The 101,000-nt window shown below is 43.8% G+C and overlaps 1 protein-coding gene and 1 non-coding gene across 2 annotated transcripts; both read left to right on the top strand.

Annotated features, from left to right (window-relative positions):
* The first annotated feature begins 24,208 nt into the window (after nucleotides 1-24,208).
* LOC141092978 (signal peptidase complex catalytic subunit SEC11A) lies at nucleotides 24,209-76,903 on the top strand. Its single transcript, XM_073579362.1, has 6 exons — nucleotides 24,209-24,376; nucleotides 47,974-48,083; nucleotides 59,497-59,646; nucleotides 68,931-69,050; nucleotides 73,532-73,589; nucleotides 74,774-76,903. Exons 1-6 carry the CDS (start codon nucleotides 24,326-24,328, stop codon nucleotides 74,822-74,824), a joined length of 540 nt encoding a protein of 179 aa, XP_073435463.1. The 5' UTR covers nucleotides 24,209-24,325; the 3' UTR covers nucleotides 74,825-76,903.
* On the top strand, nucleotides 73,810-73,902 carry LOC141093158 (Z30 small nucleolar RNA). Its single transcript, XR_012233003.1, has one exon. It is a non-coding gene; the product is annotated as a Z30 small nucleolar RNA (small nucleolar RNA).
* Nucleotides 76,904-101,000: the final 24,097 nt, after the last annotated feature.

The following is a 101,000-nucleotide window of genomic DNA, read 5'->3' as shown; positions in this document are numbered from 1 at the left end:
TAGGTATTTCAGATCTATTGTCTGGGATCTGGTTACACTCGATGATTGTAGGCAGTGGTAGGCAGAATCGTCCGTCTAAGGACTCAATTTGGTAGTCAGTAGCTTTCCTACCTGCTGTTGTCACAGTACCTGCACATGTCTTTAATGAGTAGGGGGTGCTTGGTCCTTTGATGTTGAATAGGTCAAAGAATGTTGATCTAGCCAAGGATCTATTACTTTGATCATCCAAGATAGCATACAGTCTGACAGCTTTGTCTCTATGACCCTTTGGGTACACTCTGACGAAGCATATTTTTGAACAGGACCTACTGTCTATTGTCCCTTTACAGACTTCAGTACATTGTGAAGTGATGTCTGGCGTAGCTGCATCAGTGCTCCTTTCCTCCCCGCCATGCTCACTGTCAGCTGGCGTTTCTTTTGCACTTCATGGAGCTGGGCCAGGGTGTAGAGCAGTGCTATGATCTGTTGTGCCACATTCTGTGCATTTTACACTGACCTTACAATCCTTGGCGAGATGAGTTGTGGATGAGCAGCACTTTTAGCAGATACCATTCTCTTTCAGGAAGCTTCTGCGAAATGGCAAATTTTCCTCTGAAGGCTCTGCATTTCAGGAGAGGGTGAGGCTTTTGATGGAGCGGGCACTGTTTGTCAAGTTCTTGTACCTTTGTCTCTGGGAGCAGCCAGCAGACCTGTAATTGGAACTTGGAGAAGAAACATAAGTCTTGTGCACTGCCACAGATGTTCTGCGTGAGTTTGCAGCTGGCGACGGTGTGGCACATGACATTGCAAAGTCAAAGCTGGGATCATTTCTGATTGTCGCTTATTCGTGTATAAAGTCTACAAAAACGGAGAAGGGAGGGAATGGAACACTGTGTTTTTATTTGTATGTGGCTCCACGCGTGAGCCACCTCTCCTGTAGATTGTAGGGCAACTTTAGGACTATAGGGTTAACACCTTTGGATGTGTCAAGAAATGTAAATCCTTGCAGGTCACCTTCACATTTGGAAACTAGGACTTCCTTTAGCTGGTCACTTAGTTCTCTAAGTTTCTGGAGACTTTTGTTAGCTATTTTAGGAAAGTCATTGATTCTTTTGAACAAGGCTCTCTCTATTACCTCTGCTGAGCCGTTACACTCATCCAGTCTCTTCCAGATCTCTTTGAGGCCGATTTGAGGGTGGTATATATTAATGTCTCTGATCCTTACTGCGTGTCTGTCTCTTCTCCTAGGTATTTGACTAAGAGGTCTATCTCTTCCCTGTGTTGTAGCCTCAAGTCTCTAGTGACATTTTGGAAGGAAGCTTTCCAAGCTCTGTAACCTTCAGCGTGGTCAGTGAATTTCATGAGTCCCTTGGAAACCAGATCACGTCGTGTAAAGAACTTAGCAAATTCTGTTGTGAACCGGTTGTCAGCAGAGTATACTGGTGATGGGTCACCCTGATAGTGATGTGAGGTGCGTTCATACCTGTCAGTATCCTCAGGGCGGCGCCAGCCGGTGTCATATTGCTTCGGTCTGACGTGCGGTGTATCAGCAAGGTGATTCACATTGGTTACCTGGCGAGGGGCAAGGTAGACATTAGCAGAGTTGTTTTGCTCCACGTTTTCCTGGAGCTGAGCCTCATGATGACTCTCACTCGCTTCACTGGATGTGTCGTGTTTTTGGTTATAGTTTGGATCTGGAAGTTCATTTACATACTGAGATGTGCATTGTGGTGAATCTTGCAGTGGCAACTTCAGACTTGACGCACTGCTTCGGCTATGCAGCTCAGGGTTGTGCGCGGCTTCTAGTGATTCTGCTTCGGCTAGTGCTGCAGCAGCTTCTCTTTTTGCTGCTAAGCTCTCTAAGGTTCAGAAAGTTGTGGGAAGCAGGGTGTGTTGCAGTCCGCGCTGCCGAGATTAACAAATCACCTGGGATGCAAGATGTTGTAGCAGTGTACTCCTTTATTTCCTCCTACGCGTTTCGGCGCCCTTCCTGGCACCTTCCTCAGGGATATCCCTGAGGAAGGTGCCAGGAAGGGCGCCGAAACGCGTAGGAGGAAATAAAGGAGTACACTGCTACAACATCTTGCATCCCAGGTGATTTGTTAATCTCGGCAGCGCGGACTGCAACACACTCTGCTTCCCACAACTTTCTGAAGGTTTTTCCACGTGCGAGTGGTTGGTGGAGGTCCTGCAGCAGCTGATTCTGTGATATGCTCTCAAGCCAGTTGTGGGTTACACAACTGGAATAGGTGAGTGGAACTGTATTATACCGCTCATACTTCAAGTGTCACTAGTGATAGGGCACTATTGCGCCTCTTGTTCCCCCCACCATTTTTTGTATTGAAGCTCTCTAAGGTGGCATCCACACATGCCTGCTCTAACTGCGTCCTGCTCTCTAGGTCAGCTCTCTAATTTAAGTTACATCTCTTGATTAGCAAAGCTTGCTCATATTTTGGCGGCCTCAGCATTTGGACGGGCAATGCGACGGCGCTGCTGATGGATAGTCTTTGAGGAGATGGAAGTAACAGATTTTGTCCTGTGTGATTTGTGGGACATGGTGTCTTGAGGGAATGCTTGGCTGTGCAGAGATGTAGCTCTATTAAGTCTCTGTGTAGCCGGTGACTTGAATCTCACTAGGTGGATTTCTGCAGTTTCACTAGTTCCTGCAAGCTGGATGGAAGGCTGTCTTTTCCCTGAATTCCACTAGCTGGATGGCTGCGGTTTCACTGCGGTCCTGCAAGATGGAAGACTGTCTCTTCCCTGAGTTTCCACTAGCTGGAGGGCCGCTGTTTCGCTGTTCTGTCTTCAGTAAATGAAGCAGAATTCATGTAGTTTATACAGGCAGCTAAACCACTATACCGGGGTCCAATAAGGAGACAGTATGTTGAATCTGTGCTGTATTGAACATGATGGTATATTGGCGCGGTGAAACTACATTACAAACATATATACTCAGTCAGTACGGAGTACATTGGAATACATATATACATTATAAATAAACATCTGCACTACTAGCTGAGCAGGGGAAAACTAATTAGGTAGGGTAATATGGGACAGAAATAGATACAGGAAGCATGATTACATACCAGCAATGCGCTCACAGGGGGAGAAGAGAAATGAGATGCTTCCAGGATGCAGGCTGAGGAAAAATGGTGGACTGGAGGGAAAATGGGGGCTGAACTAACCATAATCCTTTGCAAAAGGCTACCAGGGTGCATTGCGACCTTAACAGAATGCATTGCGAATGGAGGGAAATAGAAAATGAAAGTAAAATAACACAATAACACTGCTGTTATGGCTCTGGTCACTAGAGGGAGCCAGAAACAATGAAAATAGAATCTTATGGAAAAAATGAACATTCTGCATATTCACTAGTAATCACTGTAAATATCATCAGACAGACAATCAAAGATTATGAATTAAATTTCGGCGACAGAACAAGGAGAGTAAGTTGCAGTCAGTTCCTGATACGTAAAACCATATAATTCAAATAGGTTGTACTTAGTTTTTGAAATGACTGTAAACACTGTCAAAAATTTTTTAAATAATGCCAACATACAGTGACTAAATAACAGCTAAATAGATAAAATCTGATCCAATGCCTAAATAATACCGCTATATATAAATGATTGTAATATCTGGGGTAGACCAGAGCAGAATGTTACCTCTCAGGTCGACAGCACGTCCAGTTTACAGGAGGTGATGTGCTGCTGATTAAGAATCATTTTTCTTCACGTGTAAAAAATTTCATTACATGACATCTATGGGCCCAATTTATTATATGTGGGGTTTTCTTTGTTTTCTTTCTTTTTCTTGCGGTATTAGTTGATTTTTTTTTTGTGACAAATTTTTCAAAATGGAGCATGTGGTTCATAAATTTTACACAATATCAAAAATATTCGGTCTTGTCTTTTTGCGCTGTTTTAAAGAAAAAGTTGCATATTCTGCTAAAATGTTGTTAAAATTGCATAAAAGTTTTGTAAGGACATAAAACCACTCCAGGGACAATTGATGTTATTTGATCACTGCCAAGGTTTATACTGGTTAATAACTATGTACTCATTTTGGCAGTCATCCTCCATGTAAAAGGCCTTTAACCCCTTTACCCCCAAGGGTGGTTTGCATGTTAATGACCAGCCCAATTTTTACAATTTTGACCACTGTCCCTTTATGAGGTAATAACTCTGGAATGCTTTGATGACAGTGTTTTCTTGTGACCTATTGTACTTCATGACAGTGGTAAAATTTATTTGATATTACTTGCGTTTATTTGTGAAAAAAATGGAAAATTTGGCAAAAATTTTGAAAATTTCACAATTTTCCAACTTTTAATTTTCATGCCCTTAAATCACAGAGATATGTCACATAAAATACTTAATAAGCAACATTTCCCACATGTATATCTTACATCAGACCAATTTTGGAACCAAAAGTTTTTTTTTTGTTAGGAAGCTATAAGGGTTAAATGTTAAACAGCGATTTCTCATTTTTACAACACCATTTTTTTTAGGGACCACATCACATTTGAAGTCAGTTTGCAGAGTCTATATATAATAGAAAATCCCCAAAAGTGACACCATTCTAAAAACTGCACCCCTGAGAGCGCTCAAAACCACATTCAAGAAGTTTATTAGTCCTTCAGGTGCTTCACAGGAATTTTTGGAATGATTAAAAAAAAATGAACATTTAACTCTTCGCAAAAAATTTACTTCAGATCCAATTTTTTTTTATTTTTCCCAACGGTAACAGGAGAAAGTAGACCCCAAAAGTCATTGTGCAATTTCTCCTGAGTACGTTGATACCCCATATATGCAGCAAACCACTAGTTGGGCGCATGGCAGAGCTCTGAAGGGAAGGAGCGCCGTTTGACTTTTCAATGCAAAATTGGCTGGAATTGAGATTGGATGCCATGTCGCGTTTGGAGAGCCCCTGATGTGCCTAAGCAGTGGAACCCCATCCCCGCAAATGACAACATTTTGGAATCTAGATCCCCTAAGGTACTTATCTAGATGTGGTGAGCACTTTGAACCCCCAAGTGCTTCACAGAAGTTTAAAATGTAGAGCCGTAAAAATAAAAAATCTTTTCGCCCCCAATTTTTTATTTTTCCAAGAGTAACAGGAAAAATTGGGCCCCAAAAAGTTATTGTGAAAATTGTTCTGAGTACGCTGATACCCCATATGTGGGGGTAAACCACTGTTTGGGTGCATGGCAGTGCTCACAAGGGAAGTAGCGCCAGATTTTACTGTTATGGTTTGCAGGTGCCAAAACTGCAGAACCCCCCCATAATTGACCCCATTTTACGAACTGCACCTCTCAATGAATTCATCTAGGGGTGCAGTAATCATATTGACACCATGGGTGTGTCAGAATTTTATACCAATGGGCAGTGAGGACAAAATAACTACATTTTTGCCACCAAAATTTTGTTTTAGCCAAAGATTTTACATTTTCACACAAGAAGTGGGTAAAAATGGCAACAAAATTTGTCCCACAATTTGTACTGAACGTGGCAATACCCCATATGTGGCTGTACAATGCTACTTAGCCATGAAGAGACTTGGAAGGAAGAGCTCTATTTGCCTATTCAAGTGAATGGGTCTGTGCACATGTCAGTGTGTTTCCCCGGACCGTGTGTACGTGGGCAAAACATGCTGACATGTCTGTTTTTTAATGTCAGCACGGGCCATAAAATGTCCTGCACATGTGCATACACATAACACACATTGATGTCATCCATGTGACACGCATCCGTGCCAGGGAAGAAGCGTTACAGTAAGCACTGGTCCCCAGTGCCGAGTGCTGAACACGGCTCTCCTTATTCTCCCCTGCTTTGCCGGCGATCGGCGTGAGCAGAGGAGTTACATTTAAGTAATAAAAGAGACAGCAGGGGGCGGCTGATGGGACTATTACTACCATCAGCCTACTGCTGCTGCTGCTAATAACAGTGACAGCAGGAGCGGCAGATGGGAGTATTCATCTGCCGCTCCTGCGCTGTAAATACGGTAATTAGAAAAAAAACTGCATAGGTTCCGCCCTATTTTTGATAACCAGCCAGACAAAACTCACAGGTAGGGGCTGCAACCCCCAGCTGTCAGCTTCAGCAAGGCTGGTTACCAAGAATAGAGGGGTCCCCATGCTGTTTTTTAAATATTTAAATCATTTTTTTTAAAAACGGCATGGGGTCCCCCTATTTTTGACAACCAGCCTTACTAAAGCAGACAACTGGGGCCTGGTATTCTCAGGCTGGTAAGGGGTCATGGATATTGACCCCGCCCAAATAGCAGCCCGCAGCTAACCAGAAAAGGCACATCTATTAGATGCACCAATTCTGGTGATTTATCCGGCTCTCACTGCCCTGTAGCGGTGGCAAGTGGGGTAATATTTGTGGGGTTGATGTCACCTTTCAGGTGACATCAAGCCCATGGCTTAGTAATGGCGAGGTCTATAAGATACCCATCCATTACTAATCCTATAGTTGTATTGTAAATAAAGACACAGACACCCAGAATAAATGTCCATCATTTTTAAAAAACGACTTTAATAATCTCAATTAAACCATACTTACAACCACGCCTAACCCAAGCGAAGCCCTCAATCTCCTGTAATAAAAATAAAATAAAAAAGCAACAATATGCCATACCTGTCCGTCGTTGTGTCCCACGCCATAATCCATGTCTGGGGGCTAAATAGGTTTCAACCTGGACGGTGCCAAGATGCAGCTGAAAACCACTGGTGAATGAGATGCTGGGGAATGCAGCGTCAGTAACCAGAGGTGACATCATAGGTTACCTCCGGTCACTGAGCTCCTTTCCCAGCCGGACTGAGCTGCGATCAGATCCCCGCTAGCACAGTGAGCACTCGCGGTGCTAGCAGGGATCTCACCAAAGTCACCGCAGTACAGCACGGTGGGGAACGCAGTGTCAGTAACCGAGGGTGACGTCATAGAGGTTACCTCTGGTCACTGAGCTTCGTGCCAGAGAATCAGCTGACACCCAGCCGCGATCGACTGCGCACCCCTCATGAGCGCGGCCGATCGCGATGACGTACTATTCTGTCCATGGCCAAATTGTGGCGAGTCACATGGACGGAATAGTACATTGGATGTCAGAAAGTGGTTAAAGGGAAACTGTCGGAAGGATTGTGCACAGTAACCTACACACAGTGTCAGGTCGGCGCTGTTATACTGATCAAAATGATACTTGGGGTGATGAAATCAGTCTTGTGGTTGTTGTTCAAAGCCATCCATAACCTTTCTCCTCTGTATATTTCCGAACTAATCTCTCAACATCCTCCCTCACGTATTCTCTGGTCCTCCCAAGACCTCCTCTCCTCCACGCTTAGTTGCTCCTCACCCAATCGCCTCCAAGATTTCTACCGAATATCCCCCATCTTCTGGAATTTTGTGCCCCAACATGTCCGGTTATCCACTACATTTGGATCCTTCAGGCGAAACCTGAAAACCCATCTCTTCAACAAAAAAAAAAAAGCCTACAACTTGTAATGACCACGCAGCCACCTCAACACCAATGGAGCTACTGCAACCCCCGACCTACTGTCTCCTTCCCCATTATCCTGTAGAATGTAAGCCCACAAGGGCAGGGTCCTCTTCCTCTTTACCAGCCTGTCATTGTTCCTTTGTTTACTGTAAGTGATATTTGTATTTTGATGTAACCCCTTCTCATGTACAGCACCATGGAATCAATGCTGCTATATATATAAATAATAATTATTCTTTTGCGTTAATGATATGCTCGTGCCCCGGGGCAGCCTGTGGGAGGGACTTTGTGGTGCTCTGATTACCTTTTCATCAGTATGGCTTCTTACAGGTCACCTGCCCCCTAGTTTACATAATGAATATCTGTACATACTGAAGGAAAAAAAAAACCGCAGGCAGGTGCCTGGCCTTGGCACCTGCGCTGCAGCATAATCACATGTTTACTGTCCTAATAATAACTGAACTGGAGGTTGTTCACATAGTAAAAAAAAAAAATAAAATCAATTTTAAAATGTCGCCTGCGCAGTACAGCTATCTGTGTATATAGGGTTGATCTGATAGCTGCTATTGCACAAGCGCCGGTGGCGCCATCTTGCTGGAGAAGAAAAAAAAAATTTCCTCCTCCAAGATAACGCAGCCCGCAAATGTGCAGTACCAGCTTTCGGAGATTGCTGTTTTTTTTTCTCCAGTATGTACAGATATTCATTATGCAAACTCAGGGGCAGGTCAGTGAGGGATCAGTGACCTGTCAGCAGTCTGCATTTATGGATAGCTAATCAGAGCACCACATGACGCCCCTCCACAGGCGGCCCCGAATCACGAGCATATCATTAACTCAAAACTGAAAATAAATATTAAACAACAACCACAAGACGGATTTCATCACTAGGTATCATTGTAATCAGTATAACGGCACCGACCTGACACTGTCTGTAGGTTACTGTGTACAATCCAGCTGACAGGTTCCCTTTAAAGGGAATTTGTCAGAAGTATCAACCCTACTCAGCCATCTTTAAGGGCATGTAGATCATAGAAAGTTGAATAAAGTGATACCTTGATATCTGTGATTCAAGATCTTATTCCAGAGAAATCCTCAGTTCCATATTAGGAAATATGTAAATGAGCTGTTCAGGACTATGGGCCAGACACTGATCTGAATGAGAATCTGCCTCCAGAGATTATTTTAAATAAAACGGGGAGTTACCAGTGTGAGCCATGTAATGACTGACAGTCTGCTCTCCTGATCCACATGTCTCACACTGCTAACTGTTGTGAACACTCTTGACCTGACTTCTGAGCTTGGGCTCCCTCTGGTGGTTGCTGTGGGTAATGGAGCTGGTCGGGTTGACAGAAGTCAATCACCTAAAGAGGATGATTGGAGCTCAGGTGTTACAAACTGGGAAGATTTAAGTCAGCAAGTATCCCTCAGTTGTTGCTGGTGATTTGGTTTTCTTCCTGTGCATTTTGAAGTCCGCTTGCCCCCTGCTTGGTCCTGCATCGCTCAGATAAGTTATTTGTTTTCTGGAATCTTTTTGCATTTGATCCAGTTTTTGCATTTCTCTGCTTTCTGCTTTGCTGTGTGGGTTCAGCATTGTTCCCTGCTGGGACCAGTGCTGGACCCCTTTCCATATGCCACAGCTTATGTCAGTCTGTTCAGTATTGCTAGTCCCCTGTTATATCAGTATCTTTTGCTTTGCTTCCAGTTACACCAGAATGCTGATCTAGTGGGGGAGAGGTCATGTGGCCTCAGTATTTTTGCATATCAGACGTGTTGGATTTTTTAGGGTTTTTGCGTGATTGCAGACAGTATCTTTTCTGTCCTGTTCTATCTAGACAGTTTGGGCCCCATCATTTGCTTACTCTATTTTTTGCCTGTGTTTGTGCCTCATCTTGTCTCACCGGCAATATATGTTTGGGGCTATTTATTCCTTTCGGGTCCTACTCCGGGGCAGTTTAGCTTTCCCCTTTCTTGCTTTAGGCTTGGTTAACTCTTTGGCTGTGCCGAGGCGTCTAGGGCATCGTAGGTACGTCCCACGGCTAATTCTAGTTGTGTTGTTAGCTTTAGGGGCCTGCAATCCGCTTAGTTGCCAACCTTTCTGGTTTTCTGGTTGCCTAGCTTATTCCTCGGCTATCCTACTCGGTGACCTAATCAACACAGCTAACACCCTTCTTTTATTTAAAGTAAGCATTAGAGACAGATTGTCAAGATCATCTATGTGGGACCCATAGATCTCAATAGGTAATTTACATATTAAAAATGTAGATTACTCTGAAGTAAAATATCTGGTCACAAATACCAAAGTATCATTTTATTCAACTTTCTATGCATCCCATATAAATGGCTTAGGAGAGTTGATTCTAATGGCAGATGACCTTTAAACTGCATGGACAATGTTTAGTCATGCATTTCTGCTGTAAAAATCATAAGTGATTGTTTAATTTAGAACTTTTTAAATTTTCATCACTAACTTTTGCTTATTCACCCCACAATTAGTGATGAATTGTGCCTATTTTTTGGCTGTACTTTATAATGATTAATGAAAATCATGTAAGGCCGGTTTCACATTAGCGCTTTTTAAGCGCACGCACGGCCGGGGGTAGTTCCGCCCCCGAGCCGGCTCTCTGCCCGGCGTGCCCGCCCCTTGCTTGTAGCGCCGCCTACTAGCGGACAGCGGCGCCTGCGATCGGCGCACCCTATCTTTAGCATAGGGTGCGCAGATCGTGCGCAGGCCGTGCGCTAGTTGCGCTTTGACCTGCGCTGCGCACTTTTGACGGTGCGCCGTGCGCGCCAAAATCCGAAAAGTTTGATTTTGGCGCGCACGGCGCACCGTCAAAAGTGCGCAGCGCAGGTCAAAGCGCAACTAGCGCACGGCCTGCGCACGATCTGCGCACCCTATGCTAAAGATAGGGTGCGCCGATCGCAGGCGCCGCTGTCCGCTAGTAGGCGGCGCTACAAGCAAGGGGCGGGCACGCCGGGCAGAGAGCCGGCTCGGGGGCGGAGCTACCCCCGGCCGTGCGTGCGCTTAAAAAGCGCTAATGTGAAACCGGCCTAAGCTGTATTAAATACGCTCTGTAAATTGAATGTAGTTTTATGAAATTCCACATACAAAAGGCGCTAATACATCTTTAGGATTGTATTACAGTTGTTGAATCATTAAAAATATTTTTGTAATTTCAGTAGATGTCACCTGAAAAATGACCCATTCTGCCCAACATACTTACAGTATTTATAATTGTGTTTATACTGGATTTAATACACGACACAAGGAATAGATTAGGGTAAAGTGAGGAATGGGTATCGCCCTGACCTCATGTTATTTACTCTTTAACCCCTGTACCAGATCTGCAAAACCTGAGGGTCTGTGCACACGTTGCGGATTCTGCTGCGGATCCGCAACGTGTACAGTACCATGTTAGCCTATGTAATACCAAAAACGCTGTGCACATGCTGCAGATTTATCCATGCTTATTTTCTGCGGATTTGAATCCGCAGTATGCAAACTCTTTTGTGCGGATCCGCAGCGTTTTGACACCTCTTCCATTATAGGAATATGCAGGTGTCAAAACGCAGGGGAAATCCGCACAAAATCTGCACTAAATCCGCAGGTAAATGCAGGTCATTTTACCTGCAGATTTAGCCAAATCCACTCAGAAAAATCTGCAGCACAATCCCCAACGTGTGCACATACCGTTAGACTAATCAACATTAGGGCAGGCAGTGATCAAACATAAGATCCTGGGAGGAGACAGATGAGGATCAAGGTCAGAGTGAAAGTTATGTCAAGAACACTTTTATATATACAAGTAATATAATACTGGCAAGAGTTAGGGAGGGAACCTTAAGGCTATGTGCCCACGTTGCAAAAAATGCTGCGGAATTGTTCGCAGTATTTCCGCAACTCCCCGCCGCGGGTAAAACGCATGCGGAATTCGCATGCGTTTTCCCGCAAAACACAAGCATTTTGAGCTTGCAGAATGCTAGCGCTTTCCAAGCATCGCTTGGGAAAAGTGATTGACAGGTTGGTCACACTTATCCCAATTTTTTTATTTTAATTCTATTTTTTACAGGAATTTGGTACCCAGGGCCTGGAGGAGAGTGTCCTCTCCTCCAGACCCTGGGTACCATCCGCATATGAAACGCTAACTTTTCGCATGGTGGGCATGGCCACATGTGTAGAGTGAGCGTTTCAATGCAATCCTATGGCGGCGGAATTGCCGCGATTCCGCAAAATTAATGGACATGCTGCGGATTTTACCGCAATGCGATTCTGCAGTGGAAAAATCCTCAGCATGGGCACAGCAAATGCGTATTCCCATAGGATTGCATGGGAATGCGTTTTGTTAGCGTTTTTGAAGCGTTTCTGCAGCGGCAAAAACGCAACAGAAACGCTTGAAAAATGCAACATGGTCACACAGCTTTAGCGTTGTTCAAATTTTCCTAGCCAGCTTCAGTGCAGTACTTACAAGCTAGACAGCAGTAGTCGGTCTCCTAGGCAACGAACTGGGAACGAAAGAAAAATGTTAATATCTCAAAAATAGCGGCAAATAAGCCATAAATTGCAAAAATGTTTGTTATTACCGACAATTAATCGACAATATCCTTTTAGGAAGATGGGACTAACTCTATGATGGGTCTAAAGTGTACAGATTGAAGAGACATCATGTTTGTACACTTGCTATTTAACCCTACAACGACTGATGTCATACTTTTTTGAATAGCTTCATCGGTAACCCGGATACCTGGAGTGCTGCCGTAAAACAGCTGTTCAGCTTCACAGCTGCATGAGTTGTGGCTGTGTGACAGTCACAACACGTATGGAGAGCCTGTGTGTTGGGCTGTCCATGCATGTCGTGACTGTCACACAGCCGCGACACATGCAGCTGTGGCGCCGAACAGCTGATCAGACGGAGTGATCCAGGAAGCCGGGTTCCCGATGCAGCTATCCGGTAAGCGCTATAGCTATTCGGATAAGGAGTTGTCCAAAGCTATTCGCTCATCCCTACTGACCACTGCTCCATTCATACTCTATGTGGGTTTCCAGAAAAAGCACAATGCAACACTCAGCAGTCCCATGAGTAATATTAACATAAATAAAAGTTTTCTATTCCACATTTCGTTTCAGGTCCCAACGGTCAACCCCTCACATATCAAACAAGTTATCACCTATCCTGGTGAGTTATGCACATCTTACAAGTAGCATGCGCTTCTGTATGATTCGTTATAAGGCTGGATTCAGACTTGCGAGAAACTCGGACGTAGGCCATGCGGGTGTATGCGGATACCTCCACATGCATCGTTTTGACGCTGCGCCGACCGTAACAAAACAGTGTGTACAGCAGGAAACATGAAGTAGAGCAGGGAGAAGGAGACAGTGGGCAAGCTGAAGTGGTGAAGTAACATGACAGTACCCTCTTTAAACACCCTCATTTTAGCTCCATTAAGCAGGAGCCATAAGTATTTTACAGCCAACTCTCAACTCTAAGGACTCATGCAGATGACCAGTTTTTTGTACGAGGGCTATCCCTGGTTTTCATGGATAGCACTCGTTCCTGTGATATTCCTATGATATTCTATGTCCGATATTTTCCTTGAACAAAGTGAAGTGGTCTGTGGAAAAAGTCAGAGACATTGTCGAGTTTGATCCGCGTTTCGGAGCAAAATCTGCAATGCAAGTCTACGGGTCTGTGGAAAAAATTGGACCTCACTCAGATGTTGTCCAAGTCAAATCCAATTTTCACAAATGGATAGAATGGAGAAGGTGGATAAACTTTTTTTTTTTCTCCACGTCCGGGAAAAAATAATCAAATTCTGTTCAGAATAACTGGACCATTTTTCTCAGATGCGTAGTGAAAACGGTTGTGTGCACCTGCCCTAACAGGGATAATGCCTAACAGGAATTTGGTTGTAGCTGTAGTGTGGGACCGTAAAGTCTCTTCTTCCTTTGAGCCCTAAGCACTCCTGCCCGACATGGAATATTAAGTATGCAGATGACTGTAATAACTGGAGAGTTTATTCAGCAGGTTATCTGGTGTGAAGTAAAAAATATAAACAAACAAAAACAAAAATTGTTTTACTCTTTATTTGTGTCGTAAAAAAAAGTTACACAACAATGTATAATAAAAATTGTCCCACGTTAAAGCCTCAAAAGCCATGTCAGTGAAAAAATAAAGTTATGGCTGCACAAAAGATGAGTAAAAATTTAAAAAACATTTTTTTAAAAATGCCGATAATTGAGACCCTTTCAAGTCTGACCAAACCTACATTTGTATAATGGGCAGTAGGTAAAGTGCCATTAAGCACAGTATTACAAGAAAACTTGCACAAATGGAGTGCAAGGAACACTGTTTTTAAGGAAATGTATTTGTTATTTTTTTTTATTCAAATACAAAATGATTAGAAACATACATACAATGTTAGAACCAGGGCTGTGGAGTTGGAGTCAGTGTCATGGAAATTGAGGAGTCGAAGGTTTGGCTTACTGATGCCACAGCCCTGGTTAGAACAGTGAGTGTTAACATGATCTACTGACAGACAGGTACAAAAGTATGATGAAAATGTATGTATAGTCAACAATATTGGAAATGGATACTTCAATAAAGGCTGTATCCTAAATGGTAAGTATTACACATATAGTATCTAAAATGGACAACAGACAACAAGTATACAGAAGTATAAGGGATAGGAGAAGATGTCAAATATCAAATACAGAGATGAATGTAAAGGTACATAAGTAAAAATATACAATGGTATATAGAGAACCTCACTAATCTGTGAAAACGCACCATTTCTATGTAGCAACATTGTATGATTGTTTTTAATAATTTTCTATTTGAGGTAAAATGAATAAATACATTTCCTTAAAAACAGTGTGCCTCACACTTCATTTATGTAGGTTTTCTAGTTAATGGGTTTAATTGAATTGCATATTGTGAGAAAAAAATACACAAAAGAATAATAGCAAAATTGATGTTTTTCCATATTTACGCATAAACAAAATAGTAAACAACAAATTTCCATATTCAGTGTGGCCCCAAATTAGTTCCAAAAGAACTAGCAGTCCATCATGCAAATAAAAAAACAAAACAAGTTCTCACATTGCTACTGTAGGTTAGCTGAAAAAGCGTAAGAGGTGTGGACAATGACTGCCGCATTCCTATCCCTGAAGACACCAATTACGTTATGTGAATAAGTGTTAGGTGTCTTTTACATATATATATATATATATATATATATATATATATCGAGAGAGAGAGGGACAAGTTCAAGTAGCAGTAGGAGGTGTCTGTCAGCAGTGCTGCCGTTTGGTGAACTACATCAAAGGAGATGAAGGGACAAGGAAGTATCACGACCGGGAATTGACAGAAGATACAGAATGGACTTCCACCTTACAGGGGTCCTTGGATAGAATGCCTTGTCATGAGAAACTCTGAGCTTGCCAAGCACCAAAGGTAACGGACTTAACAAGACTTAGTTTGTGAGGACTAGTGGGTGGTCCTGTGCGGTAGATCCAGGGCGTCCATAGTGACAGCACACAGAATGACTGAGCAGGTCTGATCTGGACTGTGACGACAACCTAGCCTGTGACAAAGTAGGATGAAACAGCATGCTTCACTGTCCCTAGAGTAAACTACAGTGGAAGGAAACGATGTGTGTAAAGATGCATTACTCTGTGAAAAACATCCATAAGACTTTGTACCCGATATTCCTTGCTACCCCTTGTACATAAAAACCACAAAAAGAGGAAAAAATCCTCCAATATTCAAGAAAAATGTGTGGTTTTTATGTTAGAGTAGGACTGGCAAGTGTAAGGACCCTTGACGCGGGTTGCCAGCTTACGTATTATGGCCAGAGTATCAACTAATACCTTACATATATTGATATGTTTTTGTGCACTTTATATATATTTTTTGGGGTGCAGTTGGGCCCAAATTGTTCTGTTAACTGTGGCCTCTGTTCACACAGTATGCATTATAGTTAGCACTGGGCAGCCCCCCATAGGGCGTCATTAATAGGCTGCGAACCAGATGCTCTGCATTCCTTGTGTGAATATTGCCACATAGAGATTATATATTTTTTTGCACTGGTGTGCCACACGGCCAATCCCTGATTGAAGGCTGGCTGTCTCATTTGGTATTATTGCACCTTTTCATTTGCCATTTTACTTGGGTCCGCTGCACCCTGTTAGTGCATTTGTATTGAGGCCTAGTTAGACAGGTAAGCATCTTTGCCTATTTTTGGTACCCCTTGTACATAACCCTTAGCACAAGGCTCTCACAACACTAACACCCTGCCAGTACCCACAATTTTCTGCAAAGTGCCAGGGCGTGACGGATCAGCAGCTCGGTCATGGCTACTGTTCGCGGTTAGTTTACAAAAGCTTTAGGTTATGTTCACACTTTGTGTTTTTGCTACGGGTTTTAATGCAAATTCAAAGTTCCTTTTTACACTGCCATCAAAAGCTAAAGGATTTGATAAATCTCATGTACACGCTTTGTTTTTTCCTGACTGAATTGGAAAAGTGCTTCTTTTTTTAGAATGTCAATTATTTCAGTGTGTGTTTATTTGTAGTGTTTTTTCACAATATACAGCAATGAGTAAGTGCAAAGACACAGTAAAAACATGACCATCAGTTTTTGTCGCGTGAAAAACGCAAGTACAGCAGGATGTGAAATGTATTTTGTGATTTTTCCCAACTTTAAACCAAAATATCTTCGTGTCCTCAGATGAGCCTGGATGTTAGTATACAATTTACCTAAATTATTGATATGTGTAAAGTAAACTAATCCTGAACATCTCAAGATCAATCTGTTAAAGTACACAATGGCTGATCAACTCAGATTCCTGACCAATGTGTGAAACAATGCCTGACCAACTCAATGCACTGCCAATGTGTTAGGTAAACAATGTATGACCAATTCAACTCCCCTGTTTTTACATTTGCAATTTTGTATTTTTTCATGAACTCATTTGAACCTCTTTGTTTATAATGGTCACTATTTTTTCAGCTATAAAAAAACTAATTCCTCTAAATAATTTGATTTTTCCAAAATGTTTTATGGTTTCATACTTGTCTTGCATTGGTGCCCTAACACCTTGCATTGTTCATGCTTGTACGTTGGAAGCAACTCTGATCTTTGGAATTATGAAAAACGCAGCAAAACATGCCTTTCATCTGCAGCTTTTTTTACTGTCAGGGTGTGTGCAGACGCTGCGGAATCCGCTGCGGAATCCGCTGCGGATTAATCCGCACGGATTCTGCAAAAACCGCAGATAAACCGCAGGTCAAAAGACCTGCGGATTATCTGCGGTTTTGACTGCGGTTTGGTCCTGCGGATTCACCATCTCCACAATGGTGGAGATAGGAACCCACTGCGGATTCCGCAGAAAGAATTGACATGTCACTTCTTTCTGCGGTTTCAAAACCGCAGCAAATCCGAGCGGATTTTTCCGCAACGTCTACACAGCGGGTTTTTTTTACCATTCATTTGAATGGTACTGTACACCGCAGCTAAAACTGCTGCGGGTCCACAGCGGCCAAAACCGCTGCGGAAACGCAGCGGAATCCGCAGCATGTGCACATACCCTCAAGATATCAGGTTTTGGCTGCAGAAAAAAAAGCAGCAAAAATGCAACGTGTGAACAAGACTGTGCTTCCTTGATGAGCTTTTAGTGAGTTTATGACACTGCATATTTTCGCTGTGCTACAGTTCTAGCACAGTGCATGGGATTTAAAGAAATCTCATGCCTGCTGTGCTTCTTTTTTACTTATTGCAAAACTGACCTGCGCTGCATGTTTCCAATCTGTAACATGTCAATTTTTTTGCTAGTGCACTGACTTTATATGCAGATGTTTCCAATATACTTGCATATGACTATATCAATAACATTTTGTCAATTCCAGGAAGTATAAAAAGCAAAGCAGCTTTAATTAAAACATGATGAAGCAACAAGAGACCAAAAACGGAGCATCAAAAAGAGAAAAGCGCCGGGCTCTTCAGCTAGTATATATATATTTATACAGACATAAACATATATAAATGTATGAAATATATACTGAATGTATGGAACAAGGGTGCACAGGAGGTCATATCTACAGTTAGGTCCATATATATTTGGACAGAGACAACATTTTTCTAATTTTGTTCTAGACATTACCACAATGAATTTTAAACAAAACAATTCAGATGCAGTTGAAGTTCAGACACTTTCAGCTTTCATTTGAGGGTATCCACATTAAAATTGGATAAAGGGTTTAGGAGTTTCAGCTCCTTAACATGTGCCGCTCTGTTTTTAAAGGGACCAAAAGTAATTGGACAATTGACTCCAAGGTTATTTCATGGACAGGTGTGGGCAATCTCTTAGTTATGTTATTCTCAATTAAGCAGATAAAAGGCCTGGAGTTGATTTGAGGTGTGGTGCTTACATTTGGAAGGTTTTGCTGTAAAGGAAACAATCGGTCAAAGGAGCTCTCCATGCACGTGAAACAAGCCATCCTTAAGCTGCAAAAACAGAAAAAACATATCCGAGAAATTGCTACAACATTAGGAGTGGCAAAATCTACAGTTTGGTACATCCTGAGAAAGAAAAAAAGCACTGGTGAACTCATCAATGCAAAAAGATCTGGGCGTCCACGGAAGACAACAGTGGTGGATGATCGCAGAATAATCTCCATGGTGAAGAGAAACCCCTTCACAACAGCCAACCAAGTGAACAACTCTCTCCAGGAGGTAGGCGTATCAATATCCAAATCTAACATAAAGAGAAGACTGCATGAAAGTAAATACAGAGGGTTCACTGCACGGTGCAAGCCACTCATAAGCATCAAAAATCAAAAGGCTGACTGGACTTTGCTAAAAAACATCTAAAAAAGCCAGCACAGTTCTGGAAGAACATTCTTAGGACAGATGAAACCAAGATCAACCTCTACCAGAATGATGAAAAGAGAAAAGTATGGTGAAGACATGGTACAGCTCATGATCCAAAGCATACCACATCATCTGTAAAACACGGCGGAGGCAGTGTGATGGCTTGGGCATGCATGGCTGCCAGTGGCACTGGGTCACTAGTGTTTATTGATGATGTGACACAGGACAGAAGCAGCTGAATGAATTCTGAGGTATTCAGAGCCATACTGTGTGCTCAGATCCAGCCAAATGCAGCCAAACTGATTGGTCGTCGTTTCATACTACAGATGGACAATGACCCAAAACATAAAGCCAAAGCAACCCAGGAGTTTATTAAAGAAAAGAAGTGGAATATTCTTGAATGGCCAAGTCAGTCACCTGATCTCAACCCAATTGAGCATGCATTTCACTTGTTAAAGACTAAACTTCAGACAGAAAGGCCCACAAACAAACAGCAACTGAAAAACACCACAGTGAAGGCCTGGCAGAGCATCAAAAAGGAGGAAACACAGCGTCTGGTGATGTCCATGAGTTCAAGACTTCAGGCAGTCATTGCCAACAAAGGGTTTTCAACCAAGTACTAGAAATGGACATTTTATTTACAATTATTTAATCTGTCCAATTACTTTTGATCCCTTTAAAAACAGGGTGGCACATGTTAAGGAGCTGAAACTTCTAAACCCTTCATCCAATTTTAATGTGGATACCCTCAAATGAAAGCTGAAAGTCTGAACTTCAACTGCATCTGAATTGTTTTGTTTAAAATTCATTGTGGTAATGTCTAGAACCAAAATTAGAAAAATGTTGTCTCTGTTCAAATATATATGGACCTAACTGTATAACGCTTGATGCATCCTTCCGTCTGAAGCCTGCATAGACTGCACCTGCGAAGTGTGGCCAGAGTCAGAAGGACACATCCAGCGTGAATATACCAGAAGGAAGAAGAGGCTGGAGGAGGAGTCTGGCACTGACCAACGGCATCCACTGTCTTCTTCTTTTTCTTTTTAGCTTTGAGACATTTGGGCAGACGGTTCGCCCTTTTCTTTATCATCAGTGGAAACCGTAGGGACTTCTTGCTCGGGCTCCTCAGTCTGTGGTCTCGGTTCTGGTAATTCTCCATAGCTCCCCCTCGCTTTGACAGGCGCATTCCGGTCAGAACTGGGATCAGATGACTTGAGACCATTCAGGCCGGACCCTTCGTCATCCGCTTTGTAGTCGGCAGGATCTTGTGAGCTGACGGCTGGCAAACTTTCCACCTCAGGGGACAATACTAGCTGCTCTTCCTTCTCATTGACGAGAACCGTAGGAGCGGGCGTCTCGGGAACACTTGTCACCTTCTCTTCTTGTCGGGAGCTTGTGGCGAACATGGTGATTTACTCCGATGGACCACTCGGGAAGTCGTCTCTTCTTCCTCTTCGGGTCAAATCTCACTGTCTGTACCTCCAGACCCAGGTTGGAGTTCTGCCAGACTCGCCTCCACGCATCCAGCGCTGACATCTTACCGTGGACAGTTGACACCCTCTCTATCTCTTCTCGGCATCCGACGTCGTGGCTCTGTCCTGCTCTGGGTGGGGCTCTTCTCCTCCCGCCGTACCATTCCCTCCAGGGGCGACGTTCCCTCCAATTGGCAGGACCTTCGGAAAGGTGAACGGATCTTTGCTGTCTTTATTCTCAGGTTGGGTAATTTCTGGACAGGTGTCCACACACATCTTCCGCACACCCAGCAATCACGTCTGCATCTGTCTGGTGGGCGCTTTGGTCTGGTTCATCGACCTCAGCGGGAAGCATATTTCACTAGCCTCTGCTCTTCACTCCCGGATACGGGGTTACACTCTGGCATCGCCATTGAAGCTTCCTTCATGCTCCGCACCTCTCCTCTAACTTCCTTCGCCAGCTTCCGTGAGTTACCTCGGGGTATGACGGTGTTCCCCAAGACAGCAGCCAGGGCCCCCTTCAGGCTCTCGACTTCTTCTCAAATTCTTCTCATTTACAGCCATAAATCACGGGTCCATGTTGGCTCTTCTTCATTCGGGCTGGGTACTCCACAACGCCGGACCATCCCTGTCAAGTCTGCAATCCCCTGCTCCTGCTCGCCTATGCGTGCTTCTGCCTCTATTTCAGAGAAAGTCATGCTTGGTTTTACTTGCAAGTGCTCCATCAGAGCCTGCTTCAGTAGCACGTTATGTAGACCCGTCACTAGCTGATCCCGCAGCACTAAGTCAATGGACCCTACGCCATCTTTGCGAGCAATGGCAGTATGAAGTTCCTGCAGTGCATTCATAAACTGAGTCATGGACTCCCCCTCTCTTTGAATACACCTGAACAGACGCATACGTAATTCCCCTATGTCCGTAGGGCCCCATGTGTCTCCTCAAGTATTAACATTTATCCCATGGTGTTTCTCGTCTGTAGGGGTCGCAACATGACAGAGTCCATGGCCTCCCCATCTTAAGCCATCATAGCTACTAGGGCCGGAGTCATAGGATACATCCCCATCACCCCCCTTAAACATTCAATCCAACTCCACAGCATAGTATTATTCCCAGTGAACTTAGGGAGATTGTTCAATATGGTCCCCAGCGGTATACTGGCCCTTGGAGCTCCCCCAACTGATTGGTCTGCCACCCTTGCGTCTGGAGACTGCATCCTGCCAACTACGCTAAGTGTAGAAATTGCAGGAACGCGGGATGCAGTCATGCACAGGGAGGCAAAGCAAGGGTTAAACACGTTTATTTACAGGGGATATACTCCATGCAGGGAGTGAGGGAATGTAGGGTGAGGTTAAGGAATGGGGCAGAACTGGGAGAGTGGCAGGGTAGGTGAGGGACGAACGAGAGTTCAGTAATAAAGAGGTTAAACTTAGCGGACTGTAGTCTTCTGTTGTGAGGAAGATCAGGGTCCAATGTGTCAGGAACACCGCACTGTACTTGCTCACTGAGCCAGTGCGCGTGTCCTGAGTGTCAGCGCCGGCGTGCAGCCTCCGCTGAGCAGTGACTCACCCGCAATGTAGGGGTACCGGGGTCAGGTACAGCCAGAAAGTACCGATGCACAGGACCTGTGGATGCTGAAGTTTAGGAAGCCAGCATAGGACCTATGGTCATGTGAATGGTCATGTGACTGCAAGGGGACGGGGCTTAGCGTCCTGCACACAGAGAAGGAAGAGAACTCAGAGTCCAAGCAAAGCAGAGGTTATGCACAGTACAGACCAGCGAGGGACAGGAGAGATAAACAGATGGGAGGTCAGACAAAGCCAAAGGTCATACACAGGATCACAGTACAGTACCAGGGAGGAGACAGAGCGGATAATCAGGGCCAAGCAGAGATCAAAACCAAACAGACATAGGAGGTACCAGGCAGAATCCAAAGCGATATCCAGGGAACAGACCGAGTCATACACAGAGAATCAAGTAACCAGAACACAGCACAAACACACTCAGGGGTCACCACACAATGCCAAGGGCGAAAGTATAACTGACAGGGATGGGAGCGTCCTGAGGCTATAAGAAGCCTCCCCCAGAACCAGGGAGAGGCCACAATCATAGCCCCAGGTGTGCAGGTAAGCCTGCACCGGGATCACAACCTTTAACCCCAGAAATGCCAGTCATCAGCACTGGTTCCAAACATTAACCCCACGTGTGCGAGTCAAACCCGCACTGAGATCATGATACAATGGAGGCACTGACAGGCGGGAATCCAACGGTGGCACCGACAACAGCAGCGCTTAAACTCTTGATGCAGCCTTTGGGAAGCGGGTAGATATCCCGTGCCTCACGGTGTCTGACACAGTACTAAGTCTAGTGTGGGGAGTCGCCGGAACAGGACTTCGCTCCGCGGTGTACACAAGTCCTTAGTAGTCAGGCTCTGGCCTAACCGTTTGTCTCTCTCTCTGCGTCGCACACTCAGTGCAGTCTCTGCCTTCAATTGGGGTCACCTCCTAGCGTGGAGGGTAGCGGGGAGCTGACAGTCGGTCGTCCACAGTGGGCCTGTATGCAGGGGTCTGTCAAATATGTGGTCACTCACTTTCACGCCGGGTACGGCACCCGGCTTAGCTCTACTCTGCAGGTAAAGGGGGCTCCTTCTTTACAGCCCGTCACCACACCGGTACTTTCTGGTGAGGGAAGCAGAGCGAGCTGTTCTCTGCTCTACGTGCTGCTCTCTGCTCTGTTCTTCGCACTTCCCTGCGCCGGCACCAGGCTGACCTTTCTGGTGCGCTTCTGCCTTTTATCCCCCGCTGCTGCGCTCGCTTTCCCGGCTCTCCTGGGTGAGCAAGAAGCTCCATCTCTCTCCTCCTTCGCTCCTGCAGCAGCGGATGTCCGCCTCTCAGGCTTCCCCTGGAAAATGAGGATGCAGCCTTTTTAGTTCTGGACCCGGCATGCAGGTACCCGCCGTCAGGTCAACCTCCTTACATGGGTACGGTGGCTGTATAGTCAGTGCTGTGACTGAAACGGTGGCGCCCCCGCCTCCATGACAATGCTGGCGGTGAGATCATTTTCTTCCCGCTGCATTCGACTGTGTGCAGGCACCGGACATCATCATAACGCTGTTAACCTGCAGATTAACCTCATATCTGCAGGTTAACAGCGTTATTTCTGGTGACGGGTTCCCTTAAATTTTGTAGTACAATACTTCAATAAAATTGTGCCAGAGTCAGCGAGTGTGCATACTCTGCTATCCAGTGCCATTTTATTAAAGACACTGTACATGCGAATTTGCAGTGTTTTTAAAAAAATGGTGTTGGAAATGTACTAATAAAAATGCTCGCCAACAGGTTCAAAAGCTAGTCATAAATAAAGTATATACAGTATGTATACACACATTTATGTGCGCTGTTGTACCTTGTCTATAAGTCTGTGTACATGTATATGGTACAACAGTGCACATAAGTGGATGTAAGTATACACATATATTTATATATAGTATATGAAAAAACCTTAAGGCACTTAATTGATGCGGTGATTTTTTATTATATCAAAGTGGTTTACGCTTGGCATAAATAACAAAAATCGACGTTTCAGCCATGCAAGGCCTTGTTCACGATTTATCTAAACAAAAGAAACATAAATGACCAAATATACATACTTAGTTTTATATGATTCTGCATCATATCAAGACATAAATTATATATAGTCTTACAGATAGAATGATTATGTTTCGAAGAGAGAAGATCCTCAACTCAGGTAAATATACCTCTGAGAAAAATTAAAATAAAATAGATTTTCATGTTATAACAGACATTTGGTTATTATAAAGTGATAATATACATTAAATTATTATAGGAGCGGTTATACCTATCTACACATCAAAGTAAAGGCACAGGGTTTAATCTTAATAGAAAATGTTAATTATTAAACCGATTCCATAAAATTAGTTGCAACTGCATGGGCACACAGACAGCAGGTATGGCAGCTATGAGAGTAGGTGTTATAAAGGTATATTACCTTAGAGGGGAAACTAATTTTAAGGAATCAGTTGGTTTAATAAGTAACATTTTATATTAAGATTAAACCCTGTGAGCAAGGCCTTGCATGGCCGAAATGTCGATTATTGATATTCATGCCAAGCGAATGCCACTTTGATATAAAAAAATCACTGCATCAATTAAGTGCCTTAAGGTTTTTTCATATACTACTGCATACGTTACCCAACAGGCACCCTTTTTTTGTCAATCCCCCTTTACCTTCTATATATTTATATATAGCCATACATTTATAACATGAGCCTATATATATATATATATATATTCCACATACTTATGTGAGTATATTATACACACAGCCTCTCTGTGCCGCCTAACATTTGCGGGAGCCTTTGTGCTGCCCTCACATAAGATGGCTGCCGAGCTTTTTCCGGTTTGGTAGCGGAAGTGCTACGCTTTCACTTACCCCTTGATAACTTCCGGTGTCTCTGTTTCTCCGGTCGGTGCCGGGTAAACTGGAGAGAGGACAATGCTCTCCATGGACTTTCTGGACGATGTCCGGCGGATGAACAAGAGACAGGTGAGGAAGGCGCCGGCTCCATAGAGGAGAGCGAAGTGTGTGGCTGGGAGGCGCGGGACGGCTCTCCGCCATTACTGGCTGCTCTGCCGGCGGACAGGGCTGTACACGCCATTGTCTTCTATTGCGTGTAGTGTGGGGGCCAAAGCCCCTGTGCTTACCTCATGTGAGCCCATAGTACTGAGGAGCGGTCACTATGTATTGTATATACCACACAGTTTGTACTTGAGAGCCGAGTAGGATCACTAGTCACTTTCAGGTTCGCCCTGGTACACAGTGTGGAGTAAATGTAAAATGTCCTTTACTAGGGTTTCCCTTGCGCTATTTGGGATGTAGAGCGGAGCGTAGTTGACCCAAAAGCCGTATAAATGTCAGATACTCTCTATTATTATTCACTAGAGATGGACTGACGGATATACGTTTCTAAAGAGTAAATCGTTAAGGCGCCACTCCGGCTACTTGCTTTTCTTTCACCCCCAGAGTGGTGTCACTTCTGTCTGTTCCCTGCATCTAGGACAGGGTTCCCCAACTCCGGTCCTCAAGGCCCACCAACAGATCATGTTTTCAGGATTTCCTTAGTATTGCTCAGGTGATAATTGCTTCACCTGTACAATATAAGGGATTTCCTGAAAACATGATCAGTTGGTGGGCCTTGAGGACTGGAGTTGGGGAACCCAGCTCTAGGAGAATACTTGCTAGTTGCCATTTCCTGCTCTTCCTGGAACTCACCGTTATCAATCACAAGCTTTCAATGTTAGGGTACCGTTACACCTAGCGATGCACCAGCGATCCCAACTAGCGATGTGACACAGTCAGGATCGCTGGTACATCGCTAGGTGGTCGCTAGTGAGCTGCCACACAGGCAGATCTCACCAGCGACATCGCTGGGGACGGGGATCGCTACTTACCTGTCAGACGAGGCGATCCTGCGTCCTCCCGCCCGGCTCCACGCGTCGCTCGTCGGCGCCACAGGAAGCCCAGCAGGAAGTGGACGACGAGGAATGGTCCAGCAGCTTCTCTCGCAATCAGCGATAACCAGCGGGGGAGCCGGTCGGAGGTAAGTATCACATGCAGCGATATCGCTAGTAATATCGCTGCTACGTCACAAAATCTGTGACTTTACAGCGATATTGCTAGCGATATCGCAGTGTGTAACGGGGGCTTAAGTCTGTGGGAGCTTTGCTTGTTCTGGCTGTCATAGACTTGCGCTGAGTAGTGACGTTCAGATCACCCAGCAAACACTGGCACGATTCAACAAGTCACAACCTGTAGAAGACAGAGGGGCGCGGATAACGGATGAAGATGGCGACGGGCACGTATAATGCTAGGGGCAAGGAATTCACATTAGTGACACCACCCCAGCTGTGAACTAAAGACAATGGAGTGCTGCTCTCAGGCTATTTCATACTTCAGTGCCCCTATATTTCGGTACATTGGTAGGGGAAGGACATGTTTTGAGAGAGCGTCAATCACTCAAACCCCCTCCCTCCCCAAACCACCCATGCACAGTTCAGCTCACAGGAGCCCACAGTACAGATTCAACAAGAAGCCTTGGCTGGGGGGTTTCAAGACCTGGACCCCCCCCCCCCCCCCCATAGATCTGCTTAATTGTAAGGGCACTGAATTATGAAATAACCTTATAAAGATATAGTCTTTATTGAACTGGAATAAGGGTTATTTCTCAAGGCCCAACCCTTTGTTTCTTACCAGAGAGTTGGGGCCATAATCCAGTGGGGCAGTTCTGTTATAACCAATGAAAGCAAGTTGGTTGGAAGGGATACTGTTTTGTTTATATTTTTTTGTATTAAAACAAAGTATACAGATGTGCATAGCCTTATTTGGACAGATGCAAGGAACTGTTACATACATTGTTAGCATATGTGTGCAGCGCATATACCATATGTCTGCAGACATATGAATGTGAATCTGGCCTAGGTTGATCGTCAGCTAAACCTTAAGATTTCAGCCCAACCAGCCAGTTACCTATTGTGCATAGTATATCTTAACATGCCCGCTCCTGCGAGGTAAGTTGTCAGCAGCTGCTTCCTTCCATCTCCTTGTTCACTGGAGTGTGCATCTGTATCGCTGGTTCTGCCAACTTTTATTGCTGAAGAATGGGCTTACATGACCTAATGTGTAGTAAATGCCCCTGAACATCAGAGGTCTTGAGATGCAGGGGACTGGTACCATGCCTGCCTGAGATGCGATTTTCCCCCCCATCAGCGTGGACATTCATATCCATGTTACTTGTTATGTTTTGCTGTTTCAATATAATCAGTGTTTTTAGCACTGGAGAACTAGGTCTCACATGCAGGACAGTCAAACTAATCCTTGTAAACACACACACACTGGCAGCTTGCTGATAATGCACTGTGTACACAGGAACCTATCCATTTAGGGTGTGGGCTGCATTAAACACAGGTCAGCATGCCCAGCTCTGTTACATCTACGGCCCGAAAAACAGGAATTCTATCAAAACTACGCCAAGCAGTCCAGTAAATGAAACATGGCTGGAATCACTGTCTCTGCCCCTACAGTATGCTGCTCTCAGTTTCCGTAGTGCTCAAAAACCTTTTAATAGATTCCCTTTAAAGCACCACTCCAGCAATTTTTTTTCAAGGGCTGGAGTGGCGCTTTAAATGTAAGCTACTGTTCTTATACTCCTCTTCCGGCGACTTCACCTTTTACCCACACCGCTCCTGTCTTACGGCGCCATCTTATGCCTATAACTTCCGACTTTCTGACTGGCGGGAGAAGTCAGAAGCTACGTCACAAGAACTCAATGCAAGGATCTCAGAGATGTATTGAAAAGTTACCTCTGTTGCTCCATGAAACACTGGAATTGCCGGTTGGTCACTTTTCACTGAAGACCCGACTGGGGCGATGCTGGAAAAGGATGAAGGTGGTAGCAGGTGAGTATGAGATGGGCCAGGGGAATCACATTTAGGCTGTGTGCCCACGATGCCTTTTTTAAGCGTTTTTGCCGCGATTTTCGGCGTGAAAACATTTTAAAAACTCGTACAGAACGCACCCCATGCATTCCTATGGCATTCCGCACATGCTGTGCTAATGCTGTGCTTTTTTCCGCGGTGGAATCGCATCGCTGAAAAAAACTCAGCATGCTCATTCTTTTTGCGGAATCGCAAAGAATTGCCACGATTCCTCACCCATAGGAATGCATGAGAACCGCTTACTTCCCGCATGTGGCTATGCCCACCATGCGCAAAGTTAAGCGTCTCATGTGCGGATGGTACCCACGGTGTGGAGGAGAGGAGACTGTCTTCCAGGCCCTGGGTACCATACCCCTATAAAAAAAAAAAGAATACAAAAATTGGGGTATATTTACCTTCCAGCGTCACGCGCAGCCTTCCCGGGCCTCAGCGTTCCCAGTAATGCCTTGCGGCAAGGACCTGTGATGACGTAGTCTCGCGTTACTCTAGCGGTCTCGTGAGATCGCTCTAGCAACGCGAGACCAACGTCATCACAGGTCTCGCAAGGCATCGCTGGGAACGGGAGCGTTGCTGAGACTGCGCGGGACGTCGGAAGGTAAATATACCCCGATTTTTTTTTTTTTTTTTTTTTTTTTAATTTTTTTTTTAATAATTTTTAACATTCTATCTTTTACTATTGATGCCGCATAGGCAGCCTCAATAGTAAAAAGCTGTTCACACTTGTCAAACACTGTTTGACGAGTGTGACCAACCTGTCAATCACTTTCCAAGCGATGCTTCAAATCGCTTGGAAAGTGCTTGAATATCGCACGCGAACATAATTGCGGTAAAATCGCGCAGGGGAAAAAAACGCACGTTTTCTGGGAAGGAGTCTGGTTTTGAGTGTCCAGTTTAAAACGCTACGTGGGCACATAGCCTTAAGGAAAAACAAAAAAAACACTGACATGGCGCTTTAAGCACATCATTTATGTCTGGTCATTTGTATTGGGCCTGAAGCTGACACAACCAGTGTAAAATTTCTCTCCAGCATTTCTAAACCATGTGGAAAAACATCTGATAAATGCAAACAAGGCCTAAGAGGCAAAGTGAAGCATCACACAGTACATTAGCCTTTTCTCACAGTATAATATACAGGATCACACCACTTTTTGCTGTTACAAATTCATGCCATTGTTTTTCTCCATAGGTGATGCAGTCAATAACACATTTGTTGCAGATAATGTGTTTTACACATTCCTGTTGGCATCTTGTTTTTTTTTTTTTAATCTGTATATATCAGCTAATATGATAAGGCTACATTCACACATCCATGTGATGTCTGTTTTTAAATGGACAGCACACAGGCCCATAGATTACCACTCATCCATACACATCCGTTTTAATAACAAATTCATGAAACTCGGAGCATGTTCTCTTCTCATCAGATTTGCCGATCAGACTCCGCTTTCAAAGTTTATGGAAATCTTTAAAAAAAAAAAACAAAAAAAAAACGGAAGACATGCTCTGTATTTCAGTCTTAAATTCCAAGTTTTAACTGATCCATTTCCTAGACTCACTGGATAAGAAAAAGTTTAGACAGTCTAACTTGTTCAGTCTTTAAAAATGGATAAAAAAAAATTGTTACCACAGGGATGACGCTGACAGTTTAACCTATATGACTGTACATGCAGACATTGTCGCCCTGATCCACTCCCGCCTGGACTACTGTAATGCTCTATTAATTGGCCTCCCTCTCACTCGACTCTCCCCTCTCCAGTCTATCCTTAATGCAGCAGCCAGGGTTGTCCATCTGGCTAATCGTTACTCAGACGCATCCGCTCTTCGCCAGTCGTTACACTGGCTGCCAATTCATTACAGGGTACAATTCAAAGTACTTGTTCTCACCCACAAAGCTCTCCACAGTGCGGCACCCCCTTACATCTCCTCCCTCATTTCTATCGGCCTAACCGACCGCTGCGCTCTGCAAATGACTTTCGACTAACCTCTGCCCTAATCCGCACCTCCCACTCCCGACTCCAAGACTTCTCCCGTGCTGCGCCAATTCTCTGGAATGCTCTACCCCAAGATATTAGGACCATCCACAATTTGCATAGTTTTAGGCGCTCGCTCAAAACACATTTGTTCAGAGCGGCCTACCACATTCAGTAATCAAAGTCACGTTATGTTTGTGTGTGTGTGTAGCCCATTCACTATCTCCATCTAACCCCCACCCCCTGAAGATGGCCGGACCATCATTGTAAATACATCATTGTAAATACAAACCTGTGCTTTGTATCTCCCCCACCTCATTGTAGACTGTAAGCTCCCACGAGCAGGGTCGTCTTATTTCGCTTTAATTATTGTATTGTTAACGTTGTTACTTATGACTGTTATGTTTGAAACTGTTCAACTGTAAAGCGCTGCGGAAGATGTTGGCGCTATATAAATAAAGATTATTATTATTATAGCTGTCAGTCACTGAGTAGGACCGCCCACTGGACTCGTATGCAGACAAACACTTGAATAAGTCAATCCAAATCTTTGCCAACAAACCTATATATCCTGCTAAAGCTTTTCCTTCTCTACACCATTCTGTCCACAGATTTGTGACTGGTTCCCTTTAAATTGCACAAAACATAACAATTTTTCAAAAATAATGTAAAATAAAATTCTCTTGTGTCAAGATAATGTGGTTTCAAAGCAGTACTACATCTGTTTTGCAGTAAATTTTTGAAAAATGAAATTATGCAATTTTCTAAGATATGTTGTGAAATTGTTGCAGTTGGACTGAGCATTGTTGCAAAACTGCAATAGTACGGGTATGTATATATCTATAAAATCATGCTATAGCAATGAAAGAAGTTTAGAGAGCAGGTAAAGTAGCATGCTACAACTTGCTATCTGCTTTTACCCTAAGGGTAGGTTCAGACAGCTGTGCAAAATCTTGGGCAAGCCACGTCCGCACATTGCAAATGGCTCTTTGTGTAGCACCATGTGTTCATTCGCTTATTACAGGAACTGCTTGTCATTTGCATGTCATTTGCATGCTCTAGTCTGCATGCTCCTTTTTTTTTTTTTTTCCTATTTATTTATATAGCACCATTGATTCCATGGTGCTGTACATGAGTAGGGGGGTTACATACAAAGTTATAGATAGCGTTAGCAGTAAACAAATTTACAATGACAGACTGGTGCAGAGGGGAGAGGGCCCTGTCCTTGCGGACTTACATTCTACGGGATAGTGGGGAAGAGACAGAAGGTCGGTGGTGCAGCAGCTCTGGTGGTGATGAGGCGGCAGCTCAGGCGGTGGTGAAGCGGCAAAATCAGTCATTTGCACTGGCACATTGGCTAAAATGTGTGCTGTTTGTGGTGCACACCTGTGTAAGGCTAGTTTCTCTTTCCCCCATGACGGCACCACGGAGAGAGGGTATCCGCCCCACGGGGACAGGAAACCTACAGACAAAAAGGCGGTACCTCTCTCCCGCATCAGTTGGTTTCCTGCCCCCACAGGGAACCTATGGACTCACCAGTTGTCGTTGGATGCCGGGGCCGACCAGTCCGGAGGAGCAACAGCGGGAGTTCCCTGTCCCGGCTGGGGTTGTGACCCGAGGTGCCATCGCTGGAAGGTCAGCGGGCCTCCAGGGTGTGCTGAGGGTGGTGAGGCGGCAGAAGTATTACCGAAGACCGCCTCACCCAGGAGGGGGGGGAAAGCGCTCCAGGGCAGCGTTGTCAGCGGGCGCTGGAAGCTCCGGTGGAGTGGGACTGCTGCACAGTCTGAGCTCTGCTGCGTGGGGCAGGCGCCACCACCGCCACTATGCATCTCTGGGAAGGATCTCAGAGCGCACGCGTGGTGGGGTGGAGCCTAGACATCAGACGCCGGGCGCGCAATGCATCTCTGGGAACCCTGGATGCCGGGGAAAGATGCAGTGGCGGTGCACACCCAGGGGGAAAAATAAAGCGAGCTCCCTTATATGGCAGTTACCGGGGGGGGGGGGGGGACGCCGAGGCTATATTAAAAAAAAAAAAAGCGCTGCAAAGATGAGTGAGTCTCCAGAGGTACAACAGCAGCCGGACATGTCCTCAGATACAGGGCGCCAGCGGCAACTGCGGCAGTCACCGCAACAGCTGCAGCGACACAGCAGCCGCTCGTAGTCCAGTGGGGCAGTGGCCCCAAAAGACAAGGCTTCGGCATACCCGGTGGTCCCTTCAGATCCGGTATCCTTCGGCTTGGTGGGTAAGTGGACTACGTGAATGTAGAAACTGTAACTAGGGTCCCTCTCTTTTAGGGAAAGAAGTGCACGCAGAAGGTTAACCATAAGATTTGCCCACTCCGTAAAGAAGAGCTTCCAACAGGGTGGGGGAAAGCGCTCGGCCAAGCGTGCATTGACCACACGATTTGTAAAGAATCTCCAAGGTTCGCCTCCGATCTGTTGGACCTAATTAAACACCAGGTAGAAAACACCGTAAAAAGCATAGGAAGCAAAAAGCATAGGAAAGTTAAGACCAGAGACCCCGAGTCAGACCTCAGCGACAGGGAGAGCGAACCTTCATCATCATCAGACTCGGAAAGTTCAGTATCCGACTCCCCATCCTCCGAAGAAGAGGGTTGCAGCTGTTTCCCCATTGAAGAAACAGATAACTTAGTGAAAGCAATTAGAACGACTGTGGGGCTGGTAGACACCAGGCCCAAAAAAACTATCCAAGACGCCATGTTCAGCAGGTTGGAACAAAAAGAGAAGATCATTCCCTATGAACGAGAAAATACAAGCACTAATGCAGAAAGAATGGAAAAGGCCGGAAAAAAGGGCCTCATGCTCCAAAAAGGAAATAGCCCTTTGAAGACCCAAGCTGCTCTTATTGGGAGAAAGCGCCAAAAGTTGATGTAACTATAGCGAAAGCATCAAAAAAATTTGCCCTGCCATTTGAAGACATGGGAACATTAAAAGACCCCATGGACAAAAAAGCGGAAACATTCCTAAAAGGTTCCTGGGAGGCAGCCGGAGGAGGACTGAAGCCTTCCATAGCCGCCACATGCATGGCAAGAGCCTTGATGGTGTGGCTAGATCAATTGGAGAGCCATCTGAAAAACAAAACCCCAAGAGGCGCAATTTTAGACTCCGTCCCATTAATGAGAGGAGCGGCGGCCTTTCTGGCAGACGCATCTGCGGACTTAATCCGACTGGCAGCCAGGGCAGCTTCATTCTCAAATGCGGCAAGGAGAGCACTCTGGCTCAAATGCTGGACGTGGGACCTGCAGACAAAATCCAAACTCTGCTATATTCCCTGTGAAGGCGAATTTCTGTTCGGCCCCACGTTGGACGACATCCTTGACAAAGCAGGGGATAAAAAGAAATCCTTCCCCAACCAGTCCAATTTCCCCTTCAAACGGTTTCGTAGCAGGAAATTTATCCAAAGAAAACCGCTTAGAATCCCCCCGGATAAGTGGGAGGACAGGAGAGGGAAAGGGTTCATGTTCGGGAAACCAGCGTACAAGAAACAACCCCAATGAAGGTGTCTCCCAGGTAGGAGGAAGATTAGGCCACTTCTTCCCAGCCTGGGAAAAAATATCAAACAGTTCCTGGATCCTAAACATGATAAAAACAGGCCTCAAATTAACCTTCCACACCTCACCCAAACCCTCTTTTGTAGTGACCCCGCAAAGACAGAGGAAGAGCAAGAAGCAGTCCAACAAGAAATTCAGAACCTGGTGGAGAAATCAGTGCTACAAGAGGTCCCCCGCCAGGAAAAAGGACAAGGCTTCTATTCCCCTATCTTCCTAAGGCCTCTTTCACACTTCAGTTTTTTGCATCAGTTATAATCCGCCAAAAAGGCGGACAAGCGGATCCGTTCTCAACTGATGTGAACGGATGGCACAGGATCCGTTTTCAGACGGATCCTGAAAATGAAGAAATTTAAAGGAATCGCTGGCCAGGAAGGGGGGAGAGAGAGAGAGAGAGTTTTTTTTTTTTTGTCCGGCACCCAGAGAGAATTTTTTTTTTTTGTCCGGCACCCAGAGAGAGAGAGAGAGAGAATTTTTTTTTTTTGTCCGGCACCCAGAGAGAGAGAGAGAGAGAATTTTTTTTTTTTGTCCGGCACCCAGAGAGAGAGAGAGAGAGAGAGAGAGAGAATTTTTTTTTTTTGTCCGGCACCCAGAGAGAGAGAGAGAATTTTTTTTTTTTGTCCGGCACCCAGAAAGAAATTCGGGTTAAATCAGTGTTTGCAGGATCCGCCAGAGAAAAAAACGTTACAAGCTCCGTTTTGAAATTTTTGAGGATGGTGACGGACAGCAACTTTTGGCGGATCCTCACAAAAAACGGATGCAACGGACAGCAATCCGTCACAATCCGCCATTAATGCAAGTCAATGGGAAAAAAACGGATCCTCAAAAAAAATTTGAGGATCCGTTTTTTTTCAAAACCTGGCGGATTGTGACTGATTGTAAAAAACGGAAGTGTGAAAGAGGCCTAAGGAGGAAGCCAGACGGAACATTCAGGACGATAATAAACCTGAAAAGATTAAACAAGTGTCTGATAATCCATCCATTCAAGATGGAAACAATAAAATCCACAGTAAAAATGCTGTTTCCAGCCTGCTTTATTACAGTACTCGACTTAAAAGACGCGTACTATCACATCCCCATACACACGGCCTATCGCCAGTATCTCAGGATAGCAGTTACTGTAAAAGGGGAAATAAGGCACTACCAGTTCAAGGCTCTCCTATTCGAGCTGGCCATCGCTCCGAGAGTTTTCACAAAAATCATAGCGGAAGTCATGGCACATTTAAGGGAGCAGGATGTACTTATAGTTCCATACCTAGACGACTTTCTAATGATAGGCAACTCCCCTTCTCACTGCAGGGATCAGCTGAACAGGACTATAGAAACACTAACCAATCTAGGCTGGCTGCTAAATCTGCCAAAATCCCAGACGACCCCGAGCCAAGTACAAGAGTACCTGGGCATCACCATAGACTCACTCAGACAAGAGTGTCGCCTCCCAGAAGGGAAAATGATGCACATGAAGCAGATGGCGACAGTCGCGAAAACTCATACAGCGACAACACTAAGGAAAGCTATGTCTCTGCTCGGCTCAATGACAGCCTGCATCCCGGCTGTACAGTGGGCCCAAGCCCATACAAGGGATCTCCAGTGGGAGATACTAGCCGCATAGGTTTCTCTTCACGGAGCTTTAGAAGTGCGGTTAGACATTACACCCGAAACCGCCCACTCGCTGGAGTGGTGGGCGGAACCATCCAACCTAGCCCGGGGAGTCCCTTGGGTATTGTCGATATCGCGAGTCCTTACCTCAGATGCAAGCCCCAGGGGTTGGGGGGCCCACTTGGACAACCAAGTAGCACAAGGGGTTTGGACAAGGGACGAAGAAAGGGCCTCCTCAAATATGAGGGAGCTCGTAGCGGTATAGCTCACCCTCCTGTATTTTCTGAACTCCCTCAAGTCCCACCACATATAAGGGTATTTTCGGACAACTGCACAGTAGTAGCCTACTTGAACTATCAGGGGGGGGACAAGATCCCATGCCCTAAGGGAAGTGGCAAAATCAATTTTCCATTGGGCAGAGGGAAATCCTAGGCTTACGGACAGCACTACACACAAAAGGAACAGACAACGTGACTGCAGACTTCCTAAGTCGAACACAGCTAAGACAGGGGGAGTGGGAGTTAAACCAGGGAGTTTTTACTCAGCGCACGACACTATGGGGAAAACCCAGCATAGATCTATTTGCCAACTGTACAAACCAGAAGGTGGAAACCTTCTGCTCCATAGACCCCTCTGGGAACCCGGTAGCCCTGGACGCCCTTATGACTCCCTGGCACTTCCCCCTTGCCTATGCGTTTCCGCCAATAGCCCTAATTCCATTAGTTCTGAGGAAGATTCGGGAGGACAAGGCAAGGGTAATATTAATAGCCCCCTTCTGGCCGAGAAGGACCTGGTTCGCGTGGTTGAGGAGAATGTCCATCTCCGACCCTTGGGTCCTCCCGGATATTCCGTACTTGCTCTCGCACGGCCCAGTACTACACCCTCAGGTGGAAAACCTGCATATGACGGCCTGGAATTTGAAAGGGCGCTGTTGACCAACAGGGGCTTCTCCAAAAATGTAGTATCCACCCTCCTACGGTGTAGGAAACCAGTAACCACCAGACTGTACGGGAGAATCTGGAGGAAATTCCTCTCAGTATCAAATAACAGCACAGGGGGGGGGTACCTCTATTAAAGATCGTAGAGTTCCTGCAGAAGGGCTTAGAGCAAGGCCTAGCTACCAGTACATTGAAAGTCCAGGTGGCAGCCCTAGGGGCCCTTTACAATTATAACTTGGCAGGGAAACGTTGGGTGGCCAGGTTCATCGAAGCAGCCGGTAGATCCAGGCCAATACCTTCCCTAAATACTCCTCCCTGGGACCTAAACTTGGTGTACTCAGCCCTGTCCAAGCCTCCCTTTGAACCATTACAAGAGGCCCCTCTAAAACTGATATCGCTCGAGACCTCCCTCTTGGTAGCCCTGACATCGGCCTGCAGAATTGGTGATATCCAAGCCCTGTCAGCCTTCCCTCCGTTTACTCAGATCCTAGAGGATAGGGTGGTACTTAGGACAGACCCAGCCTACCTGCCGAAGGTAGCATCCCGATTCCACAGAACCCTTCATTTTGCCCCAATCCCAAAAACAGGGGAGAAGAGGTATTACACACACTGTATGTTAGGAAATGCCTAATTGAATACCTAGAGGCCACCAGGGAGTGTAGAAGGGATAGGTCTCTTTTTGTGTGCTTCCAGGGGCCAAGAAAAGGGCGGAAGGCATCAAAGAACACGCTGGCGAGGTGGATAAGAGACGCCATCACCTTGTCATACTCGTCGCAGGGGGCGAACGTCCCAGACAGAATAACAGCCCACTCCACATGAGCAATGTCAACTTCCTGGGCAGAGAGAGCAGGCGTCTCCATTGAGCAGATATGTAGAGCCGCTACTTGGTCCTCTCCTTCAACTTTCTTTAACAACTATTGGCTGGACCTAGCCACCTCCTCAGATCTAACCTTTGGTAGAAGGGTGCTGGAGGCAGTGCCCCCCCCCCTAATCTCTGCAATTCTCTCCATGGTGCTGTCATGGGGGGAAAGAGAAAATCGTAGTTACTTACCGTTAACGTTATTTCTCTGAGCCCATGACTGCACCCATATATTCCCTCCCTACATGCGTGGGGTGCGCCCTTATTGTAAATACAGTTTAGCCAAATAGTCACGTGGTGTCTCCTCTACGCAGTTTAAAAGTAGTTCATGTTATAGGCCAAAGTTCCGTTAAATGCTCTGTAAAACAACTGATGCGGGAGAGAGGTACTGCCTTTGTCTGTAGGTTTCCTGTCCCCGTGGGGCGGATCCCCTCTCTCCGCGGTGCCGTCATGGGCTCAGAGAAATACCGTTAACGGTAAGTAACTACGATTTTCACACTAGCGTATGGCCGAGGTGCGGAGGCCTGCGGACTTCCTCTGTGAAACTCCCCGCACGGCCGCACCTCCTCCCGTCAGCTTTGCCTACCTCGGCGTGCGTACCCTATCTTTAGCATTTGGGTACGCAGGCCGTGTCGATGTATGCGGATGCCTCTGCATGCATCGTTTTGATGGTGCAGCGACCTGCACCGAGTGCAACGTGCGACTTCAGTAGGAAAGCTTAGACATGGGTGATTCGTCATTCTACTTATTGTTCTCCTGTGCGTGTACCAGAAAACCACCGACCACTGCTCCATATTGTTAAGGTGGGCATACACCTCAGATAGTTGTTGACTACTGATGATCGAACGTGATCGGATAAGGAGTTATTTGAGCACGCTCGAGTGTAAATAGAATTTCTTCGACATGCTCAGATACTATGTTTGAGTCGCCGTGGCTGCATGTCTCGGCTGTTCGACTGCCCCAACACGTGCAGGGATTGCCTAATATTGGAGATACCAGGAGTACTGAGGTAAGAAAAGGCTGCTCACACTGCTGTCCTCCATGTCTGTCTGACCTAATATGGGATCTATCAGGGGTGCAGAGGTAAGAATTGGCTGCTCTCACTGTTGTCCACCATATCTACCGTATATACTCGAATATAAGTCGAGTTTTTCAGCCCCCTTTTTGGGCTGAAAAAGACCCCCCTCGACTTATATTCGGGTCACGGTTCAAACTTACCTGGTCCCCGTCGTCTCCGCGTTCCCCGGTATGTGTCTGCGGTCCCCTGCAGCCTGTCAGTGTCCCGTCGGCGGCGTTACAAGTCGCTGTGCGCCGCTCTCTCCCAGCGCGCCGCTCTCTCCCGTCCTCCGGCAGTGACGTGCAGGGGGCGCGATGACGTGGATAGCACGCGCCCTCTGCCTGAGTCACTGAAGAGCCGGTAACGCTCAGGAGCAGCTGTCAGCAATGGAGGTGAGTATATAGTGTTTTTTTTTAAATTCCAGCAGGGGCAGCAGCAACATGATAGGATTACGATACCGGTAATCCTATCACTTGGCCAATAAATCATGCACTGTGCAGCATTTATGAGGGCATACCTGTTGTGCAGCATTACGGTATTTGGGCCACCATTACTCACTGTGCAGCATTTATGGGGGCATATGTTCTGCAGCATTACGGTATTTGGGCCACCATTACTCACTGTGCAGCATTTATGGGGGCATACCTGTTGTGCAGCATTACGGTATTTGGGCCACCATTACTCACTGTGCAGCATTTATGGGGGCATACCTGTTGTGCATCATTACGGTATTTGGGCCACCATTACTCACTGTGCAGCATTTCCCACCCTAGACTTATACTCGAGTCAATAAGTTTTCCCAGGTTTTTGAGGCAAAATTAGGGGGGGTCGACTTATACTCGGATCGACTTATACTCGTGTATATACGGTATATGTTCTAATACTGGAGATAGCAGGGGTGCAGTGGTTAGAGACTGCTCACACTGCTGTCAACCATGTCTATATGATCTCATACTGGAGATTTCAGGGGTGCAGAGGTAAGAATAGGCTGCTTCCACTGCTGTCCGCCATGTCTGTGACCTAGTACTGGAATATTACTAGGGGGCTGAAATAAGAGGCTGTTCAGACTGCTGTCCATCCTGTCTATCTGATCTAATACTGGAGATACCAGGGGTGCAGAGGTAAGAATAGGCTGCTCACACTGCTGTCCACCTTGTCTATCTGATCTAATACTGGAGATACCAGTGGTGCAGTGGTTAGAGACTGCTCATACTGCTGTCCACCATGTCTATATGATCTAATACTGGAGATACCAGGGTGCAGAGGTAAGAATAGGCTGCTCACACTGCTGTCCACCCTGTCTGTGACCTAGTACTGGAATTACTAGGCGGCTGAAGTAAGAGGCTGCTCACACTTCTGTTTCTTTCTGACGTTCTTTAATATTGTATGTTAATAGTTTCATGAACAAAAAAGACAATTGTATTTTAGGAGTGATAGCTTTTATACATGTGATTTTATATTATCTAATATTATGGATACCAGGGGTGATGAGGTAGGAAAACGCAGCCCACACTGCTGTCATCATGTTTCTCATGATGTCCTAGTGGATCAGAATATGCACTAGACCAGGGGTCCCCAACCGCCGGTCCGCGGCCCAGCACCGGGCCGCTGCAGTGCCCTTGCCGGTCCGCGGACACAAGGGGAGCCAGGGGCGGTCAGTGGCGTAGCGGGGGCTGGGGCGGCCAGGGAGCGATCAAGCAGCTCCGCTGCCTGCAAGAGGGAATAGCAGGAGCGGAGCTGCAAGGACCCGTCCACTGCGTCCAGCTTCCTGCCCGCCGCCCGCGCTTCCTGTCTCTGACTGACACAGAGAGGAGCGCGCCGCTGCTGTGTCAGAGTGAGGAAGCGCGGGCGGCGGGCAGGTGAGAGGAGAGAGGTGGTGTCTGTGTGTATGTATAATGTGTGTGTGTGTGTGTGTGTGTGTGTGTGTGTGTCTGTCTGTGTGTGTGTCTGTGTGTGTGTACATGTATGTCTGTCTGTGTGTGTGTACATGTATGTGTGTGTGTGTTGGTCTGTGTTTGTGTAGCCTGGCCCTGGAGGAGATGGGGAGTGATGGAGAGACGGCAGTGATGGGGTGAAGGCAATGATGGGGAGAGGGGAGTGATGGGGTGAAGGCAATGATGGGGAGAAGGGAGTGATGGGGTGAAGGCAATGATGGGGAGAGGGGAGTGATGGGGTGAAGGCAATGATGGGGAGAGGGGAGTGATGGGGTGAAGGCAATGATGGGGAGAGGGGAGTGATGGGGTGAAGGCAATGATGGGGAGAAGGGAGTGATGGGGTGAAGGCAATGATGGGGAGAAGGGAGTGATGGGGTGAAGGCAATGATGGGGAGAGGGGAGTGATGGGGTGAAGGCAATGATGGGGAGATGGCAGTGATGGGGTGAAGGCAATGATGGGGAGACGGCAGTGATGGGGTGAAGGCAATGATGGGGAGACGGCAGTGATGGGGTGAAGGCAATGATGGAGAGACGGCAGTGATGGGGTGAAGGCAATGATGGGGAGACGGCAGTGATGGGGTGAAGGCAATGATGGGGAGACAGCAGTGATGGTGTGAAGGCAATGATGGAGAGATGGCAGTGATGGGGTGAAGGCAATGATGGGGAGACAGCAGTGATGGGGTGAAGGCAATGATGGGGAGAAGGGAGTGATGGGGTGAAGGCAATGATGGGGAGAAGGGGGTGATGCAGCACTTATTCAAAACATATGGTGAGTTGAGTCACATTATAAATGTTATTTAATTATAAGTATGCACTGCTACACTACAACCGTGTCCATAGCCCCTCCCCCTTATGACCAAAGCCCCGCCCCTGCCACACCTCCATCCCCGCCCTGCCGGGCCATGGAAGAATGGTCTTGCTTGAAACCGGTCCCTGGTGCAAAAAAGGTTGGGGACCACTGCACTAGACCTTAATCTTCCTATACATGAAGGGAGAGGGGTCGGAGCTTCCTACTGCACGTTCTCACAGGCACCTCTCCTTTTAATGTTCTAGGACAGGCTTATGTCAGTGTAACTAGAGTACGGCCATTTTAACTGTATATTGAACCTCTTGCTAGACAAAACACGTGATTTGCTACTTCACCCTTCAGCATCCAAAGATTGATATATCTGTTGTGGAGCAGTTCAGGGTGTGTGAAGATGTCTCAGGACTTGAGCTCTCTTCACATGTGGTAGATGCTGGCTACAATATTTATCAGGTATCTGTGTCTTTAACAGCCACAGCCAGTGCTCAATTGTAAGGAGCCAATGAGTTACCATGGCAGCCAGGGGCTTGCTGAAGACCACCATTGCTGCCGTCTTGGTCATCATACGAGACCAAGCCATTAGCTGAGCTTCATCGAAGACTGTAATGTACATTATATCCTGCAATACCGTGCTAGTAATAATAATTATTTATATAGCGCCAACATATTCCGCAGCGCTTTACAGTTTAACAGTTTCAAAACACAAGTCATAAGTAACAACGTTAACAATACAATTTAAAGCAAAATAAGATGACCCTGCTCGTGAGAGCTTACAATCTACAATGAGGTGGGGGAGATACAAAGTACAGGTGTGTATTTACAGTGATGTATTTACAATGAATTTCCAGCCATCTTGAAGGATGGATGGAGACAATGAATGAGCTACACACACTTACACATAGAATGTCTTTGATTAGTGAACGTGATAGGCCGCTCTGAACAAATGTGTTTTGAGGGAGCTCCTGAAACTATGCAAATTGTGGATAGTCCTGATTTCTTGGGGTAGAGCATTCCAGAGAATAGGAGCAGCACGGGAGAAGTCTTGGAGTCGGGAGTGGGAGGTACGGATTAGTGCAGAGGTTAGTCAAAAGTCGTTTGCAGAGCGCAGCGGTCGGTTAGGCCGATGGACAGAAATGAGGGAGGAGATATAGGGGGGTGCTGCACTGTGGAGAGCTTTGTGGGTGAGAACAAGTACTTTGAATTGGATCCTATAATGAATGGGCCACCAATGTAAGGACTGGCGAAGAGCGGACGCGTCCGAGTACCGATTAGTCAGATGACCCTGGCTGCTGGATTAAGTATGGACTGGAGAGGGGATAGTCGAGTGACGGGGAGGCCAATTAATAGAGCGTTGCAGTAATCCAGGTGGGAGTGGATCAGTGCTACAGTGAGGGTTTTTGTTGTTTCCATGGTGAGAAAAGGACGGATTCTAGAGATGTTCTTTAGGTGTAAGTGGCAAGAGCGGGCAAGAGATTGTATTTGGAATGTGAAGGAGAGATTGGTGTCAAACATAACACCCAGACAGCACGCCTGCTGCCGTGGTGTTATTATAGTGCCACCCAAGGAGAGGGAAATGTCAGATTTAGGGAGGTTAGTAGAGGGTGGGAGCTGAAGAAGTTCAGTTTTGAAGAGGTTGAGTTTCAGATAGAGAGCGGACATGATGTTGGAGACTGCGAACAGTCAGTCACTGGGTTTCTATAGTACAGCTGGGGTAAGGTCGGGGGAAGATGTATATAGTTGTGTGTCATCAGCATAAAGATGGTACTGAAAGCCAAATCTGCTGATGGTCTGTCCAATTGGGGCCGTGTAGAGAGAGAAAAGATGGGGGCCAAGGACTGAGCCCTGAGGTACTCCGACTGCAAGAGGAAGAGGAGATGACGTGGAGCCAGAGAACAAAACACTGAATGAGCGGTCAGAGAGATAGGAAGAGAACCAGGAGAGAGCAGTGTCCTTAATGCCTAGTGACTGGAGCTTAGAGAGTAGGAGATGGTGATCAACATTATCGAAAGCTGCAGAGAGTGGTCATTGGTCACTTTGAGTGCAGTTTCAGTCGAATTTTGGGGTGTGGAAGCCGGACTGTGAAGGGTCTAGAAGGGAGTGAGTGGAGAGGTAACGGGTAAGGCGGGAGTAAACTAGGCGCTCCAAAAGTTTAGAGATCAAGGGGAGATTCTAGACTGGTCTGTAGTTGTTTGTGCAGGATGGGTCGAGAGCGTGTTTTAGTAATGGAGTAACAAAGGCGTGTTTGAAGGAGGATGGGAAAATGCCAGAGGAGAGGGAGAGATTAAAGATTGTAGTTAGGTGGGTTGTGACGACTGGAGAGAGAGAGACTGGAGGAGATTTGAGGGAATGGGGTCGATAGTGCATGTAGTCGGACGAGAAGAAGAGAGGAGTCTGGAGACTTCTTCTGTGATGGGATCAAATGTGGAAAGTGAGCCAGGGGAAATGCAGGAAGGGATGGGAGTCACAGCACTTGGTGGTTGGGAGCAGATTTCCTGACGGATATTATCTATTTTTTCTGTAAATTGGGAGGCCAGGTCATCAGCACAAATGTCTGTGAGAGGGGCTTGTGCTTTTGGCCTGAGGAGGGAGTGAAAAGTGTCAAAAAATTTCTTGGTTGTTGACTAGTGAGGAGATCAGGGTGGTGAATTAGGTCTGTTTGGCGAGGTGAAGGGCATCGTTATAGGTTCTTAACATAAATTTGAAGTGGATAAAGTCTTCTGGTGTGTGGGTTTTTCTCCATAGGCGTTCAGCACTCCTAGAGCATCGCTGGAGAAGTTGTTTGTGATGTGAGCAAGGGCTGTTTTACTCTGTGCTTGGAGGTTCTGAGGGTGAGGGGAGCTACTTGGTCAAGGGTGCTTCTAAGAGTGTCGTCGTAGTGATGAACAGCCAGATTAGGACTGGAAAAAGAGGTGATTAGGGACAGTGATGAGTGTAGGGAATCTGAAAGTGTCTGAGGGTTAATGACTTGTAGATTTCTGAATGTGTGGTAGGTAGGAGTGAGTTGGGGTGGGCGAGGATTTGTGAGCGTGAAGGAGAGAATGTTGTGGTCAGAGAGTGGAAGCGATGAGTTATTTAGGTGGGAGATTGAACAGAGCCGGACGAAGACCAGATCAAGGGTGTTACCGTCCTTGTGTGTCTCAGAGGTTGAAAGCTGCGAGAGGCCTAGAGAGGTGGTTAGTGATAGAAGCTGGGATGCAGATGTGGAAGTAGGGCTGTTAATGGGGATGTTGAAGTCTCCCAGGATAAAGGTTGGAAGTTCTGAGGACATGAAGTGCGGCAGCCAGGCTGAAAAGTGGTCAAGGAAGTGGGTGGGTGAGCCTGGGGGCCGGTATATGACCGCTACTCTGAGGGAGAGGGGACGGAAGAGCCTGATGGTGTGGACCACAAAAGAAGGGAATATGAGTGATGGAACTGGGGGGATGACCTGGAAAGTGCATTGTGGGGACAGGAGTATGCCGACTCCACACCATGTCTGTTTGTGGTCTCGGGGAATGAGAGAATTGTAAGCCACCATAGGAAATGGCAGCAGAAGAGACAGTGTCAGAATCCTGAATCCAGGTTTCAGTGAGGACCAACAGATTAAGAGAGTTGTTCAGAAAGTAGTTGTGTAGGAAAGGAAGCTTGTTACAAACAGACCGTGGATTCCAGAGAGCACAATTAAAAGATGGAGATGAGGGAGTGCAAGTAATATTAATTAGATTATTATGGTTTCGATATGAGGTAGGGTAGGGGTTGAGGTTGGGGGAGATGTCCCCTGAAATCAGTAGGAAGATAAAGAGCAAATAGTTGTTGGAATTGTAAGTAGTTTTTTTTCTGCGATGTGTTTGGGCAAGATGGGCTGAGGTTTCTCAGGAAGGTGAGGAGTGCATGGGAGCTGTACATGGGAGAGGGAAGTATAGAGGGGCTGATGTGTACAAGTCGTGATGGAGGGGGGATGGGGTGGTGAATGTGGATGGCAAGGGAACACAGGAGGATAGAAATAAAGCACATGGATAAAAGAGAGCAAAGTGTGGGTTACCTGACTCCTGCCCTGACTAACTGCCATGTATAACTGCCGTTTTCTTGATGCTATTGTAGTGTAGTGAAAAAGCAATCAAAAGAACGCAGGTGAAAATTCTCTGATGGGAATAAAAGACAAGATTAAAAATACATAAAAAGTCGAATCGCTTTCTTTTTCAAAATTAAAAATAAAGAAATGTAAAAAGTGAAAACGTGAATCTGCGGTATCTGATATTGCTATGTCCATAAAAGACCAGTCTATCAAAATACAAAAATTCAGCGACCCATTCAGTAAAGCAATAAATTACTTCTTGAATTGCAATTATCTGGTACCACATTTTCCTAAAAATATGCAGTAAGAAGCAATCATAATGTCACCAAAATTGTATAAATGTCATTAGATCACTATGAAAAAAGGCAGAAACAAAACTTGTGAAATTTTTCACCATTTAATAAAAAAAAAAAAAAAAATTAGGGGTTTTGTACCATTGTAATGTTACTGACTTGGAGAATCATTTTTACAGATCATTTTTACCAGGCGACAACCATTGTAATAACAGTCCTAGAAAAAAATATAAAATTATAGCAGAATTGTGTTTTTTGTTTTTCACCATTTCATCCCACTTGCAATTTATTTTCACCATTTTTCTGTATGTAGTATAGTAAAATGAATGGTGTCAAACAAAATTACAGTTGGTCCCACAAAAGTCAAACTCTTATATGGCTGTGTTCACAGAAAAAAAAGTTATGCCTCTTAGAAGAAAGGGAGGAAAAAACAAAAAATCGCAATGGTATTACAGGGTTAAAAGTACCAAGGAATTTATTTATAATGCCATTCCTTTAGTTGTGTTTTTTTGCGTTGCGGATTTGCCACTGCGGATCCGCTGCAGGTTTCCTAGTGATTTACAGTACAGTGTTAATCTATGGGGAAATAAAAACCGCTGTGCACATGCTGCGGAAACACAGCGGTTTATTTTCCGCAGTATGCCAATTCTTTGTACGGATTCCGCAGCTTATTTACACCCATTCCATTATAGGAATCCGCAGGTGTAAAAACACATGCCAAATCCGCAGGAAAAACACGCAGATTTTGACCAGCGGGTTCTGCAAAAAAAAAAAAAAAAAAACAGATTCTGCGCTGGAAAATTCCGCACACGAATCCGCAACGTGTGCACATACCCTTAGGCTAAGTTCACACCAGGCGTTCTGTAGCATTTTTTTAATGCAGATTTTCAGCTGTGTTTTATGGTACCAGCAAAGTCAATGGGATTTCAGAAAACTTAGCTTGTTTTTTTGTCATCAGGATTTTGTGCAAAAAAAAACATGCAAAGCACAATGGAGCATATGTCACTACTTTCTGCTTTTTTTTTTTCAACGTTTTTCACCCATTGAAATGAATGGGTGGTGAAAAACACTGATGAAACACAGGTATCAGGTTTTGCTGCATCTTTTTGTGCCAAAACCTGTTTCTATAGAATAGGATTTTTTTTTTAAAACACTAAGCTTCATCAGCATGCACAAGAGACAAAAACGCAGTAAAAAACCAAGGCTTCTTTCCTGCCAAGAGATCAGAATAAAAAGCTGAAAAAATGCCTAGTGTGATCTTACCCTAAGGGAGAACAAAATGACTGAAGGTTTTTTTTGGTTTTTTTTTTTTACTAGTCATAAGTAAAGGTTTTATTTAGATCCACAGAACTGCAGCCTGCGGAACATGTGAAATATACACTTTCAACATGTATTTACAAGTCACCATTCAGATAGCAACTTAGAAGAGCATGTAGAATATATTCAGGAAACCACAGAAGGTGCACGTGGTGGACCCAGTGCTTCATAGTGGATGAGACAATTGGACCCTGGTACTAAAAATATGGACCACAAATCAACTCAAGGAGTACAATAATTACGGTGCTGTATATTGCTTGGACTGGCCATAGGCTCTCCTGACCCAAATGTGACAGCATGTATTTCTATGCAGCTTTTCTGCTATGGTCTGGAGACTCTGTGGCCGGTCCGAGCATTGCGTTGCGATCCTCGTCCGGGTTGTGCGACCGTCTGACATTTCCCTAATATAGAGCAAAGACTGAGTTTTGTTCATCTTGGACTTAAATTATCTTTTTTCTTTTAACTGGATGGGTTACAGGCACCCTTCCTTAAAGGGAACCTGTCAGCTAATACATTCTTCTCAAACCATGGGCAGCATGGATCAGCCACTGTCGCTTTTAATGGCTGCTAGCGACCAAGCCGCTTTGTGCACTAGTAGTTCAGGTAGGTCCCCAGCGTCTCTCCCCCCACGCACCCCCATTGAGTGACTGACAAGTCTCTGCCCAGGTTCACGTATAGGCAGATGCTTGTTAGTACCTGTCAGTGGGCAGGGAGAAGCCGTTGTGAACCCGCCTGAACGACCAGTCTGTTTTGCGGCTCTGTCTAAGCAGTTGATAAAAGCATATTTTTCTCTGAAACACTGCTGCATTTCAAAGACAGATCAACATGGCTGTGATCATACAGCCAATGGTTGCTACATGCTTCCCACAATATGGGCAGCATGTATCAGCTGACAGGTTCCCTTTAAAGAATCTACAATGAAATTGTTCTTGAACACATGGGAAAGTTTAATAATCATCATACCGTCTGCATCCAGGACAAAGTCAAAATGCACTTCTAGGACACAACTGGTACTTGGAAAGGGAACTTTCAATTTGCATGAAAATCCTTGAAAAATAGGATTATGCAGGGACTCATTGGCAAACAACCTTCTATCCACCACCTCCCCCAACCTTTTTTTGTAATGTATGTTTTGTTTAAGAATCTCTATCAATTTTTATTCTTTTAATATATTGCAATGAGATTATATAGCACTGTGTGTTTAAAATTGCTCATTTTGCTCTTCTATGCAGTTAATTATTCTCTCCTCTGTTCCATTAAGTCTATGACATCACATGAGTAAAACTGACTAGTGGAATCCTTCTAAGCTCTATGTAGAAACAGGAGGTCAATTTTCCCTGTGTCTGTCATGAGACACTGCAAAACCCCTTCGTAGGGGGAGGAGGGAGCAGATGGGTTAGGAGTTGAAGAACGGAATGATAAATACAGGGGCAAGGGACTTCCTGTTTCTTCACCGAGCAGAGAAAAGAGAAGAATTAGCTTGATAGACATAATGAGCAATTGTAAGTACACAGTGCCATGTAATAAGATGACTGCAATATATTAAAGAGGATAAAACCTTTGATGGAAGGACTGCTCCTTTAAATCCCATCTCCTCAAGAAACTATCAATCCTTATCCAGGTTTATTATTATTCTATTATATTTACCTTAATGTTACCATACTATATCTAAATTTTAACTTGGCTTATACTTTTACATTATACTTTACTGCTTGTTTTGTGCTCCTTATTTTCATATTTTATAAAATTCTTTAAATAAAAGTGTAAAAAATTAATTCCAAATGCTCTATCCTTTCTAGAAAACTTCCCTTTTTGGATGAAAGTGACAACAGATAGTCTGTGAGTCTGCCATATATAATACACAGACATATCTACTGTGTGTGCTGTCAGTAAATGTATTACTGTTTCCACAAATGGACTAATTAAAGTGAATATCTGTGTTGTGACAGCACCTCTTAATAGTTTAGTCATAAACAATTAGAATATACCATAATAGGCAAGACCAGAAATGATATAAAAAGCTGGTGCTATTTGTATGCTCAGGTTAAAAAAAAAAACTGATGAACTATAAATCTATGGTTTAGGGGCACACTTTACCACCAGTGGGCGCCATTGCTTAAAGAAATGGGAACTGGCGTGGTATTTTTTTCTTTGCAGGATGAAGAGTGGTAGGAAGCAGTATAAAAATTATTACACCTAATACTGTATTATGTCACCTGGGTGATCAGGAACTAATAGTTTGTTTTGTCTTTTTTAGTTATATTACCAAGTGTTAAACTTTGGTATGATAGTGTCCTCTGCACTGATGATATGGAAAGGCCTGATGGTGATTACTGGCAGCGAGAGTCCGATAGTTGTTGTCCTAAGGTAAGCAAGTCTCATCCCATCAACACGTTGCCATTATTGTTTATCAGCATCACTGCGACTGGAGCTTTCAATAGCTTTTATTTTTTTTTTTCTAATGGCTACAGCACTGATCTTCCTCCGCTTCCAGACTTTATACATAAATCCCACAGGTCAGCGTATAACATGCCTAAAACATCAATTTTGTTTTATATGGTTGAAGCTACAATAACTAATGCTGTAGAGGTTTTATCCTATACACTGTCAAGGACATGCGTAATCCGTCATGACTTAACGCTGTTGCCGCAACTAGAATATAAGGGATAGCGCTCAGATCAGGGTATTGTATTACGGCTTTCGAATAATACCAGGATCAAAATTGTAGGTGCAATATTCGGGTTGTGTCACTCATTTGTAGTTGGGTAGCAGCATGAAAAGTTTTACATCCTGCATCTGTTACTGGAATGAGGTGAGAAGTTGCAAAGGGTCAGCAAGAAGAAGGATCGTAGCCTATTACGGGCATCTCTCCCAATGTAAAGCCTTCAGTCACCCCAGTAGAGATACAAAACATTATTATATCTTCCAATCCCTGAATAAAAGATGTGTACTTTCTGATTCTCAGGAGGAAGATCTGTATTTTTTCTCCTAAAGAAGTGAGAATAAGAGCTGTTGCATATAAAATTCCCCCCTGTAACTAATACTGACATTTGTCAACTTGGACTCTTAATTTTGCAGAAATTTTTTGTCTCCTTTTTTTTTTTTTTTTTTTTTTTTTTTTTATGGTTGTGAATTTGTATGACATTAATCAGAGCTCATTTAATACGATCATTTGGTCCCCATACAGCAAGCATTATGTCAGCAGCACATTTCCCGTTTCTCCTTTTACCAAACAAAACCAAAGACTTCATGTCTATTCCCAGAAAATATACCTTATATAGTTATGTATAAGGCTCGTTTCACACTAGCGCTGCATGCGTCCCCTATCTTTATCACTGGGGGCGCAGGCCGTGCGCAGTATGCGTTTGGCGGCGTATGCATGCGCCGCCAAACGCATACTGCGCACGGCCTGCGCCCCCAGTGATAAAGATAGGGGACGCAGGACGCATGCAGCGTCATGCGCCGGTAGGCGGAGCTACCGGTGGAGGCGCGGCAGGGGGCGGGGCTTAGCGGCGGCCGTGCGCAGGCCGTCGCTGCGCTCAAAAGCGCTAGTGTGAAACTAGCCTTAGTCAAGTTTTTCAGCACATTTTTTGTGCTGAAAACACCCACCCTCTGCTTATACACAAGTCAATTGTCCCAGAAAGGCAGCGGGTCACAGAGGCAGGAGCCGGCAGCTGTGGCTAAAACCTGTGCCGCTCCTGTAATAGTGCACAGTGCCAGCCGCAGCTTCCAGCACACATCCTACTCGCCTACCTGCGCGCCCTCGCCGGCACTGCATCTCCTTTGTTCCGGCGCCAGCAGCTCTTCTGGCTGAGCAATCACGTGGCCCCGCTCATTACGGTAATGAATATGCACACCTCTCCACTCCCATAGGCGTGCAGTGCATATTCTTTACCTTAATGAGCGGTACCAGGTGACCGCTCGGCCAGAAGAGCTGCTGGCACAGGAACAAACGAGATGTAGTGCCGGCGAGGGCGCACAGGTAGGTGGGTAGGTAGGAAGTTGTGTTTTTTTTTTTTTTGTTTTTTTTTTTTACCATGAATCTTACATACTAGGATAGGGGATTAGGGGCCATGCATACACTGACGGGGACGGGAGAGCCATGCATGTGTGCACATAGCCTAAAGGAACGAGGCGCTCTGTCACCTAGTGTGCCCCCATGATTATTGGGATATTCATTTTTATGTAGGGTCATTCTACTACTCGGGATGAGGCAATATATTGTCAAAAACCACCCCGACTTGCTGTTTTCTTGCAAATTTGAGTGACAATAACTCATTTAATAGCCACTCCAAATTATGGTGAAACTGCATTTTTGTGTTCCTCATCTTATGTTTGTCCTTTTGCGATAAGGGGTTAATAGTTTTCCGGCTAGAAGACCGTAATCAGTGGCTAGTGTCCACAAGAAATAGAGTAGAAGTGCTCAGGAATTATCGCTCTGCTTCTCGAGTTAATAACCTTAATTTTTATTAATCTAGGAATTTTTGCCTCATCAACTGTCATCTAATCAGAATTATGTAAATTTCCCAGATAACCATATTTTTTCCTGCTGTAAGATCACCCAGTCTTATCGGCGAGGTTTCACTGCTAATCGCCTTACCCTTTTCCTTATCACAATTGCCCATTTATTTCTTTCTCTTTCCGCTGTCGGCTGCTTAGACCTATTTATTTTGATTGATGGCTTAATAAAGCAAATACTTGGTGAACCTGACATCTCCTCTAAATTAGTGGAGATTACTTTTAAAGGTCACTCAGATGTGTTGTATTGGTCTTCTTGCGATGTGTGTGTAAATATCAAGAAGTGTGTATGTGAGGTGGCAGCATGTTCTGTCTTAAAGAGCAATCGGGAGAGGAGCCTGTAAAAGGCTATCCAAAGGTTTTATGTATTGTTCCTTAAGCGTGGATAGGAAAAGTAAATACACTTGACTTGTGCCATAGGAAAAGGACAGGTGTAATGTCCTAAAATAAGTGCCTTCAAATAGGTTTTGCTCTCAAATCTATAGGTGATTTTTTATTTTTTAATGAATATTAAGTGCAGGAAATACTGTTGCTTTGTCCCTATATTGGGGCTAATCACTGTCTGAGACTTTTCAGTAGCAGTTTATCATTGAACTTGGTCTTTTGAACTTTTTCATTGAAATGAGGTTTGTTCATGGAGGAGAGGTGACAAATGTTACATTGTATGTGTAACTTGTCCGTAATCGGCTACATTAAGCATAGTCTGACAGCTGTAAGATCTTTCACTATCAAGGTGGGTTCACATCATAGTATGTTGTCTTGTTTTTTTTTTCCTGCAATGATGTGGGTGTAACGTGAACTCCCCCCTCTGATCTTTGTAAGGCAATTAATCACCATCCTTCTTTGTCTGCAGCTTTGTCTTCAGCGATCTGCTTAGTCATGGTATACAGGTGTCTCTGATCTCCGTGCTTAGGCCTCATACCCATTGGCGATTAAAAAAAAGGTCCGATTTCTGGACTGGAAAAAAGGGTGGAGTGTTATTCCAGTGTCATGCGATTTCTATGCGTTTTTTTATTTTTCCATCCGTTTTTTTTTCCCAGCCACTCTTTTTCTACAGTCATTTACAGGACCATTTACAGTGTTCTATACCACATAATGGTGATGTATCCGTGGAAAACGGATGGTCCGTTTTTTTAATCGCACCCATTGACCTCTATTGGCGAAAATCGCTGCAAATCGCAGCATGCTGCGATTTTTTTTTTTTTTTTTTTTTTTTTTTTTTTTTTTTTTTTTTTTCCCTCAGACCGATTTTGGCTGAGAAAAAAATTGCAAGTGAGATGTCACCCATTCACTAACATGGGTCAGAGTGCAATCAGATTAAAAATCGGATTGCAATCGTCCGATTTTATCGCCAGTGAGTATGAGGCCTTAGAATGCACAACAGAACCGCACTTTCTACCATAGTGCCTTGGAAGACTTTTTTTTGATATGTGGTTTGTACAGGTGAAACATGGAAAGATAAATCAGCCCTAAAGAGTGCACTGAAGAGCCGTGACTCTCCTAAGTATTTTGGGCTCCATGTACCACAGCCAAAAAAGAAATGTTGCCCAATCACAGACTTTACTTTTGTGGTTTAAATCGTGATGAATTTGTTCGTCACAGCCCTCTTTGCTAAGCTCCACCCACTTAATAAAAAAAAAAGTGACATAGCCATGACAGGCATGAAATAAAAACCACATGGGAAAACTTCTAGTGGTAAAATGCCCATAATTTCACTGCACAATTTTTTTTTTTTTTTTATTGCACGCTCTAACCATTAGTGTGTGCTTGTTAAGGTTTTTATCGTGCAATGAGACCCCTGAGGGGGTCATTAAAAAGGTACTGTACAGCGATGGTGCTAAATTTAATATGGAATATGTGAGAGGGATATTATGGAGGTGGTTAGAGGTGCTGTCATGGATAGAAAGGCCCTGCAGTCGTCATCTCGCCATTGTTGATGAGGAGGCGTATTGGAGTACATCGCTCCTGATTCATTAAGTGGTGCATGCCATAAATCGGGAGAATCTGACGTGTGGTCAACGCCTCACCAGAAATCTTACTCCAGTCCCTGAGATTTTAGAGGAGCTTGGAAAAACTGTCATTTAAAACAAGTTGCTACATTTTTTTGAGCAACTCTGATTTGCGCAAATGATGTTGTGACATTTCAAAATAATGTAGACCAGTATTCTGGCAAAATTGCTTGATGAATCAAGGCCATAATATCTTAATATGTCATGACCTGTTCCAAATATATAATGCAGTTTATACACTTGGCATGGTTGGCACCAAAATATGTAACCCTTTCACTTTATATCCTTTTCAGTTTGCTATACTGCGATCTTCATTTTCTTATCTGATATGCATGAAATTTTTGCTCACTGAACGTTGGATAGATATGTCTGGAAGCGTCTTAACCCCTTCACGACCAATGACGCCACATAGGCGTCATGAAACCTGGTTCAAATCTGACCAGTGACGCCTATGTGGCGTCATGACTTCAAAGCCCCCCTGCGGGTCGGGTGACCGGGGTCACTGAAAGGTCACCCGACCCGCAGATACAGGGGGCTTTGTAATTCACCACAGGGGGCGTGGCTTCGCCCCCACGTGGCTACGATCGCTCTGATTGGCTGTTAAAAGTGAAACAGCCAATCAGAGCGATAGTAATATTTCATCAATGAAAATTGATGAAATATTACAATCCAGCCATGTCCGACGCTGCTGTAGCATCGGACATGGCTGGAGACACCGATTCCACCCCCCCCCCCCACCGGCGATCGCCCCCCCCCGCAACTGAATGACAGCGGCGATCTGCCGCCGCTGTCATCATCTGCCCCCCTCCCATTCCCTCTGCTCCCCGCCAGCCTCCGATCCCCCCCTCCCCCCCCCCCCCGGTACCTCCTGAGTCCCCCCGTCCCTCCCGGTGTCCCTCGGGTCCGGATGATGGGCGCCGCCATCTTTGAAAATGGCGGGCGCATGCGCAGTGCACCCGCCCGAATCTGCCGGCTGCAGATTCCATTCTTTCATTTTGTATGCACTAAAAGGTTGAGACAAGAGCGCAATAGGGTCTTATCCGAGAAAAATGTATAAATAATAGCGGTATTTATACTCACCTTCTCCAAGAGAAAGTAAAGCCTGTATAGTATGTCAGCCTGCTGCACGTCCAACGGTCCACAGCGGAACCGCAACAAAGTAACTGAGGAATAAATTCTTGGACTTTACGTGCGCTGCCAGACAAATTCAATAACCACAACAGGTTAAAAAGTTAACCCTTTAATCCCTACGCGTTTCGAAGTATAACACTTCTTCTTCAGGGGTTGACACATCTGAAGAAGAAGTGTTATACTTCGAAACGCGTAGGGATTAAAGGGTTAACTTTTTAACCTGTTGTGGTTATTGAATTTGTCTGGCAGCGCACGTAAAGTCCAAGAATTTATTCCTCAATTCTTTCATTTTGATCACTCTCACAGTGATCAAAATGAAAGAAAAAGTAAATAAACCCCCCGATTATCACCCCCATAGGTAGGCAGAACTAATAAAATAAAGAAAATATTTTTATTTTTCCATTAGGGTTAGGGTTGAAAAGAGGGTTAGGGTTAAAAAGAGGGTTAGGGTTAAAAAGAGGGTTAGGGTTGGAAAGAGGGTTAGGGTTGGAAAGAGGGTTAGGGTTGGAAAGAGGGTTAGGGTTGGAATGAGGGTTAGGGTTAAAAAGAGGGTTAGGGTTGGAAAGAGGGTTAGGGTTGGAAAGAGGGTTAGGGTTGGAAAGAGGGTTAGGGTTGGAAAGGGGGTTAGGGTTGGAAAGGGGGTTAGGGTTGGAAAGGGGGTTAGGGTTGGAAAGGGGGTTAGGGTTGGAAAGGGGGTTAGGGTTGGAAAGGGGGTTAGGGTTGGAAAGGGGGTTAGGGTTGGAAAGGGGGTTAGGGTTGGAAAGGGGGTTAGGGTTGGAAAGGGGGTTAGGGTTGGAAAGAGGGTTAGGGTTGGAAAGAGGGTTAGGGTTGGAAAGAGGGTTAGGGTTGGAAAGAGGGTTAGGGTTGGAATTGGGGTTAGGGTTGGAATTGGGGTTAGGGTTGGAATTGGGGTTAGGGTTGGAATTGGGGTTAGGGTTGGAATTGGGGTTAGGGTTGGAATTGGGGTTAGGCTTGTGGTTAGGGTTATGGTTAGGGTTGGGTTAGGGTTAGGGATGTGTTGGGGTTAGGGGTGTGTTGGGGTTAGGGCTGGAGTTAGAATTGAGGGGTTTCCACTGTTTAGGCACATCAGGGGGTCACCAAACGCGACATGGTGCAACCATTGATTCCAGCCAATTTTGCGTTCAAAAAGTTAAACGGTGCTTCCTCCCTTCCAAGCCCCGACGTGTGCCCAAACAGTGGTTTACCCAAACATATGGGGTATCAGCGTTCTCAGGAAAAATTGCACAACAACTTTGGGGGTCTAATTTCTCCTGGTACCCTTGGGAAAATAAAAAATTGGGGGCTAAAAAATATTTTTGTGGAAAAAATTTTTTTTTTAATTTTCACGTCTCTGCGTTATAAAGTTCTGTGAAGCACTTGGGGGTCCAAAGTGCTCACCAGGCATCTAGATAAGTTACTTGGGAGGTCTAGTTTCCAAAATGGGGTCACTTGTCGGGGGTTTCTATTGTTTAGGCACATCAGGGGCTCTGCAAACGTAATGACGACCGCAGACCATTCCATCAAAGTCTGCATTTCAAAACGCCACTACTTCCATTCCGAGCCCTTACGTGTGCCCAAACAATAGTTCCCCCCCATATATGGGGCACCAGCGTACTCAGGACAAACTGTACAACAACGTTTGGGGTCCAATTTATCCTGCTACCCTTGTGAAAAAAAAAATTGCTGGGTAAAAATCATTTTTTTTGAGGAAAAAAAAATATTTTTTATTTTCACGTCTCTGCGTTATAAACTTCTGTGAAGCACTTGGGGGTTCAAGGTGCTCACCACACATCTAGATAAGTTCCTTAGGGGGTCTAGTTTCCAAAATGGGGTCACTTGTGGGGGGGTTCCACAGTTTAGGTACATCAGGGGTTCTGCAAATGTAACATGATGCCCGCAGACCATTCCATCAAAGTCAGCATTTCATAATGTCACTACTTCCCTTCCGAGCCCCGACGTGTACCCAAACAGTGGTCCCCACCCACATATGAGGTATCAGCGTACTCAGGACAAACTGGACAACAACTTTTGGGGCCAATTTATCCTGCTACCCCTGTGAAAAAAAAATTGCTGGCTAAAAATCATTTTTTTTTTTGTGGAAAATTTTTTTTTTATTTTCACGTCTCTGCGTTATAAACTTCTGTGAAGCGCTTGGGGGTTCAAGGTGCTCACCACACATCTAGATAAGTTCCTTGGGGCGTCTATTCTCCAAAATGGGGTCACTTGTGGGGGGGGTCCACAGTTTAGGTACATCAGGGGCTCTGCAAATGTAACATGACACCCGCAGACCATTCCATCAAAGTCAGCATTTCAAAATGTCACTACTTCCCTTCCGAGCCCCGACGTGTGCCCAAACAGTGGTTCCCCCCCACATGTGGGGTACCAGCGTACTCAGGACAAACTGGACAACAAATTTTGGGGTCTAATTTATCCTGGTACCCTTGTGAAAATAAAAAATTGCGCACTAAAAAATAATTTTTTGAGGGAAAAAATTTTTTTATTTTCACGGCTCTGCGTCATAAACTTTTGTGAAGCACTTGAGGGTTCAAGGTGCTCACTACACATCTAGATAAGTTCCTTAGGGGGTCTAGTTTCCAAAATGGGGTCATTTGTGGGGGAGCTCCAATGTTTAGGCACACAGGGGCTCTCCAAACACGACATGGTGTCCGCTAACGATTGGAAGTAATTTGCATTTCAAAAAGTCAAATGGCGCTCCTTCCCTTCTGAGCCCTGCCGTGTGCCCAAACAGTGGTCCCCCCCCACATATGGGGTACCAGCGTACTCAGGACAAACTGGACAACAAGATTTGTGGTCCAATTTCTCCTGTTAGCCTTGTGAAAATTAAAAATAGTGTGCTAAAAATCATTTTTGAGGAAAAAAAATTATTTTTTATTTTCACTGCTCTGTTATAAACTTTTGTGAAGCACTTGGGGGTTCAAAGTGCTCCCTACACGTCTAGATAAGTTCCTTAGGGGGTCTAGTTTCCAAAATGTGGTCACTTGTGGGGGAGCTCCAATGTTTAGGTGCACAGGGGCTCTCCAAATGCGACATGGTGTCCGATAACGAGTGGAGCTAATTTTCCATTCAAAAAGTCAAATGGTGCTCCTTGCCTTCCGGGCCATGCCGTGCACCCAAACAGTGGTTTATGACCACATATGAGGTATCTGTGCACTCAGGAGAAATTGCTCAACAAATTTTAGGATCCATTTTATCCTGTTGCCCATGTGAAAATGAAAAAACTGAGGCTAAAATAAAATTTTTGTGAAAAAAAAGTATTTTTTTTTTTTTTTACAGATCAATTTGTGAAGTACCTGGGGGTTCAAAGTGATCACTATGCATCTAGATAAGTTCCTTGGGGGGTCTAGTTTCCAAAATGGGGTCACTTGTGGAGGAGCTCCAATGTTTATGCACACAGGGGCTCTCCAAACACGACATGGCAACCGCTAAATATTCCAGCATATTTTCCATTCAAAAAGTCAAATGGCGCTCCTTCCCTTCTGAGCCGTGCCGTGCGCCCAAACAGTGGTTTATGACCACATATGAGGTATCGTTGTACTCAGGAGAAATTGCCCAACAAATTTTAGGATCCATTTTATCCTGTTTCCCATGTGAAAATGAAAAAATTTATGCTAAAAGAAAATTTTTGTTGGAAAAATTAAAATGTCCATTTTTTCTTTCCACATTGCTTTAGTTCCTGTGAAACACCTGAAGGGTTAATAATCTTCTTGAATGTAGTTTTGAGTAGCTTGAGGGGTGCAGTTTTTAGAATGGTGTAACTTTTGGGTATTTTCTGCCATATAGACCCCTCAAAGTGACTTCAAATGTGAGGTGGTCCCTAAAAAAAATGGTTTTGTAAATTTTATTGTAAAAATGAGAAATCGCTGGTCAACTTTTAACCCTTATAACTTCCTAACAAAAATATTTTGTTTCCAAAATTGTGCTGATGTAAAGTAGACATATGGGAAATGTTATTTATTAACTATTTTGTGTCACATAACTCTCTGGTTTAACAGAATAAAAATTCAAAATTTGAAAATTGCAAAATTTTCTAAATTTTCACCAAATTTCTGATTTTTTGACAAATAAACGCAAAAATTATCAACCTAAATTTACCACTAACATGAAGCCCAATATGTCACGAAAAAACAATCTCAGAATCGCTAGGATCCGTTGAAGCATTCCTGAGTTATTACCTCATAAAGGGACACTGGTCAGAATTGCAAAAAATGGCCTGGTCATTAAGGTCAAAATAGGCTTGGTCATGAAGGGGTTAAGGGGTATACATGTTGGATAGGTATCGGAGGAATGATGGTTCAGCCAGCAGCTATCTCGACTGTCTCTTCCCTACACAGGAGCCCACACTGTGCCCTTTGAGAGAGCTGCCAATCGTCTCTGATGGCAGCTTCTGTCCTGAGGATGCAAATGGATAGGCAGTTTAAAAGCAGATATATCTGATTGTCAGTGAAGGTGAGAATCCATCATCTGTTGTGTGTTCCCATACACATTAGACTTTTGGCCAAACCAATAGATTTCGGGCAGGTTCAGAAGATGTTTAGTTTATTGTGTATGGTGGCCTTCATTCCCTTCTTTCCATTGAAAGCACGAGTTTATCAAGCCCTTTCCACTTCTTGTCGACTCCAACTCAAAAATATTTCCCGGCTCCCGTACATTCCTTAATCAAGAATTTGCAAAAACACTAGTGCGTGCCTTCATCAACTCCCAACTCAACTAATGCAACCTCCTGTTCTGTGGTCTCCCTTCTAAAGCCCCCGTCACACATAGCGAACTCGCTAGCGAGATCGCTGCTGAGTCACAATTTTTGTGACGCAACAGCGATCTCACCAGCGAGATCGCTGTGTGTGACACTGACCAGCGACCGGCCCCCTTGCCGGGTATCGCTGATCGTCCTGGAATAGCCAGGACATTTTTTTGATCGCACGCTGGTAACTAGGGTAAACACGGGTTTCTAAGCACCATGCACTAATCCTTCTGTACCCGGCCTCGCCTCTCTGCCAATCCCTTCACTGGCTCCACATTGCCCAGAGACTCCAGTTAAAAACCCTAACCATTACATACAAAGCCTTCCACTACCTGTCTCAGCCATACATTTGTGACCTTGTCTCCCGGTACTTTCCTGCACGCAACCTCCGATTTTCACAAGATCTCCTTCTCTTTTCCCCTCTTATCTCCTCTTCCCACAATCTCATGCTAGATTTCTCCCATGCATCGCCCCCATTCTGGAACGCTCTACCCCAACATATCACTCTCGCCTACTGTGGAAACCTTTAAAAAGGAACCTGAAGATCTACCTCTCCCGACAAGCTTACAACCTACAGTAACCATCGCTCCACCAAATCGCGGCACGACCAGCTCTGCCCTCACTTATTGTATCCTCGCCCATATTGGAAGACTGAGCCTACCAGTCTGTTACTTGTTTTGTTTAAGATTATTCTACTTATTTTTTATTATGTCTACCCCTTGTCACATGTAAAGCATCATGGCATTAATGGCACTAGAGGAATATATTTGTATGGGTAGTTTGTTAGATAATGGCTTATGGCTTTCAGCTGAGCTTGTATTCGGTTAGCCTTAGTTATTAAAGAGGACTCTCCTTGAACATTGTACATATCCATGGATATAATCATGACAACTTGAGAACTCATGTCTAGTAAGCTGCAGCTCAGTTATTTCTGACAGTGAATGTAGTGGAGGTTGAGCATGTGCTCTAATTCTCGGTCTCTGAATTGTTGGAGGTTCCATTGGTTGGATCCCTAGCAATAAGCTAGTTTTATCCCTTTTACAAAGGAGAGGAGAATTATTACTGATTTGAGGAAAATTCCTATAATGTGTGTTGTTCCACTATGCTGGTACATATTTTGTGGAAAGGTTTAAGCTACTTAAAATGTGTTTTTGTTTTTGTTTTTTTTAGCTACATACTAATATATTGTAAGTAAATACTAGCATTTTCTATGTCAGAAATTTTACATTTTGGGTACGGGTCTTGCAACCATTTATCATTGACAATATGTGGAAAATTGTGCACTATGCTGTTTCTATGATTATATCTGTTATGTTGCCCCTCAATATGCCCAAGGTGACTGATATTTTTTTTCTTATCACAGTGGCAGCATGGAACCAGCTTTTCATCGTGGGGACTTGCTCTTCCTGACCAATCGAGTTGATGATCCTATTCGGGTTGGGGAAATTGTGGTCTTCAGAATAGAAGGGAGAGAGATACCAATTGTTCATCGTGTTTTGAAAATTCATGAGAAGTGAGTTGTAACCATTAACAATGTCCTATAGTATTTCCATGTCTTACAATTAAGGACAGCAGTCCAATTCTTAAAACCACTTCTACCACTGTCTTTATATCTCCTTTATATCACTGGCACCAATTGAACTAGAAAGGTACATAACTGAGACTGTGTTTGAAGATCAGGCAGGTCCAAAAGTACCATGTTATAGCATAATGGTGACGGTCCACTACTCCAATACATAGATTCTCAGAGAGTCAAATATTAGCAAATAAAACAAATAATGCACCTAAAGATGGGGATATGGCATATCAACAGCAAAATAATAGTCCTCAATACAGCATTTGCCAGCTTCACCATTTACAAGAATTTTCAATGAAACTTCATTTTAATTTATATTATTAAAACTGGTATTTTATATGCGGTGTAATGGTTAAAGTAATCAATGATCTGTATATTTATAAATAGGGGGAATAGCAAGGACTGATTTATACAGGCCATATTGATCTTAAAAGAAGCAGCTAGACAGAAATGTCTCAATTTTCTGGTTTCAAGAAAGCAAAATAGAGCACCCCTAAAATAGATATCTAAACAGTTTCACCAGAATTCTGGCATAAGTTGCTTTGAAAAGTCATGACATTTCTGTGAATACTTGGGGTTGTGCAAAAATTTTGCAAATTTTTTTTTTTTTTTTTTTTTTTGGCCCTTTTGCTCCAATTTCTCCCAGCTCTGTCAAAATGGGCAGAGCTGTAGTGTAATGGGGGCGCTATGCCACACTTTGTCTTATTCACTACGAACTATGGCGTTCAGACTTAGTTTGCGGCATGGTGCACAGAGACGCTTGCCAGACATATCTTAATGAATCAGGAGCATCTCACTTGCCCATGCCCCCTTATCAAGACCAATGAAAAAATCACCAGTTTTCATGTATCAAGGCTATAGATATTCTGGCGTAAAACTGCTTGAATGTTGGCAAAATTTTTGTGACTTTGGTATTTTTATAGCAGGGAATATATGCCGGTCTGACAGGTGTACCTTTCTGTCAGCAGTGGCACATTGCACTGTATTCATTGGAAAAATGCACTTTTCTCGATGCGTTTGATACCTTTTACTCTAATGCGTCTTTCTGTAAGATTGGTGTACAAAACGCCAAACTTAATATATCAAGGTCAATATCTGAAGCTAATTGGCAATGAATTTTGTCCTCTATAGATTATCAAAATTATAATTTATTTGGTGCCTTAAATTCCGTAAAGCAAAAAGAATTTGAACAGTTAGAATTGACGTGTTTTGATTGCTAAATATTCCACAAAAATGCAAAACGATAGAAAAAAACAATGGGAGGTGATTCATTAATACTGGCGTAACACATGACAGTCTAAGGCCGGGTTCACATTAGCGTTCGGGGGCTCTGCGGAGGGCTGCGTACTTCCTCCGTTAAGCTCTGCCTACTTCCGCATACTTCTGCAAGCGTCCTGCGTCCAAGCGCAAATGTGAACTTAGCCTGAGGCGCTGGCTGGAGTACCCTTGACCCGATTCATTAAGCGATGCTCACTGCTTAATGGATCAGGAGCGTCTAGTAATCAGCATGCGCTATCACCAGACATGCACACCAGCCAGGGAATGATACGCATCTATCAAATGATGAATTTGATAGACGTGTGTCCACCCCATTCAGCCCACGTCACACTCGTATTGGAGTAGCTGGCCATGACTAGCGCATAAAGTCCAAAAGTTGAAAAATATTGTGACTTATTACTCCAGATTTCTGCCATAAGCACATTAACACCTTTGTTACATTTGATGTACTATTCTGTCCATGTGACCTGGTACTTAAGTCCCATGGACTGAATAGTACGTCATACGTGATCTGCCGCGCTCACGGGGAAGCACAGCTGATGGCCGGGTGTCAGCTGATTATCACAGCTGCACGGACCGCGCCCGGCACATTAACCCCTGACACATTGCGATCAAACATGATTGCAGTGTACCGGGGGCATAGGGAAGAATCGCGCGGGGAGGGGGCTCCCTGCGTGCTTCCCTGAGCCCCTCGGAACAACGCGATGTGCTCGCGTTGTTCCGAGGGCCTTCTTTCTGCAGACCCCCGAATCCAATATGGCTGCGGGGGCCTTTGGGGTCCTGCAGGAAGGCTGCTTTCTCAGTGCCTGCTGAGAGCCTCATGCAGTGCCTGTCAGATCGCTGCTCTGACACTCAGTCACTCAGTGCACTGCAAAGTGTCAAATCAGCGATCTGACACTATACAGCGAAGTCCCACACTGGCACAAAGTAATAAAGTAAAAAAAACAAAAAAAAGTAATTTTTAAAGACTTCCTAAATAAATTAAAAAAAAAAAAAAAATCCCTAATTCTTTTGTTGTTTTTTTTATTTACCAAAAAAAAAAAAAAAAAGTACACATTTAGTATTGCCGCATCCATAACGACCCACCCTATAAAACTGTCCCACTAGTTAACCTCTTTATTGAACCCCTTAAAGGCAAAAAACAATGCTTTATCATACCGCCTATCCAAAAGTGCAATAACACGCGATCAAAATAACGAATATAAATAAACATGGTACCACTGAAAACGTCATCTTGTCCCGCAAAAAACCGAGCCGCCATACAGCGTCATCAGCGAAAAATAGTTATAGCTCGCAGAATAAAGCGATTCAAAAATAATTTTTTACATAAAATTGTTTTTATTGAATAAAAGCGCCAAAACATAAAAAATGATATAAATAAGGCATCGCTGTAATCGTACTGACCCAAAGAATAAAACCGCTTTATCAATTTTACCACACACGGAACGGTGTAAACGTCCGTCCCCCCCTCTCAAAAAAAAAAAAAAAATCTTGAAATGCTGGTTTTTGCTCATTCTGCGTCCCAAAAATCGGAATAAAAAGCGATCAAAAAATGTCACCAATAAAAACGTCAACTCGTCCCGCAAAAAAGAAGACCTCACATGACTCTGTGGGTCAAAATATGGAAAAATTATAGCTCTCAAAATGTGGTGATGCAAAAACTATTTTTACAATAAACATGTGACAATACAATACATGTGACAGCTGCCAAACATAAAAACCCACCATAAATAGTAAATCAAACCCCCCTTTATCACCCCCTTAGTTAGGGAAAAATAATAAAATAAAAAAATGTTTTTCCATTTTCCCATTAGGGTTAGGGGTGTGTTGGGGTTAGGGTTGGAGTTAGAATTGGGGGGGGGGGGGGGTTTCCACTGTTTAGGCACATCAGGGGCTCTTCAAACGCAGCGTGGCGTCTGATCTCAATTCTGGCCAATTCTGCGTTGAAAAAGTCAAACTGTGCTCCTTCTCTTCCAAATTCTGCCATACGCCTAAACAGTAGTTTACCCCCACATATGGGATATCAGCCTAATCAGGACAAATTGCACAACAACTTTTGGGGTCCAATTTCTCCTGTTACCCTTGGGAAATAAAATTGGGGGCAAAAATATTATTTTTGTGGAAAAAAATGATTTTTATTTTTATGGCTCTATGTTATAAACTTCTGTGAAGCACTTGGGGTTCAAAATTCTCACCACACATCTAGATAAGTTCCTGGGGAGGGTCTAGTTTCCAAAATGGGGTCACTTGTGGGGGGTTTCCACTGTTTAGGCACATCAGGGGCTCTTCAAACGCGACATGACACCTGCAGACCATTCCAAAACGTCACAGCTTCCCTTCCGTGCCCCAACGTGTGCTCATACAGTGGTTTTCTCCCACATATGGGGTATCCGCGTACTCAGGACAAATTGGACAACATCTTTTGGGATCCAATTTCTCCTGTTACCCTTGGGAAAATAAAAAAATGGACTAAAAGTTTGTTGAATAAATGATTTTTTTATTTTCACGCCTGGGCATTATAAACCTCTGTGAAGCACTTGGGGGTTCAAAGTGCTCACCACACGTCTAGGTAAGGTCCTCGGGGGGGGGGGGGGGGGTGGTCTAGTTTCCAAAATTTGGTCACTTGTGGGGGGTTTCCGCTCTTCAGGCACATCAGGGGCACTCAACAACGCGACATGGTGCCCAATCTCAATTCCAGCCAATTTTGCGTCAAATAGCGCGCCTTCCCTTCTGAGCTCTGCCACGTGACCAAACAGTGGTTTACCCCCACATATGGGGTATTAGCATACTCAGGACAATTTGCACAATAACTTCTGGGGTCCTGTTTCCCTTGGGGAAAATAAAAATTGGGGTTGAAAAGATCATTTTTGCGGGAATTTTGCAGTTGTACGATATAAACTTATGTGAAGCGCTTAGGAGTTCAAAGTGCTCACCACACATCTAGGCAAGTTCCTTGAGGGGGGTCTAGTTTCCAATATGGGGTCAATGGTGGGGGGTTTCCACTGTTTAGGCACATCAGGGGCTTTCCAAACCTGTCATGGCGTCCGATCTCCATTCCAGCCAATTTTGCTTTGAAAAAGTCAACTGGCGCTCCTTCCGAGCTCTGCCATGCACTGAAACAGTGGTTCCCCCACATATCAGGTATCGGCGTACTCAGGACAAATTGCACAATAACTTTTCCAGTCCAATTTCTCCTGTTACCCTTGGTAAAATAAAAAAAAATTGGACCTGAAGTATATTTTTGTGAAAAAAAAAAAAGTAATTTTTTTTTTAAACTTTCAAAAAATTCCTTTGAAGCACCTTTAAGAGTTAATAGACTTCTTGAATGTTTTTTGTGAGTACTGTCAGGGGTGCAGTTTTTAGAATGGTGTCACTTTTGGGTATCTTCTATCATATAGACCCCTCAAAGTGATTTCAAATGTGATGTGGAAAAAAAAATGGTGTTGTAAAAATGAGAAATGGGAAATGTTATTTAAGTTTTTTGTGGGCCATATCTCTGATTTAAGGGCATAAAAATTCAAAGTTGGAAAATGAGAAATTTTAAAAATTTTTGCCAAATTTCTGTTTGTTTTTTTTCACAAATAAACGCAAGTTAAATGAATGAAATTTTACCACTAACGTGAAGTACAATATGTCACGAGAAAACAGTGTCAGAATCACCGGGATCCTTGGAAGTGTTCCACAGCTATTACCTTATAAAGGGGCCGTGGTCAGAATTGTAAAAATTGGCCTGGTCATTAACGTGCAAACCACCCTTGGGAGTGAAGGGGTTAATCGCTCCCATTGTAGGTACCCCAAAGTCATAGCAATTAAAATGGCTTGCCACTCAACAAACAAGCAGTCAGTCACCCTGCTCCATCTACGTTAAAAATAAAAAGTTAGTTCTAAGAAAAAGTGACACAAGCCACAATTTTTTTGGCCAGTGTTCTGTTCTCCTTTTTTTTAGAATTTTTTTTTAACCACTTTAAATATAGATAAGCTGCAGATGTTTGGTATCGCTGTAATTGAACTGACCTGAGGAATCGTGGTGCCAGATAATTTGTTCCACATGTACTGTTTTTCACTACGTTATATGGTAAACTTAAAAGGAAGGCGCCATCCCAAAAAAAAATTTTCAGCAATTGAAAAAATGTAAAGAATTAATGTTTACATTTTCTTAAAAAATATTATCATTTGTTTTTAATTTTGTAAAATATGAAAAATAAGTTTAAAAACTTTGGCATTTCCACTTGTTAACACTAGGGGGAGCAGATACTGAAATTTGGCACAAAAACCTAGTGTACAACTAGCTCACATTACTGTCCTGCAGTAATTATGGGCATAGTGTCCATGATTTTTGATATATGATCATGCCCTAAAATGGACACTGTATGGGCGGAATCTGCTGACATGGATGTGGTGTCACTCCTCTCCTCCCCTTCTGGGTGTTTGCTAAGGGAAAAGAGAGGATGACATCTAGGAACACAGTGAGCAGCCATTTTGATGGGGCCTGCAAAGTTACTGACTGTCTTTGTATGCAAAGTCTGGATCAGAACAGGTCACCAATCAGCAGAAATGTTTCCTGGATATCTGTGGAGCAGACAAGAAGACGGTCCATCCATGTGTATAAAACACAGCGCTCTATGTACAATCCCTGGCACTGAACAGGGTGCCCCCCATAGACCAGCACACTGCTCTCCTGAAATACTCTGTGCTGCTGTCACCCTGCTCCTTCCACCATACATTAGGCCCCTGTCGCCTCGCTTTCACACATCGCCAGGACAGGATCTGAGGAGAGGAATGGGGTCTTCGGTCACCGAGGATGGCAGGCAGCAAGGATTCTGGGAGCAGGGTGACAGCAGCACAGAGTATTTCAGGAGAGCAGTGTGCTGGTCTATGGGGGACACAGAGGGAGATATATGGTGGAGGAGCAGGGAGACAGCAGCACAGAAATCCAGGAAACATTTCTGGTGATTGATGGCCTGTTCTGATCCAGACTTTGCATGCAAAGACCACATTCCCCTCCTCAGATGCTGTCCTGGCGATGTGTGAAAGCGAGGCGATAGGCACAGTCTGGGGTGACGCTGGGAAGCAGGCTGGGGGGGGAATGGAGCCATACAGTAACGATAAAAATGAGACCCCTCTCTTCAGCTGCCTCCCAGCCCTCCCCTGACTGCACCTATTACCCCTGACCCGTGTGCAGGTGCTCAGCCAGAACCACCCTATAATGGGTCCCCTTTTAGCAGATAATACTGCCATAGTGTTCTCACATAATACCGCCATATAGATCACACAGAAAACCAGCAGGGTGACAGCAGCACGGAGTATTTCAGGAGAGCAGTATCACACAGGATAGGATTAGATACACGGCTCAGCAGACGGTATCACACAGGATAGGATTAGATACACGGCTCAACAGACAGTATCACACAGGAGAGGATTAGATACACGGTTCAGCAGTCAGTGTCACACAGGAGAGGATTAGATACACGGCTCAGCAGTCAGTATCACACAGGATAGGATTAGATACACGGCTCAGCAGACAGTATCACACAGGAGAGGGTAAGATACACGGTTCAGCAGTCAGTATCACACAGGAGAGGATTAGATACACGGCTCAGCAGGCAGTATCACAGGAGACAGTATTACAGATATGCCCACACTGGTGAAACTTCCAGCCCCCCCCCCCCCCAATTATACACTAGACTATGGGCTGTATATGTCACTGTCCTCAGACAGCCATAAAAGCTCTCATAAAAGCAAAGGTGTCAGATTACCGGAGATCACTGGGGCTGTGTGTGAATGAGGAGGCGGAGACAGAGCAGGAGGACAGTGGAGCTGGAGCAGGAAGCACGGTGCAGAAAGTGGAGCTCAGCAGATAGCACTGGGCTACAGTAAAATGGCGCCCAGCCACACCTACAGCAGTGAATGGTGCAGCCCACAGGGGCGTGCCCAGTTCACTGCTAATGAGGCTGCATGGTGGGGTCGGGAGCCGACCGCAGTCTCCTATGTCCAGGGACGGCCATATTTGCAGACTGTATGAGTCCTCCACAGGTCTGCAAATCAAGATGTCAGCGCCCAGTGGCTACATTAAAACATTATTACAAACAAACCATAAATCCTAGTTAGTACAACATTTGCTGAAACAACATGTTTTGTTACTTTTTTTTTTTGCAAATTATATAAAATTGCGGCACCTTCCCTTTAATGGCATCAAAATGCTTTGTTCTGTTAAGCACATTTATAAATAATTTACTATTTTAACCCCTTCATGACATAGGGGATATATATATAATATATCTATATCTCCTGTGTGTGTATGTACAGTACAGACCAAAAGTTTGGACACGCCTTCTCATTCAAAGAGTTTTTTCTTTATTTTCATGACTATAAAAATTGTAGATTCACTCTGAAGGCATCAAAACTATGAATTAACACATGTGGAATTATATAATTAACAAAAAAGTGTGAAACAACTGAAAATATGTCTTATATTCTAGGTTCTTCAAAGTAGCCTTGCTGGAAGCGCGTCACTAGTTCTGCCCATCGGCATCCCTGTCACATGACTATGGCGCCAATGGGTTGGCATGACAACCCTGTGTCTGTAGGAGACTCCATGGCTTTCATTGCTGCTCTGCTGTGAGCGCTGCCCTTGGCCGGACTTCATAGCAGATGAGCATTTATGCCACACTGAAGTCCTTCTATGTGTAGCACAAGCGATCAGAAGATTGCAGCTTCAATTCTCCTAAGGAGACAATTGAAGAATGTGTTAAAAAAAAAAATTTTTTTAAAAAATAAAAAAAAAGCTTGTCCTTTGCCCCATTCAAAATAAAACAATTAAAAGGCACCACATATTTGGTATCGCCGCATTCAGAAAAGCCCGATCTGTAAAAATATCAAAAGAATTAATCCGAACAGTAAATGGCAGAATAAGAAAAAAATTAAACTCCAGAATTACATTTTTGGTCGCCGCAATATTACAATAAAATGCAATAGCAGGCAATCAAAACATCTTGTCTACCCCAAAATGGTATCCATAAAACATCAGAGCTCCTCACTCAGCCCCGGACCCTGAAAAATGAAGACGCTATGTGTCACTTCCTTTGACGAAGCCTCACTTGAGGGGGCAATACGCGTGGGGTTACATCTGTGGTCCACTCAGATCCCTGACCCTTGGGAGCTTTGGGTTCCTGACTCTCTCCTGGTAATATGCTGATACTGGGGCTTTTTTTGGAAGGTGTGTCTTCATTGTTTGATCTTTCCTTCTGGGTTCATATTGTGCACCGGTTATTAGACTGGTGAGACAGTTTATATTTTTCCTTGCTCTCCCCTTGGGATCATTTTCCCTTTGGGATTATTATTCTATCAAGCTTTCCAGGTCCTATTGGACAGGTTACATTCATATGCATTGCTTTAGCCTTATGAGCCGCTAGGAGACGAGTTATTTTAGGGTCATTTACTATTTACTCTCATGCATGGGAGTCATTATTGTATCAGTTTTTCTCTGTGGACACAGTTCTATGGTTTTTAAGTGTGTTTTAATTGTATTTGTGTGCCAATAAAATTGTTGTGATTTATATTTTTCATATATATTTTTCTGTGGTGTGCATTATTCCGGTAGTGCTTTTTTGTTCTTTAGTTATAGCTATGGGTCTTGGAAAATGGCGCCTTTTTTTTTTTTTTTAACAAAGTTTAATTTTTTTTCACCAATTAAATAAAATAACCAATACATGTTGCAAAAAGTGTATCCATTGGTCTCCATTCGCATGAATAGAAGCCTTTGGAAAGTTTCCAGGAGGAACTGAAACATTTTGGAGGTGCACGAATAAAGGCACCTTATAGTTTTCACTTAGTGGAGGAGTGCTGCCATTCTTAGCATATTATGTATGTATATTATACACACACTGCTCATATTAGATTGTTAATTTTTGGTTGATAATTCATTCATTTTTTTTATTTTAAAGGGATAATGGAGATATCAAATTTTTAACCAAGGGAGACAACAATGCTGTAGATGATCGAGGACTTTACAAGCAGGGTCAGAACTGGCTGGAAAAGAAGGATGTTGTCGGAAGGGCAAGGGGGTAAGTTTTTTTTGTTTTTGTTGATTTTTTTTTTTTTTTTTTTTTTTTTTTTTTTAAACATTTGTCAGTCACCTAAATTTCAGAAAAATATTTTACCATATTGAGTCTACAGCTTCTGTGTACAATTGTGTGTCTACATGGTAACACACGGCATGAACACACTTCAGAGGAATTTTATTTGTTCTTCTGTACGCCCCTTACATCTTGCTATGTTACAGTGGGTACGGAAAGTATTTGGGTCTGAAAACTTTCCGTACCCACTGCTTATTTTGTGACCTAGCTGGAATTGGGAAATATTTTTTAAATTAAGGATCTGTCACCACCTACAGCATTTGTGTTCTCCATGACAAGTCTTGATGAATCCTCATAGTGGCTCATTCGGGCGTCCATTTTTCTAATGAGTTCTATCATTGTTTTTCATGGATAGCATTCGTATCTACGTATTAGTCTCGGGAGCTGTTCACAGGTCTGTGTATTTTTGCAGTCAGAGTAGGCAGCACAAAAACAGATATGTCCAGGTCTCCGAATACACACCAATGTAAGTCAACGAGTTTGTGAAAAAATCTGACAGCACTCGTACGCCTTCTGTCTGCTGTTCATTTTTCACAGACTGTTTAATAATATAAGTTTAGGAAATCCTCATGAGTTTATTTTTTTCATCTAAGAAAGTGATGAAACTCTGACCAAAACTTTTATGGTAAGAACAGACACACTGGCCAATCTCTGATAAGAAACACTGCTCCTCAGACCATTTGGGGTACCTACAAATTTCAGTACAGATATTTGGTGCTGTGAATGTTACTTTTTTTTTTTGTTTTTTTAAATTCAGAATACATATATCTGTCAGTTTAGGGTCAATGATGCACATAGTTTGGAGTGAGAGTATAGTGTTATGTCAATCCTAATGACTTGCTACCTCTTAACCCCCTAATGTTATCCCAACAATCTGTTACATGGAAGTGACACATATTATATATATTGGAGATAGAGAATCATTAGCACTTCTGCAATGATGCATCCATAGGTCACTGTCACTGACTCACATCATTAGCACGCAATGAATAATTCTCACATAAACACCAGAACGTTTCCTACTTGCATCATCAGCTGAGGCAAACATTTGAATACAAAGCACTACTCGCTGATCCCAGGGGTCCTGCCGACTGATTCAGAGGCATTGTCATATTTTAGTATTTCCCTGTACTGCATCCTCGGTTTTGGTAAATATTCTTCAGTAAACTTATTGCATATAGTATTCAGACTAATTGCAATGTAACCCTTATTCTGCCACTTAGTGCCATGTAATTATTGCCCACAAATATTTGGCATACTAAAATCTGGATGAAACTTAAAACCAGGGCTGTGGGGTCGGTAAGCCAAACCTGCGACTCCGACTCCTCAATTTCCCTTCCACCGACTCCACGACTCCGACTCATATTGCTTATATTTAAGTGAAAAATTTATTGTAGTACAATGTGAGCATCAGACATTTAATCATTTTTATGATACAATAATCAAGACATTTAGATAGAACATAATATCTATTTATTGGAATACAACTTTAGAACACAAAAAGCTGTAATAAATTGTAAATATGTAATACATTATGTAATATCTATTACATATTTACAATTTATTACAGCTTTTTGTGTTCTAAAGTTGTATTCCAATAAATAGATATTATGTTCTATCTAAATGTCACTATGTCACTAATATCACTATGTAATAAACTATGTAAGTGGCAAAAAAACAGTTTTCAACAAAAACATACTAAATAACATTTGTGCAGTCTATGAATTTGTTCTAAGAAATAGAATTGCCTCCATTAGATCCTCCTTCGTAGATGACCTCAAATCTGACCTAATAATTTTAAGGCCAGAGAACAATCTCTCTACACTAACTTGGGTTGGAGGCAAAGCCGTAACCACATGGGCAACATCTCTAACAATTTCCAAGTATAAAGGAATTGCCTCATGCACTGTCAGTTTTGATGAACGGTTGAATTTTTCTTTTTCTATGAGAGCAAGTGAAACATTTTGCTGAAATATGGTCAATCTGCTTGCTATAGGAGAAATCTTTTTCCTTGCAGCAACGCTTTGCCTGCTCCATATCATCCAAATACTTGTCAAAGTCAAACTCCTCATCTGATGAGGATGAAGATATGGCAGCAGTAGCACTGTCAGGACCCAAGTCCTCTTGCGCCTGTCAGTCCTCCTGTAGGCCACTCATCCTAACTGCTACCTCAGCCAGATCTTCTTTTCCTTTAGTAAGCTGTTAATCATCAAGCAATATATGATGACTTGGGTCCACATAAACAGCTGCCAGAAAAATTTTATTTTCCAATAGCTGTGTCTCTCTCCGTTTCATTTAAGCAGAAATGCCATCTGCGATTAAATCTCTTTGGGACAGGCAAAATAGCAAGTTCTTCCACTCCCTTATGAAAATGCCAGGAGTTAAATCCTCAGCTTGTAATTTTTTAGTCACGGTAAATAGGTGATTAAGCAATTCCTTCAATTCAGCCACCTGTGTCCATTGACCTTCATTTAGGGTTACCTGAGGGTTCGCCATATCTGTAAGAAACAGTTTTAGCCAGGATCAAAACTAGGGGGGGGGCAGAACCTCATACTGTTCCGCAGAATCTCATACTGCACACCTCAGCTGGTGCAGAACCTTATACTGCACACCCCTACACTTGAAAATAAAGCCTGCACCTTAAGATGTGATGAATGCAGTCTATTCCAACTATCAATTGATGTTAATGTGTTACTGAAGACGAGCAATGCCTGTCCTGGGCGTCCTTTTGGGCAGCTATGAGGTGTACCTGACTGGTGCTAAAAAAAAAAAAAAAAAAACAAGAGTGTTAGTCTGTGTGCTACCCGGCTTTCATTCTTTTTGGTACAGATAAGATATGGATAGAGCAGATTTCTAATCTGCTTTTGCTATTGAAAACATTATCTATGAGCTCAAAAACCTTTCAGGTGATGCGGTTTTTTAAAAAGCTGATCTGCTTTTGCAGCTGAAAAACGTATCCTCAAAAAATGCAGCAAAAACGCTGTGTGTGAATGTAGCCTTAGATCAGGAATAGAACAGCCATTTATAGGATATTTCATAACTTTCCCAAATTCCTATGAAAAAATATTCAGCACATTCTGCATTGAACTACTGTACCCAATTTATTATATATTTTAGGAGTCGGACCATTTCATTCCGACTCCACCAAAATGAGCTCCGACTCCACAGCCCTGGTTAAAACAGGCTAGATTTCTAAATACACTGTATGAACTAAGATACATCGACAAAGTCTCTAAGCGGCGCTTTCTGCCATTTCAGTGCCACTCAGGTGCTATAGTTGGAAACCTAACCAATAGCAACTATTTCTTTATTTTTTGCTGATATAGAGCCATTGTATTCCACAGCGCTTTACAGACATCATAGCTGTCCCCATTGGGGCTCACAATCTAAATTTCCTATCTGTATGTCTTTGGAATGTGGAAGGAAACCAGAGAATCTGGAGGACAAACATGGGGAGAACATACAAACTCCCTGCAGACTGTCCTTGGTGGGATTTAAACCCGGACCCCAGCACTGCAAAGCAACAGTGCTAACCACTGAGCCACCATGTTGCCCATTCTACAACAAGGTAGAATAGTATGCCGCCTTTCCAACAGGTCACTATGCATAAAGGAGTGTTTTAGTGGCAGCAAATTACAGGATATTACTATATTGCTAAGAGAAGCTGTCGCTCATGACATGCTGTAGCCTTCAGATTGCTGGAATAACTGTCTGTGGTGCTCTCTGGGGCTCTGCAGCTTCTTTAATACTTTGAATATGGTCACCCTGGTTTTGTGCGTGTACTGCAGCACAGCTTCATTCACTTTATTCCCATTGATCATGGGGTCCTGGTGATGAGACCACCTTTGAATAGAATTAGACAGAATATTCTAATGATAAGGCAAAAATACCCCATTTATCTTCTTAAAATGGTAAAAAGCTTTCCCAAATGACAGGCTGTTATAGTACAAAATGTGTGATTGTCATAACACGGTTGGTCAGTAGTGGTTAGCACTGCAGCATTGCAGCGCTGGGGTCCTGGGTTCAAATCCCACTAAGGACAACATCTGCAAGGAGTTTGTATGTTCTCCCTGTGTGTTTGTGGGTTTCCTCCCACATTCCACAGACATACTGATAGGGAATTTAGATTGTGAGCCCCAATGGGTACAGTGCCGATAATGTCTGTAAAGTGCTGTGGAATTAATGGCGCTATATAAATGAGTAAAATAAATAGGTATTCTATTTGACCATTAAGACCTGTTACATGGGGACGACTGCCCAGTGTATGAACAGTTTGCAACTATCATTCTTATCCTTGCTTTATACCAGCCACTTCTGTACATTGCCTTACTGAAAGTTCTTTAGTAGGTTATTGTATTTTTTTTTTTCTTTGCAGACCAGTTTTATTTAATGATGATTTTACTTTTCAGATTTGTACCTTACATTGGCATTGTCACAATACTCATGAATGACTATCCCAAGTTTAAGGTGAGCCATTTTGATGACCTAATATGTGCAAAATAATCTCCGCAGGGGCACTTTTTTTTTTTTTCTTTTCTTTCTAGAGAGTGTAATTCTTGTAGCAGGTCTATCATTAAAAGTATATAGTTCCCTGACGGTCTGTTCTTACTACTCCAACGATGACCTCACAAAACCGCTGCAGCTAGTCTCTGCCGATTTTTGAGGTCACATTTCTTGTCTTGTTTTCAGCTGTGATGAGTAAGATATAGTATGACCTGGTATTGCAAGAGTAAAGTCTGCATTGACCAGTAAATGATCACGTAATCTTCTCTCTGAGCTGAGACCAACAGGACGTGAACACTATAGGTAATCTCATTTGGGGTGAAGTAAGGGGGGGTTAAGCCTAAAGTTTCTAAGATTTTATAATTGTGCTGGGTTACAAATCATTATTAAAGGGAACCTGTCATATTGGAAACTGGTCAGATTAATATCCTTTTTTTTATTATTTTTTTTTATTTTTATTTTTTTTTAAATATTTCAGTAAAACTTGTATTTTATTTTATTGAAATCCCAAGTGTTTGTATGCACATGTGTCTAATGGGAGATCCTATTCAGTGATTGACTGCTTTCCTTGTGTGACAGTATACAAAGATAGCTGTGAATCACTTAGTAGGACTGCCAACTGGACTCCAATACATGCAAACCCCAGGGAATAAAAGACAAGTTATCCTGAATCTTTTCCCACAACCCTATATATAGCCGGGCTGGTGCGACATCTTGTGTATGCCATGGCGATGTCATGTCGTCTTGGCTCATCAAGCGATGACCCGAGAGATGGTGAGAATCGCACGTTTTCTCATCGCTAATTACAAAATTTCTGATTTATATGTTGTATTGATTTATAAAAAGAATACTTAAAATGAGTAACCTTTGTTATATTTTAACTCTTGTGCACACTGAAGGTCTTTTGTGATGATCTCTCTGTTGCCTCATAATATTTTTGGTACTTTTATTATGGGATTATTCTCCCTTTCGAAGAATGCTTTTTGGAGAAAATCAGACAGTGAATCATGTAAAACATGAAACATTTCTAAATTTCTTTTAAATTGATTTAAAAAAAGAATGCTGTTCACGTTTTGACTTGAGTCTAAAAACAGTCAACTGCTGTCACTTTAAACTGATTTTAATTCAGTGGTTTCCCTTTTTTTCAGTATGCTGTCTTATTTCTGCTGGGACTGTTTGTCCTCGTCCATCGAGAATAACACAATGGATATTTGGGAGAAAATTACAGATTCAGTGTGGCTAACATGCTACAGCTTATCCAAGCAAGAGTTATTAAAGGACAAACCTCATCTAGTGTAAAGTTTTACATTTGAAACCAGTATTTCTTTTTCTACATGTGTCTATTTGCTCAGTTTTCGTTAATGCAGAGATGGAATGGAGTGTTTAACATGGGCCCGATCTCTGCCACGGCTTCTCTACCTCCGTGACCTCTTGTGGGCCAGTCAGAAGATTCTGCACTGTCTTTTTTTTTTTTTTTTTTTTTTTTTCTTTTTTAATATTTAAATTTCAAACCAAAGTCCTTTATTGTTTAAATTGTGAAGCCTCTCAACCTTTTATTCGGAAGTGCCTAAGAATTAGTGTGTGCAGTAGTCTGACACTAGCCCTGGACAGTCTGAAGCAATCCAGCGAAATTACATTTTACTAACTGTAAGATGGCACTCCAATTTTTGCTCATTGTCTTACTGTCAGCAAAATGACAAATTACATGCTAGTGGAGTTTTTTCCACCTGTCTGAATCAAAGAAGCTTAAAGTTCATATTCTTGATGTTTCATCCTGCAAAATCTGTAATACAATTGATGGAATGTTTTGTTATTTTCTGGCACTGAGTTTTTTTATTATGGTGAAATACAAAAGTCAAAAAATACCTATAAGAAGTATGATGACCAAGCTTTGATTATTGCGAGAAGTCCTCCATTTTAGTTGTCATAAATAAGATTTGTGAAACTTCACATTTAGTAGTTGTGCACATGGTTGGCAGAATTACATTAATAGGGTCCAAACTTTAAAAATGTTGCGCATCTGTGTGGGGAAAAAAAAAATGTATATAATATTGCTATAACTGGTGTTCCAACTCAAATCAATGGACAAATCAGAAAGTTAAAAAAAAAACACACCTTTTTCTAGTCCAGGGCAACTTGATTCTTTCACTGAATACACAATATAATTAACATAGTAAGTGTGCAAGGTCTCCTTCGTCTAGAGCACTTGCAGTGCTGTAGGAGTTAGTGTGTAGTGGAGTATAATCTTTAGCACTGTGCATGTTGCATTATGGCGAGGCTGACCACACTGTTCTTCTGGAGCATAAATATATGGGGAAATGCCGCTCCAGTTTAGTGTCCTTTCTGCATATTTGTGAATGCTTTTGAAATTATTTTTATATAAAATGTTTATTTTAGGTTTGTGCATTTTGTAAAGCCTCTGAAATTGCCACTTATCATTGCCATATGCTACTTATGTGTTCATGTCGTTCGGCCGTGTGAATATGCATGCCTCTTCAGACACAGAATCCGGAGAATAGTTGAAGCGCAAGATCTGGCATTGCATCTAAACGTCCTGATGGTGAAGCTGTAGTGATTTGTTTGCTTCCACTGAAAGCTTGTTCTTATTCTGAGCTTATAAAAAAAACTGTGGAAGCTCACAGATTGTATGTGACTTTAGAGTACGGCTGCATTTATATGGCCAATTTTTGGTCCCTGTAATGTGCCAATAGAAATTTGTATTCCAACCATCTATACTCCAATGCATTCTGACCCCATTTTTAGAAAAAAACAAAAAACTAACATACTGCATACTGGAAATATGGCAGTGTAAGTCTACCATATCTTACAAGTAAACATTACTGAATAATATTAATTTCTTCTTGATAGAAACATATGAGCAGTTATTCACGTAAATGGTTCAGTCACCCACGTACATTTAATTGGTTATGTGTATTAGAGGCGTATCTGAAAGATCTGTATCTCATGAAGTGGAATTACCATTCATGCGTTCCAATATTCTCCATGTAGCATTTGTCGAACAGAAAAGAATGGTATTGGGGTTCAGTCTACATTAGTACTTTTGCCTGTATGTAGTATTTGCGGGACAAGCCTTCAGAAATCCTTTTGCTGCTTTCCAAACCTGTCGGGTACATAGTTTTTTTTTTTTTTTTTGCCTACAGCTATGGATTCGGTTGTTCTGTCTCACTGTAACTTAAGTATCCTCATTTTCAGTGACAACTTTCCAACATGCAGAGAAATGTTAATTATGCCTTTATTAAAGAGCATTCCTTTGTAAATGAAGAATCTTGAGGTTTTTGTTTTCAAGACAGAGTTCCAAATTCCTTCACCAATTGCTATTTGTTGTAATGGTAATTTATGTAACATGACACAAATCTTATGTCTATATGACTTATATTTCTGCCTTAAGCACATATTACTTGGTTTTCCATGATGGATATGTACATCATGCTGATCACCATTAGTCAGCTCTTGTGACTAATATACGCAGACGGACTGTTGCTGTTACTTGACTGACCCTAGAAGATTAACCTCTCATATGCCACGGTCCGTAACGGTGAACATGAGAAGGAAAGCATACCTCTGTCAGCTCGTAAGTAGACATGAGCGAATATCGTCGGCTCCATTCTTATTTGGCAAGCTATAGTGCTTACCAAAGAAGCTGCAGCGGGAACCTGGCTACCTGGAGCGCTCTTGATAATCAGCTATTCGGCACCGCAGTTGCATGTGTCGTGGATGTGTAACAGTCAAAACACACAGGCTCTCCATGCATGTGTTGTGACTGTCACACAGCCGCGACACATGCAGCTGCAGCGCTGAACAGCTGATTATCGGAAGCGCTCCAGTTATCCTGGTTCCCGCTGCAGCTTCTTCTCTAAGTGCGATAGCTTGCCAAATAAAGAGGGAGCCAACTATGTTTTCTCATCTCTACTCATAAGCACCCCTGCCATACACCACAGCCTGTCAGATCCTGCCGGAGTTGGGGCCTGATACACTACCTGACAGTTAAGCACTGACAAGATGGTGTAATACACAGCACTGCCTTCCTTGGCCTCACAGAAACATGGTTGACACCGCCTCCCCTGCTGCGCTGTGTTAAGGCGGCCTCCAATTCACCCACACTCCTCACTCTGGCAACAGACACGGTGGAAGAGTGGATCTTCTCCTTTCTTCTAACTGCACCTTTAGCCCAATCCCACCTTTTCCCTCCCTAATCCTCCCCTCTTTCGAAGTCCACTCCGTCCACCTCTATTCTCCCTGCAACCTCCAAGTGGCCGTCAAATACCGACCTCCGGGCCCGGTCACTGCCTTCATTGACCAATTCTCTACCTGGCTTCTTCACTTTCTTTCCACTGACATCCCCACTGATACCCTTCAGTCAGCAGCCTCCAAACTCCTGTCCCTTCATCCTTTGGACTTGCTCAGTGCTCCTCCTCAGCCAGCCACCCACCCACACACACAGACGGACATACATTAGATCTGGTCTTCACCCGCCTCTGCTCTTTATCTAACTTCACCACCTCCCCTCTCCCTCTATTCGACCACCATCTACTCACTTTCTCATCCCTGTCCTCCTCTTGTCACCCATTTCCAGCAACATGCGCACCCCCACAGAAACCTTGCACACCTAGACACCCAAACGGTCTGACTCTATTCTACCACTGGCATCCATATCCTCACTCCACGACACAGTGCCACTGCTTTCGACAATGCCACTCTTCCATCAGCTCTTGACGCGGTTGCCCCTCTTGTTCATGTCAGAGTGTGACGTATCAATAGGCAACCCTGGCACAATAACACCACTAAAATGCTCCGGCAAGTGTCCAGGATTGCAGAGTGGCGTTGGAAGAAAACAAATTTGGAAGACTACTTCAATGCATTCAAACAGGCAACACTTGGTTTCAAATCTGCCCTTACCTCTGCTAAACAGGCCTACTTCACAACCCTCGTATCTTCCCTATCCTACAACCCCAAACAGTTGTTCAAAACTTTTTACTCCCTCCTCTGCCCACCACTGCCCCCACCAACCTCCCTTATCTCTGCTGAGGACTTTGCCACACACTTCAAAAATATCGACAAACAAGGCAAGTCTTCATTGTTCAACCACCACAACCCCTTTTTATACCAGACCAATGCCCAAACCCCATAACCTCCCTCAGGGGAATCATGCGGCTGTGACCAATACCCTTTCCCCTGTCAAGAGGCCCAGGGCCAAAACTCCCCGGTGGGGAGTCCCTCTGCCCCAAAGGTCAGGAGCAGGACTAAGCTCCTGGACAGAGTCGCTCCTCCCGGTGGGAGGCTCTCGGCTCAGGACTCAGAATGGCCGGCGGATCCGGGGGCAGGCGCCCACAGGCAGCTGAGCTTCCGTGGTGGGTCCTGCATGGCATCAGCATCAGGCGCGGGAGTCAGCGTTCCTGGAGGAACACAGCACATAGACAGGCAGCATGCGGCTTCCGGTGTCTAGGCGGGGAGTGCGTCATTTCCGGGATTCCCCCACCGGGATTCGGTGACGTCAACAGGCTGAGCATGCGCTCCAGAGGCGAAGCGCATAGCTCAGGGAGACGCTGTAGGCGCGGGACCCGGCATTTCGTCGCCTGCATCTCGGTGCACTACGAAGGGGGCAGTCATGGAAGCAGACTTGGCAGAGGAAAGGGGTAAGTGTGCAGATGTCCCCCACCTCACATAAACCCTCAGCACAGCACTAGAATGCACAGCCCTGAATACTCCGTCTCATCGTTCAGGACAAGGGAACCCCCACTGCTCCCCCGGCCACAGCTAGGAAATCCGGCAAGGCGTCTGCGAAATCAGATGTCCCTTTTGCCACGTAAAGTTACCCAACTCCCATTACAAGACTCTGCACAACCTGTACATCAAAGGTCATGAGAGAGGAACAGCCCTCGCTCCTATCGGAAATGAGATCCCTAATCTGCGAGGAGGTTCAGGCCTCCATGTCCAGCCTCGTACATCAGCGGCAGCCCAGCCCCATTCCAGGCTGTAAGAGAACCAGGTGGGAGACGGACCTGAAGGAGCCAGAGCAGAGCTCAGATGAGGGGTCTGACCTACCAGACTCAGAGGAAGAAGGGGAGCTTCCTGCAGAGGGTCACGACAGAGGTAGGAAGTACCTCTTCCAGGCAGAGGACACGGATGAACTTGTCCAGGCTAAGCGGAGCACCATGCAAATTGAGGAAACCCCTAAACCGCAGTCCAGACAGGACTTGATGTTTGGGGGACTGACGGCTCAGAAACAGACGGTTTTCCCAATAAGCAAGGATATCACGGCCATGGTACTGGAGGAGTGGAAGGACGCTGAACGCCGTCTGGTCCTATCCCGAGACTTCAAGGGTCGCCTACCATTCGACCCCGAGGAGGTCAGGTTATGGGAGGAGATACCCAAGATCGATGTCCCCGTAGCTAAGGTCACCCATAAAACGGCTATCCCATTTGAGGACTCATCTACCCTACATGACCCAATGGACAGAAAGGCTGACATTCTAAAGCGGGCCTGGGAGACATCCGCAGCCCTAATTAAGACTAACATAGCAGCCACGTCAGTGGCCAGGTCTATGTTTTTATGTATGGGTCAGTTGGCGGAACATCTGTCCAACAAGACCCCTAGGACTGATATTCTAGCCTCCATCCCCATCATGAAATCGGCCACGGCATTTTTGGCTGATATGTCCGCAGAATCAGTTAGGTTTTTGGCCAGAAACAGCTCCCTTTCTAATGCAGCTAGGATAGCTGTCTGGCTGAAATCTTGGTCGGGAGATAACGCCTCTAAGACCAAGCTGTGCTCCATCCCATCTTCAGGGCTTAGTTTTTTCAGGCCAGCCTTAGATAATATCCCGGAGTCAGCATCTGACCAAAAGAAAGGGTTTCCTGAGGACAAGCCCAAATGGCCCCAGCCCTTTTGGAGAGGATTCCTCCCCAGGAGGCAGTACGAATCTAGAGGGGGTAGGTCCAATAGAGGGTCCTACAGGAGCTCACAGGACCAAGGGAGGAAGACCAGGAGTTCCTTTAGCTCGTCCTCTAGGTCTAAGAGACAATGACGCCACCTGCATTGGGGGGAGGCTCCGTCCCTTCGCAACAAGCTGGACGCACAGTACTCAATCAGTGGGTTTGCAGAACCATTGCGGAGGGATACAGCATAGAGCTTCACTCGACCCCCACCCCCCCGAAAGATACATCTCTCCAACGGTGGTCTCGACAGATTCCGCCATGTGGGCAGATTTGCAGGACATGTTCAGCTCGGCAGTCATAATTCTGGTTCCCCTGGCAGAGGTGGGCAGGGGGCACTACTCCCTATTTGCCATCACAAAACCATCAGGTGAAGCCCACACTATTATAAACTTGAAGCCATTAAACTCCTGGGTCAGCTACAAAAGGTTCTGCATAGAATCGATTCAGTCGGCAGTTCACCTCATAGACAGGGACGCAGTAATGTGCACCCTCGACCTGAAGAGTGCATATTATTAGGTCCCCGTGCATCCCTCGTCTCAAAAACTACTGCAATTCACAGTAGAACGGCCATCCGGGACCTGCCACTTCCAGTTCCAGTGCCTGGCCTCGGCCCCCAGAATATTCACTAAGCTGGTATCAGAGGTCTTGGCCTTCCTCAGGAACCAGGGGTATCATCATTCCATACCTGGACTACTTTCTTATAGTGGCAAGATCAAAGGAGGCGCTGGTCAAACACAGGAATCGGACAATCACTGTAATGGAGTAACTGGGTTGAATTATAAACTGGCAGAAGTCAGACCTGGAGCCAGAACGCAGGAAGGTGTTCCTCGGGGTTCGGCTAGATTCCAGAATTTCCCACTTACCAGAAGAAAAACAGGAGGTGGTGCGTGGCTAGGTCAGGCGTTTGCTGAAACACCGAACCTCCATAAGATCAGCAATGAAGCTGCTGGGTCTGATGATGGCATGTATCCCGTGCATCAGATGGGCGCAGGCCCACTCAAGACCGTTGCATAGGGAGATCCTGGCTATATGGGACCGCCGTCAGAACTCACTAGTCGGGCCCATGCGACTTCCATGAGCGGTAAAAAAGTCACTCGTATGTTGGACTCAGACAAAGACCCTGAAGGTGGGGGTGTTATGGTCCACCTCCCCCCATGTACTAGTGACCACGGACGCCAGTGAGTGGGGATGGGGAGCCCATCTACAGGGGAGAATCCTCCAAGGCAGGTGACCGGAAGACATCAGAAGCAGGTCGTCAAACTTCAGGGAACTATATGTGGTCTGGGAGGCCCTGAGGCGGAATCGGTCCTTGCTCATAGATTGGCACATCAGAATTTTGTCTGACAACGTGACAACGGTCTCATTCCTGAAGCATCAAGGAGGCCCCAAACACCGTCCACTTCAGGACCTGGCAGAGAGAATATTTTCCAGGGCGGAAGGTACAGTCCTGTCCATATCGGCAATACATCTGGAAGGGTCCCAGAATGTGGTAGCGGACTATTTGAGCAGACAGCAGCTCAGCCCGACCGAGTGGGAGCTGAACCAGGACATCTTCAGAGAACTATGCAGGCGTTGGGGAGACCCCAGAATAGATCTTTTTGCAAGCTTGGAAAAATGCAAAGGTCTCAAGATTCTACTCTCGGCACCCCTTAGACGTTCCGGAAGGAATAGATGCCCTGAGCCAGAAGTGGGGGAAACCCCTTTCTTACGCATTTCCGCCCCTGGCACTCATCCCAGCAGTCCTAAGAAAGATCCAGGAGGATCGAGCAAAAGTCATGATCGTTCCATTCTGGCCAAAAAGGAGCTGGTTCTCTCCTGGGGTCTATGGCGATCGAGAATCCAATAGAGCTTCCAATATGGAAGGATGTGATCCACCAGCGCCCGATTCTTCACTCAAGCCCGGGGAGGCTCCACCTTTCAGCCTGGATCCTGAAAGGGACGTCATGAAGGCTAAAGGCTTGCGGATCAGATCATAGCGACAATTCAGGCCAGTAGATAATCAGTTACGTCAGCGGTCTACCTCAAAATTTGGAAGCGGTTCTGCATGGACGGTGGCAGGTCCATCTTTGCGACAGGTACCCCGGACATCCCTAGAGTCCTGGATTTCCTTCAGGCGGGCTTCAACAAGGGGCTCAGGCCCAGCACACTGAAGGTCCAGGTCTCAGCATTAAGTTCCTTCTTTGACTATCCTCTGTCATCTCACCTGTGGATAATAAGGTTCATCAGAGCGACACAGAGGCTATGCCCCACCATTAGGCAATTGTCCCCACCTTGGGACCTCAGTTTGGTCCTCAGGTCTCTGTGTAGGGACCTGTATATCCCCAGCAAGGATATGCCCATCTCAATTCACACCGGGAAAACTGCATTTTTGGCAGCAATCACCACGGCCAAGAGAGTAGGGGAAATCCTGGCCCTATCCATCAGAGACCCGTATCTCCAAATTAGGGACGATAGTATAGTCCTAAGATTAGCCCCTGCTTTTATACCAAAAGTAGCTTCTAGCCGGAACAGGAATCAGGAGATTGTATTACCCTCCTTTTATAACCCTTCCAACGCAAAGGAACGTAGCCTCCATTCCCTGGATGTCAGACAAGCTTTCTTGGATTATCTAGAAGCCACTAGTAGCTGGCGCATAGACCCAAACTTGTTTTGTTCTATTTGGGGGAAAGAACAAAGGAAGGAAGGCCTCTAAAGCGTCCATCGCCCGATGGATTACAACAGTAAACTCAGACTCCGCCTGGTAGGCGTTTAAGGGCACACTCTACCCGGGGGGGTATCGTCTTCCTGGGCTGAAAGGGAAGGTGCCTCACTAGAGCAGATCTGCAGGGCAGCAACATGGGCCAGAGTTGACACATTCTGTAGACATTATAAGCTAGATGTACTGTCAAGCCAGCAGACCGCATTTGGAAGGAAAGTTCACCAAGCGGTAATCCCACCCTGAGGAGGTTCTTTGGTACTCTCCATGGTGCTTTCAGGAGGGACATCCGGGAAAATAGGCATTAGACCTACCGGTAATTATGTTTCCAGGAGTCCATCCTGACAGCACTGGTAGTTCCCTCCCTGTTTGGTTATGTCATATGCTGTAAATATGATTTTTGCCATTAAAGTGTTATTTGCATTATCCATGGGGTGGTACTTGTTACAACACTGAGGAAAAGGGGGGGGGGGTTCGGGGCCTTTTTAATCTCTTGTGTGCTTCCTGTCCCTGCAAGGAGGAGGAGGACGTCCTCCATGGTGCTGTCAGGATGGACTCCTGGAAACATAATTACCGGTAGGTCTAATGCCTATTTTCCTCAACCCTCAATCTACTAATATGCTTGTGCATGCCCTCATCATCTCCCACCTCGACTACTGCACCATTCTTTTCTGTGGCCTCCCTGCTAACACCCACTCTCCAGTCCATCCTTAACTCTGCTGCCCGACTAATTCATCTCTCTCCTTGCTACTCCTCTGCTTCTCCCCTCTGCAAATCTCTTCACTGGCTCATCCCATTCCCTCAGCGTATCCAGTTCAAATTACTAATACTGACCTAGAAGGGCATCTGTAAACTGTCTCCTCCATATGTCTCTGAACTAATGTCCTGATATCTTCCCTCACGTAATCTCCGGTCCTCCCAAGACCACCTCCTCCACACTTATTCGCTCCTCAACCAACCGCCTCCAAAACTGCTCCTGAATATCCCCCATCCTCTGGAATTCTTTGCACCAACACGTTCGACTATCAACCACATTCAGATCCTTCAGAGGGAACCTGAAAACCCACCTCTTCAGGAAAGCTTACAGCCTGCAATGACCCCGCTGTCTCCTCACCACTACCGGAGTTGCTGCAACCCCCCAACCTACTGCTTCCTTCCCCACCATCCTGTAGAATGTAAGCCCGCAAGGGCAGGGTCCTCTCCCCTCTGTATCTGTCATTTAGTTTGTTTTACTGTAAGTGATAGCTCTAATTTGTATGTAACCCCTTCTCATGTACAGCACCATGGAATCAATGGTACTATATAAATATAATATCACTATTGTGACTATAAGATCGTATGTTAAAGTCTCCTTGATGGACTGTTAAAACATTTTTTTGTTTACATTTTATAATAGTGTTTGAAAAGAAATAAAAACTCTCGGCAAAATTCTAGTTTTCCGAACTAAAAAAATGGTTTAATCCCAAAAATGTAAACAGATTAAAACATCAAATTTGGTGTTGGGCATCTATAACTCCATGTGCTGTAACACAATATATCCTGTACATTGGCGAACACAAAGAAAAATTGCAAATATCAGCAGAATTGCTGTATTTTTGTTCATCCTGCCTCACAAAACAAAAATTGATCAAAATGTTCCAAAAATTGTGCAGTTAAATACCAGTACTCCCGGTTGTTACACAAAAAAATAAAACTTGTCATGCAGCTCTTTTTATGGTAAACTGAAGATTATAGCTCTCAGAACATGATGCAAAAAAATAAACAATTTAGATTGTGAGCCCCATCGGGGACAATGATGATAATGTGTGCAAACTGTAAAGCGCTGCGGAATATGTTGGCGCTATATAAAAATTATTATAGATATTTTCAATAAAGTAATTTTCTTGTGCAAATAGTAAAATGTTAAAAACAAAAATATATATATAAATTGGTTATCAATGTAATCGTACTGACCCTTTCTATAAAATTGTCATTTATCCTGTATGGTGCATACCCTAAGAAAAATAAAATGTCAGAAATGCCAACACTGCAAGACTACTGTGCTAACCACTGAGCTTCCCGTCTGCCCACAATAAAGTTAGCGTATGTCAAATGGCAAACCTTGTTTAAAAAATATATATCCTAAATAGTTTATTTTGTATATTCCAATTTCAAAAATGTGTAGTCAAAAAGACATGTACCAAAAATAGGTACCGCTGAAAATGGCATCCTATAACACAAAATATAAGCCCTATTGATGGAAAATTGTAACACTTATAGCTCTCAGAATATACCAGCACAAAAGCAAATTATTTTTTTTCAATCAATATTTATTGGGCAAAAGTAGTAAAACCTAAATAGAATTATATTTTGCTGACACCTTTATTTGTGCTGCAGGAAAAAGGTTAGATATCAAAAAAACAGAACTGCTTTTTTTCATTTTATCTCCATAAACAGGTAATAGAAGTTGTGTAATAAATTATATGTGGCAACTGACAAATACAAATCCTGGAACAGAAAAAAACAAAACAAAGCATCAGCAAAAAAAACTGAAAATATGGTTCCTGAAATACAATGAGAAAAAACAAATTGCTTTGTTCTTAAAGGGAACCTAAGTCTTCAAATAACACTTTGAACTTGGCAGTTGGCTCTGCAGTGCTGCTATCCAAGTGCCAGGGCATACTTACAGCTGCTGCTATCAGTGTTGTGAGCGGTAACTGTAGCCATGACTGATAGCTGGTGAAGCCCGGTTGGATTAAAGTTAAAGAAAAGTTGGCCACTACTTGGACAACTCCTTGTCATACCCCACACTTGGCCCCGATTAAAATAAAAAAAAGCCTGTACTTGACTCCCATGCTGGCATTGTTCACTCAGTGACAGAACACACTCCTCGGGGCTCCCATGCTGTTGATGTGACACATGAGGCTGGCGGTACTGTCACGGCTTTCTGTCTTACTGAATATAAAAAGTGCGTCAGAGATCTTTTGCAGCCTGGGTTGCCTCTTCATGTTGAAGTTGTAGGAAGGCGGGGACAGTGATGCAAGTGCTGATTGGGCACCATGTCACAACACCGCACGAGAGCCTCCGGCAGAACAATTCCCAACACTGTGGAAACGGCGCCGGCACAGGAGGTTAGTATAGGCTTCTTTATTTTATCGGGGCCAAGTGTGGAGTATAAGGGGTTGTACTAGTAGTGGACAAGACTCCCACCCCGGAGCACGAGCATATCGTTAACTGAAAAATGAAAATAAATATTACACCACAAACACAAGATGGATTTTATCTGCCAAGATATATATTTTTTTTTTTTATTGTAATTTTTATTGAAATTTTTCAAATTTTACAGGAAAATAAAAAATAATTAGGCATTTTAGATTTTTCACTATCATTTATAGGTTAACGACCAATCTTATAGTAATAGTTGAACATTTTCAAGTAGATAAAGAGTAAAATTTTACAAACAAACACAGACTCAGACAAAAGGAAAGGGGGGAAATGATGTGGAATGTTATGACCTAGTTATAGCCATCTCTTAGAGATCATATATTTAACATGGCCCAAAAGGAATCTCAAGGAGATCAAACAAGGTTAAATCTCTCTACAGTATTGTCGTTAAGGCCTGCCTGGTGTTCAAAGTTCCTGATATCTTTGATGCTAGAATATAGATCTAGTTGGGAAGGTGGAGAGGTTTTCTTCCAATGGTAGGCAATCAAACAGCATGCTGCTGTTCACATATGTAAAAGCAGTCTAATGAATCTCTTGGATATGGATTTAGGGAAAATATTTAATAGAGCGGAGGACTTAATGGGAGATCCACTCAAAAAAACTTGCTTAGTGAGGGGTTGGACTATCACCCAGAATGGTTTAATCAGTGGACAGTCCCCCAAAAAGGTGAAATATAGAACCTATAGACAGGACACAAAGCCAATCAAGGTATCTTTTTAATCAGTATAACTGCCCCGACCTGACACTGTAGGTTACTCAGCACAATCCTGCTTAGCAGTTCCCTTTAATTGTCTTCCAGGTCCCGTACGCCTTCCTATTAACCTGCAGCTATAGATTTAAATAGCATTATCTGACGTGACAGGTTCACTTGAAGGGGTTGAAATGCTTAAGTCTGAGGCTCCAACCTGTGCCTTTCCAACTGTTGGAAAACTACAACTCCCAGCATGCTCTGACAGTAGATACCACTGGCTTTAGAGCCGTGTTCCCCTACTCCAATCATCAGGAGCCATAGACTGATCATGTTTTTAGAATTGCCATAGTATTGTAGAGGTGATAATCTCCTGTGCAATATTAAACCCTTCATGACCGCCATACCTTTTTTATTTTTTCGTCAATATGGCCATGTGATGGATTATTTTTTTGCGGGACGAGTTGTACTTTTGAACAACACCATTGGTTTTACCATGTAGTGTACTTGAAAACGGGAAAAAAAATTCCTAGTGCCGTGAAATTGCAAAAAAAAGTGCAATCTCACACTTGTTTTTTGTTTGGCTTTTTTGCTAGGGTCACTAAATGCTAAAACTGCCCTGCCATTATGATTTCCAGGTCATTATGAATTCATAGACACCAAACATGTCTAGGTTCTCAGCAAAACCGCAGGTCTAAAAAAGATCTCCGGTTTTGCTGCGGATGAAACACTGGAGATCGGGAGGAGGGAAGTGTGTGGGTGGTGACTGTGTGCATGTCTGTGTGCAGAGCGGGGGTCTGCGTGTCGGCGGGGCTGTGTGTGTGTGTGTGTGTGTGCAGGCAGGCAGGCAGGCAGGCATCGTCTGATGGGATTACTTGTCCCATCCGGCTATGCCTGCTACAGTGACAGTGAGTGACACATTAGCCAATGATGGGACAGTAGCAGTCCCATCATCCAGCTAAAGTGTTGAATAAAAGCATACAGTCCATACTCACCATATTCTGCTAATTCCCAAAGCCCTTGCTCACCTGAAAAAAAAATTAAAATAATAAACAAACACTATGCTCCCTGTGTCCGACGTAATCCAATTAATATGATTGTCCCACGACGATCTCCTGTGGAGAGCTGTCACATGAGCTGATGCGACTGCTCTCCAGGGGCTCCAGTTTTACAATGCAGAGAATTATCTCCTTCATTGTATCACTCCGCCGCTGACAGGACACCTGAGTTCACCTGTCACTTTATGGCAGTACAGAATTTTCTCACGCTGTAGGGCCGTAAAGCTAGAGGCTTATCTCCGATGACACACATGACACACTGCCGGAGGGTTATCTCCGGTCAGTGTGTCATTGGAGGTCTATAGAGCAGTCACATCTGCTGATGTGACATACAGCTCTATAGGGGAAATTGTCATGGGACAATCGTTATTAAAGAGGGACTGCGTCGGATCAGGGAGTATACTGTTGTTTTTTTTGCAGGTGATCGATGGCTTCGAATGTATTTAGGCGTTTAATAAAAATTATGGAAAAATTTATTCTGAATGTGGCTTTTTTAACCCTTTATTACTTAGATTAATAATGGATAGGCGTCTTATTGACGTCTCTCCATTATTAACCGGGCTTAATGTCACCTTACAATAGCATGGTGACATTAACCCCTTGCTATATCCATGGCCCCTTCCTAGGCTATGAATATCAGCCTTCAGCTTTCTGTGTATCCTTTCTGGCTATAAAATATAGGGGGACCCCACTTCATTTTTTTTTTTTTTTTTGGGGGGGGGTCCTACTATTTTAATAGCCAGTAAAGGCTACACAGACAGCTGCGGGCTGATATTCATAGCCTGGAAAGATCCATAGGTACTAACCCCTTCCCAGGCTACAAATATTGGCCCCCAGCTTTCCGGCTCTGGCGCAGAAAATTGCACGGGAGCTCACGGCATTTTTTTTTCCCGTTTTTTTTTTTTTTTTTTCAAAATTAAACATTGTTCAATAATAAACATCGGCCTTACTATTATTTATCTATCTGTCTATATCTATCCATAGATATATCTATGGATATGTCCATCTTTAGATTTATCTATCTTTTGATATATCTATAGACAGATAAATAATAGCAAGGCTGATGTTTATTAATGAACAATATTTAATATCTATAGATATATCTGTCCCATATCTATCTATGTATAGTTCTGTCTATCTATCTGTGTGTAATGGAGTGTGGGTTGGACAAATGTAAAAGAGGAGGTTGGACCAGAAATGACTAGAAAGCAGGATTTTTGTATCCATCAATTTGAAATAGGTATTAGCTAATGGATAAAAATTAACTTTTAATCAAAACATTTAAAAACAAACAATGAAACACATACTCCAAGGTGCGAAAAAACCAAACCACAAAAGCGTACAGACACAGTAAAAAATACCCACAGGGATTACCTGCTATATTGGGTATAAGGCCTCTTGAATAAAGTGACAATTTACTGTAACAGGTATAATTTTGCCAACCTTGGTACACTGTATCAAAACGTCACAAAAACAAGTATAATTGCTATTGCGATCCTAGAAATATGGACAAGATCACCACAAAAACTCCAAAAATGGTGTTCATATTGCACATGATTGACAGTCATTCACCATCTGAAAGTGCTCCGTGCATGCACTAGACATTAAAAAAAAAAAAAAAAAAAAGAGGTTGTAGCAAAATTGAATAAATCAATACAAGCAACAAATGACGTAGGCAACAAGCATGTATAGTCACAGATCCAGAACCATGTTTCCTCATCAAACGTAATGAGCATTCCCTGTGAACATTTTATGATGCATAACATAATTAACGCCGTGTTACATTGACTTTACATGACATCACAGCCTGCATTGTTGGATCTCACCTGGTCAGGAAGAATCCCATCGGCAAAATAGATTACAGGGAGCCCCCAAGCCACAGGTGACCTACTGTTGCCTCGTTCATAAATTGCGTTTCGTCATGAATTGACTCATCAGGGGAGTCTCCGCAAGAGATTTAGCTGCCTTAGGCCGGGGTCACACTAGAGAGGAATACGGACGAGTGAGAGGTATTAAAAGCACGCATTACACACGGACAAATGATTCTCTATGGGGCAGCTCCCATCAGCCGTATATTTCTTATCTGTATTCTACAGTCCGTGCCAATTGCAGCATGCTGCGATTGTCAGCGTACTACGCCCGTAGTACGCCAATGCAAGTCTATGGGTGCGCAAAAAATACAGATTACACACGGACCAGACGTGTGACTTGCGAGAAATACGCACCCAGTATCCTTTACAAAAGCCGGCAATTCAGTGCGCGATACAGGTTTTATAACACAAACGAAAGAATAGATATAGACACATGTATGTATATATATATATGTGTATTCTATGTCATTGAGACACATATATATATATATTTCACAGAGTTCTTCATAGCAGTATAGCCGCTAATTCAATTGCCGGCTTTTGTCAAATCATTCCCCAACCCGACATGAAATGACACATGGTTTACATACAGTAAACCATTTAATTTCATGTTTTTTTTTGTATGTCTTTCATTAGTCATTAGATGAGGGTTGATCTTTAAATTTTGGGAGGTGTAGGTGTTAATTTAAGGGGTTAATTCGTTGTAAAAAAATGTGTGGGCTCCCGCATTGACAAATTACCGCGGGAGCCCACACATTTTTTTTAACAACGAATTAACCCCTTAAATTAACACCTACACCTCCCAAATTTTACACATCAACCCTCATCTAATGACTAATGAAAGACATACAAAAAAAAACCATGAAATGAAATGGTTTACTGTATGTAAACCATGTGTCATTTCATGTCGGGTTGGGGAATGATTTGACAAAAGCTGGCAATTGAATTAACGGCTATTCTGCTATGAAGAACTCTGTGAAATATAAATATACATATATGTGTCTCAATGACATGTATGTGTATATATATATATATATGCATTCTATGTGTCTCTCTCTATTCTTTCGTTTGTGTTATAAAACCTGTCATAGGGCTCCATTATATGTCCGTTTTGCAAGTCTGCGAGAAAATCTCAGCATATGGATTGCATACGGATTACATACGGATGCTTACATGCGCAAAATACGCGACCACACCTTGCTTACGGATGACATACGGAACACTATTTAGGGGTTATTCATCCGTATTACGCCTGTAAACTACGGACCGTATTTTGCGTCGGTTAGTGTGACCCCGGCCTTACCCTTGTCCCCGCTGCTATGGTTTAAATAGCTGCTCCTGGGAGTCGCGCCAGATGAAGCCACGCCCCCGCATGTGACTCACTTCCGGTAAGTGGACCGCATATCTTGTCTTTGGAACGCATATCCGGCCTATGGAGCGCTCCATCGCCATGTGATGGACCAGAAATGACATCACAATCTTTATTTAGCTTACAGAAACGTGTACAATCCGCATGAAAAAAAACGCATGAAAATCCGCATCAAAAACGTGCAGATTTTTACCTGCATTTTCTGCCAAGAGGTGAAGATTCTGCAGGCAGATCTGCAACTTGTGCACATACCCTTAAGGGATCAGGACAAATAATAAATCCTCTTATACTGCGCAGGTTTTTTTTTTTTTTCTTGTTGCTTTAAATGTAAAGTTCAGCCACTGCACTTCAAAGAAAGAAAGAATATTCAAATGTAATAAATTATTCATGTTAATTATGCACAAAAGTTATATCCAAGCCCGTTAAGCAAAGTACATCTTAATGTCAGTCACATCATCAGCTTAATTCATTATACACATTCATATAAAAGTTAGTTGTGCGACTTCATGATTGCGTAATTTTCTGCATTTACTTTACATCTTTTTGTTTCTGGTTTTTCTTTTAAAATTTGCAATTCATAAAGCCATCTGTTGTCAGGAAATAGAGATATTCTGCTTACTAATTGATCACTGCTACTGCTGGTATAAAAAATGACATGAAGGCAAAGTTCACACAATCGTATATTTCTTCTGAGTGTTATACGTGAAAAACTAACCTCATACAAACTGTTTTAGGACCAATGCTACTCAATTGGGCTGTTCGGATGAGTTTTTATTTTTCTATAGATTGATTTTGCACTTTAACCCCTTACCGACCTTAGCCGTACCCAGTATCTCTCGGACCGTAGATGTACTGGGTACTTCATAGCTAAAATGTGGCACCGCGACTATTGTTGCAATTGCATTCATCTGCCATCACCAGAATTGAACAGCCAATTACAGCGGTTTCAATGTTTCAGCTTGCCTGAAACACTGATGTGCAGCCTAGGATCGGTGCTGTAAGAGCACCGATCATAGGCTGGAGCCCTACAACCAGGGAATCACAAGAGCCAGCTCTTTTTGGTGCAATTGACTATGACGTAGATAGCACCAATCAGAGCGCCACAGACTTTATCTGACCCCACAGTGACCGCTCTGCACTTCCTCATTCTGGTTTGGGGATGTTTGAGGAGCAATCACTCGTGCTGATCTGTCACGCTGTGGTGTCACAGACTTTTTAAATCCTGTGCATCACTGCGGTTTGTGCTCCTGCTGCTTCTAAAGAAAGAAGAGTTCCTGATCCACACTAATCCCCCCTCTCGCCCCTTCTGCTGATCAGATCACAAATCACTGATCAACGCCTGTGCTCAGTTTTCCAGGACTTTTTTTGTCCTTGACCTTTCCCCCCTCTCCCTTTGCATCACCTTTTGTGTGTACATTCTGCAGCTGCCAAGCGTTGAGCAACGACTCAAATCACTAATCCGCACTCGAGTACAGTGTTTTCCACAACTTTTTCAGTAACTATTCCCTCCCCCTTCATTGCACCACTCAGTGTGTGCATCCTAAAGCCGCAGGGTCGTTGATCAGATGCACACCACTGATTAGCACCCCTGCTCTTTTTTGACAAGGACTTTTTTTTTATCCCCTTTTTCCACCACATCCATGCGTGTGGCATACAGCCATTGAGCGCTGGTCGGTGATGAACATCACTGACCTATCTCCAGGTTGTTGGGGTTTTTTTTTTGGGGGGGTGAAAAAAGAATTGAGTAAAAAAATCATTCAGATTAGCTGATAGGATTAGATTAGGGACAGTAAAAATATACTATAGTAGTCGTCCTCTACTACAGTATTTTTTTTTTACTGAATTGAGTCAGAGTTAGTGTCAGCGTGGAAAAAAAGAATCAGATCTGTGCCTCCTACAGCCGTTGAACGCTGATCACTGATGCGCATCAGGTTGTTGTTTTTTTTTAAATAATTAAAAGAAATGTAGTTTACGGACAGGAAAAATATACCATAGAAATCATCCTTTTACTACTACAGTTATTTTTTTGCTGAATTGAGTTACTGTCATAGTGGAAAAAGAATAATCTGCTCCAATAATTTCCCACCGCGCTCGCTGACATCAGAAAGGTGAAGTGAGTTAATTGGTTGTGAACTTCCAGGACCTTTCTGACAGCACAGCGAGCATGATAAATTTCTCACGCTCACGGTGCCGTCAGACAGGTAATAGGAATTCACAGGGAGACACTGAGCACACGATGCTCAGTGTCTCTGCTGGATGGAAGGCTGCATGGTCGCATCATGCAACCATGCAGCCTGCCATCTAGCTTTAGCAAAGCTAGACCCGTCATGGGACAAATGGATTATTATCTTTTCTGCGGAAAGGTGAGGAATATTGTTGTTTTTTTATTTTCATTCTTTTGCAGAAAACAATGGCGTCGATGGAATGGGCTATAATGTAAGTATGGTTTATTAAGCTTTATTACTGTAAAGGAGTCTGTGTCATTCTTTCAGTTAAATGACTGTATTCTGGGTGTCTGTGTTTTTATACAATATGAATATGAGGTTAGTAATGGAGGTGTCTTATTGACGCCTCTCCATTACTAACCTCACCTCGGGACTTGATGTCACCTGACAATACAAAGGTGACATCAACCTCCCAACTATCACCCCACTTGCCACCGCTACAGGGCTAAGTGCCAGAATTGGCACATCTTATAGATGCGCCTTTTCTTGGGTGGGTGGGAGCTGATAGTTTTAGCCTGGGGGAGCAGTATCAATGGCCACTTCCTAATTTATTAATATCAGCCCACAGCTGTCTGCATAGCCTTTGCTGTTTATTAATTATAGGGGGACCCGCTGTCATTTTTTTGGGGGGTCCCCCATTTTAATACCCAGTAAAGGCTAAGTATACCGCTGTAAGCTGACATGAATATCTTGGGAAGCTCCATGGGTATTATCCCCTTACCAGGCTTAAACATCTGCCCCCAGCTGTCAGCTTTCCCTCTGCTGGTTAAAAATATTACGCAGGAGCCCATGCCATTTTTTTTTTAAATAATCTTTTAGTTAAATACTTGTATAGTAAGCTGCACACACATTGTACTAATTGTATTTGTGACTGACATATGTATATCTCTCTATTCTATGTGTATATATCAGGGCTGTGGAGTCGGTAAGCCAAACCTGCGACTCCGACTCCTCAATTTCCCTTACACCGACTCCGACTCCACGACTCCGACTCCGACTCCCACATATATTGCTTATATTTAAGTGAAAAATTTATTGTAGTACAATGTGAACATCAGACATTTAATCATTTCTATGATACAATAATCAAGATATTTAGATAGAACATAATATCTATTTATCTATTTGGAATCTATTGACAGATTTGCAGTGCAGTGTTTCTTTATTCAACCATTAAAGGTCACACAATAAAGGACGGGCAGATAACATGAGGCATGCGGGGAAAAAAGACGGACGACAGCCTGGACCTGTTGAAGCGTCTGTGTACGCGAAACGGCTGTCGTCCGTCTTTTTCCCTGCATGCCTCATGTTATCTGCCCGTCCTTTATTTTGTGACCTTTAATGGTTGAATAAAGAAACACTGCACTGCAAATCTGGGTGCGTGCCGCATCTTTTTCCTTCTTTTACAAATATATATCTATCATACAGTATATATACTGTATGTGTGTGTATGTGTGTATATATATATATATATATATATACACACATACATATATACACACACACACACATACACACACACTATGACTTATCTCGGCTAATATAAAGCCTAGATCCTCAGGCTACAGTCACACTATGGGCGTAGCCAGGATCAAACCGGGGGGGGGCAGAACTTCATACTGTTCTGCAGAATTTCATACTGCACACCTCAGCTGCTGCAGAACCTCATACTACACACCCCTACACTTGAAAATAAAGCCTGCACCTTAACATGTGAATGTAGTCTATTTATTCCAACTATCAATTGATGTTGATGTGTTACTGAAGACGAGCAATGCCTGTCCTGGGCGTCCTTTTGGGCAGCTATGAGGTGTACCTGACTGGTGCTAAAAAAAGGAGTGTTAGTCTGTGTGCTACCCGGCTTTCATTCTTTTTGGTACAGATATGATATGGATAGACAGATATGGATAAATGGATATATACAGTAGATAGAGCAGATTTCTAATCTGCTTTTGCTATTGAAAACATTATCTATGAGCTCAAAAACCTTTCAGGTGATGCGGTTTTTTAAAAAGCTGATCTGCTTTTGCAACTGAAAAACGTATCCTCAAAAAACGCAGGAAAAACGCTGTGTGTGAATGTAGCCTTAGATCAGGAATAGAACAGCCATTTATAGGACATTTCATAACTTTCCCAAATTCCTATGAAAAAATATTCAGCACATTCTGCATTGAACTGCACCAATTTATTATATATTTTAGGAGTCGGAGTCGGTCCATTTTATACCGACTCCGACTCCGACTCCACCAAAATGAGCACCGACTCCGACTCCACGACTCCGACTCCACAGCCCTGGTATATATTGTATGTAATTCATCTATTCTATCCTGTCGACTTCTGCTGTGATTTTACAGTACATGTATGCTGAATTGCCAGCTTTTCTTCTATCTATGTAATATACACTTGTCAAAAAAATAAAGGGAACACTAAAATACCACATCCTAGATATCTCTGAATTAAATATTCCAGTTGCAAATTTGTATTCATTGCATAGTGGAATGTATTCAGAACAATAAAACATAACAATTATCAATGTAAATCAAAATTATTATCCCATGGAGCTCTGGATTTGGAATGATACTCAAAATCAAAGTGGAAAATCAAATTACAGGCTGATCCAACTTCAGTGGAAATGCCTCATGACAAGGAAAAGATGCTCAGTATTGTGTGTGGCCTCCACGTGCCTGTATGACCTCCCTACTGTACAACGCCTGGGCATGCTCCTGATGAGGCGGCAGATGGTCTCCTGAGGGATCTCCTCCCAGACCTGGACTAAAGCATCCGCCAACTGCTGGACAGTCTGTGGTGTAACGTGACGTTGGTGGATGGAGCGAGACATGATGTCCCAGATGTGCTCAATCGGATTCAGGTCTGGGGAACGGATGGGCCAGTCCTTAGCTTCAATGCCTTCATCTTACAGGAACTGCTGAAACACTCCAGCCACATGTGGTCTGGCATTGTCCCACATTTGGAGGAACCCAGGGCCAATCGCACCAGCATATGGTCTCACAAGGGGTCTGAGGATCTCATCTCAGTACCTAATGGCAGTCAGGCTACCTCTGACAAGCACATGGAGGGCTGTGCGGCCCTCCGAAGAAATGCCACCCCACACCATTACTGACCCACTACCAAACCGGTCATGCCGAAGGATGTTGCAGGCAGCAGATCGCTTTCCACGGCTTCTCCAGACTCTGTCACATGTGCTGAGTATTTTATCTGTGAAGAGTACAGGGCGCCAGTGGCGAATTTGCCAATCCTGTTTTTTCTGTGGCAAATGCCAAGCGTCCTGCACGGTGTTAGGCTGTGAGCACAACCCCCATCTGTAGACGTCAGGCCCTCCGACCATCCTCATGGAGTCTTTCTAACCATTTGTGCAGACATGCACATTTGTGGCCTGCTGGAGATGATTTTGCAGGGCCATGGCAGTGCTTCTCCTGTTCCTCATTGCAGAGGTAGCGGTCCTGCTGCTGGGTTGTTGCCCTCCTACGGCCCCCTCAACGTCTCCTGGTGTACTGGCCTGTCTCCTGGTAGCGCCTCCAGCCTCTGGACACTATGCTGACAGACACAGCAAACCTTGCCACAGATCGCATTGATGTGCCATCCTGGATGAGCTGCACTACCAGAGCCACTTGTGTGGGTTGTAGAGTCCGTCTCATGCTACCATGAGTGTGAAAGCACAATCAACATTCAAAAGTGACCAAAACATCAGCCAGAAAGCATTGGTTCTGATATGTGGTCTGTGGTCCCCACCTGCAGAACCACTCCTTTACTGAGGGTGTCTTGATAATTTCCAAAAATTTCCATCTGTCCTCTATTCCATTTGCACAACAGCATGTGAAATTGATTGTCAATCAGTGTTGCTTCCTAAGTGGACAGTTTGATTTCACAGAAGTTTGATTAACTTGGAGTTATATTCTGTTGTTTAAGTGTTCCCTTTATTTTTTTGAGCAGTGTATATATACATATATATACTGTATGTGTGTGTCACTGACATCTATATATCTATTCTATGTGTATATATCTATTCTATTCTAACCTGTCGCGCTGTGATTTTACTGTACACGGTCGATGAATGAGATCGGTGTGTAAAAATCAGACCGCACTCGCATGGTCCGAGTGCTGTGCGATTTTTTTTTTCTCTCCATTGACGTTTATTGCGGGATGCGATCCAATTTCTGATTACCATCGCAGCATGCTACGATTTTTTTTCCAGTCCGATCGTGATTCGATCCGAGCTGGAAAGAAAACCGCAGGTGAACACATAATAGAATAACACTGGTCCGAATACAGTCTGATTTTTAATCGGATTTCATTCTTCCGATTTCATCGCAAGTGGAAATGAACCCTAATGCTCATCTTGCTTAATTTACTTGAAGCTTCTTCCTGATGATGTACAGCAGCTAATCTGAGCCTACCATAATGGACAGATCTACATGGTATGAAGCTAATTATTTTTTGATCCGTGTATTAAAGTTAAGGAAATGTTTAAATCTCACATCAGATTTCAATGAACAAGAGAATTAAGTTTAAAAATCTATACAGCTTTAAATTATATAATTACAAAATGATGTATCAAAAGCAATACATAATGTGACTCTGTAGTGTGTAAGGCACCCTCGTGCCTCTAAGCACTCCTGACATTTTCTGAGCATGCTTCTTATGACATGGCAAATAGAGACCTGGATCAGGGAATCTGATCTGCAAGAGGTTTTCAATTGTACTCTGGTCTGTAGAATGTGAAGGCTAGTCAGTGAGATCAATGCCATTATTATCTCGACACTGCCAAGACCAGAAATGGGGAACCAGAAAGCTGTTTACAGCCTGCAGTATCATTTAGTCTGGCCTTTGGGCAGATTGCTGGTGAGCCCCATCTTTCCAGCCACTGGCCTTTTTATTTATTTATTTTTTACTACTGATTGAATCCACCGCTCAAGAACTGGAATCATGCAGAATAAAAAGGAGCAGCCTCTCCAATGCATCAGTTAGTTTCCTGTCCTTGGAAGGGGAACTTACATCCTGGCGTCCATCCAGGGAGAAGATCATCATGGTTCAACAACTTACCCAGTCCCTTGCAAGCTGCCAGTTACTGCTCTGGCCGGGCAGGTGGAGTTATGGAGACTTCTTAGTACTTTTCCAGGGAATGAAAGCTGGTGAGCAGTAAAATCGCAGTGTAAGTGCTTCCGTGAAGTTCGCCATAAGATTCGTAGTCTGCGTATGTGTAGGATGTGCCAGATAATGAAGACACACCCAATAACGTTGACTTCCGTGTCATGCTGGGAAGGCGGTTGATTTAGAAAAAGACCACGCTGCTTGAGTCAACGGCGATAACCCGGCATGGCAGTTCTTAGCAGCAGTAGGGGTCAACTTTGGTGGTCAGCCAGTGAGGTCAACCCAGCAAGAGTGAGATTGACCCCAGAATGAACGAATCGTCAGTCTCCAGAGGTGATCATATGGAAGAAGCGATTTATCCTCCTATTCCAATTCTTAAAAGCTCATGAGTGGGTAAGTGACCTCCATGAAAGTGCACCGTGTAATGGGTGTTTTTTGTTATTTCCTTTTGTTTTAGGAAACAACAAGGTAAATGCATAGCAAAACAAGCACAGGGAGTGCGCTATACAAAGGGAAGTTTCCAGGCACATGGGAGAAGAGACTGTGTCAGTCCTGTATAGGAAAAAAAAAGAATTTGTGAGGAATACCCTGGCTTTGCATCAGACATTAGATCGTTAATTAAAATCGAAGTAAAATAATTCCCTAAAATCTCTAATTCACCCCAAAGAGGTTAAGGGAGTTAAATCAAGACAACCAGAGCTGCATTTTCAGATTCAGAAGAGCTGGTCATGTCAGGAGGAATATGTATCTTCTATCTCATCATCCTCTTGCAACAAAGGGAATGCAGGGCATCTATGTTTTTCAATCGAAAAAATTGACAAACTAATTAAGGCTATTAGGTCCACTATGGGCATAAAAAAGCCCAAGGCTAAAACATCCAGTCAGGATATGATGTTCAGTGGTCTAGAACAGCATAAGCATCGGATCTTCCTTGTCAATGACAAGGAGTTATCTTTTATTAAACAGGAATGGAAGAAGCCTGAGAGGAAAGGGTTCTTACCATTAGTTTCAAAGCATTTGAGGAAGATATTTTGGTCATTTAGGATGAGACCCCAAAGTTTGATGTAGCTATTTTAAGAGCATGTGAAAAAATCACTGCCCTTTGATGATATTGGGGCATCAAACGATGCCCTCGATAGCAGGATTCACAGGACATAGCAGCCTCATACACTGCCAGGTACCTGATGGTTTGGCTAGGTCACATGGAAAAGCAGCTGAATAATAAGACGGGAAGACAAAGTATTTTAGACGCTCTACTTATGATGTAAAGGGTGGCAGTGTTTCTGGTTTGATGCCTCAGCAGACGTGGTTTGGTTGATAGCCAAATCCGCTATTCTATCAAATGCGGCTTGACATGGTCTACAGTGAAAGTGCTGACCTGGTGCTATCCAATCCAAGACTAGGTTTTGCTCCATACCCTGTCAGCATGAGTATCTGTTTGGACCAATATTAGAAGATATCTTGGACAAGGCAGAGGACAATAAGAAGGGTGTTTCCTAATTTAGTTTTACCCTCATATTAAAGTTCCATTTGGAGAAGAAGATATGGTAAAAGACTCCAAAGAGACCAAAATAAATGGGATCAGAGGACGATTAGAGGCTTCCCTTCCAACTCTAACATTCTGTGATTCTATAGACATCTGTCTGAGATGGTTTAGTGAATCCTGCATTGAGCCGGGGGTTGGACACGATGACCCTGGGAGTCCCTTCCAACTCTAACATTCTATGATTCGATGTTCTATTGTCCTCTGAGAACAAAAAACTACACTGTGATACCATTCCCCAGGATGGGAAAGGCTGAGTCTCTTTTTTTTTTCTCTTGTCTGGGCACAAATCTTAATAAACAGTTGAATTCTCAACATCATAGTCAGATTTAATTGCTGTTCCTCGTGAAATTTGTGGTGACAAAAGCCCAAAATTTTCTGGAGGAACAACTGGCTCTAGAAAAAGTTATTCTGATAGATGTCCCAAAAGAAGAAGGAAGCGGGTTGCTCTTGTACTTCTTTCTAGTAGATTAAAAAAGCAGATTCTACTTACAGAACAATCATAAACCTAAAAGATCTGAACACATTGAGAATCAAAATAGAATCCATAAGATCGGCAATAAAGCTTCTTTATCCATGTTGTTACATGGAAGTTCTGCAGTTTAAAAGATACCTATTATCATGATCCAATTCATGCAGAGCACCAAGAGTTGCTC

The sequence above is a fragment of the Dendrobates tinctorius genome, unplaced genomic scaffold, assembly GCF_039654945.1.
Source record: "Dendrobates tinctorius isolate UK_male_01 unplaced genomic scaffold, ASM3965494v1 ptg000062l, whole genome shotgun sequence".
Taxonomy (NCBI): domain Eukaryota; kingdom Metazoa; phylum Chordata; class Amphibia; order Anura; family Dendrobatidae; genus Dendrobates; species Dendrobates tinctorius.
This window is presented reverse-complemented; position numbering and strand designations above follow the sequence as displayed.

Bases quoted from the DNA above. Each gene is read 5' to 3' on its own strand.
- LOC141092978 (XM_073579362.1), top strand. From the start codon at position 24,326: ATGCTCTCCATGGACTTTCTGGACGATGTCCGGCGGATGAACAAGAGA. The intron at 69,051-73,531 runs GTAAGTTTTTTT...TTTACTTTTCAG, and splicing joins GTTGTCGGAAGGGCAAGGGG to ATTTGTACCTTACATTGGCA. The intron at 73,590-74,773 runs GTGAGCCATTTT...CCTTTTTTTCAG, and splicing joins ATGACTATCCCAAGTTTAAG to TATGCTGTCTTATTTCTGCT.